Raw genomic sequence first — 121,646 nt, 5'->3', positions numbered from 1 at the left:
GGAGGAAATGGTAATTTTCCCCTGTTTCATCCATATCAGTAATCAAAAAGATAAAGAAAGGAAGGCCTCTTAGGTGAGAACACCAACAGCAATATTCCCTATAAGGAGCAACAACTGATGTGGTCACTAGCATCTACAGATGACTTCTGAAGAAGTGCCTTCATTACAAATTGTGCAAGACTGGCCAATACCCTGCCTTTTATGTAGGAAAGTGTTAACAATCTTGTCAGTAATAACATCAAAACATCCCTGTTGCTCTTGCAAGCCAAGAATACAAAGGTCTAGCTCATAGTTTTGGCATTTCCCATTCAGCAAAACTGGCTCAAACATCCAAAGGCAGTGGTATATTTATATCCTTTGGCTTTGTTATCGCTTCTTTTGTATCAGCCAAATCTACTGTCATCCATTTAGGTTTTTGCCTCACTAGTAATACCACTGCTGTCTTTCATAGCACTATATATGAGTAGATAGCAAGGCATGTAGAGAAGGAACTAGCATGAATGTCCCCATCTCCTCGCTGAGGCAGGAGGCACAGTGATGGAAGTGACTCACACAAAGTCATTCACTAGGCCAGTGATTCAGTGAAGACTAGCACTGGGCGTGTCAAATTCAGTATACTCAAATTTCCTTAATGTCATGACAAACGACATGAACAATGACTAGCTGAAGTAACCTGTGACAAAGAATTACAAGGCAGAAGGTGCCCATTTGCCAATTGTTCTATTTCTGTGGGTAAGGGTTGTATTATTTCACTATGTTATCAGCAGGATGCCTTGACAGACAAACAATGCTATACACTTAGAACAATTGGAACTGAGTTGCTCTGTCAGCATCTACAAGGAAGACCATCAGAAAAGCCACACCAGTCTGAAGGAGAGGTAACAGATTCTGCTTTCAAAAAGGGAGCTATAGCCATGGAAATTATTAGCAGAAACAGGACCTTGTGGATTCCAGAATTACTACATTTGCTGTAGGATTACACTCTTAAACCCAGCTTTCATTTTTATTTTCAAAATATAGTTGTTAGGTTACAAACAAATTCTTAGAAATACCAAAGAAATGCTGTATTTCCTGTATATTTTTAATACAATGGTTCATTTTACCAAAGTGCTTCTCTTTCATTTGGTTCCAAAATCTTTCTTTCCTTCACTCCTATTCCAATTAACACATCTCTTCTCTTTTCACTGTCTGCTGACTCTCTTCTGCACACCATTTTTCTCGTATATCACTGTTCTTTCCCAATTTCCCATTTTCTGTTCTTTTACAGTCTTCTTTTGTCAATGTGTAAGTAGGTATAATAGCCACCCTTAAAGCCCTTTGAATACTTATTGTCCTATATCGAATTCTTTCAAAGCTTATGTATGTATGTATACTTATGCTACATATAGAAAACAGATTGCTCTGTATTAGTACGATTTATTTTTTAAAAGTAAGATTTATTAATAGGGTAATCTCTACAAGAGCTGACACAATGCAGTTCTAAGGAATGTCAGACAATTAAGATTTGGTTTCCACATTACAAAGGAAAAATACCCATACAACAATAGGAGAGTTGAAAAGAAACTTGTAGAAAATTGCATGGTTGGGGTTTTTTTAATTGCCAAAAGTAAATGGACACCTACAGCTGTCAGCCAAAAGAGGGATTTTCCCCCTTACCTTTATGCCCCATTGATTGTGAGAGACATTGTCTGTGGACAAAGTGGGACATTGCCTTTAGAATCAAGCCAAGTTGTGACTTTCTAAAAGAAGAAAAAAGGGAGAGGAAAAAATATAATAAGGAGACATTTAGCCAAGAGACTGTGTTTGGTAAGAGCAATAAATACATTCTCAGTTTACGGCTCATGGAGACTCAGTAGACAATAGTGTAACAATCAACTGCAGTTTGAAAGATCCCCGTTATACCAATCAAAGAGCAAAAGGCAAAAGACCGTATTAGCTTGGGCATGCACACAAACAAGCCCATAATGATTCTGTGAATAAAGCTTTCTATCAGTTTAGAGGGAATAATTTACTCAGCATAAAACTCCCCTGCATCCAGAGACCCTGCAGACACAATGTGGTGAGGAACATCCCACAGAGTGGTCCTAGATTTTGGGGCTCTGCTCTGGATTTGGAAGGATGTTGGGGACTAATCATTTAAGGTTGGTAATCAGCAATTCTGTGTTCTGGTGCCAGCTTGGGGAAGAGGAAGAGGATGTCCAATAGGTTAACAGAGGAAACGAGACAATCTAGCAGTCAGGATTCCTAGATACTTGACTGCATTTGTTCTCTAGCTAGAGCAGACAATAGACAACCATTCGAAAAAGGAAAAATTATCATTGGCTTACATGCATTGTCATTTATACAGAGACCATTTCAAAACCTTTCCTGGTGGGAAGTATGTTTTTCTTTATTTAGGACCCTATGAGTGAACATAGCTACTTTACAGCTATACCTTTTATACAAAAAATCTCCATGGACAGATGATATTGTCCCACCATTTCCTACTATCACAAGGAGCATTCATTACTAATGTTTATGTAACAGTATCATGTAAAGGTCACAAAGTTAGTCTCCAATTTGCTAACCCTTGTAGGAATGTGTAGAAAAAAGTCATTGTCTGCACCCAAAGAGGCCTGAAAGAATTTCATTTACGCCCTGGTGTGAAACCTGTCCGTCCTACAGGAACTGTTTATACTTTCTCCAAAGATCCCCCAATTCTTCACTTTTCTGGAGGCACAGGTACGGGTGCACAGGTACAAGCACAGTGGCACGTATACTTATTTCCTCCCTTCTTTTAAAAAAGCAGAAAAATAAATTGATTCTAGAAGCCACAGAGAATCGAAGACTTTGTACTAAGGCAGGCTCATGGAGACTTTGCTGAAATCATTAAATAACTGATTTCTACTCGGTGCTTTACTTGTTTGGCCATCATGGATGGTAGGTATCGCAGGAGCCCAGCACCTGCTAGCCCAGTGTCTTACAGGATTTGTCTTGCATGCTTGCTTAGGCAACCTGTCCTCATGCTTTGCAGCTTTCAGGGAGCACACTGTATTGGGGGAGAGACAGGGGCTATGGTGGCCACACAGTGATTGCAGATAATCATAGAATTGTAGAATGGTTTGGATTGGAAGGGACCTTTAAAGGTCACCTAATCCAGCCCCCAATGCAGGAGTGCAGGTGTCATGCCAGAAAGGCATAATGGGGAAGCTACTGCCCTTTTGGGCCCTTGCTCAGTAAGCCTGTGTTTGGTTTGGAAAGAATTTTTTTAACATCTTTTATAATGCATGTAAGGTATGTTAGGGTTGCATCCAAAAAAAAGCTTCAAAAATGCTCCAATGAAGGTGATGAAAGAGTAGAGGCAGTCAACACCACTTAAGATTTAGACCCTGGTCTCTACAGAAATCTTGTACTGAGATTAATCAGGCACTGGATTCAAGCAAAGAGTTAAATCTGAAAAGTAAAGTATGCACTTTTAAACATCTCATAAATTGCTTATAACTGCACAAAATACCGCAGGGTGCATGTGAGCACCCCCACATGAAGCTGAATTGCAGCCAGATAAAATATCCTGCAGCTTTTGCTGATAATCCTGATGAAAGAGAGGCTTACTGTAATAGAAAGAAAATGTAGGAAAGATTTCTAGATAAGTGACCATTATAATTCAGTGACCTGGGGGAGGACATGACACAAACAACATTATTTGATGAATCATTGAAAACTGTAAGGGGAAGAGTGGCAAACCTTTCTAGATTATTTCCAAAGTCTGGCCATTTCTATATAACTAAGTTAATATATCCCATGCCATTATATTATAGAACTGCATAGCTAGGTTAGTAAAAACCTGATACACAGAGGCAAAGATTAAAATAGCAGTGTAAAAGGGACAAATGTATTGCAAAACAGACACAAGGGTGAGCATAGTGAACTCAGCTGGGCACAGCTTTATAAAACTACTCACTAGACCTCATCTTCACCTGAGAACCTCTTTAATGGGGCAGGTTTTTTTAGATTTAAGACACTAGTAATAGAGTGAACTCTTAAAAAGTAAGCTAATGAAAGGACATATATCTTAGGACTGTCATTACTGTAGCTTTAAATGAAATGCAGTCCCTCCTAGGTAAGAGCACTAGATGGTCCTTGATGATGGCTGGGTGGAAGAGACAGGAAGCTAAACAAACCAATGTCCTCATGTTTAGGTTGGCAGCATTAGTATCATCAATCCTGTGCTTTCAAAACTAATGCCTGAACTCTCCCTCCCCCCACTCCCATTATTAGATTCACTTAAAAAATCAGGATAATTTTAAAAATAGCAATTCTAGGTGTGTTTTCTTTTCTTAGAAGGCCATAGATTCTAGGAGGAGGGGAAAAAAAATCACGTTTGGGAGTTTTTCTTGGCATCTCACATATATGGAAAAAAAAATCCAGAGGTTCTCATCTCATCTCTTATTTAAAAACATCAAGCGTTGGAAGGCATGTGATTAGCTTTTGAAATCTAGCAATGACGTACTGTCAAGTGTATATAAATATGGATCATCAGAGTAATTTTTAAAAACAACATACACAAAATTGAGAGATGATGCTTTTATTCCAAACAGGAGGGCACACATTCATACAGATATATCTCAAAATAGTAAGCAGTATACAATAAAACAAATTAATAATTTAAATATGAATAAAGCCTATGAAGTCCTGTATTATTAATGCAGAGATGGTTATCAAGTCCTTTTATGAGTTATTCTTAGGAAAAAATGAATGTTTAAAAGCTCAATTATAAGATACAGAATATGACCCAAACATATGGCTGCTGTTATAAAGTTTCTTACTGGTTGCTGAAATCTCTTCAATATTTTCTTGGTATGAGAGGAAGAAAAGATGCTATTACATCATAGAATCATTGAATGGTTTGGGTTGGAAGGGACCTTAAAGATCATCTAGTTCCAACCCCCCTGCCATGGGCAGGGACACCTTCCACTAGACCAGGTTGCTCAAAGCCCCATCCAGCCTGGCCTTGAACACTTCCAGGGATGGGGCATCCACAGCTTCTCTGGGCAACCTGTTCCTGTGTCTCACCACCCTCACAGTGAAGAATTTCTTCCTAATGTCTAATCTAAATCTACCCTCTTTCAGTTTAAAACTGTTACACCTCGTCCTATCACTACATGCCCTTGTAAAAAGTCCCTCTTCAGCTCTCTTGTAGGCCCCCTTTAGGTACTGGAAGGCTGCTATAAGGTCTCCCCGGAGCCTTCTCTTCTTCAGGCTGAAAAACCACAACTCCTTCAGCCTTTCTTCATAGGAGAGGTGCTCCAGCCCCCCGATCATCTTCATGGCCCTCCTCTGGACCCGCTTGAGCAGGTCCATGTCATTCTTACACTGGGGGCCCCAGACCTGAACACAGTACTCCAGGTGGGGTCTCACGGGAGCGGAGTAGAGGCACAGAATCATGTCTCTCAACCTGCTAGCCACGCTTCTTTTGATGCAGCCCAGGATACAGTTGGCTTTCTGGGCTGCGAGTGCACATTGCTGGCTCATATTCAGTTTTTCATCCACCAATACCCCAAGTCCTTCTCCGCAGGGCTGCTTTCAATCCATGCATCGCCCATCCTGTATTTGTGCTTGGGATTACCCTGACCCATGTGCAGGACCTTGCACTTGGCCTTGTTGAACTTCATGAGGTTTGCACGGGCCCACCTCTCAATCCTGTCAAGGTCCCTCTGGACGGCATCCCTTCCCTCCAGCGTGTTGACCGCACCACACAGCTTGGTGTCATCGGCAAACTTGCCGGGGGTGCACTCAATCCCACTGTCCACGTTGCCGACAAAGATGTTAAACAGTGCTGGTCCCAATACTGACCCCTGAGGAACGCCACTCATCACTGGTCTCCGCTCAAACATCGAGCCATTGACCACAACTCTTTGAGTGCGACCATCCAGCCAATTCCTTATCCACCAAGTGGTCCACCTGTCAAATCCATGTCTCTCCAATTTAGAGACAAGGATGTCATGCGAGACAGTGTCAAATGCTTTGCACAATCCAGGTAGTTGATGTCAGTTGCTCTTCCCTTACCCACCACACTGTAACCCTGTCGTAGAAGGCCACCGACCTTGTAAGGCATGATTTGCCCTTAGTGAAGCCATGTTGGCTGTCACCAGCCATCTCCTTATTTTCCATGTGCCCTAGCATAGTTTCCAGGAGGATCTGCTCCATGATCTTGCTGGGCACAGAGGTGAGACTGACTGGCCTGTAGTTCTCTGGGTCTTCCTATTTTCCCTTTTTAAAAATGGGGGTTACGTTTCCCCTTTTCCAGTCAGTGGGAACTTCACTGGACTGCCACAACTTTTCAAATATGATGGATAGTGGCTTAGCAACTTCATCTGCCAGTTCCCTCAGGACCCGCAGATGCATCTCATCAGGTCCTATGGACTTGTGCACCTTCGGGTTCCTTAGATGGTCTCGAACCTGATCTTCCCCTACAGTGGGTGGCTCTTCATTCTCCCAGTCCCATATAGGGTTTTCTGCACTTACTGTTCACCTTTCAGGATGTTTCCCTACTAGGAGACTGCACCAGATAGCTAGAGCTCTTATAGCAAGAGATGGATGTGCACTTTGACTCTAGACCTGAGTTTTCTGGGAAATGTAGTTTAGAAATCAGAAAGAAAAAAAAAAAAGGCAGGCTTTGATATGGTTATTTGCAATTATTGAAATTACAGGATTTTTGTATGCTTATTGCAGTGATGATATACTGGTCTGGTGGCAATCCCACGGAGGCATGTGTTTCTTCTGATGACAGAAACAGTTAACAGTTTATCTGAGAGATTATGAGTAATACCTTTGAAAGCAGTAAGATGAACTGCTAAAGAAGATTCACATGATTAAGTTGTATCACCAGTGATATATTGATAAATGAAAAAAGAGGTAAGCTCATCCATGCTGTGGTCAAGCCAATGGGAAGTGAGTAATCTCCACACTGCTCAAACTAGAAATGAGTAAATTCTCTCTCACTGTCTAGCAATGAGGCAGGGGCATGGATGGATGGAGATGAGGCAGGGTAAGTGGAAACCTCACTAGATCTTAGAGCTCCAAATGTTGACATTTGACTCGACTGGAGGAGAGAACCACTGTACTATTTTATTTATCACTAATGTTTCCCCCCCTATATTTCTCCCACTTCTTTTTTTAAAGAGCATTCCTACTGTACACCTTTGATGATTCTTACCAAGGTGCCTCAGCTTCTTACAATGAAAAGTACCTCTGCAGAGGGTTACCTGAAGAAGGAAGCAAAAGGACCTGCAACTCTAGATTCACAATCTAGCTACACATAGTAGGGATGAAGCTAACATCGAATGAGGGGACAGGTGCAGTGGCAGAAAGGCTATAGTAGGGCCTGGTAGAGTTTTCTGTTTGGTAATTAAAGGTTAAGAATGTTTCTCTCATATTTCTGCAAGGAAGCAATCTCCCCTTAGCATAGGCAGAAGTGCGCCGTGCTCCCTATCTACAACCTCATCCCATAATTTGGCACTGTGGCTCCTCTGGCCTTACCTACGCTGGGATGCTGCCCTAGTGGCAAACACTCCCTGTGTCTCACTGTATCTGAACCAAGGGAAAGATGCTGTTTGCCCTAGCAAGATTTCAAGGTTTGTTCCTGTGATGCAAACAGTAATTTCTAAGTCATATTTGAAATCTATGATCATGCAATTTCCCTGGGACAAAACATCAGGCCGAATACACAGAATAGGTACAGCTTTAGTCTTCACAGGCTGATAATCAATGTTTATTGGTTTGCAACTCATAGAAGCCAAAAATAATTTTGCATCAAATGGTGTAAGGTTACAATAGAAGATGATCAGTTAGGAAAAAAGACTCTCCTATAGACAGCTTAACAATGTGTAGCTTCCCTTTTAATATTATAAAAATTCCAGCACACAATAGGCAGGCAAATAATTTTAATATATCACATAAAACTATTCAGTCACCTAGCTTTTGAAAAGATGATCTTAAGGGGTAAGTGTAATCTAAACCCACCATAGTATCTTTTGTACTCATCATTTGAAAACACAGATAACTAAAAAAAGATGTTTGTCCACCTAGACATGTCTGAGAATATGATTAGAAAACAGGAATGAGCATGTAAATCACAACAAAAATTACGCCCGAGTCCTGATTTTCCTTTGTTGCATCATAGGTAGTTGTTGACCTAGAGACTTGCAGTGGCTCCTAGAAAAAGGGAAGGGATTCATCTTTAACTAACACAAAAACAACAGTAGAAGATTGTGCTGATTACAGATTAAATTACTAGACTAAATTTATCTTGATTCTAGTATAAACCTTGCTAAACTCAATATTTAGTTTGCATTCATTTGGGCTATCTTACTAGGGCTGCCTTAGGCAAACAGCAGACGGGTTCAATGAGGTTGTCTCACTGTATTACTTAACCATGAAATTAAAGTTGTTCACAGAGTTTCAAAACCTGAAGTCTCAAACCTTAAGTCTCTGAATTGCTGAACTAATTAGAAATGGGCAAAGACTCCTTTTATTAGACATTTTCTTTGAGAGGACCAGTGAGAGCACTTGTTACTGTAAGATTAGGATGAAATGCGTCACTTCATGAAATACACCCTAGAGACAACTGCTTTGGGTGTTCCTCTGAACGCCTGGATACAAACTACATCTTCTTTGGTTAAGCTAGATGCTTTCTGAAAGACTTTCAGAGTAAGTTGGGAAGGTTTATTTTATATCTCACCAAGCTTTATGAAGGAGAACAGAATTTTCACAGCACGGTGGTTGAAAGGAGAGTCACAGAATCATAAGCATCGTGTCTAAAAGGGACCTTGATGCTTGTAGCCTGTGGTAGGATCCTGTACTACTAAATTTTTAGATGTTTACTTAACCTGATCTTAAATCTTGGGAAGATTTTCCCTAATTCTTAAACTAATTTTCTCTAAATGCTGCCTAAATCCATTTATCCCCTGTGTCTGTGTACAACAGTTCCTTACTTTGCCATCTTTGTGATGTGTTTTTGCACATTTGAAGACTATTATCCTCTCTCTGCTCAGTCCGTGTTTCTGCAAAATAAACAAACACAGCTGATTCAACTTTTCTTCATGGATCATGTCTTCTACACATATTCCTACTGTTCACCTCTGGGTCACCTCCAGTTGATCTATTTCTTGAAGTATGCTGCCCGGAAGACACAGTTCATCCATCAGTCTAGGCTTCCTACTGCTGCAAAGTGTAAAAGGATTAGTTCACATACAACACATATATACAGCATGCCAGTTTATTCAGAGTATTTAACTTTTTTTGCAACTATATGATATCGCTGACTCACGTTCCATTTTAACTGCTAAAGCTTCCTCTGCAGAGAATCTTTCATACTAACATAGTCAGTGGAGTAAGAAGCCAGTTCATGAAAAACAGAAGAAATAATCTAAAATTATATTAAGTCCAGTGCAACAAAGCCAATAAAGATCCATTTAGCAAGGGAGGAGTTAGTGAGAAAGTCTGTTAGTTCCACTTCATGCTAGTACCCCAGACATGTGTAATGTATCTAATTATACATTTCTTTGTCTTGAACAATGCCTCACAGCTTTGATAAACCAAAAAGTAAACAAAAATTTTCAGACCAGGATTAACCTGAAAATGTGAAACACATGAAGCAACTGAGCATGGACACCTGTGTTACTTGTTAATCTAATTTGGTGTTTGCTAAACTAATGAAATGTTAGGAGGCTTAGGAATTACAGGAAGACAGATACCCTGAGAAGTAGAACATATTCCAGGTAATGAGGTGTAAAAGAGAGGAAAGAAAAAGAGGGAGAGAAACAGGGAATGGAAAACAAGGAAAGAACTGAGACGAAAGCCAGTGGTAATCAAAGGTGTGGACAAATGCTGTTTTGCGTAATACCGAGTGAGAGAACAACTAAGAGTAGCAATGGAAAGTTTAGCTGCTATATAAGACCAGATTCAAACCTTGACCTTGATGCAAAGGTTTTATTGCCATTAATTGGTGCTGTGCTGGACACCTTGGCAGATGTATGTCCCAAGAGCATAATCACTCATCAGATGAGTTTCCTGTTCTTCTTCTGAATCAAAGCTCAAAGACCAGATGACTGAGAACTGGGCTCGGCATCAGAAGCTCACTGAAGGACATCCCGAGTCTTAAAAAAAAGCTCTAGAGGCAGACAGTGGGTTTGGTAGTCTCTCAAAAAGAATGGACATCTTAGAGCCAGGAAGAAGTTGGGTAAATGAGTGAGAGTAATTTAAGAGAAGACTTCATGTGCAAAGGCCTGGTAACATACATACAAAATATTAAAGACCAGTAGTAAGTGCATATATTTAACATATACATTTGTTAAGAACAGGTGTAAATTGTGTGTAACGTCCTGGTCAGCTATAAGATACCTCTGTTCGTATGCTTCTTATTTTCATTTTTCTTCTTTTAGTTCTTTTCCTCTCTTTCTTTTTCAACCACATACTAGTCTCTATATTTTCCCTGAGGAACATTTTTGCGCTTTTATTTTCTTAGTGTTAGATGGGGGGGGGGTGAGTTGGGGGGGACGGGGGGGGGGTGGGTGCTTCATCTACAATTGCGTGGAGCAACAGTGCCAGACAGTGGCTGGCTGGGATAAATGCAGCTGGATTTTCCCTGTAGTTAAGCCTTTGGGACCTGTAACAAGCATAATAGTTACCTGTGATTGATCTGAGCAGTACAGAAAGAAAAGGCATGTAAAGCAGCCTGTTGCAGAGGAATTATCCCTGTTGTCTGCATTCCCCATAAATTTCATGGGATTTGTTCTGATTTTGAACACTATGCTTGGAAATAAGCTCTAGGGAAGATGATGTGAGCTGTGACCAACAGTTTAAAAGTCCTTTCCCCTTCAGCACTGCTCATACTTCCACATACAGCCCGCTGTAAAGCTCTCCACATACTGTGAGGATTGCTCGTCCTGCTGGGACACAGTCCCCTGTCTGTTAGCCCAGGTCAAACTAACAGCACCGTGTCCCTTGTGACAGAGTGTGGGTGATGTGCAGTCTGGAATAAAATGAGACCCATGCCTCAGCCAGTGAATCTCGCTCCCATCATCTCCTTTTTTTAAGAGACTGACACCCAAGTTACCCTTGAGTCGTGACCTCCCGTTGACTAAGCTGTCAGACAAATTCACAGCCTGACTGCTGACTTCTGAAGGTCACTTGGGTTCTCTTCCCTAGGTGCAGGAAAAGCCTCTCCAGTTGGAGTGGAGGTAAATCCATTTGTGACGGATTGTGAAAGCTGAAGTCCAACAGGCCTTTGAAATATTTTACCACGGGTGCCATTTTTATCAAAAGGCTGTGGGGAGGAATGGGGACCAGGCAGCAGTGTGGTATAGATGACCTTTCCTTCTGTGGGTTTAGAGGAGTAAGCTTTGTCAGCAGAAGGTCAATGCGTGGAAGAATGAATTACTGTATTTTCAATCGACTATATCACCTGCCATACCATTTATTTTGGATGAGTCATAAATAATGATTGTGCACTGGAAGAGCATTCAGCAAATGGTTTCAACCCACATCTACCAATGCTTTTGTATTTATGAATATTACCTTATTTTCCGGAAGTCTCTTAGCATTACTAAGGTGGTATTTGTTTAAAGTTGTTCAACGAGCTTTACGTATTTTCCCTATAAAGTAACTACGTGAATTACTGAATGCTAATGTGAGAATTACCTATTTTAATATTCTACAGGGGTTTTTTTCTTAAATCACAGAATTATTAAGCTTCACGAAATCTTCTTATCCTAAGCCTAAGCTTTCAGCAATAGTTACACTGATATTTGAGGGAAAGAAGAAAATCTACCATTTTTCGCCTGTCCAGCATCTTCAAATCAATTAGCCGAAGGTAACAGTGGAGTAGGAGTCAAAAATACGAAAAGATTCTGCCCTCTAAACGATGCTATGTCCAAGCTAGTTTAGACACAATCCAGTTTAGTTTCCGTTGCTGAAACTCCTCGGGTTTGCACGGAAACACGGAAAAGGCTTACTAATTCAAAGAAGCAAGCAGGACGCGCTAGCCTGATGGTTAGCACAGTCACACTGAGGAGACGAAGGTCACTTGAACCGCAGTCCTACTTCCGTGGGTTTTGTGAGAAAACAAGCGAACCGACCCGTACGTGCAATCTTTAGAGAAGCGACGCGGCAACTAACAGTTGCGCTGCTGAGCCCCTCGCTCTTTCTTAACCTCCGCGGCCCAGCAAAAGTCCAATTCCTGTAGACAAACCGGCACAGCTCCACGGAGAGAGGAAGCGTGCCCCTCCACGCTGGTTTCAGACCCACGCCGGGGGGTGGGGGTGTGTGTGGGGGGGTTGTGGATGTGCAGAGGAAGGGGAGGCAGCGCCCAGATTTTGCGCTCCCTAAAAGCCAGCGGCCGCGGCGGGGTCCGGCCTGCTGGGCCCGGGGTGGAGGCCGGAGGCCTTGGCCTGGGCAACTGCGGCTGATGGATGAGCCCCACCACAGCCCGGCGGGAACGGGGAGCCCTCCCCGCGCCCTCCGCCCCCGCTCCGAGCCCTCCGAGCCCCGGCCCGCCGCCGCCTGCCGCCCCTGGGTGGCGGTGTTACCCCGCGGGACGCGGCCGGGGACCTCCGCGGCGGGGCCGCGCCGGCCTTCGCGGGGCCTGGGGCAGAGGCCGCCCGCCGCCGCCCGCTGCCGCCGCCTGGGCCCTGCCGCTCGCCCGCGGGGCACGGCTCGGCCGCCGCGCCTCCTCGCTCCCGCCCGGGCCGGAGGGAAGCGCCTGTGCGTCCCCCCCCCGCGCCTCCCACCGCCGCCCACGGCCGCGGGCAGCGTCCGCTCCGCGCCCCGCTGACCCCCGGGGGGCTCGGCCCGTCCGTGCGGGGCTCCCCTTCAAAGGGCTTCCAAAAGCGGGGAAAAAAAAAAACAAAACAAAAAACGGAGGGGAGGGGAGTATGGAGGGGGGAGGCTGCCTCTTGAATGCCCTCTGGGTGTAGGGTGGCGGCTCGGGGTAAAGTTAGGAGGGTCTTGGTTTTGCAAAGGGGAAACACGGCCCCGTCTTACCTAAGGATTCTTAAAAAAATAGTGGGGATGCAAAAAAAAAAAGTGGTATTGGGTCGGGGAAGAAAAGAATAAAGGACATTTAAATACGAGGGAAAGAGTGTGAAGGGAAGGCTCAGCGTTTGAAAAGGACAAATTGTTCATAGTTAAGTATTAGGAAAAATGTAGCAGAAGCGGTCTGGAGGAGGGCCGGTTGCCCGCCAGAGCCGGAGCGTTGATTATTAAAGAAGAAAACGCGAGGAATGCGGGGGGAAAGGCAGAGCGAACCCGATCCGCAGGGAGGGAGAGCGGAGGGCGGCGGTGGGGTGGGCAGCTCGGCCGCCTCCCTCCGTCCCGGGGGACCCGGCATGAGGCACCCCACAGCAGGGCCCTGCTCTGTCCCGCTTCCCTGCTGCTTCCCCTTCCCGGGGACCGGCTGGGGACCCTCTTTTCCAGAGCTGGGTGGGTGATGGCAAGGTGCGGGCAGCGTCGGCTGCGGCGGTCATCTAAAAATGACCCGCGATTTCACACTGCATCTCTTCAACCGCGGCAGCCTGGCTGGGCTTTAAAAAATCCTTTGTTTTCTCCGTCAGGATTAGATATTTTACGATGAAGTTCTGTGTTCAGCCTCTTTTGCTTGCTTGTCACTGCCTGCTTTCCTTTCAGCCTTTACTGGTGTGTGTTTAGCCGATTCTCTTTGAGAGATGCCTAGAGCTATCCACACTTACTGCTACTACATGTATATAAATGTATAAGCGGGCATAGGTGCACGGGTTTATCCATATCTATATAACTTACCACAGCCCACAAACTTGAATTTGAGTGCTATTTAAGCGTGCATATGCATGCAGATATATGCTTCCAGACAGACTCACATTGTGTAGTAGACTGGAATAGATAATTCCACAGAATGCAGGAATAAACTGAGCAGCTCAGAAATCAGTGAGAAAGAAAGAAAACACAGAGAAAGAAAAGACAGAGAGAAAGAAAGAAAAGACAGAAAGACAGATAGAAAGAAAGAAAGAGAGAAAGAAAAGACAGAAAGAAAGGAAGAAAAGACAGAGACAAAGAAAGACAGAAAGAAAAGGCAGAAAGAAAAGGAAGCCTTGCTTGACTCTTAGTGCCTGAACACAAAGTGAGTTTTTGTCTCAGCGATTAATCTCCCTAGGAGCAGCAAACCGAATATCCTAAACTCGTGTTAAAAGCCAAGTATGTCTGTTTCTTAAAGGAGGAAGAATGTTTTCTTATGGTGGAAAATGAGATCAAATTTAGTGACAGGCGTTTGTAAGTGTGCAACAGGGTCGGATGGCCGAAGAGAAATAATCTGGACACACACATCGCCTTTTAGGATACGGAGCTGTAAGCAAACGGGGGTTAACGCCTGTCTCTTTTTGATTAGAAAGAAGGGGGGGTGGGGGGGTGGGAGTTTTAACAATCTCTTTTGCGAAGTCCATACATTGCAAATCCAGCTGCGTTACCATACTAGAGGAAATGAAAAAATGCTTCGGTTTGAGAGGACGAGCCCTTTATTTCCCTTATTGGATGCGTTTCATGTGTTTTCCCCAGCACTCCGGCTTAAGGACATGCCTTCTGAAACACAAACACACGCATGAGTCGCACACGCACATGCACACAGACAGATAAGATATGTATTAGATCCTGACACATACGGGGTGGGGGGAAGAGCAGGGGAGAGAGAGAGAGAGAGAGAGAGAGATCCTCCTACCTGGAGCCATAGATTGCAAGATACGTAGTGTTACCTGGGGAAGTCAGAACAAGTAAAAACACATTGAACTTCAGGGCTCTATGAGGCAGTTGATCAAGATCAGTGCTTGCTCATTTTCTCCCTCAGACTGTCTGTCTTGGGTTTTTGTTTTACTGTTTTTGATCAGCTCTTTCTATTTTTTCCTCCCTCTTTAGCTTTAGTATCGGAGCCGGTTTCGGTCACCATGGCTCTGGGAAGAGCTGCTTATCTGCACCGTGTTGATTTTTTACAGTTCGGCCGGCTTTGCTCCTGGGTAGCTTCAGCAATGCTCTTGACTGGGATTTAATCGACAAGATCAGTTCGACTTTTTGTGCAATTTTTATGGCTCAGTCCATTCTCTAGATCATGCACAGAAACTTTCGGAAGTGGATTTTCTACGTGTTTCTATGCTTTGGAGTCATCTATGTCAAATTAGGGTAAGTCCTTGTGCACAACAAATCTCCTTGGCTTTTGGGTCACGCTATTAGACAGTTGCGAACAAAATGTTGCAAAGGAAAAAAAAAAAGAAAGAAAGAAAGAAGAAGAAGGTGATTATTTCTCTCTCCCCGCTCCCCCGGGTGTCCAAGCGGTGGCAGCCCCCAGCAGACGCCCGTGTCTCCCCCCGGTCCCGGGGCAGCGCGGCGGGGCGATGCCCGGCTGCGGGGCCGCTCAGCGACGGGGCGCTCCGGCAGCGCCGAGCCTGGAGGGAGCCGGTCGCGGGTGATGACGGATCCTTTTATTTTGTACTGCTTAAGCGAACTTAAATATTATCTCTGGCGTACAGTACCCTCAGAAAAAAAAAAAAAAAAAAAAAAGAAAAAAGGCAGGCTGACAGAGTTAACTCAGCCGCTGCTGCTGGGACAATAGAGCAGAGCTTAAGTATTAAAAAGGCGAAAGGGGCGGGAGGAGGGGAATCCCTTCTCTGAACCTGCACTCAGGGATTTGTTTTATGCAGGCCTAGACACAATTTGCGTTTCTATCCATCACACGGACGTGTTGAAATTAACTTGACAACTGGTCCGGCTACCTCCGCGCTGGAGCGCCCGGGAAGCCGAGCGGGCTCCGCCGACGGGACCGGCTCGGGGGCCCGCAGGCCGGTTGGCGGCGGGGGCTCCCGGGAAGCCCGCTGTTTGCTCCTCGGTATTTGATCGCCGCGTTCGAGATCACTCTGTTATTTTAGTTGCCAAGTTTCTCCCTCTGCCTCTCCCCCCAGTACGTGTATGCCCTTATTAATATTGCTCGTCGCAGTAGGCTGACTTGAGTTGAATTTCCACATTCCTGAGCCCCAGCCGAGTCCTTACCTGTCGAGCTACAAACTCTTTAAAGATCCTGTCTTTGCATAGCTGCGGGATTTTTTTTTTTTAAATGATCAAGAATGCATAAGGTGAGCTGCAATCCAAAAAAACGCTTGCTTCCCACCTTGAAATTAATACGGGGAAGGAGGGGGGGGAGCCAAAGGGCAGCCCCCAAAGGCAGAAGAGCGGGGACATTTCCCCGGAGGGACGGGCAGGCCGGCCGACAGCCGAGGCTTAAGGTTACACCCGTCGGGGGTGGGGGGAGCGGAATTAAATCAAGCTCCTCCGGGCCGAGAAGGGAAGCGGCGCTGGCCAAGCAGGGCCGGTGCCCCCCACCGGGAGCTCCCCCAGCTGCGGGCAGCAAGGGCAGGGCTGCCCGGTTCGCAGGGCGCCGGCGAAAGCCGGGGGCTGCCCTCCGGAGGGTCCCCGGCAGGTTGCTCGGCGGGCACCGGCCGGATTGCACCGGCCGGATTGCATCCCTCTGTGCGTGTTGGTTTGTTTCTTTCTTTTTTTTTTTTTTTTTTTTTTTTTTTTTGGCAAGGCTCTCGGCCCGCCCCTACAGCCGCAGGTGCCGCCGCGGGGGCCGGCGGAGCAGAGCGCTGCCCCCCAGGAGACCCGCGGAGGTTGCGCGGGGGCGGAGGGGGCGCGGGAGCCGCTCTCCGCGCTGCCCCCCTGCCCTGCCCCGGTGAGGAGCCCCCGTCCAGCCCTGCCCGGGCCAGTAGCCCCAAATCCTGCCTGCTGGAGACAGGAGGGTGTTTTCTGTTCTCTGACCTCTGCGGGGCTAAATACCTGCGCCGCCCTTTGTCGTAGCCGTGGTCGGCAGCGACGGGCTCCGTCGTCCTCCAGGCTCAGGTTGACAGGGGTTTAGGTGAGAAGTGAATTTGGTGAGGCTGTGTATCCGTAAACGAAGCGATGACAGGGGCACCCCATCTGTTTCAGTAGCTGGAGGACTTCGTACAACACATGCCTCGCAGAGAGGCAGGCGAGCTCAAAGAAAACGCTTTGCAAAATAAGGGTAATGGTACTACTATTAGCTTTCACTGCGGTTTTATTTTTAAAGGGAACAGAAGATTGGGCGCATGTTACAGTCTGGAAGGCAGAGCTCTTTTCGAAATTGATTGTGGCTGTTTTAGAAGGGGATTCGGAGCAAAAATCGGAAGAATGCTGTCGAACTGAGCCTGGAAGTAAAACTGAGTGGACAGCAGGAACAGTAAAAGCCCTTACAGAAACCCTATCAGATCCATCACCATGCCTGTAAGGCGATGAGGATACTTCACTTTCTCTGAACAATAGGAGAGAAATTTGCTCTGAGATCCAGGGCTACTTCTAGGCTAGGCATGTGGGGTGCAATTATTTCCTCTCTCATCAGCCACTGGAACTACCATTTTGCTGAAACCATATACTTTGAGTGTAACGATACCTTTTCGAGCGAGCTCTTTGCATAGAAAAGGGGGGAAGATGAAGTGAGGTAAAACGTAGTTTGTCTTCCAGTGCATTAGGTTTATTTTGCAGCGTGAAGGAGAGCGCCATTGTGTCAGCGATAGCAAAGAGATTAGGCTTGGCAGGCTTCCCCCCACCCCCCCCCCCGCTTTACTGCGGAGCACGTGTTCGTGTCTTAATAAAACGTGCTAAAAGCTCCACTTTAGGTGGCAAACATGAGACCGAGGGGAGAGAAAGTAACGCAATACTTAAGTATTCACCTAGCTGTTGGACGGGGCGGGGGGGGGGGATGTTCCCATGGGGTGACATGGCAGGGTACCATAAAGAAACCGCTATGTCCTGTTAGGAGGAGAGAGCAAGATCCCGCTCAGGTAGTCCTCCCTCTCAGGGAATTCCCGTTGTTCCCACTTCTATTCCCTAGCGCCGAATTTGCTGGAGAGAGAGGCGTGAGGTGAAGCATCCCTTGATATTTCTGTCGATGACGTTTCCATCCAGGCACCGACGCGTAAAGCGTCTGCAACCCTGCTGACTCCGTGTATCCCCTCGCGAAAACAGATCCCATCAAATATCGACCCCGGTTAGCAGCAGGATTGAAACAGAAGTTATTTCCTGCGAAGATCGCAGGGCACTCGGCTCCAGTTTAATTAGTAAATACGTCGGAAGCTAAAAATCACAGCTGTGCCACAGACGCAAATCACAGCGGATGCTCCGGGGAGGCGTGATGTGACCCTCGGAAAGGCGGAGCGGCGGGCAGTGCCCGGACCAGGGCTCTGGGGGCAACCCCCCACCCTTCTCCTCTTTATCTTTTCTGGAAGGAAAGAAGGGGGAGCAGCCGGAGCAGCGCCAAGGGGAGCGGAGAGGACACCCCCCCCCCCCCCCGTCGCCCCTAAGGCGAAGCTCGCCTTGGCTTTTGCGGCGTTTGCAGCAAAAGCCAACGAAATCCCCCTCCCCTCGCCCATCCCCGGGGCTGCCCGGCAGCGGGGACCCCCGGCCCCCGGCCCGGCCCGGCCGGGGACCCCCTCCCCCCCCCGGGCCGGCGGCAGGCAGCGGCTGGGGCGAAGCCTCGACGGCGGGCAGCACGTGGCAGCACCGGGAGCCCCGGCGAGGCCGCCGGGCCCCCCCGGGAGGAGACCGGGCACCGTCGGGACGACACGGTCCCCGGCCCCTCCACGGGCACCCTTCGTTGTGCTGCTGCCGCCGCTCCTCGCCCTCCCGGCCAACCGGACACCCGCTCATTTTAAGAGACTCTTCATCGTCGTGTCGTGTCCCCCCCCCCCGCCTCCCCCCGGCTTCTTTCCCCTGGCACTAGACTGGCAGCTCGGTGAGATACAAGAAATACCCGGTTCCGACCAGAAAGGAGTCCGGTGTGTTGCCTACCGGGCGTACCTTCAAAGCTCTTACCGGCTTCCGACGTGCTCTTGTGCCCGACACTCTCCAGGTTTGGGGAAAGAAAGAAACCGCAGCTGGGAATAGGCAGATGAAAGAAAAAAAAAAAAAAAAAAAAGGAAATACTTCATTCGTGCCTGCTCTGCTTCATGTGCCTGACTATGGTGTCGGCAACCATTTCAGTGCCGTTCTGCCCCTAGTTTGTCCAAAATACACGTGTTTGTGGAAGAAGGAACGACGGATGCTGAAATGCCCATATTAGGTGTCACCCACAAAACCCTCTCCTCCAGCGCCACATCATTTTATTGAAGGGAATATATTCGGCTTCAGTCAACAAAACAAGTGCACTTCTCGCTACCCCCGGCTGACATATGTATAGAAACCATTTGGATGGAATTTAGCGGGTTATTCTTATCATCATCAGCAGCATCATTAGTGTTGCGACGTAATAACCGGCCCGTGGTATTAGACTAAAATTTAACTTCCCGAAAAGAAACGGCGCGATTTGGTTTATTTTATACAACTTTCCTCCCACAACACAGCTAAGCTGTGGATAAAACCTGCTTCAATCCGAAAATTGTGGCGATTGGTAAACCGTCTTCGTTTCAGCTGGACCGGGTCAAACTCTGCCAGCACCAGTTTGAAGTTTTCCAGCGCCAGCGCCAGCATTTACTTTGCATTTTTACAATTCGCTTTTTTTTTTTTCCTTCTTTCCCCCAGGCACATCTTTAAAAGCAGATGCACATTTAAAAAAATATCCGAAGCCGAGTAAATGCTAGAAATAAAACATCAAAAGTGGCTACCCGTTCTCCTAGTTCACGTTCAGCACAGCTGCCCCAACCACAGCCTGCATGTCTGAGAGGGAGAACGGGCATTACAGGAGATACGCATCTATATGTCTGTGTATATATATATATATACATACGCACAGACACATTTACAGGAGTATAAATACGACGATTTTACAATCTTAAAGAATTATAAATAAGACGATTCTGGGATGTAAGTAATCGTTGAAAGGCTTAAGCTTCTGTCTCTTGGTAATCGTGATTAGCGTTTCTCAAAAGGACGTTGACTATCCCAGCGTCTGCACTGAACTTGTAGATAAACGTGGTTAAATGAAACCAAACCCCGAGAAGATTTTTATTGCATGTTGGGCGGCAGACAACGTTTTTACACCAATCCTGCAATCCCCATTCCATCCGAAGGAATATTTCGTTGTGTCACGGAGGCAGCTGCACCCGTGTGCTGGGACTGGTTCACTGGAGGAGGTGTTCCCAGCGTGTTTGGAAGAGCTCTTGGCCAAGAAAACTCCTTCGGTCATTAGGCAATTAACCTGAGAGGAACATTTACAAACCCTACGGACCGAGGAGACTTCGCAGCCTGGCTCTTGCTCATTTCGGCTGCGTTTGTGTTAAATTATCTGCGGTGCACGTTCCTCTTTCGGGCTTCGTTTTCAAACCCTAACCCCGGCATCCGCAACGCACGTCTTTCCACCATCTCTCCCACCACTAAAACTTTTTCTTTTTTTCCTTTTCCTCCGGAAAAAAAAAAAAAAAAGGACAAACGCCCAACGAGGCAAAGAGGAAGAGCGACAGTCTCCTGCACGCTTGGGGCAACACGGGGCGAAGCCGGAGCGGGGAAGGGTCGAGCATCCCCTCGCCCCGGGGAGCGGCGGTGCCGAGGGGGCAGGAGCCGCCCGGCTCGGGGGAAAGGCAGGGGAGAGGCAACTAACCTGCCGGGAAACGTCTCTTCGGACCGGCATCTTCTCAGGAAGGAGAGAGGGAGAGGGAAGAGAGGAGACGACAGCTCTTCCTGCGGGAGCGGCGAGAGGTGCGGGGAGCCGGGAGCCGGCGGCAGACGCCCCCCGCTCGCCCCCCTACCCCGGCTGCTTCACCCCCTCCCCTTCTCTCACGCGAAATCCAACCTCGCCAGGAAGCTACGAGCCTGCATGTCTCTATTTCTCACTCAGGCGGGCTACGACAACATATACGTCTTTTTTTTTTTTTTTTTTTTGAAAGATCCCCTCAAACCGGAGCTTAATTTTCAACACCGGGGGACTAGAAGAGCCGAACCCCCTGCCGAGGCTGGAGGGACGGCGGAGCCCTTCGGGAGAAGTGGGCCAAGCCGCCCATCATAAAGCAATTAACCGAGAGCAGAGCTGGGAGCTGCCAGCACCTTCAGCATCTCTCCCAGGGCGAGCTGAAGGGGTGCCACGGCAGACGGAGCCAGCCGCCCGCCGCGGGAGAGCTTTAAAAATGCCCCCTGAAGCGGGTGAGGAGCGGTGGCGGAGCGAGGCGTACGGAGAGGGCTCGGCCAGGGAGCGTGGATTCATTGCAGCCCGGGCTAGATCAGTGTCTCTCCATTGTCATCCTCCCCTTTAAAAAAAAAAAAAGAGAGAGAGAGAGAGAGAGGGAGAGAAAAAAGTAGGCGGATTGCAGTGACTGACTGCCCAATGGCAGCCCCGAGTCTCAGGAGAGTTACAGAGAGAGGGAGAGAGAGAGAGAGAGAGAGGCACTTTCTGCCATCCAAATCCCTTAAACCATCCTCATTCCAACACGAGAACCCACTGTAACAACTTCCAACCACTGAGACATGACAGGCAGGAGCCCAGAGGCAGCAGCAGCAGCGAGAGCAGCAGCAGCAGCACATACTCTGCACAGGGAGCAGCATTAGCACCAGGGGAATACTAGACACAACAATACAAACAAACAAACAAACAAACAGACAAAGCCCCCCCAAGCCCAAGGGACTGGATTCCAACTCAGATTCAAGCCACAGCTGACACCAAAAAGGGTGGGGAATTACGACCGGGGGGGGCCAGAAAGGAATAACCAAGGAAGCGAACTCCAAGAGTGTAAACGGGATTCAGCCATGATCCTTTTTTCATCTCGCAGTGTGTTACTCTCAGTGTATTACCCTCAGATTTTCCTCATCCTTACCAGTGGGAGTTACCTGTAAGTGATCCAGATTTTTTTTTTTTTTTCTCTCTCTCTCTCAAAATACTGTTTGAAATGACCCCGCTAGCAGCTACCTAGGGGCAATGCGCAAAGCAAGCAGAGGGAGCCGGGAGAAGCCAGCACGGGCGGCAGCTCCGTGCGAGTGCGTGGTGGTGAGGATGATGATGATGATGATGATGATGATGATGATGATGATGGTGGTGGCGGTGGCGGCGGTGGTGGTGGCGGTGGCGGCGGAGGTGCTGTACTGGTGGCGGTGCCGGAGCTGCTGCTCGGACCCTGCCCGGGGAAGGTACCCACCGCCAGGTAACTCCCGGGGGCTGCCCCGCCGGCGGGGCCGGGGCCCGGCGTGCCCGCAGCGGGGGCGGCGCACCTTTGAAGGGCGGCGGGGCGACGGGGGACGGAGTGACCGGCGTCTCCCCTGGGGACTCCGACCCCGACTCCTCCTCCTGCCAAACCGGAGATGGGCATCGCTTCGCGCTCGTCGGGGCGGGGGGGGGGGGGGGGGGGGAAAGCGTGTTTCTGCGCGGAGATCCCGAGGAGAGCGGGGCTGCCGCAGCCGGCGGCGGGCGCCCGGTCCCGCAGCCCGGGGAGAGCCCCCGGCCGCCGAGGCGCTGGCTTAGCCGGCTGCTTTTGCTCCGGAGGGATCTCCAGTCCCCGCGGTTAGAGCCGGCTCCAGGACCTTTTCCTTGTGAGGAAGGGGGTGGAGGTAGGGGTGGGGGAAATGGGAGTCGGTGGGTGGGACTGCAAGGAGTTTCGGTCTCTTTTTTTTTTAATATCTATATCTGTATCTAACGTTGCGGTGGAGAAGCAGCGGCCGGGCTGGTCCGGGCGGGCTGCGGAGAGAGTTGTCCCCCGTCGTGCTCCGGCAGGTTCCCCCGGCGGCTCTCTGTCCCCGCCGGCCAGCCGAGGGGAGCCGGGCCCGGCCGGGGCGGCACGCCGGAGCCCGGAGGGGCTGCCGGGGAGCTGTCAAGGGCTTCTGCTCTCCGGCGCTCCGGGGGAGAGCCGAGCAGGCTTTGGGGCAGCCGTGGGGAGCACGGCTTCTCCTTGCCTGGAGCATCCCCCCGCTCCCAGCCCCGGGGCACGGCGTGCCCCTGGGTGCCGAGGCTCGGGGATGGGGCCGGGGGGAGCTCCGGGGGGCGCGGCGGGCGGTTCGGGTCCGGCCCGGGCGGGCCGCGGCAGAGGGGCTCACCTCGGCTCCGGCTGTGATGGGGAAAAGCCGCCTCGGTATCCCGGGCCTCGCATTCCCCCTCGGCTGCGGGGTCCGGGCGGGTTTCCCTTCTCGCCCACCGCCGTGCCGAGCTCGGACCTTTTTGCACCCCGGCGGGTGCAAGATTGGAGCTCCTACCCCTGAACTATATCTGGATTTATAGATCTGTACATTTTATTTTTTTTCTTTCTCTGTATGCATGCACGGGAGCACATGCACATAAACAAGCACGTGTGCGTGTGTTCCTCTGTGTGTGTGTGTGTATTTTCTGTGGGCTATGGAAAAATATAACCCACCGCTGTGGACGAAAAGTAGGAATAAACACACCCATAAAAAGAAACTAAACGCCTATTTCTACATCCTTAATTCTTAATGAAACACACATGCCTTGGCTACCGATTTTTAAAGGCGCTTGATTTATGGAAGCGCGTTAGGTTTAATTCGGTTGGATGCTATTGATTAAACCAAATAGCCAGAGCTGCTTGTTTCTATTCACAGGCGGGATATGTCTGCTGGTAGGTGACCAATAGCTTGTAAAAAAAATTGCAGTGCTATCCTTTTTTTTTTTTTTTTTAAACAGGAGGAAGGAGTCGTAATAAATAAATAAATACAGCCTTTTAATATAAGCGTAGCCATATTTTTCTCAAAACCGTAGGAAATTACTATCCTACAAAGTTTTCCTTCTATAAATAGTTCAAATCTTGAAACAAAAGTTTTAAACCGCACACCAGATGCTGGGATGCTAGCGGTTTCCCTTGCTGTGTGACATAATTATAAGGTCCGAAAGCAAAAGCTATAGAAGTATAATAATAATACTAAGGCGACTGCTGAGGGGAAATACAAGGGAAGCAATGCCTGCTTTATTTAGAGCGAACTGTTTGGGGATCTTTTGAGCGCTGCCCCGCGACAATGAGAAGTTGTTGCGGAGAAATAATGCTCCCTCGCCTTTCCCTGTGCCATCCCCAGTTCATCCCCTCAGCGGCAGGTCACTCGGAGCTGGACCCGCGGAGCCGGAGCCGAGGTGGCTATTGCAGTCCAGCAGAGCAGAAGGGAAAGGGATCAGGAGGTGAAAGCCAACAAAGCGGAGCCCCAAACCAAAGCGCATCCATCCATCCATCCATCCATCACGCCGGAGGGACGGAGCCGGCTGCCTCCCCGGGGAGAGAGAGCAGCGCGCCCGGGGCCGGCGGGGAGAGCCTGCCCGCGGGTGGGTGTCCTGTCCCCCCCCGCTCCCCTCTATCCCTCCGTGCCACCCCCGGCCCCAGCCGGGCTTGCTGCATCTCGGCTGTGTCCCCCCATTTCGCCCCCAGTAAGCGGGGAGCAGCGGCGGGGAGAGCCGGGCACGCTGCGATGCTTCGCCTCGCTCCCGTTTGGAAGTTAAAAGAACGAGGAGTTATTTCAGTGCTTAATGGATAGTAGCCTAGCGAACTTGTGGTGTTTATCTTGTGGGTAAATATACTTCTCTGGCTTACTAATGGTAGCTTTTGAAGATTAAAGCATAGTAGAGCCTGTTCGAGCATTATCTTCTGGTGTCTGTTTCTGCTACCCTCGCTCTCCGGAGGGGAGGATGCTTCCCAAGCTGCTATTTAGCGAGCTCTCATGGACTGTCAATGGTTATGTTAATTTTGCCCGAGATCTCTATCATCTTTTGGCTATGGGAACAACTCCTTGGCTTCGGAGCTGCCGGTCCTTCAGGGATAAAGGCGAAACTACCAGGGGCAACATGTAGCGGACGAGCAAACCGGGCGCGGGGGGTCCGGGCTCCGTCCCTCTCGGTGCGTGTGAGTCGGGGCAGGGCGGGGGGGGACACGACACCGTGCAGCTCCGCTCCTCTGCTAGAGAAGCTGTAAAGCAAAAATCCCACCGTGAGGAAACGGGATTTTCAGAATGAAAAAAGGCAACGAGGAAATGACATTTCATTTTCAGAACGAAAAAGGCACCGGGCCCTCAGTGTTTTGTGTGTAAAAGTTATGGTAGACTACATCCAAAATTAGTTTAAAGAAGCAACTCCTTTACAAGGTTGATTTCTATATTGTAAGTACGCTATCTGATAAAGTGTTCTTCTTCGGCATGCTTGCCTACTAACCTTTGGCCCGCTGAGACGCTGTAAACATTTTTACAACCAGAAGCAATTAGTGTCTGACTTTCTGAAAAAGAAAACTGACTGCAGCTAGAGTAGCTGGTAGTAGGATGATTGATGCATTTTAATGCTCTGGACATATTTTGGTAATCCAATTACATATTTAAAGTATAAAACTGACATTTAATAATATCAATGTAATTAGTATAAATGTCTAAAAACCAGGATTATATATAATACTGTCTGGCACCGTTTCTTGCAGTGCATGTTCGAGTGCGCATGTGTCTGTACACATATGTATATTTACTTTCTTCTAAAGAAGATGGTGCTAGTCTAACTTTCCATTTGTGTACTCCTTTCACTGCTCATCTTCTTTAGGGTTGGATGCGTTCACCAGCAACATGAGAATCGGCTCTTAAGAAGCTTATTTTGGGGATTATCTGCTGGTACATAGACAGAGTTAATTCAGTTATTTGCTATAAAGCGATTGGGGATAACTTGTAAGAGAGAGTGTGTGTATGTAGTAATAGCAGCAGAAATCTTCAAAGCGGCTACATATTCTAACACCATAATATGGCAAATAATTTATATTAGTGAGTAGATATTACTGGCTGGTTAGGAAATGTAGAGGAAGAAAAATCCTCTGCGCGTTTTGCATCTGTTCTGCTGATGCTCCCATGTCCTTTCAACTCCACGTCCTTTACAACAGGGCTTCTCCACGCTCGTGGGAAGCGGGTTAGAAGGAACACATATTTTTCTTATGCCTACAGGAAAATACTCATGCCTAATCCCTAAAGATTAGGACTGCTGGAGACAGTCCCTGAAGCTTGTCTCTTAATCTGTGCGGTGCGGGAGGGAGCTGCACAAGCAGAGAACAGCCAGCCTGCTCTGCGGTGCAGACCCTTCAAGGGGACGGTGGGCACTGCTTCACCATTAATATCAACCAGCATGACTGATGCTCCCACATTAGCTGATACAGTCGAGGCTATACAGTCTGGCCTGCTCCTCCCATCCCGCTTAGATCAGGGCTGTGTCGACCTCTGTGATAAAACAGGCTGTTATGGGAACAGGGTTGCCTCTGGCTCAGTCCCTGGGCTGCAGTGTACATCTGCCATTTCCCTGCTTTTGCACCTTGTTCATCTCATAGCTGAGACTGTGTACTCTTCAGGGCAAGCTTGCTCTCTTGACCTCCATTTGTGCAGCGTCCTGTGCCCGAGGAGAGCTCTACTGAGATCCTTAGATACTCCTTTTACACAGTACTGTAATGATAGTCATCTATAAAAGGATTTGGCATAAGACTTCAAATTTACTGTCCCCCCAGATATGTGTTAGCTTAGAGACAGAACAGGTGAACCTCCAAAGGGTATCGACTGTTTTCAGAATCACCTAAAGCTAATGCCTTTGCCCAGCAGAAACAAGACAGATAAGGAACATTTCACGCTGGGCTGCCATAATCACCGCGAACTTGGCTTACCTGCCTGATACAGGCTATTTCCATGTATTGAAACAGCCACACGAAGATGGGAAGGTGATTGTGATATGCCTTCTCGGTAGCTCTAGAAGATAAAGTCCACCATTTCTCTGAAAGACCCAGACTAAAATTCCCTGCCTAAAACAGCAGAGATTTGGTAAATCTGTGACTGGCCACGCCTCTCCCTGCCATGGTCTAGGCCAAGCACTCAAGTTCTGAATATCCTTGAATCCAAATGCATTTGGATGTAGGCAACTCTCTCAAGCCTTTGTGGCAAGCAGGTTCTTGGAATTAGATGTCTGCATGCCTTAAAATTGAAAAAAAGTAATGACTTAAGTAATTATAAGGAAAGGTGGCAGCATCCAGAATTTGTAGGATGACAGCGTAGAATTCTTACATATGTTGCATTACTAACGTAATATAACAAGTGGCTATAAAGCAACATGAAATATCCAGATGAGTAGGTAAGATTAAATGCAGATATGCTTGCATATTAAACAAAGAACAAGGCTAATCCCTCAGAAGACAATCTTTCAAAGGAGGTGTTAAAGAGCTAAACAAAGCGAGCTGCAATTATACAGTTAGACTGACAAACACATTTTATGCAATGGAAAAAATGCACCATGTGTACCTGGCAATATGGCATGCTAAAGGTAGAATGGTGCCAAGTGTTTTCTCAGCGCATGGGACTGCGTAATTTGGACTGAAATGCTGTCAGAGATTCCTAACCCCCAAAATACATTTCAACCCTCTAGTCCTCCCAAGTCACCACAAGCAACAGAAAGCTGGGACCAGCTATAGATCAAAGGAGTTCTGCAGACGTGCTGACACCACTTGTTACAGAACTGGTTAATGTTGCAAGCCCGATTTCTTCAGCCCATAACCCTTGCACGTTGTTTTACCCTCAGTGGACTCTCACCGGCGTTTTTCATGCATGCTGGCAAACCACCTTTACCTGCTAACTACCTGACAGATGGCTTTTTGCAACTCCAGGTCCACCTGCTCGGTTCTTCCCATTATTTTTGCTGTTTCCTTCTTTGTGTCTTCACTGCCCTCCTGTACAGCATTACCCCAACCTGCCCCAGGTATATAACTTATATAGCATACAGCAGTGCGCTACGTGGAAGAGTCGTATGGGAACCAGCCAGGCCTCTAGTCATGAGAACCATGATCAAAATATCTACGCACGAAAGCAAATTCCCCATGACTTTTGGGTCATGGGATTGTGCCGCGCACATGTGAATACCCTGGCAATGAGCTGAACAAACTTGTCACCAAAAGCTGCAGGTTTATAAGCCCAGAATTACTTGGGAGGCTAAGAAAGACCAGGAGCTCAGGCACAGGAGTGCTCTGGAAGAAAAACCAAGGAAGGCAGGTTCCTGGAGAAAGTCTTTCAGTCCTTTAAGGGTTATTAGCACCCTCTCCTTCTCTTTTACTCTCCCTTCAATCCTTCTCCAAAGGTAAAAGGATCCGTTTTCCCTCCACTGTGGACAGCTGCGTAGGACTTGCTGGCTACTTCTTGTCAAGACAACTCCTATGTATTTGCTTTTGCTACAACACATGCCTAAGGAGCATTGCAAATACTTCAACGAGAGCAAATGTGAAGAAATTCTAGATACAGAGACTTACAGTATTTTCTCAGTAGGTTTTTCTGTCCGTATGCAATATATTTCCACGACTTTTCCCTTCTGTTACTGCCTAAATGTTATTAGGACAAACCTTTAGATAAAGCACTGAGTTGTCTTTTCCACACTTTCCTCTTGGGCTTTTTTTCTAAATGGCAGTTTTCTTGATAATGCGATGGAGCTGAAAGTTAGCTGCCTCATTCAGTTCTAATGGAGTATAGGCAGCTTTTCTAAAGTTAAGATAGTTGAGGCCAAATAGTTGTTCTCATCATAAAAAAATCTTCCATTAGGATCTGACAGCAAGATGATTATCACCTATTAATTATTTTACAGCAAATTGTACCTTCTTTAGAAAATCCGAAGACAGACTAAATCAGAGTTATTGTGTCTTTTTCTGGAAATAATTTTAGTAGTGCATACGGTTTGTACCCACGTTGTAGTTAGTTTTGAACATTTATTTTCTTTTCAGCCTATGCTTGTGGATCAGATTTCCCTCGTGGCAGGAACCCACAAAGGATAAAATTCACGTTTATGCAAAAATCCCACTTAATCATCACGGTGACATAGTCTTTGTTCTGGCTCTTTGTCCAAGGTCAAATTTCACCCCGAGTTCCTAAGTAATACGAAAAAAAGGACATCCAGTGGTATAGCAAGTGTGCAAATGAGGGCAAAAGCTAGCCTCAGATGTTTAACATGTGGCAGAAGAATCTTCCCCTGTGAAGTGGCACCAAGTCCACTGGTCACTGTACTGCGTGTCCCAAATTTTTGATTTGAAGTAGAGCCACCCCATTGCTAATCAGTAGCACCACTTTCAAAACTGCTTGAACTCCAGGGACTTTACTGGCAGATTTGTGGTGCAAAGGCAATGCCGATGAGTTGCATCTTCCACCAGCATGCACGTGGAATCCACAGCAAAGGCATTCAGAAACATTTTCTTCTGGATGGCCATCGCTATAGAGCTGTGCAGCATTTTGGGAAGCTCTTATATCTTGTCTTTTCAGCCCTGAGGGCCTAAGGCTTCTCTCCCCTGGGGTTACGTCCATAGCCTAGCAAGTTGATAAAGCAGGAGTGACTCTGCTACGGTCAACGGAGTGACTCTGGTGCGAGTGAGAGGAGAACCGAACAGAAAGCCAGCACAAGCCTTGTTTTTCCAGTACCCATTCGAGTACAGCCTTGGCACAGGCTGCCATATTACACAATTTAAAGGGAATGTGGCCATATTTCCCAAGAACATACGGTGAAAGCAATATTAATAGGAGGCCACGTCAGACAAACCCCCAAATCAGTTCTATGGGCTATTGAAAGAATCATTATGGCCTCTGGTGCCAGTAAGAGCTGACATAAAAACAAAATGTTATTTATTTTTTGAGGGGAGAAGCACTTCAAAAGCACTGCGGCATTTGCTTGTTACGTGCAAGGCATTGTGGGGCAGCCCAGCTTTCAAAGCTGGAAGTGAGCATAAGCCATAAAGACATAAACCACTGTCTGCCTGCAAGTAGGGCCTGGAAAACAATTTGAGGTGTATTTAATTTAAAAGTGCTGCAGTACTGGGACTAGATATCATATCCACCCTCCTAATCTGGCTGAAGTGAGACGTAATTATGAAATGTGACTACAATTTAATAATAGTTTCTTTCATTCAAGGATCGTAAGTGAATTAATCTTCCCAGATTTCAAGTGACTTGGGCAAGGATCATTTCACTCGCCGTTGGGGTAGAATGCAGCAGCTGCTATGTAGCACCCAGCAGAGCTGTATGGACATGCAGGACCAGCACCAGTCCTAACATCCCCGGCAGCAAGGCAAGGAAGCATCTGAAAAAGCCCAAGTGCGTCTCTAATTGATCTGGACCCTGGCCAGACAGCGGGATAGCCCCTCTAAAGATTACGCTTTTCCAAGGTGGGATTTGCTCTGCAGTGAAGACAGGCGGGGTCCGAGACTGGACCGATGCCCGAGATGCTGAATAGCAGTATGCTGACTTCTGCCTGCCTCAGTTTCCCACAGCTTTAATAGGGCAATAAGAACGCTGGCACGGCTTGGAGGTAGGGGAGGGGCAGGAGAGCAAAAGCTGCCACAGCAGTTTGAAACGGAAAACGCGGCGTAAGTGCCACGTCATTACTTTCAGCGACTCTTTTCCGACCACAAGCAGCAGAGATGGCATGATTGCGTCTCATCTGAAACATGGCATCGCTCTTGCCCACTTCACCACCGTGTCCAGTGCAGCCTTGGGGAGAGGGCAGGGGGAAAGCACCTCTTACCAAAGTCAAGAGCATCGTTTCTGACAGTGCCTCCTCCTGCCACGGGAGCCAGACAGCCGCCACGGGCACAGCGGAGCGAGGCTTGGCCGAGGAGAGCTGCTGGCCTCGGGGTGCGAGGTGGCCGGTGGCAGGCTGGGTAGCAGGCAGGACATGGTTAAGGGAGTGCTGAGGGGAATGGCAGCATCTCTCATGACTCCTTTGGCTGCTCGCCAGGGAGCCATGTGACTCCTTGGTTAAAAGAGTCCTCTCAACCATGAGACACTTTTTTTTCCCCCTCTGGTTGTACCTTTTCTTTTCTGAAGTTAAAAGAAAACAAAACGTACCCACAAAACTTTCCGCATTAAAGTTATATTGTAGTCCGATGACTCAGGGTGAGAAATTCAAGGGGAATGAAGAGGAAGGGGAACATTTCTGAATCAGACTTGTTGTGCTGAGCCTTAAAGGAGAGGAGGATTTTGCTGGATGGAGAACAGCACAGCTGTACAGCACAGTGAGCAAGGAGCAAAGGACGGGGCTTAAATCTGTTCCCTACCGCTGTGGACTACCGCTAAATCTGTCAGAGTAGCTTCAAATCCAGTGGACTTTGATGCTATCAAAAGGGCTAAGGGTGGGAGTGCAAATAAATATGGCTTCGTCTGATTCACAGTAAATTCCTTTTTCTCCACTCCCATGGCCTAAAGGGTACACCATCTAGCTTTACAGTTTTGGGTTGTTTTCTTGTATTGGCACCTCTCATCACAGTATCTGAGCACTGCCCATAATAATTAAATTGGCACATACCTAGTAGACTTCCTGGAGTCTTTTGTTCTTCTCCATTCTCTGTCTCTGGGGAGCTCTGCTCAGGGTAGGTGCTTCTGAGGGGAGGGATGGGGTCAGGTTATTGTTGTTAATGTCACTCTGGTTATGTTGTAAAAGATGTATCAAAGAGGAAGTTCTTGCACTATGACCTAAAGGTCATCAGACTCTGGATTAGTCTAATCTCTGAAAGTTTGTTCCCCAGACAGATCCTTTCGACCGAGAGTAACTTACCTCTGGGCTCAGAGCTTTGTCTTGTGTTTTATGATCTTGGTTGCTCCAGAGGAGCTCAACGGCCCTGGCAGAGGCAGTGGTTTGGTCTGTCTTCTCTTGCTGGGCCATGATCCACTAATTGCTGTGTGGAGGCTGGGCTTCACACCTTGAACTGGGGATGAAAGAGAATAGGAGAGATGAGAAGGACTTGCATGCAGAGGCAATGTGCACAGCGTAACCTCACCTGGACACATGCTATCTACTTTGAAGTCGGCATGCTGTTTTCATGGTCAGAGCACTTTGGAAGTCATAAAGCCTATGTCTCACTTTGGCTTTGTTCTCTTTTGGGAGAAAAAGGGCAAAGCATTTTGAAAATTGCTGGCCAAGCAATTTTCCAGGCTCATCCGTTTGGGTCCCTTGTAGGCTGCACTGAGGGGTTGCAAAAGCTGTGGCTGGCGAGTGGCAAGTTCTGGGATGTTCATTAAGCAGTAACACACAACGCAAGCTGTGCTGAGGATGCGGGGGTACCGGACAGGATTTAGAAACGACAGCTTGCTCCTTCGTAACCCCCAAGCGCAGACGTGCTTCTGAGCAGAACCAAGGCATCATCTCAGAGTAAATACTCACTTTTAAGGAATGCACTTGAGACAAGCATGTGTGCCTGCCCCTGTGTGCTCCTCTCCTCTCCCCACCCCAACTACGCAGCGTGCCAAAGCCAGCTCCTCAGCAACAAGACTTGGCAGGTGGCACCTGATGAGATAATCATGCCCCTGGGACATTAGGAGGCATGAGGTGCAGCCAGGTGCTCCTAATCTGTCCATGGGTGTGATTTTCTGTGGTAACCACACCCTCAAGTGTTGTCTTACTGCAATTAGGAAATTTGTTCAGTTTAGGTCAAGTACTTCTATTAGGGTGCTCTTCACATCTAACATGTGTTGGCATGGCGGAAGCATGTGGACGTCCAGGGTCAGGCAATGCACTGTGTTGAGTGGTGCTCCTGCAGCTAACAGGGAAGAGATCCTACTTCTCACCACTTTGCTTATTTCTGAACCTGGACCTTCCCTTCACAAAGACCCGCTAACCTGAGCATTAATTCAGATGCCAAATAAACCAAATGGAAACGGTTCCCTGGGACAAGACACTCTGTTTCATATGTGTCACAGACAAGGAATCTTTTAAGAGTTGGCCACTTGCACTTCTTTGGACTTCTATTTTGCAAGAAGTGTTTTAAAAACTAAGACATATGAGGGCCGTACTGTAGCAAAGATCAAATGACAGTTCCTTCTTGTAGGTAGAAAATGCCTTGCAGTCTGGCTTGCATTTCAGTCTTACTATAGGTACAGAAGCTAGGTGTTAAATCAGTCTGGTAGTGAAAAATACCAGTCAGATACTCACACAGATTCCTGCCTTCTTATTTAAGACTTGGTGTAATAAGGTCCAACAGACAATGAGGCGTTCTGGCTGTCACAGAGGTGAATAGGAAAGGGAGGCCTCCAGCTGCTTGCAGAATTCGTTCCCCATGTCTTTACTCAGGCAGAGCTGTCACTGCTTGCCATGTCTGCTGCAATACTGTAAGAGGTATAAAATGAAACAGCACAGAAGTGGCTTCAAGTGCTGCCAAGGTCTTGGTGTGACTTTGGGGAAGCCTTTCGTGCCTGGGTGCTGCGGTTCCTCCTCCAGCGTTGCCCGCTTGGGCTGCAAGCGGAGGAAGAGCTCTCTGTGCCTTCACACAGGGAAGCACGTGCAAAACTTGTGCTATTTGCCCTTCACTCAGCCAGCCTAGGTGCTGCCTAGTTTAAGTTTAAATTTTGGCTCCATCCAAACATTGCCTGAATAACTGCAGGATTTAGCTCACAGTATTTTGTTAGGACAGTGCTGTTTATTGGAAAGAAATGGTAAAATCCGTCAACTCACTGAGGAAGATCTCTTACGCTGGGTAAAGATAAATCAGAGGGACTGGTGTATTTTACCTCTCCCAAAACGAAAAACACTTGCAGTGCTAACAAAAGTCCTGCTTTTCTTCATATTGCACAGATAAGTTTTTTGAGGTGTATCAGATCTTTGCTTACATGATAGTTGCCATTGTATACCTAATTAGAGATCAGCTTTAGCTTTCTGACAATAGCTGGCATAGATTATGTTCACTCTAAGACATCTTGTGAGATAATTAAAGCGATGACTGACAACATAGCACAGCAAAAGGAATGTTTCTCGAAGTAGAGCCGCTTTGCAGGTTGCTTGTACACATTCTGTTAAATGGAGCCCTGGTATGACTACCCTGACTTTGATGAGTTCCCCAGAAATGAATCTGGCACCTTATGTTTTGAGAGCAAATCCTGAAATTCTCTCTGTTTCTGACTTCTTTTAAAATTCATGTTTAAATGCATGTACATGAATATACTGCTTATGAAGGGTGCCTGAATCACAGCCCTGGAAAATGAATTCCTCTCCTTACCCACAAAACCAGCAGAGCACAAGCAGAGGGTGTGTGAGCTTCCCCACTCCACCCCATCCTTGTGTCTCATCCATGACCTAGAGGGGCAACCTCTAGCTAGGCATAAGCGGGTGGCTCAGTCTCTGTACTTATTTAATCCTTGGCCAACCTGCTAAGGCTGCCAATAAGGGTGCCAATTGTGGTGGTGGTTTCTGTGATGTGGATAGTTGTCCACTGGGAACTGGATTAAGACCATCAACTCATTTCAAATACTCTAGGCCACAAAGCATCTGCCAAACGGTAACCATTTTTTTGGTCACTACTGACTTGGGTCATGTTTGGATCAGCGATGAAAGGCTCCATATCCCAATACCAATCCCCTGAGCCATACAGTTTCCCGGAATAATTTTTTTAAAAAAGGAAAACATTATTTCTTGTTCTAGATTCTACTTTGATCTGCTGATTTTTAGTGCGTATATTTGCCCTTTAAGGTGCATAATTTTCATTACTTGATTGTAGAGGGTTCAGATGCTGGGAAAGATTTTGGAAGATGGCAGGTGGCAGATCCATGCGGTATGATCCAAAATGATCTCTCAGAGGTAGTGGTTACACACTCTGGCACCTCAGTCAGCATTATATATGGACCTAAAACTGAACTTACACCTTGAAACTTATCACACAGTCTCTCAACAGGGAAACTGCCATTAAATTGAAGATCACATCGCTTCCTTTGCTCTTGTTCTTTCGGAGATACTTAGATATTTGTGTCAGATCTGTGGCATTAACCAGCTTTGCTGGTAGCTCTCCCAGCAGCTAATTATATTGTCAGTGGTCCCCGCTGAACCCACCTCAAAATTTTGTCTATGCCCACTAGCACCCCACGTTGTCAGGAGATGACTTATTTCACAGATGCTGCAGAACTGCAGGAGGCAGACACTAAATCATTTGGCTCGAATCACACAGCCCAGCAGGGCAGGGAACTGGAGTGGAGTTTCCCTGATCTCAGCCTAGTCCCCAAACCATTAGTAGTCCTTCTCTTCAGCACACCTGAAAGCAGAGCTAGGGCCAGCTGAAATTCTTAGTTTAGTTGGCGATGAATAATATTGCTTCCTGTGGCCGTGTCTCTTGCCCAGAAAAGACCCAGCCTCAGAGAATGCATGGGATGAGAAGCACATTGTTAGCACGCTGAAGGAATGTCTTTCTGGACTTTCTCGGATAATACAAAGCTGCACAATATTGCCACCAGGTCTCCCTTGAGCTGAAGCAAATCCTGAGAGGTGACTGGGTTTTTTCTTTCCTGGGGGTAATTTACATTTACGCTAGCATGAAGGCACTACTTTGCTTGCATTAGTTCCTCAGAACAGTGAGTCACCTACCTTCTTCTTCTCTATTATAAGAGGAAGTGAAGCATGCTGTGATATCAAAGGAGTGACTTAGTTAAGATGATAGAAAATTCTGAGCAGATCCATTACAGCTATGGCTGTTCAGAAGCAACAGACAGAGGAAGAAATGATGGTATTGAGTTGATGGTATTGTGAGGCTGTGGTAGAATCTGCTTTCTATCATACAAGAAAAGTGTCAGGAGCATCTTACCAGTAGATATCTCACACTGGTTTATTGGTATTAGACTGTGAAACATGTATTTTGGATTTCCTTTTATTTTGCTTAAAATAATAAACAAAAAATTATTTTATTCAATGTATCCCTCCACTGTGAAAAATTGTTTCCATTAAGAGAAATAGAAGAAGATGGAAAAAGTAGGGAAAAAAAATGTGTTTGAAAGATTATATGCAGTCATATAGATATGTACAGAAATCATAATTCTTTAACTCTTAAAAAAATAAATGCGTCACTACAAAGCTCTCTTTTTTTAAGTTTCTCTGCTTATTTGGAGCTCTTTTATGTATAGTTTCTCTTTCCAGAATAGAAGCTTCCCTTTCAATAGCAGCCGAGGCATAAACTCGAGAAAACGCATGGAGAAATGTAAGCATACTGGCTTAAGAGAGCTTGTAGTTACATGCATATATTTAAGCAGACCACATCCCAAATGTAGAAAACACAGGACAGATACAGTGCCTAGCACCCTTGTATCCCCGAGTACAAAGAGATTCCAACACATGCTTAACTTTCCTAAACCAAGTTCTAAATTCAGGTGATAACTCTCAATTTTACTTTTTCACTAGCAAACCCATGAAGAGCGAGCTGAAAACGTACAGTGTCAGCGTGTCAGTGAACTCTCAGATTGGTATATATGAGTTTATAAGTAAGTCAGATTTTTCCTTTCAGCCTGTTGGCTGTGCACGAGGACCAAACTTTTTGTCTCAGGAGTTTTGAGACGAAAGGTGATGGGGAGTGATGGGTAGCAAGGGAGGGACAGCCAGGGCAGGGCCTGCGTGTTCCCCGGGGAGAAGGGAACGGAGAGAGGCATGGGGTGGAAAACCCAATGGGAAGGAGAGTGAGAGAACCAGGAAGAGAAAAAGGGAAGGAGCCCAGCAGCTGGAAGGAAGAAAGCGAAGTCAGGGAAGCATGGAAAAGAGAGAAGGTGGAGCTGGAGAACCAAAGAGGCTTTAGGATGGTTGCCAGAGAGGGAGGCAGTTTTGGGGAGGTTCAGCGTTTAGCCAAATCATCGTTCAGCCTGTCTTGTTGGTCCAAGTCATGGCCCCATCAGTTGGTCAGAAATTTAATCACCTGAGAGCAGCTTTTTTGCAACTCAGCCTGAAGACCAGAGTCTGGAGAGGAGCGTAGCCTGGAACCAGGAGGCAGGCGCGGCGTTAGGAAATACGATCAGAAAGCGCGAGCAGAGTAACTCAGGAAACCCACCTCAGCCCAGAGCCGCCCGCTGTGCTGCTGAGTCTTATTTGTCCCCAGAAAGGATGCGACTGACCATCGCTGGTCGGGAAGAGAGACAACAAAGAACAGAGCACAACTCATAGCTGGCTAATTTCAGCTAGCAGAGGATGATCCCCCTTTTGAGGAGGGGGCAGGCGGAGACGCGCAGGAGAGGGAATGTGAAAGAGGTAAGAGACAAAGCGCAGTTTACATCAATAAGAGAATTTGGCTTTGGAAGAAGATTTTCTGCATGGCTGCTCCACATAAATTGTGCTTAGCTTTACAGTTGCGGGATTTTGGGGTCTCTGATGAGGCTCTTGAACTCCTACAATTTTACTCTTTAGCATCCCAATATGCTACCGTCCACGAAACTTAAAGCCTTATGCAGGTACACTTTTAAGGTTAGAGATTCAGAAATGCTGTAATACTAATGATTAAAAAGGACATGGATTAAAGGCTCTCTTTACAGGATTTCATTTGTGAGTATTGGGGTAAATGTACTCTTTGGCTTGAGAGTCCACAACTGGAGTGCGTAACGGCAATACATAATATTACAATTCTTCAGTCACAGTAAATGCTGTGTAATACGGGTGTGCAAGGCTGAACTGGGACAATCACTACTGAGGGGATGCCTAGCTTTTCCTTCCTCTAGAGCACGAATTCATTTCAAAAGCCAAGATTTCAGGGGGTATAGCATTGTTTGTGTGCAGCCAAACCATGAAGGATTTTCTTCTCAAATTAAATTCAGCTCTTTTCTTCCCATCTTTAGAGCTAACTCTTTTCAATACTTCAGCTGACTGGGATCCAGTTTTTAAAATATATATAGGAGCTATTGCTTGGCACAGAATAGAGACCTTGGCTTTTATAGCATCCATGCACTACTAGGGTCTAGTTTATTACTTTGTAAAGTATTTTTGGGTTATATCTTTGTTTATATAAAACTAAGTCCAGTACCATGCATATTTCACATTTCTCTCTTCTTTTCTGTTGTTTTCTTCATGGACACAAAAATATATAAAGGGTTTATAAGATACAGAAAGACTCCGGAGAAGCCCTTTATGACTGACTATGAGTGGTTTGGGGATCCTCTTTTTAGCTTTGTTTAGAGTTCTCTTTCCAAAGTTGCACACAGTTTTAGTTGAAATTGGTGCCTCATACACACATATATGATTTCAATCTAAGTCTCACAAGCCTGATTCTCAAAGTTTCACTCAGCAGTTTTCACTACGGACATACATGCGTAGTCCTAAGACCAGGCAAATGTTAATGTAAGCTGGCTATTTTATCTCATCCTTCTGAGGAACTCAGATTAAACTCATTGAGAAGAACAGATCAAGATTGTCATCTGAAGTAAACTATCTTATCAAAACTAATCTCAGTGTAGCTATGCTGGTTTCGGTCTTGTCATACAATCAGAGAGCTGTATTTTTCTTTTTCTCCCTCTCCTCTATTCCCTCCATTATTGTTTCTAAAATAAAATGTTTAAGGAAGGAGATAACTGATAGAGAAACACAGGAAACTGAAAGGCTCAGAAACCACCTATGATCCCCATCGGTGGTTTCTGCTCTTTGGCATAAACCTCAAGTCACCCACTTTCCCTGAGATGTGAACCCCAAAATATGCTTCCTAGGGACAAGAAAGCACCTGGCAAATACCTGGAGAGAGACTCGCTCATCTGTTCAGCAACACATGCTGGCACACACGTGCAGTCACCCAGGCAGAAGAGTAAATGCTAGCTCCAGTGCTTCCAAGTTGAGAACACATATCTGGGCAAACATAGGTTATTATAACTCTGGACAGCAGACCACAAAGGCATTCAAAGAATCACCACCACAACATTTTACAGAATATTATTACAACTGTCACCAGCAGTTCTGTCAGAAATCTGAAAATTGCAAAGGACAAAATTTAACTACTGAGGAGCAGGGAATTCTCAAAAATTGTCTGGCAGTATGCTGGCATGTTTCAGTCCAGATGATAGAAAAATGCTGGACTTTGCTGCTAACCATCCTGCAGAGTGCAGGGGGAAAACTAATATCAGAACGATACTCATCTACACCTCTTCCTTTAAGATCCTGTGTGCATTCTCATTAGTATTTTTATGTCTGCTTGCTCTCCTCCTCTGTGTTGCACCACCTTTGGAGCTACACTAGCTTCAAGGACTAACTCGGACACTGTTCTTTATCAAAACCTCCAACCTCACTAGAGCTGTGGCTTTGGAAACAAGTTTGAATTTTATGGGAGAGAAAATAAACGGAGCTGTGCTCATCTGGCCTGTACCTGCACCAGCAAAATGTGTCCCAGTAACATTGCAGTTAAATTATACCTCTGAAGTCTCATAGACATCTGGTTGGGCATGTCCTCTTGTGCTGTTAAAAGACTTATTTTGTGTATTTATATATTCTGATATAAAATACACGGTATTTTGTGTTGCTCCAGATTTTAATTATGCAATATTAATCCTTTTCCCATGCCTCCTTAATGCAAGAGCTTGTCAGAGGAGAAGTAGAGATTTGGACACAAGGATCTAGGAGTTGGCGCTTTTGGAGTTTGGGAAGTTTCCACACGAAGGGTTTTTGGTGGCTTGAACCCTTGGGGTATCTTCTAGACAGGAGGTGGAGCAGGGCTGTTATGCAAAGGTGCAGAGCTTAAATTCCTTCCTTAAGTCCGACAACCAACAATGGCTCTGAGGAACCTTCTCCATTGCTGCATCGCTTTCAGCTGCTACTTCAACCAAAAGCGATCCACGAGCACAATGCCTAAAAGCTATTGGTTACATTGTTAGGAGTGAAATGGTTAAGCACACCAATTGCCATTATCGCCAGATTTCAGGAAAAGCAGATTTGTAGCATGAACTGTGCAGCTTACGTTTCTCTTAGAGCTATTGTTTCAGACTCCTTGCAGACTGAGGGGAACAGCAAGGTTACAGTAGTTTGTATGTTGAAGGGCTAATGAACTGGTTAAGAAAATACTCAGGATCAGAATGGTGCTGCAGCTTCAAAATAGTGAGCGAGGACATGTTAATGTAGTTGGCCCCAATTACTGTCTGTGTAAGAGCCTGCCAGTATATGTGCAAAGTGTTGGGGGGTGTGTGTAAGCTTCTGCCAGCAAAGCCTTGTTGCCTCTGTCATCATGGATTCCAGGGATGGCTTTCCTGGAGCCCCACACATGGCACAAGCAGACCCTGTGGGCGCTCCTGTATGCTGGGATGTGATTGCAGCCAGACAGTGCCCAGAGTGATACCCAGCAGTGCCTGCCTTCTGTGTTCTTGTGTGATGTCCTGTACAGAAAAAAGATTTATCCTAGAAATACCCAAGAGAGTTATAAAACATATTATTTTTGCTACTGGTCAAGCCCGTCTCCCTCTGAAGCCAGGTGTTTTTATACTATGAGTTCAGGGACTTGCCTGTAATATGGCACCGGCGTTGCAGAGTTGTGAAAGTGTCCAGCTGCGAAAGTGTCCAGTTGTGCAAAATCCCTTCAGCTGACACTGCCCTAATGACTTGGCGGTGTAGATCTGGAAACTGAAGTTCAGCATCATGTCCTCTCACTTTGGTCCCAATGCTGGATGGCATATTTTGTTATCTAGTGTAGTTATTTGCAACCAGGAGAAAATCCAGTTGTATTTTTGTAAGTGTGAAAAGCCTCCTGCTTTACAGGCCACAGGGTGAATGAGAAACATGTCATAACAGGAGAGCTTTTTAGGCAACTTGAGGTCACTATCTATATAAAAGTGCGGATTGCCCCAGAGTCAGTAACTGTGATCGTATAAGGCCTAGAAATGGACAGAAGATAATTCCTAGCTCCTCAGTGGTACAGCATGCTCCTTTCCAGTGGTAATGACTTACAAGATATTATACATGAAGCTTGTCAATCATCCAAGGCTGACTGTTGCATCTCTGACGTAGGAAATACCAATTCTGGGGTGAAATATGTTTGCTTATTCGCTAGTGGTTTTATAACTGCTGCTTAGGTTTGGAGCTTCAGAAGTGGTTCCAGCAAGCCAGGGTTAATGGACTGAGAGTACGAGAGGTGCAGAATAAGTAACGTAGGAGGCATTTCCGCAGCTTACCAGCTGATATCACCACAATGTAAGTGATATCGATGTATGTGCTGAACAAAGCAATCTGTTGTATTGGGTTCCCGCCTAGCTCAGTTCAGCAAGAGGCTGACGTTTTGTGGCCTAATTTCACCAAAGTACTTAAGCCTGGGAGTATCCCACTGGCTCTGGTTCGAACTCAGTGGGAACATATGCGTGTTTAAAACTTTCCACACGCTCTTAAGAGCAAGTCTAAAGCCCAAGCCCGGTGTGCTCCATGGGATGAACACCGAAGGGCTGAGTATCATCAGCAGCCACTGGTGACGTGTGTGCTTTGGTCACAGCACGCTCCCTCGGGTGGACGATTGCTTCACCAGACTGTTTTCAGTTACATTTTTTTCCTGACCAGGGTTGTTTAGTTTGTCCCTTTGCTCTCAGACCTTTGCTTGGACAGTTTGCATCGTTTTTTAAGAGCTGCCTTTAACGCAGGAGCTCAAACCTCTCTGGGAAATCTGCCTGCAATCATCAAAATCGAAAGGGACAAATCTGCATATGGAACATGCTGAATGTGTAACGTCACGTAGATGCCTAGAGGAGATATGAGCTCTTTAGGAAATCAGACTGCTCCTGTGCTGGAAATCTGGCTTTCAACTCTTTGGAAAATCTGGGTGCTGGACAGATTTCCTTTTAATTCTCTAACACTGCTGTCATCCCTAGCACTGTTAAAAGCTGACTGAAGGTAATCACCTTCCCTGAAAGCCTGGAGAACATTCATTCACTCACACGTCTGTGCTATTGTCCATACGTCCAACTGAAGATGGACGCATTCCCCGGCTATGCATATAGCACTGGCTCCCTTCCCAGTGCCTCTTCTCACAGAGCTGCACCCCCAGCTGCCCCACCACCCCAGGCGCAGAGACGTGGCAGGACCCCAGCTCCAGGGACGGTCACTTCTCCCCCAGCATTGTCCTTTCCCACTCATTGCCATTCTAACATTTGCTATTTATTTATCTTTAAGCTGGACCTTTGCTCTACAGCTACCCATACAAAGTGGCTTCTAGCAGGGTCAATCACCAGCACCGGTGGCATTCATCATCTACCACCCATCCCCTGGTCTAGCAGGGAAGGAAAGGGAAAAACGTGTGCACAGGCAAGGTCCTGCGCAGGACAGGAACACTAAAGTAACAATAATGAGCGCTGATACTGACCCTGGTTTCCTATATACATATTGCCAGTGAGGACGATAATTTCTTCGGAGTTCCCAGAGACTCTGGTAGACTTAAAACGGACTTTGGCCCAGGCCACCTTTGTTTGATACAATCATTTGCTTTAATGGGGTGAGTCAAATTACTCCAGTTCCCTCCCAGTTTGAGACGCAGCTGATTGAAGGGGAGGGTGTGGATGTTGCAGTGGGAGGGAGAAAGAGGGAATAGTCTCCTTTGAAAACAAATAAATGCTACCACTTCTGCTAATTCCATAAAAGTCAAAAGCTAAGCCATAAATGGTAGTGCAAGTCTGAGATTACTCGACAGCCCTGTTATTCAAATGCAGAATGCTGTATGAAGCAGATATGGAAGAGCTTAGTGTTAGAAAAAGCTCTTATCTTCACTTGTTAAACCACTCATGTGTTATGACAAGTCTGTCCCAGCCTAACAAATGAAGATTAGTGCACCACCAGCAGCGTTAAAAAGTATAGATACCAGAAACTGTAACAGTGGACCCAAATGGCCCCTGATCTTTGGAGAACTGACACCTCAATCCAGTCGCAGCTCAGACCGCTTTCTCATGAAACGTTGAAACCCACCTGTCTGTCATGTACCGATGAACATGCAAAGTAGTCTTTTTGATACGAGAACTGACTTCCCAGTCCAATTAATCTAGTGAAAAGACTGCTGCTGTTTTCAATAGGCTTTGAATCAAGCCCAGGAGTGGCTGATAATGCACACCGAGCATTAACATGTGGCCCAGAAGGATGGCAGATATCACAGCTGCTGCTCATAGCTGGTAGCTCCTATGAAAGCCAAGGCATACCAGAGTGGCTCCTCAGAGGTGACTGGCTGTGGAGTGGCAGAAAATTGGCCTTGGTGTTAATATCCAGAGTTGTTTTCAAAGTCAACTGGAATACATATTTGTGTGTAGGATTTTTCCTTTGAAAAATTCAATATGCGGAAACCACAATTGCTCCATGATAAGAGGTAGACAAGGAGAAGAACAAAAGGAGCTGTGAAAGGCAGCGGCGTGTTGCAATCCATTTGAATGTTTATCTGCAGCAACATGCAGAGGTGGATTCATACAACCAAATTTAGGCAACGATGAGAGGCTCTTAGGTTAGGAGCCTGGTCTCCCTGGGTGTCTCCTATAGTTAATGGAGAAACAGGCAGGTCCATGGGGTAATTCAATCCACCTCCGTTCTGAATCATCCTGGGAGGTGGCTGGCTCTTTCCTTGATGGTAGAGGGAACCCGGGGCATCTGGTTGCCTAACTCAGGCACTTTTGGCAGCACTGTGAACGGCACAGAAAATGGGGCCCAGTGAAGAAGGCTACCAAACACCTTTGTTTAATTCCCATTAAAATGAATTAAACCTAGCCTGGCTGCCTGAGTGCTGAGATGCAAGAGAGTCAGAAGGGAGCAAATGGGATGGGTGCTAAAGAGGACCAAATTCTGCTCTGTCCCCGTGATCCTGTGATACGCGTGGGTCACAAGTAGTGTAAGGAAAAATGCAGCACTGGCAGTCTTTGTGCTGCATGGATTTTTGGACTGATGAATGGGAGCTGTAAAAGCCCCTCAAAAATTAAAATAGTCCTGAAGTGCTGCAACAGTGGCATCCTTCTTTAGGCTGTTGGACCGAGTAGGGTGATTGCACTAACAGAGAGCAACATTTCTTTGAAGGTGGGATAGTGAAGACCCACTTACACCAACACACCTCTGTTCCTGAAGAAAAACAACTTCTCAGCCTTTGTTATAGGTTATCAGTGCCATGTACAGTTGAGGTCAATGTGCAGTTGAGGAGGAGGCAGAGCAAACCTGTTTTCTAATTCAGGTAAGGGGTTCAGCAACAGTTCGGGGAGAGGTAACACAATCTCTAGAGCTGCCAAAGTGTGCTTGGGACTTCCAGGCAGCAAAAGTGAGTCACAGGGAGGGACAGAGAGAGAAAGAAAGAGAAGTGAGCTCAAATCTGGGAAGGTAGAGAGTGTGGGTGGAAGGCAAATACCATGAAAGAGCAGAGGGCTGCTGTGCGAGTCAATTGAATCCTATAGGTACTAATATTTATCATAAATACCAAAAAGGTTTTAGCAACCACAAACTCTCAGAAAGTAGTAAATGAAAACTGCTTCCTGTGGTTAGAAGGACCAGAGAAGAAGACACGAGTGGAGGAAAAAGAGAGAACAGGACTGTGAATGCAAGGGAAGGGGTATTGCAGAGTATGACATAATGGAATACGGATTAGCAGCAATTATATGGCATGGACAACAAGATCAGATGATTAGCCTTTCCAGAAAGATGCTGTGTTGTTTTTCCCAGTAATCTCTTATTAAAAGGGTGCTAGAATGCATAAACAATACAAGAAAAACCCTTCTTAGTCTAGTGGCTTTCTTTCCATAGCTCCGTAAGTTTTGAACAAAAAGCATTGCAAGATACTTTTTTCTTTTTAAAGTGCTGCTTCATTTCAGTTTTATGTGTCTTGCATGCTTTGGTTTTCAGATGGCACTGAAACGCAAGGCTTACTATCTATGCAGAAATATTTTTAACTCTAAAAGTTGCTTTTGGGGAGCTCTGTCAATGCAAGAGATCACTGTTTACTACTACTACTTCACAACATTATCTCTCACAAGGGCCTGCCCTGTGGGGTGCAATAGCCTGTCAGTGATTCATTTTTCTTCTTTCTTCATAAAATGCATTGGAAGGTGAAGGAAATGATAAGCATTACAACAATCTTCTTACATAGCTTTTTGATTTTAATAACAAAAAAGACATTGTGAAAAAAAAAGATAGAAATGTATCTTTGAAGGTAAGGCAGCAGTACAACACCTAGGAAAATAGAGTTTTCTTTGACTCTTTTAGAGTGTTATAAAATCAAACCTAAACTTTGGGCATTCCCAACATGCAGAAGTGATTTAATTTTTTTCCTTTTCTGGAGGACAGACTGCAGTGAATTTCACATCTAATTGTCAATGCTGGACTCCAAACCTTCTCAGGTGGTTCCATCTACAGGTTAAGTAGAGCACTATTCAGAGTGGATATAAGGGTGAGAAACTGGGCCACAGCTGATATAAGTTAGGACTATACAAACAAGCCAAGACAGGGAGGGAGAATTTTTATCTGAACTTGTAGGAGGGATTGTTATGCATTTGATTTGCTGTCGAGACATTTCCTGTTCTGTGACTGCCTTAGTCATTTCAGGCAAGACATTTCAGAAGACTCTTAGAAAGAGGCTACAAAAAAGATACTGCCCTGACCTCATGACTTTTTCTCTCATAATCTCTAGAGTGCTCTTGAACAAGTATTTGTAATCGGTATCGGAGTTGTGTCCAAATTTGGCATTTGAAATCTCCAAGTTTGGGTTAAAATTTCAGTGTAGTAGTTATTTCTTTTTTCCTGAGAACTGCCAATGGATCCTGAGTGCGGCTCCTGCCTAAGTGTGCGTTAGTATGTGGTCTTTAATTCACGGTCACATTTTTCTACAGGATCTCTGCCGCAGGAGCTCACGCTTTGGGCCGTTTACTTAGAGTGACTTTGGGTTAGTAGGCTTTCCTCCCTCCCCTGGCCCAACTGCCTGTGTATTGCTAGCTGAGTCATTTAAACTTTTTTTTTTTTTAAAGTTATTAGTAGCTGTTCCCTGTATTTGATTGCTTGATTCAGGTTCCCAGGATGTGACTTGGTGAAGTGGGGAGCAATCCCAGCTGCAGCAGGAGTCAGAAGGATCAGTGTTTCAGACAAAAGAATTATTTTGAAGGCTGGTGTCCTAAGAGTTGTCGAACTGAGCTCCTTGGATTGGTGAACACTTCATAGCCAAATCTTGCTAAATTTCTAAGGTGGGAGGAATCATGTCTCCTCTCCTCAAAGGGGTATTATGAAATGATTTTTCTCACACCTTGTATTGATCAGCACTATACAAAAGCCAAGGTCAAGCTCAGAATTCATCAATAAAATGGAGTTTGAAGCGCTTATAAAGCCCGGGGTGTGCACAGTGAACAAGGAGAAAGCAAGACAGAGCAATTCCTCATCAAGGGAGTGTATCCACCCAGTGCACTAAGTGAGAAGAGGGTCCTGTGGAAAAAATTGGTTGTGTTGCTGTTGAACTGTAGGCTGTATCACTGTGTGCACACAGAATACAGATGAATTAAAGTTTCACTGTCAGTCCCTGTTCTGACGTTTCCTAATTTACAAGTGCTTGACCTCATGACCTTAAAATGTTAGTGTAGAGTTGCTTTCTATCAGTTAATATTATGTATGCTTACAGTGGTTTAAATGGAAAGACTGATAGAATGAACTAGGACATCAAACCCTGATGTATATTGTCTTTTTTTTTTTTTTTGCATTTTAGGGAGCTGTTCTTTCCACATTTGTTTTCCTGAGGCTTCCTCTATGACATATCATAACATATTGGCTCACTCACTTTTAAATTAACAGGTTAATTGAAGCCTGTTAAATCCTAGAATTTAACAGTTTGGGATTTTAGGGGCATTGCCCAAATTCATCCCTCATGTTACTCTGATGACTTTGGTATTTGGCTTATTGCACCCCTTTCATTTTGGAAGGTTAATCCTGCTAGCCTTATTCACGATGAAGAGGTATATCGACTTGGCCTGTTACACTGGACTCCTTTGTGTCAACAACTCGGTAAATGAAGAGACATATTTGGATGCCTTTGCAGGGCAAAAAAAAGAACTACTTTGTGTCTTACCAAAGAAACAGAACCATTCACAGGGCAAATTAAAACTTTGCCACATAGCTGATGGAAAACCGCTAAGTGATAATTTCACACGGCAGTTTGCTGAAGACTGTACCCTGCTTATAAGCTCTTGGTTAAATCCATCCTAACTCTTAAACTCTAGTCTTATTAAAACAAGGTGTGTTTTTAGATAAAGACGTTAGAGCACACTGTAATTTCTACGGCTGATTACACTTTGCAAGAGAAGGAAAGCAAGGTGAATGGCTGGGTGTGTGTGAGCACAGGTATGTGTCTATGTGTGCATGTGTGTGCAGGTATCTGTAACAAAGGTGGAGTTAACTATTATTTGAAAGAAAAAAATCAACCCTGACAATTTCTGGTTTTGCTTTGTTTTTTTTTTTTTAAAGAAAAAAAAACTTGTAAAAGGTGTAGCCTGAAAATCAGCTTGGCTGTGTTAGGCCAGGGTAAATGAAGAAGGGTGGTAGTAGAAGCAGGATATCGTGGAATACATCTGAACAGAAGAGTGGTGCCCTGAGGTTGACCAATGCTCATGGAACAGAGATCTCCCAGCTTCACAATGATCAGCCCAAATTCTGTCTAGAGCAACTTTGGTTGGAACATATCATCACGCTGTGGCTGTTGGGTCGTTGGGGAGAAAATGGATGTTGTGGCTTGAAAGCAGCTCCCCCATGGGTCCCACCACGCCAATTCTGCAACTAGCAGTAATTAACACCCCTATTTCCAGCGTTAGCCCCAAGGCCAAGAGGCAGGCCTGGAAAGGTGAGAGTTCTCCCTCTGAGCCCTAGGTTGTGGCTAAACTTGTAGAGTGAGCACTGTAGTACCCTCTGGCCTTTGAACACCCAAAGAGAGTGGGCAGCTGAGAAGAACCTAAAACACAGGAAGCAATGGGTTAAATTTAGTATCTCAGCATTTACCTACTCCAAGGAAAAGCAGTGAGATTAGTTAGTGAGGAAAGAGAAAGCAGCCATATTTTAGGATGCTACTGTCAGCGTCATAGGGCAGAACTAAATTTCGTGCTACAGAGGTTTCAGTTTTCTTTTTGGCTGTTGTTTGCTCTTCTGTGACAAAAGTTAGTGTCTGAATCAATGACTGGAAGCTGAAAATGGAATAATTCATGTTTTTATGACAGCAAGTGTTACAGCAGGAGTCACTAGAGCAAACCACTAAGAGGAGTGATGGGCTGTTCACCTTGGGAAGTGCTCATGTAAAGTCTCGATCATTTCCAGCATGCGCTTTATTTCTGGGTTTCTCAGATGAGTAATTTGTGAAATCTTCAAGGGCTCAGATGAGGACCTGGGTGATGTTACAAAGTTTTAGATGGCAGCATGCAGCCACTTTGTTCCTTCAAGGTGGAGGAGTGAGAGGCCGTGCAGGTATGGCCGTCCCATGGTTGCACTAGCCAAGCCACAGAGCAGTAGCTTCAGTTTGTTGGTAGGAGCTCAGCTCCTCTAGACCAAGGGGGATGTGCAGCAAGCAAGGAAGGGAAGGACAATGAAGCAGAGAAGAGGTGTGTTATTGCCAAGGGGGGAGTCAACATAGTCAGCATTTATAAATTCACAAAATTTCTGCTGTATTTATACTTGGGCTGCATCTATGATAACAATTTGAGATATTCAGTACGACCTCCTTGTCTTTAGTAGGAGATAATTGATACACAAACTTACATTAACATCTTAGGTACGTAACTAACGTTAGTTAATGTTAGTCTGTTTAACATAGCTGAATTTGAAAATGGTCCTTAAGATGGTATTGCTGAGCCACCTGAAGGAGACATTTAAGATTTGCTGTACCTACACTCATGTACGTTCTCTGCAGCTGGAAAACACTGACATACGTTTGGCAAAAGGGAAGAGGATGGTTTGTTTTAGAATTACTACTTTGGCAACAACATCAGCTCAGCTAGGAAAAAAACCTAGCTAGAAAGACAAAACAAAATCCCATCCCAAATCTTTCTTCCTTGGAAATGAATAACAGCAACTACAGAAAAAATGATCAGGATCACTTAAAAGAGTTTGAAAATGATAAATTGGATGGCAGAGGGAACCACTAAAAATGGTGGTACTCTTTAATTTTGTAGTGCCTCCTTTCTTTGCTGTCAGCTTGTTTGTTACTGGTGGTACCTATGTGGGAGTCAGTTGGTATGTGCCTTCTAATTAATTTTTCAACTAAATTAACGCCTAGCACTGAGTCCGTACTGCGGAAGAGATTACAAGAACGGGCAAGTCACCATCCTGGCCCACATACCATCTAGGAAGGTAAAACAGATGAATGCAAGGAAGCAGAAAAGAAGCACAAGGCAATGAAGTGGATTGCCCAAAGATACAAAGGATATCAGAGCCAAGACTAGGACCAGATCTTGTTATTTCGATTTAGTATCCGAGCCACCCACTGGAGAAGTGGCTCTCCACCTCTTGTCTGTGGACCTCCTGGAAGAATAGGTAAGCAGGGAGAACAAGTGTAGGCTGCTCTTCAGGACCAGGAAACTCTCAATATCCCGCACCTAGCTGATGCACCCCTCACAACAGGCTGTGAACATGGGAAGTGAGCTGATACCCTAGATGTGAACAGAGCAGCACGAGACCTGAGTCATGTTGCCTGATTTTCTATGAGTCTGTGACTCCAGAGGACAATCTCTCAGATTTCCATTTCAAATCCTAAACTTATGGGAGGGTCTGGCCTATCATCTCCCTGATTTGATGTTATAGCGCTAAGGTCTCTCTTTCAGAAAGACAACAGGAAGGTAAATGTGGTAAAATACTGCACTAAGTATATGCGAGGGAGGCTTCCCATGCCATTTAGAAGCTGTAAGCCTCTAAAATGTGGAGGATATTGAGGCAGACAACTAAAACCAGCAAAATTTAATCTAGTGTCCAGCAGCTGCTGGGTTTTGATCCTATCTAAAGATATACATCTATTGGAAACTAGAGCTAATAGTTTTCTATGAAATCTTGTGTGGGGTTTTGATCCCTTCCTTTTACATTGTGCTATAATGATTGTAATCACTCCACCCCAAAAGGGAACAGGTAATTCTGCAAGTTTCAATAAGCACTGAGGAGTTGAGTAAGAGTTTGCTTGGCAAAGATACTGCATGTGAAAAATTTCACTAAGTTAAGATGTTAGGGAGCCATTTAAGTTATTCTTCTCCAGCTTTTCCATTAAAAGCTTTGTGAAGCAGAAGACATTTTGGATTAATTGCCACATTCAAATTCAAAACAAACAGTTTTTTGCATAGTTCTGTGCCTCAGTATTCACATTTCTAACAGTACCACTTCCCATCTATTGCTATTACTAGGAATTTTCAATCCTTGATTTTTTAAGATGCTAGGCTTTTCTTTATTTCACACAGGACAGGTTTGAAACTGGTTTGGTTTGCCTGTACAGTGTCTCACCATGCTCAGAGGAAGGTTCGGAATGTGTTGGATCCCACTGACAGCTGATGCCAATTAAAAAAAATAATGGAAACTAATGCATTGTGGCAAGGATAAGTGTAGAGTTGCTGCAGCAACACTTAATTTCTTGATAAAGTTGCTGTACAGAAATCACGGAAGTCCGGCTTCGATTCCTGGCTGCCGTAACTCACAAGATCTTCACAGGGACCTACTTCTTTATGTTTTCTTTTTAGTCATCTATACCCTTGTCAGGTTACAATTTGGCTGCTTTTTACACAAGTTTCCTTATGACTTAACACAGGCCAGGACAGCTGTAAGCTTGCAAGTCAACAACTTGCAATCAAACCCAAGGATCTCAGCCACTAGGAAGACAGTCTGGCAATAAAACAAAAATAAAAGCGACCCAACAGCTCACCATGCTTCAGGGTAAAGGATGTTTAATTCCATCCTCTCTAGCTTGAAGTAACAACAGTTTGAAAATATTAGCTTACTTCTGTGTGAGTTCACAGAATGAAGTGAAGTGTGGATGATATTGGTGGAATCTGCAGTATTTGGTGCAGAATTTTAAGCCCATGAACACATAAGGGCATTGCAAAGAATCAGTGACCAACGAGACAAGTTGCTGTAGGCAAATATAATACAGCTTTTTATTTTCACACCATTGATTCAGATAGCGATGAAACTAGTAGTTTTTGTATGACATGAGTTTGACCACCCTTGGGATAATTTCCAGCAGCCCAGAACATCACAGCTGCCATTATCTGCCATTGCCTCATTGACAGTTTCTACACAGAATTCAAGGACTGAATGATTACAGAAAAGGAACTACCTTTTCACCCTCAGAGAAGGTTTTTCCAGTTCAGCACTGCAGTCATGGGGTGTGGAGAGGGAAATAGAGGGAGAACATCAGTTTCTAGAAACTTACTAAAATAAATGTGCCAAAATTTTTTTTGTCCTCTCATTCTCAAATTAAAAAATACACAAACTATATCTTGGAAGAGCTGGAGGAGAATTTCTTTTATAACTGGAAAAAAGCCATCAGGCAAACATCCACTATTGAATTATCACTTTTTTTATCTTGGCTATGTAGAGTTTTATTTTCCTTTGCAATCCCTGTATTTGTCATGCTGAGTCATCTAAGGTCGAGCAGCTCAATCATTTCTGCCACAGTGCACATCTTTTCTGGGGTCACTGTTGCCATATTTGCATATTGCAGCTGTTGGTATCACCAGACCCTGCTTAGCTTGAGTACCGCTAGCAGCGCAGTGTGGTGCTTGTCGTGGACCAGCAGCCCTACCAAGCACAGCTTCTTCAGACCGGACTGTGTTCCCTTCTGCCTTCTTTACATTGCTTGGTCTCTTGTATAGATCTTCCCACGCTGCTGTCACAGCTGTGACCACGTTATGGACATAGGTGACACTAACAATGGAGGGCAGCAGGTTTGGTCTATGAAGTCTCTGTCTCCCAAGATTTCCAGTTTTTTCTGGTCTTTCCCATCTCATTCCTGGAAGTTATTAGCATTTCAGCCAGGTCTTGCTATAGACTTCAGTCAGTAAAAGTGCCTTTACTGGGCCTTATACCTTATACCACAAACTATTTTATTTCTCTTTTCGGTTTACATTTTCCTTCTGAGTAACTGATTTTTTGTCATGGGAAACATTTCTTACTCTTGATGAACTTTTGTCTGTGTTAATGTTTTATGCAGTGTTATTGTGTAGAGATGGAGGATACACTGTGCTGAACACTTGGTAGAACGGAGAATAATCCCTTCACCAAGAAACTAACTGTCAATGTTTATGTCTTTCGCTGAAAAAGCACAAGGGTGGTTTTGAGCTAAATAACCAAACTGGCTAGAGAACTGATCATGACATTTATGGTTCAAAAGGGGTCTATGGTATAAAAATGATTATGATGTCAAGCTTCCTCTTTGAAGTCTCCAGTTCTGTGAATCACATTTTCCTTTACTAGCAAGACAAGAAAGGTGATCATCCTCTTCTGTGCAGTGTGGATTCATTCACTGCCATTTCTAGTCCTCAAAGTACACGATTTAAGTTCAAAAGTAGTAAGCCTATTTCAGAAGTCTGGCCATACTGTAAGCCAGCTGTTTTGCCACCCACAATTCCTCTGTAGTAGGTTACGGCCAAAATCCGTCCTGGCATCACTTCACTTCTCCAGTCAGAAAGCATCCTAACAAACACACAAAATCATACACCTTTTCTTTCTGAGTTAGACACATGTACCTACACTTTGTATGTGTTGTGTATGTATGTCATGAATGTACGATATTTCTGTCCCTTCTGAAGGAGTCCCCAAACAGTTGCATGGCCTCTGACACGTGTGCTCAATTCCACATTCACAGGGTTGTCCCACTGGGCCATAGAGTTAAATACCAAACCATGTCTAAATTCCGAGGTAGAATCATTCAATTCAGAACTGGAAAACATCAGCCATTCAGTAGGAAACAGTATCACATTTATTCAAGTAATGAGCAGGTTTCTTGCCCCCAGCTTTACCAGAAAAAAGCTAGGATGGTCGTTGTGCAGAACAAACGCAGAAAAACTGTTTGAACAGAAAGAGGACAATACAACATATAGTTAATACTTACAGGAATTTTACACAGACAAGTATAATTATCTGATTTTCCATCAGTTTTCTGATTCCAGAAAATGCCAGAGAATTTTTCACACCACAAGAGATCAAGCCCACTGTTTCATCTCTGGGAGGCAACATCAAACTGTAGGACATGCATCATCATCTATCACCATGTATTTTCATTGTGAATTAGGCATTTGGTATCTCCAGAGGAACTGGATTTTGGGTTAGCATGAGATCGCATTGTTTTGTTCTACAACAAAGACATTGATTCTTGTTAGCTTTTGGGAGTTGGTTCGTGATGTTTGGATTGTATTATCAGGATCATACACCATATGGGTTAGTTATCAGATCCTTCATGAAGCTATAGTTTTCCAAACACTAAACAAAAAACCCCAAAGGGACGATTTTTTTACTCTTGTACTTCTGTAAGACAGAAAGAATGCTGTGGATTTTTTTTTTTTTTTGTCTTTCTGGTGACAGGAAGTTTTGAAGCATAACAAACAGGATGCTTTAGAGAGGTCTAAAGTATACTTCAAGACATGTCATTAAGGTATTATTTTATAATACCTTTTTTGTGAAAGCATTCAAAACATTCTTTGTTATTAACGTTACTGAACAAATACGTATGGTGTTCACTTACTGCCACTAGATTTTCCTTTAAAATAAAGATTTTTACAGCATTCTGTAAGTATTTTTTAGAACACATCAGAAGTCAGGATAAAAGCACTCAGCTTGGAAAACACTAGCTACCACAGGAAGAGCTTTGGGAGGATGGATTTTGAACAGCATGAACTGTGATTTTTTTTCTGGGCATCTGTGGGGTGGGCTTCCCCACACAGAAAGGCAGTTTGTGTCTCATGGTCAAATTTTCAAAATAAGCAAGATTTCTGTTGACCCTCCAAATGGGTGGCCAACTCATCACAAAGAATTGTCTGTCAACTGAGTAGATTTGTGACAGGGGTGAGTGGTCCTACTTACGGACTGAACCCATGACCTCCTAATCCTATCTCATGTGTAGTGCCTGCTAGATTGTTCAATGGTCATTAGACCTGGGTGAACAATTTGGACAAAAAAATCGAGCCATTCTGGGGATTAAAGATCCAAAGAAACCAAAACCCAGCTCTCAAAGTTACTTTGGGCTTTCAGCTTCCACACAATTTTGTATTACAGTGATGTCTTTCCCATGCTACATGTTCGTTTTGCCATGACAGTAAACTTTCATCCTGGATCCTATAGGCTAAGCTAGGAAAGCTTGAGGATATGGCACAAATGTTTTGTGTGTGAGCTAGAGAAACTGGAGTTTAAGGATTCACTTTGATGGAATAATGTAATGGTAATCCAATAAAATCAGGCACTTTGATTTTTACTAGGGATGAAATGCTCAGAAGTTGAATAAAAAAAAGTAAACACTGGCTTAATTCTAGAGCTGTTTATTTAAAGTGGTATTGGATAGAAAGTTTGATACCATATTCTATAGGAAATCCATGAATTATAGCAAATTCAGAAGCATCTAGCCACTTGGACTCAATCTTAACTCCTAGGGCCCCTTGAGTCTACAGACTGGCCTAGAAATTAAACAAAGAGAGACTGCATTTCAGGCTGCAACTGAAAGACACTTTTTCACTAACACATCATTCCTTACAACAAAAACTTCTTTGGCTTTGTTTTGAGACATGAGAGAATGACCCAGTTGGGCTGGAAGCGATGCCACCTCATTTCTCTGAGCCCGTTCACAGATCTCCGATTAGAGCAATTCTCCTACGCAGTTGTTCCGATTCTCGGAAGCGCAGTGAAACCAAAACAGGTCAAGCCTATTTTGGCTATGTTTTACTGGGAAACTCATTTCCTCTGCCGTAATTCCACACAATACTGCACCAAAACTTGGTTTAGATTTATTCAGACTGTGTATCAGTGGGAGCCAACATATGCAATATTTTTAAGACTCTTAAAATAGATGTTTTTAAAACATGACCTTTTTGTATTTTAAGTATTTAGTGAGGATACTTTTACTTGCCAGAATTTACCGTCTCAGACACTAAAACCTTTAATGTAAATATCAAGCATAATCTATGCAAATTGTGTTTCTACACTTTTTACCATACTTCCCCTCCATCTGCCCCATGTTTTCAAAGAAGTCAGATGCTGCAACTCCCCTTATTTGCAAATCAAAGGAGTGCTGATAACTGGACGCTAATTGCACAACTGCTACTGTTCCACTAATGAGGAGGTGAGACACAAGTTCAAGGAGTCAAAATATTTTTGCAGGGCCCGTTTGACACAGGTGCAAGATAACCTTAACACTGGGTCCATGCAGGAACTGAAGAAGTCAGAAGCAATGGAAACTCACTGTAAAATGAGGACTACATAGTCACTTCAGGTCTCAACCCTGTTTCTCTCCTCCCTCCACATGTACCTATTTTCAGATTTGGCAGTGTTTTGCTTCATTTTCCTCCTATACCGCTATGAAGGATACAGAGGAAGACCTCAGTGTTGAGCCAGTATTGGTTTTGATACCCCCTAATATATTAAGTTTCACTCTCAATGTGATACCAACAATTTCTCAAATCAGCTCATTCCCCCTCACCTACAGCTATCCCAGGGTGTGGTGGGTAATCTAGCATGGGTAGTCAGGGACCCTCAGTACTGCAGATGGCCTCAGATCTCTGGTCCTTAATTAAGTCGGTGGAGTCGGTCATCCCCCTCATACAGGACAGTTCTCCGCTGGACCAAACCCGAGAGGAGCAGCACTCCTGCCTTTTCTGCTACGTGCCTTTTCAGACTGTGGGATGAAGGAAGGAGGGACACTTTGGGGTTTGGTTTGGGACATAATGTTGGCGAGCAAGGAAGGGTAAGAGCGTGATATAGAAGATAGATACCCACTGATCACAGCTGTATTGAGGTATTACCCAAACTAGAGCTAAGGGCAGCCCAGGAGCAGTAGGTAGCAGGCAACATCCAGAATGGCCCTAAATGTGTGGGGCAGCAAACCCACTTATCTTATTATTGTATCCTGGTGAGGAGGAGAGGGGAGTGTATTATTTCCTTCAGTGCCAGTCATGATATTCAGTTTACCTTCTTGTGCAGAAAAACGTGGACCGGTGGGAGGGAACATTGAATAGAGCAATAGAAATGATCAGAGGTCTCATGCCTGAGAGGAAAAGTTGAATGAGGACTGTTTTGCTCTGCGGAAGATTTATAAAAAACGTAAAAGGTGGTGCAAGACCTCTGGGGAAAAAATATTCTGTTTCCACTGGGCATCAGAGAAAAAACCCTGAGCTTTAATTGTAGAAATTTAGGGAAAATTAAGTTAGGGTGTTTTTATAAATAGTACTAAGTATCTGTCAGGAATGAGAAAGGTGTAGCTGATCCTGCCTCAGGGAAGGTGGATGGACTGCTGTCTCCTCAAGGTCACTTTCTGTGCTCTTTACTCCCTTCTGTTGTTAATACTGTGCCTTTCCATCACCATTCAGACAGAAGTGATTACCACATTGCTTTCTCACAAAACTCTCTCCGGGGAATGCAGCTCATTCAATCTCCAGCATTTGTGGTCTTGTAATATCCTAACGGGAGCCTTTCAATGTAAGCACGCAGCGGCCAGCTCTGCACACTGCTGCGCATACAGATGCCAGTCCAATGAGTGCTTTGGCATGTACTCACAGATTCTTCGATGCATGCATTCTGCTGCTACACTTAAAGATAGGCATGCGCTTTGTTTTGCCAGGGTTGGCTTAACACCATATACAAAGGCATGTCATATCATCTGGGTAACCACTGGGAGAAACTAAGGATTCAGGTTGCAGATGTCACACCTTAGAGCATGTCCATGACTATCCTTGGCTATAATCACAACCCTTTTTAACTGACCTCACCTTCTGAGTAGTGGGTAAGTACCATAGGGCTTAATGATATTTAAGTGGTAGGTTTTTAGGAAAATTTGAGAGTTTCATGACTTAATTATAGTCTGTGATGCTGCTGTTAGCTTAAGTTTTTCTTCTCTAGAATGGTTAAATGTAATTCAGAGAGAAATGTTATGCTTCCCTATCAATTTCTATTGCACTTAAGGGTAAAAAGGTTAAAAAAATCAGTGGCAAAAGAATGACAGCATTGGGAAAAAAACAGAGGAAGTATTTGTTAGCAGTGAAGGAAGATTTATCTAAGAGTGTGAGGCTGGCAGAAGATGAAGACTAGTGTGGCTCCGCTGTAGCTGTTAAGCCGTGCTTAACCTGCCCTGGGTGCTCACTGACTGACACGGAGTGTGCCACACCATCTGCTTATATACCCTGTAGATTTCATATGCCTCATTTTTATGTAGCTGTTTTAGTATCACCTCTGCTGGCTCAGCTGTGAATCCCAAACATTTATTATCACTTACCTCTTTAAATACGTTCACTCGTTGGATCACAAGGCCATAAAGGGCCTTCTACAAATTATTAGATTTAGAAAGAGAACTGGAGGAAAAAGGCATGCAAGATGCCTATAGCCAACAGCACCTTCAGTTTGAAGACAAGAAGCAGCTAAATTGGGGTCCATATACAACATAACAAAAACGCAGGTAAATGCTTGCATGTGTATGATTGTCAGTGTGTGTGTGATCTTTTGAGAGAAGATTTTAGAAGAAGTATTTCATCCAGCTGCTTTCACAAGCTTATAGCGATTTGCAAAAAGCCAGGGACACACCCAACATGGGCCACTGGGATAATAACACAGATGCACTATTTTTATGGCTGCCTACCAAATTTAGAAACTCCCTCTGGAAAAACAACTCAAAATGGGTTTTGCTAATCCTTCTGAACACCTGGAATAAGCTCAACAAGCCAGGGAACTAGAAAAGTTACTGTGTGGTTTACCATGGCTCTTACATCACTCAAAATTAAAATTTTGAAATAAGCAGCTGAAAGAAACCTTAGAAATTCATGGATAGCCCTGTTGGGTGTTACATTGTTTTGTGCCAGTGTTGACAGTTCAGATTATAAAACACAGTGTTTTTGTTTGCAGAAAGCCCACATGCTGAATACAATAACGTTTTGAATGTTTGGAAATCTGCATAGGAAATATATTTTTTATATTCTACAGTTTCTGGGGGGTCCCCCCCTTTTTTTTTACCCTCAAGGCTTTCTCAGACTGCAGCCATTTTATAGTAATGTCCAGCTTCTGGGAACAGATCTGAAGGTCTGATGAGTCTCGTAGTGTACTAACAACCAAACCCTGTTTCCTTCTCTTACTAACGTGAATAACCTCACGTAGACAAACCGTCTCCCAACTTCAATGGGATAATTCATGTAAGGAAGTTAAGCATAATTTATCTACCTGATGGATCAGAATTTCTCTTTGCATGATTATCAAGAGCCAGTGGGAGTTTCACTGGGTGCAAGGAATGCAGGCCTGCTCCATAAAAGCGACAAGCAGTTTTGCTTACAGTTGGTTATGATGGTGCAGAAAGGCTGCACATAATTTTCTCACTGGGAAATAAAGGTCACCAAACACACTCTGAAGGGAAAATGCTAGATTAGTTAACACACTAATAGGCTATTAAAAAAATTTTTTTACAAGCGCAGTTCAGTTTGGTATTTGCTCAAAAATATGCTGCATTTTTTTTTCTTTTGCTTTTAGACAAGTATTTATTAGAATTATACAAAACCTACCAAATGCAGCATTTCTGCACTCCGTATTTCTTAGGTACCTGCCTTAGTGCAAAGCTTCTACTTCTTCGATTCATTTTGGGATTTGGTGTTTACTATGAAGTCTTCGTGCAGGGACATATTCTGACACATTTACTCAGGCTGACTTGCAGCTTAATAGCAAATTTCCCACTGAAGCAAACTGAGCTACATGACCAGGAAAGCACAAAGGGTGTCAACTATGCATCTAGCACGTTGAAATCTGTGATAGGTCTCTTATATTTAATATGCTGGTCCTCAACACATTTTCCTTCTTTAAATCAAGGCTTTGCAAGATCTCATCTGAGCTGTGCAGGCTGAAGGGGACTTTCAGGGCACCTCTGTTTGAGGAGCACGCTCACGTTGCAGCCAGCCTAGAGAGCTCATTTAAAGCTACCTGCCTAGCCGTAGCACAACCTCCTCGCTGCCAAACCTGTCCGAGGAGCAGGACAAGTACCCAGGCGATCAGCCTGTGCCGATCTCGGGTCTGTGGCGGTCACACTGCAACTTCTGACAGGTCACCTCAAGCTAGTCTGGGTCTGTCTGCATAAGGCTGAGCTCACAGGTGGGTGATGGTGCAGAAGTACCCCGGCCTGAGACACGGGCTGGCTGTGCGACTACTCTGCGTCTCCAACACCAAGGACGAGGGAGGCTGTGTCTGCTATCTCACCTAAAATTGAACAGATGCCACTCTGCTGCTTCCATTAGCTTGTGCCTGTGTAATTTTCTGTGGACTCTCTGGTTGTGCCAACCCGCCACTGAGTAATGCGACATGGCATTTTGCTTACTGGTGGCAACATGACAGTACTAACCACAGGATGGGTGCGGGGTCTCTAAATCAATAGAAAAATATTAGAAGAGACAGAATTTCTTGATTCCAAAAGCAGATCACCTGGGAGAAACTGTGATGTAATTAGTTATTCTGAAAAAGGGCAAAGAATACCTGCGTTCGTGCCAAACCTGGAGAGGTCAATGGTTTCTGCTTCTGGGACTTTGTGTTTCTTTCCCAGTTTTTCCCACATCTTGGAAACAATGCCAAGTGTGTTCACTATAAATGAGTGTACACCAGCTAGTGTAATTTGAGGGAAAGGTGGAAGTGGGCCACTGAGGAGGAAGAAGTCTCTGCAACCAAATTGGGAGTACATCAAGGGGCCAACCAGGATCTGTCTGGTACACTTGGGCGCTGCCAAGGATGCGCCCCGTCCTCACACTTGCTTCCTTACCTCCTGCACACTTGCGCGGGAGAGGCTGCCCTTCCCCTGGCGGTGTATCATCCCAAAGCTCCATCAATTGTAGAGAAAAATCAAGAGAAGACCTTACCAACAGCCCCTGTGTTGGCAGACAACGGTCTTAAGTGGGACAATTAGAGCAGATGGGAAAAACAAACGCTGCCGCTGTTTTGAGCAATGCACCCATTCCAGCTCTAGAAACAAGCCAATAAGTAAACCTGACAGCATCAAGCCTATGGGGTTTTGGTTTTAATTTTGTTTATGGATGTTATTTAATTTCATATCCCAATATCTTGTGGCCTTAGCAAAGATTTACCACCATGACAATGGTGGTAAGGAAAGGAAAAGAAGAAACAGATCATGACTCGGAGTATACTTGTGTATTCCGTGTATAAAAATTCAATGTCACTGACAAAGTGAATTTAATTTTTTCTCTTCCGCTGCTAATTCAAGACCAGTCAGACAGCTTGATTTATGGTCATATATCTGTGCATGAATAGCAACCTCCAGTGGTCATTTAGTCCAAATTGCACGCTGTGTGTGTGGTCAATACGGTGTCTCCACCTCCCTCACTTAAAAGGACCTCTGAGACTACTTTGTGTGGCTTTTCAGGTGTAGCTTAAAGCCACATACATGCTTTCTTAACAGCCATTGCAAGTGTAGTCTTAAAATTAACACAAAAGACTAAATTTTCCAACATAATGGTTCATTAGTAGATTCTCAGAATTTATTCTCATTGACTGCTCTGTTCTTGGCTAACAAAAATGAGTTCCTACATGAACCGCCACAGCAGTAAGGCCAGATGATTTCCTTTGGGGAAGCAGGTATCTTCCTTTCCTGTAGACCCACTATTACATGCTTTCCTCTTTCAATTTTTGTATCACATCCATGGAAGCCCTGTGCATGCAAAGCCAAAAAATTAAGATATATCATATACTTAAATGTTAAATAGAAAATACAACAAAACATGTATTTTAAAATAGATTCCACTAATGGCCCATCTTTAAGATTTAAAACCCACAAATGCATACCTGCTATTAACTGAATGACATTTTAGAGCAAACTAACCAAGGAACATGTGCTTCTGTGCATAAGAACCGTTCTACCATGGTTTCAGAGCCACGCCATGACTGTGACACACATTCATCAGATCTCACAAATTAAGCGGGGTATGGTCTTGCCAAGTCTTGGGCTTTGCATGGACTTCTTCATCTTTCCCTTTTAACATTTTCACAGGGGAGAACAGTCTGCTAAACTTTGGACAAAGCCAAAACATACACTCCAGTTATGGTTAATTAAGGCTTGGAACGAATAGTTTGGAAAATGCCCATATCTATGCATATGTCATGTGCGATGGAGAGAGTTTATTCATTCTTACTCGCTATACGAAAAACATAACAAAAGCATGGATTTTACAACTTGAAGTGTGAAATTTTTATTTCTCCATAATATTGAATTGTTTTGGTGTAGACACTGAAAATCTGCGGCTTATCTCTTCCAGCCGTTTTGCTGTTTCAAAGTTGTATTCCCCCCCAGGGGAACTGCAATATCCCACCACAGTTATTCTGCAAGGTAATTTTGCTTTCCACTGTGGTGGATCACTATTCAGCAAACAGCTCTGTAACTTTCTGTTAGATATCAGCATGACTCTTTTTAGTGCTAAAGGAAAACAGAAATGGGATGGAAGGCAAATAGTAGTGCTAGACATCAATACCAACTGCAAGTGCTCAGCAGGCGTCTTGGCATTCAGGAATGGACATTTTTGTGACTGATGGTGGAAGTTGCTTGGTACTTTGCAGGGCATAACACAGGTGTGTGGATGCTTGCAAAACTGAAATGGTAGGTCTTGTTAACTGTGTTTATATAGCTGTAAGAAAAACATGGTATGAAACAGAAGTGTTTCAGTTTGATTTCTAAATCTGACAAGGTCCTGGGTTTTTAAAAGGAATCAAATCATTTTATATCTACACCATTTTTCATTAAACTTACTCAGATAAGTTCAATTATGCCGTGTGTGTCACCACTCTCATCACTGACAAGACCAAAGCAGGAATATTCCAGCCTTTCACAAATTGCCACATGCATGCCAGGAGAGCTGTTGCCTTCTTGCAACTTCCAACACAGGCATATCAGTTTACTCTGGTTTAGCAAACCAAACGCTTCTTGAAACCCAAATTGCTTTGGAATCAGTGTTTCCCACACTTCAGATATTTTAACATCCTATTTTACTTTTATTGATTTTTATATATACAAGATGTCAATGTTTTCCACCATATAACAAGATGCCCCTAGAATAATGTGATTGGCGACGCAAAAGAAAAAGCTTGTTATATAGTAGTTTGCCATGCAAATTCAAAATGCCTGCTGTAAGACAGCAAAAGTCCAATGTAAATGTAAATGTCCAATTTGCCGGTGCGAGCTATACAATAGGGCATTATGAGGCATGTGAGGCATTTTTGTTTTCTGTGACTCTTCCCTTGGTGTAAAAAAATTGAATACAGGTAAACTAGATATGTAACAGGTCTTCAAGATATCCTGTTACGTATCAAGTGTTGCCTCACTGGCTGATGAATAAAAATTATTACACTGGATCAGCCATGCACCAAATAAGCTATGGGTCAACTTACAGTCAGATTGGATTGTCATTTTGAGGATAATTCTCAGGAGACATCGTGCCAGAAATGCTCCTGACTCTTAGATACTTTTGCTGTCTCTTGCTCTGGCATGACCAGTAAGAATCATCGAAAGGCCAGTACCAAGCACCGGTGGGATCTGTGACATCTGGTGAGTTAAGAGTCAAATTTTGTCTCTAACCACTACCAGCCCTCCTGCTCTGCCATAATGCTATTTAGATTAGGCTCCTGGGCCTTCACTTGGAGTGTCTCGCATTAGGAAGCCAAAGCAAGTGCCACTCCCCAGCTCTCCTCCATTTTGGGCTCAGGACCGCCGGCGATCCTATGGTTTTGCACAGCAACTAAAGACACAGTGCAAGCTACAAACCCTTCTTGTAGAGGAAGGCGCTCTGTTGAGTAATGGGGCTTTTACCGCCTCCATTTTGTCTCATAACGTTCACACCTGCCCTGCTGCTTCTGGTACTCGGTGGAGGCTTTTCTCTGCTATACACTAGACAACTGGTCGGGTAAACGCCGCATCAGCAGCGATTGCATAAAAGCGTCATTTCTGAGGAGCTGAAAACGTGCGGGCCCCGAGGACGGAGCCGGCGCTCGCTGCCGCGGTGCGGCCTGTGAGCGCGGGCCCTGGGGACAGCAGGCAGCCCACCGCTGCACCAGCGCCGTGACCCGGGGACGTGTCTCCGCTCCCCTCCTTCCTCCTGAAGCCTCTTCGTTCGCTGCCAGCTTCACAGCAGCCGTCCTGTGCCTCCCAGCTGGCACGAATCCGAGGTGCTGCCGATGTCCCCCCCCCCATCACTATTGCATACAGGGTCGGGGTCCTTGTTCCCACTCCTCTCCAAAGCACGCATTTAGCCTGAGGCACGCTCTGCCCTTGGGCGAGCCGTCCCTCAATTTACCTATCCCACCACTTTTTCATTCTTGACCACGCCAGCAACCGCGCTACCTAATCTAGTAGGCTCCTTTTTTGGGTGACCTCCGCAGAGAAATCTCTGCCTTGCCTTTGCTGGGAGCGAACACGTTGCTGTCCACGGCCCCCGGGTCCGAAGGCTCGGCTTGGAGCTCCAGCAGAGACCAGCGCACCGCAGGACGGTACCGTGCAGCCCTATTGGATTTCCATTTCAATAAGACATGCGCCGAACAACCGTTTCCCAAAGCCGGCAGTGGAAAACAAAATTGAAAGCCTAAACATATGCAGATGTCATTCAGAGCCCGGGACGCTCCTGCCAATTTCTGCGACTGATGCACGCTCAAAATATTTACTTAGGAATTCTTAATTAAGTAAACCATTCGGTAGTGGTGTACTGTTTCAGATGTGTTGCAGTGTCATCACAAAATACGTCGGTGGCTCCTTTTAACAGAGAATCCATTATGGGGATTTTTTTATCAGAGGCGGTGGGGTAAGTTTTCGGTACAGTGCGCCGAGGTTGAAGTCGTTCAGCTCCTGTGCTGTTAATGGGATTCGTGCGGCTAAATCCCTTCATTCCTTGCTGAAAATGAACCCCCTGCCCAACAGCAGCTTCAGGTGAATATCGAGTAGCAGGGTTAGGGGTGAGATCACGGTGACCTTACGGGCGCCTATTCAAAGGGCTTGCAGTAAGGCTGGCTCAGCGGCGCAGGGGGAAATGTACACTGTGCTGCTGTGCAGCCAGGAATACAAAGGAGTGAGGGTGTTGGAGAAGAAGGTGTAGCTCCTGAAGCCACTCCTGGCTTGCAATAAAATATTATTTGCCCAGGGAGCAAGGACTGGTAAGAAGAATTTTTAGGACAGGGTTTTGGTTTTTTTTTAATCAAAAGTTTAAAATCAACTTGGTTAAGTGCTTCATCTGTATGGAAGGTGTTGTTGGTTTAATCTCTCTGTTTTACATCTTCTCTTGGTATATATTTGTTGGAACTGAATGTTAAGCTCTTTGGAGAAATCTCAGTACACATCTGTGTCTGCACAGCAGCTTGGGGACAACTCTGAAGGCTGGTTAGTTACTGCTGTTTATATGTGGATAGTTCTATTTCATCATTTTGTCAAAATTCAGATTCTTCTAACAACAGTAAAAATTAGAATTTTCCTCATGTAGTGCATGTGGTTGTACAACTGTCCATTTTAAGGATTTACTTTATATTTATGTATTTTCTACCTGTGCAAAGACTCTGAGACCCTCTACAAAATAGTTTGAGTGACGACCTTCCTATATGTGAAATTCATCTGAAGTTGCAAGAACATGATAACATTTGAAATCAATGAAATTACTAGTTAAGCAAATGCCTACATTTGCAAATATAAAATAGACACTCGAGAAAGCAAATTATGAATGAGGATTACATTTGTCTCTGACAAGCAATACTGCATTAAATTTTATGTTCTTAAAACTGACATGATTTTAAGCCTCAGTGTTTAATTTCTGAAGTGTTTTCAAAGACCTTTCACTTCTATGAATTGCTTGGAATATACAGTAATTAATTTTCATGGTTGTGATCTTTCAGTTTTGTGAAAAGGAAAGTTGTAGCTGTTTAGGTCCCGAAGAGAAGACATAACCATAATAGGAAATATATTTTCAGGGACAATTTTCATTTTTTTTGCAGCAGTAGTCATCTATGTTTGCATAATTAAACAAGCATTATTTCAGAAAATAGGCTGAAACTTGTCTCCCACTGCCATGAACTTTTGCTTGCTATGACTGCAGTTACAGTTATTTTTTTCAAAGAATGAAAAACTTGACATTTCAGGATTCTGATGCAGAAACCAAGCCTTTGAAAACATCGGTCCTCAGGTTTAGTTTGTCAGAAGTTTGAACTGCAAGGTCCTACCCAAGCCCAGATTTAGATCAGTGGTTTTTTCCTTTGGATGTAACTCCGTTTATAACTATTGCTCCACTTCAGTGCTGGTGTTTCCCTTGGATTAATGACTAAGTGATGAAGAAAGGTGAAGACTCTCCACATGCCAGCCACTACCGTTAATTGCTTAGGAAACGTGACATTATTCCACTAACGCTGTTTAGTTGGATAACCCATGTGGATGATATTTAATTGGATAACCCATGTGGATGATATTTAATTGGATAACCCATGTGGATGACCCAACATAGAACTCGGAATCGCACGTGTGGGGTGGGGGCTATCACGGTGTGAGATGGTGACAATTACCATAAAGTGCACCAGAAATCTTAACATAATGCTGCACTCAGGATTTCCTTGTGATAAGACCCAAGGGAGTTTGCACCACAGGGAAAGATTAGATGGGAGAAGATGCCAAAATGTGGCATGGAGGGATGGATCTGCCTTTTGACAGTTATAAAGTGAAACATTCTCCATCTATTAAAAAAAAAAAAAGTAGCTTTCAACCTGCCAAGGGGCAGGAGCATGGCACAACCCTCCTGAATGTGTGATGGACACACAAACTGAGGGATGCCACAAGAAATAGCGGACAGGAGGCTTGAAATGCTGTTGGGTGCATTTCTTTAATATAAATAAAGTTTTCCAAAACCTCAGTTTCATGATTCAGCATTTCTTTTGGCACTGAAATTATAGTAACAATTTAAAAGTAGGTTAAACAAGTCTGAGGGAATATGCTGGTAAGTTCAGGCCAGAGAGGGGGAAGTCCCTGGAAGTAATAATAAGAAAACTAAGACCCCCCTCCACCCCCAATAATTGCAGTTTAATTACTTTTATGAGGAATGTCCTAAAGCACTTTACAAACACATAATAATTACGATATCCTCACAATACCTTCCGAGGCAGATACAATCATGCTTATTTTGTGGATGAATAAACTGACCCACTGTATTAAAATACTTTGACCAAGGCCTGCTCCAAAAACAAGGGGACACCAGAGAATATTCTCTTTAACCTGATTGTGAGACAGTAGCAATGTGTATGGAGGAAGAAACTAAACTGAAAATTATATGTGGGGTAGATACTGTTGCTAACTCTTTCTTGCTTTTTTTTTGTTTTGAAAGTCTTAAGTTTTTGCTGCCCAACTTGAGATAACAGTTAGTGGAAACTCTGGGGGCTCAGCACTTTTAAAAAAATTATGTCAGAAAGTTATCTCATAGCTTTTATCAGTATTTTTATTTTTTATTTTTAAAAAGATATTTATATAATATACAAATAATTTTTATATATAATTTTTATCAGTAATTTGGTCACGTGGCCTCAGTAAGTCAATGACCATCGGGCATCCAGGGGACCAGAACTGCCGGTCTTGTGCACGTGTGTCAAGCATCAACTTAAATTTTGAATGTTTGTGCATGTCTGTTTCTTACAACGCAACCCCGGATTCCTTCAGGATTAGGTTTTCCTAGAAGGATCAGTGTCTGAAGCAGCCCCTCCTGCAAGGAAAACAGGTTAACAGATGGGGAGGTCTTGCAAGATGCTTGGGCACCTGCTTTGTCCTAGAGAACCAGGCAAAGCCAGGTGGAGGAACAGTGTAAGGATGAAGCACAGCCGGAGAGGCACCCGGAGAACCGCTGCATATGCCAAGGCAGGGAGGTGTTGCGGCCAGGGAGCCCTGGCTGTTGCTCTGCTCTGAAGAATGGCTGTAGAAATTCACCCTTTCCTCAGCTGACCCACTGCCTGTGCATCCCGGCAGAGAGCAAGTGGCTGACCGGGGTTCCCTTCAGCCTCCCTCAGGGAGAAGAACCACGGACTAAGATGTAATGGCAGAGTCCCCTGTCCCCCCGGCATCTTCAGGTTACTTACTCTGTACGAGACATCTTTCCCTTGCCATAACTTTAAAACCATGGAAGGGCCAGACCTGGATCCTAACAGGATTTGGGAAAGGGTCCTGGCAATTTAAAGTCATCAAAGAGTGTATGTTTCTGAATACAATACATCAGCTATAAAGGAAAAATACTTTTCTTTGCGTTTTACTGCAATTGTCGTGGTTTAACCCCAGCCAGCAACCAAGCACCATGCAGCCGCTCGCTCACCCCCCTCACAGTGGGATGGGGAGAGAATCAGAAGGGTAAAAGCGAGAAAACTCATGGGTTGAGATAAAGACAGTTTAATAGGTAAAGCAAAAGCCACGCACGCAAGCAAAGCAGAACAAGGAATTCATTCATCACTTCCCATGGGCAGGCAGGTGTTCAGCCATCTCCAGGACAGCAGGGCTCCAGCATGCGTAATGGTGACTTGGGAAGACAAATGCCGTCACTCCGAACGTCCCCCCCTTCCTTTTTCCTCCCCCAGGTTCACATTCTGAGCATGATGTCCTGTGGTCTGGAATATCCCTTGGGTCAGCTGGGGTCAGCTGTCCCAGCTGTGTCCCCTCCCAACTCCTTGTGCCCCCCCAGCCTCCTCGCTGGTGGGGTGAGAAGCAGAAAAGCCCTTGACTCTGTGTAAGCCCTGCTCAGCAGGAACGAAAACATCCCTGTGTTATCAACACTGTTTTCAGCACAAATCCAAAACATAACCCCCTACCAGCTACTGTGAAGAAAATTAACTCTATCCCAGCCAAAATCAGCACAGCAACATTTTCAAAATGTACATCTTACTTGATGTGGAAAGTCACTGAATTCAGAGAGATATAAGCTCCATGAGCTGTGAAAGAAAACAACACTTTACCTCTCAGTATTGAGAAGTGCCTGATTTTTAAAAAAATAAATATTGATACTTTCCCCTGTGATTTTCATTAACTTTTGAAGCCGTAAGTTTACACATAAAGTGCCATTGTAAAGGTCAGAGAATCTTATTATCTCCACATCAAACATGTTTTTTCGAAGATTATCGTATCTCTTGGAAAGTCCTGATTTAAAGACATCCTAATTTAAATATTTTATTCAGTTGTTTAAGTAGAGGTGGGCCAGAAACAAAACCATAGCTCAAAACCTGCATGAATCTTGGGGACTTGCTGGTTCCAGCTGATACTCCAGCTGTGTTGCTCAGTACCCACAGGAACATGAATTAAAGCTACAGATCTGAGCACTCCTGCTGCAAACACTGCAAGTGGTTGGAGCTGCAACTACATTTTGTTCTTGTTTTTGTTTAATAGGTAGCAGCGCATGGCATGCATGCTCTATGTTTGCAATACTTTGTCTCTACATCTATAACCCCCCCCCAAGCCATAAATAAAAAAACACAATTGGCAAATTTCTAATGGATTGTTAACTTTGGAAAAGATGCACAAATACCTATTAAAGGCAGAGTGAATCATCATGGAGTTTCCATTCCACAGTAAAAGCGGTATTTCATTTTGGCCGGGGAAGAGTTCTCCATTTCACCCTTTTTGCTCTGGCTTTACTGTAGTTTATTGAAACGGCAAAATTAAACACTCTGATTTTGAGTGCAACATTTATGTAATTTTGCAGTTACCTTTGTGATGAAGTTGATAAATTCCTATAAAATTCTTCAATTTTGTTTAGTCAGCATTTTCCAAAAGGAGTATTTCCAGTTGGAAATTTTTAACTCTAAGAAGAAGGGCTTAAGTCAGTGTTCAAGATGGAGAGGAAAGTAACGGGGAAGTTAGTCTGTATCTTGTTACTAACCTATTTATATACGGTGACTTCTGTTACTGTGAGACTCCACTTAAACCCAAGATGTTGCAGCTTGATCTGGGCAAGCATCTTTACATTACAGAGGCAGTCAACAACAGCATTTGACATGAAAATGAAATTACCCATATGATCCAATACCATCTCTGACAAGCTGAAGAGAGGAGAGGGTTTGTGGAGATAGATACTTCCTTGCAGGTGCTGAGAAGCATCGATGCTCTCAGCACCCAGGTTTGCCAGCCGAGGAGCAGGACAGCCAGCTGAGCACCGTGGCAGTGGCTTTTCCAGGCTTTGGTTGCATAGCTGTCTCAGGGTCCATCACACTATACTGAGCAAGGCCTGTTTTGCTAGTACAACTATACTGCTCTCTTTGCTCCTGCTGACTTGTCCAGAGCCAGTTGAAGCATCCTGGCACGGGCCTGGCTGGTACTTGGTAGATGCGACCTGAGGCATCACTGAACGTGTACCCATGTTGTCTTATCTTTTAAAAATATTACCACTTAAAATGTAGCCTGTAAAAATGTTGAAAAGTGAGCTGAAAAATGGAAAATAAATGCTCTAAAGTGAAAACATATGGCAGGTGCAAGTTTATGCAAACTTTATAATGAATTCTGAAAATATACTTGAAGAATGAGAACTACAAAAGTTTCTAGTCTGGATGGCACATATTAAGGATCACTCCTATGTGCTCCATGATATCTGCCAGACCTAAAAGCACAGTTATGCTGCTAAAATTTCATTAATGACCCAATACCCCGAGTGTAATAGTGGGCAAAAAGGTTGGTAGCATCAAGTCATTCTCTAAATTGTGCTTAACAGTCTCAAATGAGGATGGATGAACTGCCTGCAGTAACTAAGATGCTGAGCCTGAATCTACATAGGCCATTCAAAGCAGACAGGAGTTTCAGAGATTCGTGGACAATCATCACTGTTTTTTGCTTTTAAATATGTCTTGCTTTCTACATCTCATCAGCTGATGGCTGTGTGTAGGACTGGAAGCAAAAGTGCCAAAATTCCATTTCTTTGTTGTTTCTGGCACAAATCAGATCAGGAATTACTGCAAGATTTCCAACCTCTTTTGCCAGACCAGAGAGGTTGGGATAAGTTGGCATAATTATAGGAACCCAACTTCCAACCCTTCCCCTTTTGCCCAGTGTCTTGCCTGCCACATGGCAGCGCGTGGCAAAAGCAATTAATGGCCTCACTTTCGTTATAACGTGTCTTTCTGCTTTTTTTCTTCAGAGCTTTGTCATCCGTGGTGGCTTTAGGAGCTAATATCATCTGCAACAAAATCCCAGGCCTGGCCCCGCGGCAGCGAGCGATCTGCCAGAGCCGCCCTGATGCCATCATTGTGATCGGGGAAGGGGCACAAATGGGAATCAATGAGTGCCAGTACCAGTTTCGGTATGGGAGGTGGAACTGCTCTGCGCTGGGAGAGAAAACAGTCTTTGGACAAGAGCTTCGAGTAGGTAAGGGTGTCTCTAATACAGTGCTGAAGTGAATACACTGGGGCTGGTTTTCTTTCAGCTTTCTCACTGCAGTCCTGCAAAGGTCTATAACCCTCCGGTATTTGCCTACTGGAGTTCAACAGGGATGCTCCACGAACAACTGTGGTCTGTATGCTTTCACTCATTGAAAAGTAACTGGCAAGTGGCATGAAATCTCTAGTGATCTCTAGATGAAGTCATTCATATCTGTGCCACTTCATACCCAGCAATGACGCAGGTGCTTGCACAGGCATCCAAGGACACAGTCGTCACACCCTGTGAAAAAATACTTCCAGTTGTCATCCTGTTAGAGGATGCCGTGATAACTGTGGTGCATATTATGGCCAATCAAAAGGGAACTAAAATTAGCTCCAAAAAATCCCTCTGCAGACTTCCCAAAAGCTTAAGTAATGGGAGAGTCCCAATCAACTGATGGAAGTATAGTGCATACGACACTGGCCTTCCAATATACGCCAGTGGTACATATCCATTTTAGTGTTGCTATCATATTGTAAAGAAAATACTGCAAGTGATTTAAGGCAGGAAACCTATTCAAAGAAAACAACACAGAACCTTGGCCTGACAAGATGTTAGCTGGCAGAAGTTAAATTGATCACTTTCCATTTACCCTATGTCTGATTCTATTTCATAGGGGAGATTATGCAAATTTTTTCCAGCACTGAGATCATTATTTTCCTCATGACCCAGCTGAGTATCCTTAGCCTGTTCCTAACCTTTCCTCTCTCCCTCAAGGGCTGCCCACTTACCATTCCCCATACTGTCTGCTGCTCAGTGTTGGGATAATATTTTGTAGTGTGTGGCTCTCACAAGGGTGCTCAGAGTGATACCATCCAGCTTCTCAGTGGGGTTGTAGCCTGTTCTTGTGTCTGATTCTTCTTTGGGTGACATCTCTTTCTTGAATTCAATGGTTCGGGTGAGTCTTGTGCCTCCAACACAACTGAATGTGGTCAGACACAAGATCTCGTTAAAACTGTGAAAAAAAGGCATAACATTTCATCCCATCAGTGCAAAGAGGAAAAGACTTACATGGTGCTTTGGTTGTTACTGGAGATCAAGGCTTTGTTTTTTTTCCAACACCCTTGTGAAATGAACGCCAAAAGCTGAGGTACGCTTAAGTCATCAATGGAACTGAATATTTTTTCAAAGAGCTTGCAAGTCTGAGGTCTGGGCTTTTTAAGGGCACAGTGGCCTAGCTGTAAAGTGTTGTAATTGAATAAAGCCATTGGCATCAGGGGAACTGACTGACTTACACCCGCAGAGAATCTGTCATATTCTGTGAGCATTACTCCACACCAAATCACAGAAGTGAAGAGGGCTAAAATTAATAATAAAAAGACCCAGTAAACCAAATCAATGGCAAAAGAAAAGTCTGAACTTTTTGAACTTCGGAAAAAAGTTTGGTAGAATTTGGTTTTGACGCTGAAAAGCTAGCGGTGAGGAATTTGCTCATCAGTGTCTCTTCCCATATTTGTCCTAAGATATTTCTAATTCTGTTTAGCTAATACTTCTTGCCTAACTTGTTTCTTAAAAAGAGTATAAGTGGAAAGCATTAAATATTCTCAGAACACCATATACAGGAAATATAACCTAACATTTGACTTTTACCTTCAACATTAAATGAACCAGAAAAACATCTAATCACTTGCCTTGACTATTAGAAGCACAGGTCTGGTCCTCCTTGGTTGGTCTTATGCTTGTTTGTCTTAAGTTGATGTCCAAAATGATGTTGCTGTCAGAAAATATACAGCTGCCAAGTATGCCACCGTTGTACTTCTTCATGCTATGTTGCCTTGATCCGCCAAAGCTTGCAGGCAGGCTCTGACCCTTAGACAAGTAAGTCCTCTTAACTTCTGTGAGATCACTTATGTCCTTGAAGAGGCACACTCCGGAGGGTTGTACCAGAGTCGGTGTCATCACTAAGCTTCCTGGTGAAAAGGCTTTCACCACTTCTGCTCTCCTCTTCAAGCTAAGCGTCTTGCGTCACCTCATCAGCTCCATCCTTGTACTCATGAGTAATGACCCTCTTCACCAGAGAGACTCCTTTCATCCTCAGAAACCTTGCAAGTGAGCGCAGTCCAAATACCTAGAGAGGACTACAAGTTGTGCCTGTGCTTTCATTCTGAACATTTCTATACAAAATAAGAGCTACAGGGAACAAAAATTGTTTGGCTTCAGGATGGACCAGCTATCAGGTTGGTCAGACTAAACAAAATTTGAAAAAAACCAGGGTTTTCTTGAGCCACTGTTCAGGCCATATTTGCCAAAATGTTCACCAGATTCTTGACCTCTTCACCGAACCTGGGTGGTTTCTTGCAACTCTGAAATGACTGATGTGGAATTTGGCGGGTTCTTTTATGGCTTAACCCAAACACAGACGAAACTTGGCAGTTACAGCTGAGTTCTGCTTTGACATTTGTTGGGTGTGAAACCACACAAACTCTAACGGATGGAGAAAGTTTACATGACCCCTGCCAGCTGAGCCAGATGAGTTCCATGCAGGTCTATAAAGGATCCCATAATCCATATGTCTTTATTTGTTTTATTAGTAGAGTAGCACCCAGAGATGATGTGGTCAGTATCTAGGAAAAGGACAGGGTTTCGGAAGTGGTGTTATTACGCCAGTGAGGGGGGAAAAAGTAAAAAAAAAAGGACAAAGCTTAAAAAAAACCCCAAACCACTTAAAAACACTTAAAGGTACAAAATACTTGTAAGCATAAATATTCACATGTGTAACAAAACACATCCATGTCTGACACATACAGAAACTCTAAACCAGACATTTTGTTCTGCCTGAACAGACTGAAGGAAGGATTATGACTAAAAAAGGCAGGCACGTGTTTCACTTGACCCCAAGGAAAACTTATCTAGCTTCTTACCAGAACTGCTTAGGGAGATGAACAATCAAGGCAAGTTATTCAAGTCACAGGATGGAGAGGGCGAGTAAGCTATGATAGTGTGATATTAATTGCTCTCTGTATGGGAAAGAGAGGACCTACTCTTTAGCCACTGGGCCAAGGCTCTACCACTAGCACTGACAAGCACAGATTTACGGTTATTCTAACTCGTATCCTGATGTAACACTCCCACCTCAAACTTCAAAGCAAACCGCCAGACTCACCCAACATGAGGTTTCTCCCACAACTGTGCATCTGTTGCCAGCACCACGTCTTGGGGGCCATTATGCTCCAACCATGCATGTCTTCCAGCCACAACAAAGCAGCAGCCAGAAGGCATGACACAGGAGCAAATGTCCACCCCTGTGACTTGTGGGGATCCTACTGTCCCAGGGGAATTCCCAGTAAGTTACCTAAGCTGGATCGGTGCTGAGCTATTTTTTCAAAGAGGTGCTTCAGTGAATGAGGGCTGTACCACCTATATAATACATGGGAGTCTGTATTAAAAACAATTGGAATAGTTCAGAGGACAGAATAACAACTGTAGAAATTATGTTAGGCATGGGGCATTTGTGTTGCTGTGAAAGATTTATAGCAGCCAGAGATAAAAAGTGATGGAGAGATCCAAATTAGTAGCATGAACAAAGGATGTAGCATGGGATGAATTAGCCAAGCATTCTGTGTAGTTTTTTTGGTATATTTTTAGCTGGGAACTTTTCCATAATCATGCCAACCCCAAAGAAAAGTCAATACTACACTCACTTTACCCATCCTGTCCCTGTACATACTTGTGTTTGTCACCTTCCTGCACTCATCCCTAGTTTTCATGCCAGCTCCTCACATAAAGTCATCTTTTGTACTCTCCACTCATTCCTCTTGCTGTAAGCCTCTTTCACAAATTACCTCTTTAACAAATGGATTCACAAATTAATTGGTTAACGATATATCGTTATTACTGATAACCATCGAGGAAAGATAATTGTCCTTCTAATTTTCTGAAGGCAAGGACCCTGATCTGGAAGAGCAGAGCCTCTGGTCCTATCAGGTTATTGATGCAAAAGAGCTCCAGCACTAAGGACTGGTCTCTAGTCCCTCAAAGGAGGGTTGGAGCAATCTATCATGTAGGTAACTCTAAAAGTTAGAGATCATTAGTAACAGTTGGAAGCAAGTAACTCCAGGCAAGAAGCAAGCAGTACAGCCCCTTGAAGTATGGAGTCAGAATCAATAATGGAAGTGAAACCTACTGTTGTTCTTTGAAAGTGGATTATTCTGGCTGATTATTTGTGCATTCACCATTTCCTCTGGAATTCTCCAGACTGAAGTGCTTATCAACAGACTGCTTTTAGCAGTACTAAATCCAGGCAAAAATGAGGTGTTTTGAAAAATATAGCTGTCAAGATATCATAAGTAATCTGTAGATGTGTCCTTTGGCAGGCTCATGATGTGGAAAATGATCATGATTTAGCAGTATTCATTTGGCAAATCATTGAACTGCATGTCTGACAGGGAAGAATAAACAGGCAAAAATAAATAGGCAAAACCCAAGGAAGTTCTGAAGTTTTTTTAAAAAAACCTCTGACCTTTTGTATTGATCTGTAGATTTCTGGCATATTGAAAGGATGAATCTGAAGTGAGGTTAAAGCCCTGTTTACCGTGGGAGGTTTAGGAAAACAACTTCTTAAGAAGCTTCCTGTTGCCACCTATTCATTCGACTTTTGGTCCACTCTCCAGGCAGAGAAGGGGAAGGATGGGAGAGAAACTACAGTTTTAAAGACTAACAAAATCTGTGCATGGATTTTATTAATTCACAGGTGAAGAAGACTTTACAAGTTACTTTGAGAAACACAGTCAGAAAATAAAGTTGAATGTCATGGTTATATACAAGCATGCACTCATACACACGCACACATAAACTGCTTAAGAAGACAGCATAATTTCAAAAAGAAGATTAAGAAAGGGAGGGAAACATCTTCTGAAGGAAAGATACTCATGAAAAAAAATGATTCTTTCTGTATTTGCACTGGAAACAGGTAACTAAGTCCTCATTGGATCCCAGCGTTTCAGCTGCAGGCCTGAAAGAACATGGGAATCGGGCATGAAAGATACATAAGTGATGGTGTCATGGAGAAATGGTTGGCGTCTTATCATACATGCTGAGGGGGTGTCAGTCAGTAAATTATTCTTGGTTCAGGCCATATATAGGCTTAATTAAATTTGGATTCGGACTCACATATGAATCCAGTCATTTTTATTCTGGGCTATGATGGTGGTTTAACCGAGATGCCAAATGTTCATAAAAACCTCCTACCAAAAATGGGAGGAGTAGAGAGGCTCATTATTCTCCAAAAATGGAAATTCACGTCCAAGCAGACACATTAATCTAGCACAGTAGTGTCTAGCATGGGACGAGTTGGCCAACTTGGAAAGCTTGACTTGCAGTATGAGCAGAAAACTTGCAATACATGAAGACAGGCGGCATTCTTAGGAATGCTTTACAACCATACTTGTGCTTTAATGCTATCAGCAAATCAATGAAGGGAACCATAAATGAATCCAGATAGTTTGCCTAAAGTAAGTACATTTCTATCTCACTTTTTTGCCTTTCTTTCCTCCTGCCATTTCTTTCTCTGTTGCTTTCTGTTCTCATTTTCCAATTTTTTTTAATTGATTTATGTTGTTAGTTATATATTTATTAATGCTTAGTAATATTCATATATCAGGTTGACTGTATGTTTATTATTCTAACATCTGTGTATTTATTATGGGAAAATCTATCTTTACGGACTTGCGTTATATCCAATAAAAACAATATGGGGGAAAGAAAGAAATCATACAGCTGGAAACAATTTGGAGGGGGAAAATGAGTTGGAATTAGATTATTTTAAATGTGATACAGAGCAGGGTACACACTTCACGGACGGAAAGGCAGTAATCATTTTTGTCGTAGCAGTAGGTGCTATGATTGGTTTAGGCATTTGTCAGTTATTGTGAACCTCAATTGCACAGTGGCTTTTGGACCTAATGTGGAAAAATTTCTGGTTTTTTGTTGTTGTCATATAGCATGGTCCCAGACAACAATGTCCTTGGAGTGTTTGAGCAACTGTTCAGAAAGAAGCTTGTTTTCAGTAATTTGAACTGTGTGTCTGCGTTGGTGCTAGGATATGGTAAAAAACATTCTGGTGTGAGAGCTGGCTTCTCAGGAGATGGCATCAGCTTTCAATTCCTAGTGGAGCAGGCTGCCTGGGGTGCCAGGAGAGAGGTGCACAGGATGCATTCAATCAGCTGTACCAGGACTGTGTGCAACTTCCAGAAGACCACGTAGGACCAATACAAACCGGGTCTTTATTACTCACATGGCCACCTTGAAGTGACCGCCGATGTCCATTTCACAAAATGTCATCTGGAGCCGTTGCATTTGCAAGTGTGATTTAGTTAAACTAGTAGGTGCTATAAATACCATGGCAAATTTAATGAGCTGTGGCTTATGCAAGGATAGTTTTTAATAGAAGTACGGTGGTGTATAACAAGATGTATAATTCTTGGTTATTTAGAGAGAGAGTTTTCTCATTATTAGGCTGAATTAAAAAAAATAATAACAAAACATGCATAGTGAACCACCATCCATACCAGCTGGGTAACTGACAGGCAGGCAGAGGCAACTGGTAAAGAGGAAAAAAAAAAAACCCCAAATCTGAGGACATCCTCAGTGTGCTCATTTCGCAGGAAAGATTTATCACACTGCAAACATTCATTGCAAAGCCTTCTCTTAAAATGTCTCAAACAGCGCATTTCTTTTCACAACTGACACGTTGTTGCTGGAAGGAGAAACAAAAATATCCTTAAACTTAAGGATATCCAGTATATTTGTTCTAGCTTGTTAGATATATATTATTGCAGAAGGATTTCAGTTATGTCAGTGACTATCCCACAAGTTGCCTTACAAAGGTAGGAAGGCCACGCTGGAGCAAAGCTGGGCTATTCCACCTAAAGACCCACGCGCTTGTATTAGTTACCCTACAGGCTGTAAGGTAAGTACTATAAGGCATGCAAGCTGCCTTACGAGGACAGTTTTTCAGTGCAATTCATCTTGATGGAAAGCGAAACAGTGCAAAAAAAGCTGTGATAATCTAGTAGTTACAAGGTAAAGTAAGTGAGCGGGCTATTTTAGTTTGCCTTATCATCTTTGGAGGAAATTAAGGAGTTGATTCAAACAGTTCATACTTTCTGAGTGTAGAAGGGTGGGTAAGATTTCTACTGTCACAAATAGCAAAGCAAGACAGTAACCCAAACCAGAATAAGAAAATAAACCTCCCAGCTGGTGGTAGCTGAGGTTGGGAAGGACTGGTAAAAAAGTTATGAAACAACTACTGTGCTAAGAATTTATATTATTTTAACTGAGGAGTCAGGCTATTGTGAGACTGGTAGGTTCAGACTCTTCTTCATTTTAGTAGGTTTCTGTCACTTGGAGGTGTTTAGAAAAATAAAAATATCTTTCTTTTCTAAGGAAGTACTGTTGTGTTAAAGAAACATCCTATTTTGAGAGGATGGAGGTTTCCCAGCTTAGTGAATCAGTTTTGTGGGCGATAATTTCTCTGTGCTTTAAAAATTTCTTAGATGCCAGAGCCTCATAATTATCCAGTAAGGCTTTAGTAATATTTTCAAAACACACTGTAAATCATAGATGAAAAGATAAACGTGAATGGACAGTACCATTTGTAAATTATGAGTTGAAAGTAATAAATTTTGTTTGACTTTACTAGAAAAAATGTAATTTTGCTACATTAATTTTATCATCTCTACCTCTTTTTCTTTGTCTCCCTATAAAAGAAATGGCTAGCATATATAATAATTTCCAACCATGAATAGACAATTTTTTGCATTTCCCAATTTATATTCTCTACTCCCTAGTCTTTTTGTAAGGTACTACTGTCTAGTTCAAGTGCAGCTCAGTTGTGTTTTCTTCTCCCTCAAGGGTCATGAGTTTGAAGAAAAGTATAAGTTCTCCTAAATTAAAAAGTTATTGTTGCCATTTAAATATTTACCTCTTTGGCAGAAGGCTTGCTTTGAAAGGCAGACATCCTTATTCTAAACATAGCACTAATATGTTAATACAATTACATCATGAACTCTGCATGGCTTGCAGCTGGGTGAGAAATGGTAGATTTTGACCTGAATGAAATCTGGAATTTCCATCCTGAGGGAAGTGCTAACTTTTAAAAATTCTGTTTCATTCCACTTTTACGTATAAAAATGAAGACTTTCTTGGAAAGGATGTTTTTCTGTAGACATTTTCAAACTACAATACACTGATATACCTGACTCCAAACAACTCTGTTTTGGTTTGTTAGTGCACTTAATTTAAAATTAGTTAAGTGCATTGATGTAGATTGATGCAGGGAACTGTAGCTGGGGAGACTCAAGTCTCTGTATCTCATGAGCTCTGCTCTCACATGCTTCTGTATGTATTGTAAGCTATACGGTTCCATAACGCACCACATAGCCTGATAAGAGACATCACATAGCATGACACAATATCTTCCTGTGACCTTAAACCTCAGGTCTCTCAGAAAACAACTGACTGACGTGGGGATGCTGTTTAATACTTTGTTTCAATGGTTCAAAACTAAATGGACCTGGTTTTTATTAAATGGAATAGCTCCATTAAGTGTCAGTATGGAAAATAAACATTTTTTTGGAGAGGGGTGGGTACTTATGGTTCTTGGCACTCTGCAATCATCCTAATAAATATGTAATTAGCTGTAGTGGAAAAGGGTACTGTTATATATAATGTGGCATTACAGGCAGAGTCTGTAATGACCTGTAACGCTGATCATCTCCTGCTCAGCATTGGCCAGAACAAAAATCCTCATTTTCTGTTGCTTTTAACTTTGTCTTTAGCTGCTCAGGATAAAATTTTCCATGTTGCTTTACTGGTCTGCCTTGGGATGAGTGAGTCAGAGGTCCTGTGGAAAAGATAGTATGCAAATTCTAGGCTATTATTTAATTGAATACTGTACCATAATTTGGACACAACAGGGCTAACTGCGTAGCAACATTAAGTTCGGCATTTCCTTACTTCCAAGTGCCTCAGTTGGAAAGTTAATGTTCCTTTAATGTCATTTTTTTCATGTCACTTTTTGTAATAAAATTGCTGGCTACAAATGATCCATAGCATGCTGGCTGAATTAGTTGCTTCCAGTGTCCCAGTCTATTGGTCAATGACTTACAAAGTAATGCACGCTTAAAACAGGAAGGCAAATAACATTTAAAGTTAAATAAAGTGGTGCTGGGCTTAATCCAAAATGACAGGGGCCAAATTCTGGTCCTATTGCAGTCAGTAGAAATTTTGCCACTGCTTTCACCAAAGCCAGGATTTTACGGCCACTAAAAAGTCTCCTTGCTTTTGGGTACAAGCAGAAGTTCAAATTGGAGCTGAATTTCATAGCAGGGACTCAGATAAAACCTAATTAGTTAAATGGAAATCAACTACATGACATCTGATTTTTTAAGTACAGAGCAACCTTACAAACAGGCAGGTGCTGCCAAATCTTGCCATGGCAAGGAAAGGTCTTTATGTAAGATGACAGGTAGTGCGGGACAGCAGCTAACCTGCTGGTATGCGATCCTGTAATAACTTGGGGTTCTAATGACTTTGGAGATTCCTTGAGCTTTGCTACTGTGGTTAACTATGTTGTCAAAATCTCTTCCCTAGAATTACAGATGATAGGTTTGGTCATCTAGTTCAACCTCTACATCAAGCAGGACAGACTAAACATAACATTAGACTTCAGAGTTACATGTGTAGCAGCATCCCTCCCTTTCCTCCTCTGTTCTTTGGGATACGTTCTCTTTGGTAAACCATCTGTTTCTAAATTGAAAAGCTTGAAATGCACAGAGAGGCATTTACAAACATTACGAAAAACACAGCAGTTGTTGATCTCTACATTTTGGTTTGCAAACAAATGTTTTAACATTCAGGCTTAGATTGCCGATCCATGCAGTTTGCTGTCTTGCCTCCAGTCATGAGCAATTTCTTTTCCTAATAAAGTGGCTGGCATATTCCAAAATATTACGTCTGACAAATATCTTATTTACTAATTGACAAAATTTCCTTCCTATCATGCGTGACTTTTTAGCATTGGATTAAATTACCCGTGACTGTAGTTTATTTCTTACTGACGTATTGTATGTCCATAACTGTGAAGTATAATATTATTGTTATTGATACAAGAGTCAAACTAAAATGAAAGAACTAAAGCAAACAAGAAAGAGGACTATATCATCTATTATCTGGAGGCTTGAAAAAATGAACCTAGCATGGTAGTGCTAAGGTAGCTGTTCTCTCAGCGTTCAAACTGGCCAACAGCTTTAGTCGTGCTCTGTTTACCCAGTATGTGCCTAACTTTGAACCCTCCATTTTAAGTCCTATTAAAGTAAAAGAGGGTTTGAAAGTGTTTCACTTTAAATGCATGCCCAAGTGGTTTGCAGAATACAGAAGTCATAGTGAAGGCCAGCAAGCAAGACCGAGCTGACGATGGGTCCTTCAGCTAGTAAAAATTGTTGCACCTATCCAGTTTTGATCAGATTTGGCCTTAGAATTGAAGTGGATCTAGGAGACAACTTTTAGCCACAAGTGTAACCTGTTGCTATCTATAATGCTGTCTCCACTGCAGAGGTTCAACCTACAATTTCTGGGACTGTGAAAGGAAGATGATTCCTAAGACTTAACCAGTGTCAGTGGAAAAAGGTGGGCTCAGATGGCTGAGGAGTCTTTAAGTAGACTGCACTCACCCCAGAAATCTCACTGGTGCACTGGGAGAAGACACTTCTATCTCTAGATAGAAGCTCAACAGACGTGGACTGAATTGCTGTAGACTGGAAAGCTCTATTCAAGTTGTTAAAACGAACAAAGTTTACTCATGGATCATGGTTTATTTATACCTGTTCACTCATTTCTTCATGACAACATGGAAACTCGTTTTCTGTCTGACTCAGTCTCCACCCATGCTATTCAGAAGAGGTCTCCATGCGATGTCCCATCTGACACGGTCAATGCAACCTTGCAGTTTCTGTGGGGAACGGCACAAGAGATAATAGTTTCTGTCTCTGTTGCTGAACTAAAGGGCTTCAGACAACAGAGGCAGAAAAACGGGGAGCCCCTTCCTCACTTCTTTCCTTTGGCCCCGTTTCATACCACATAGCTCCAGGCATTTGGATGAGATATCTAAGATAGGAACCTAGTCAGCCTGTATTCCTTGTATGGTCAAAGAAGAGAGAGAAGCACTTCCAGAGGGCAATTTGGATCTTAATTTGACTGCATGACTGTCTGGAGGTCCCAGCTGACTATCCTGGGAGCTTAAACTCCCTAATTAGGTATCAAACCAGTTAATATCTAATTTTGGTTTGTCCGTGAAATTTTTCCTCCTCTCCATGTACATTTTTCAGGAGAGCATGGGATCCTCTAATATACCTAATATATGGCAGGCATGGAAACGTGACCTTCCTTTAAAGTTCTGGCTATTCTTGGTATTCATCCACTAGTAGTACCTGCAAAAGTTGTCCCAGCTGATGACTTTCAGACAGATACTGGCAAAAAAAAAAAAAAAAAAAAATGCTGCAACCACAGGCATAACTCCACCACTGCTATTTGGAAATTTAAGAACAAGTGGGAGTCCAAAATTACCACCAGATGGTGCACCTATTTAGCAACTGACAGAGACATGTTCCACAAGAAAGGGTAGCCACAGCCTCCAGCAACCCATCAAGTTGCTTCCCCTGCTGTTTATTCTCAGCTGTGATATAAATTGAATGTGTTTGAAACATGGACCTGCCAGTCATACTATTCTGTTACATTTAATATGGAGTATGTTTTCAATCTCTGTGATGGAAGCCTTTCAACTGCCTGGCTAGGGACATGAGGAAGTGGGAAAGAGCACAGCAGATCTATGAATGCATGTAAAGGGAGAAGGAAAGAAAAAGAGATGGGCTGGGAACAGGATAAATTGGTAATGGCAAATGGCAATGGGCAGGCTCCAAAATCAAACATGGTCATCACAGAGCATCTGTGCATTGGTGTTTCATTAAATTGGGCTAGTTCTGGCTATTAATGGTGGGCAGCTGGGAGAAGGTTGAGGTCAGGGCATTTCTGAAGGGTAGTCTTGATGTATAAGTCAATGTTTTGGAAAACTGCCAATGCCAGTATCCCAGATGAAAACACGTGGGATATTTAAGTGTATAGCGAAGGTGGTGAACCTTCCTAAACAGTGAAGTGGTTTTTATTCTCTGACTGCTTCTCATTCCTAAGCACTTGTGGTACTCCATACTCAGAGAAAGATTAGCACAAGTCAATAAGCGTGTATTTTTCTGCCATATTTCTCACTATGTCACAAGACTGTGTGATTCTTTCAACTAGATTTGCTGTAAATCAATACATTATCTTGTGTAGGACACAAGTAGGTGTCTCCTCCCATTCTACTCTACTTGCTTTAAAGAAAATTCTAAAGTAATATCTAGGTTCCTGGCAATCCTCTTTCATTAACATTACAAAATTGATGCAGAAGAAAATATTGTGAGTCTCTCATTCCTTTGCATAGGTGTGTCCTTTACTGCTTTCTATTGTTTTGATATGTTTTAAAGGATGCCCTAAATAGAACTTAATATATTGCTAGAGAATGATTAATTAAAAAGGTTGTTCTTTTAATTACAACTTGACCAGTAAAGAAACGTCTGAGCTGAAAATTTCCTAGTGAGCAAAAAGTGAAAACATTTGAATATTCTTTAACCCGAGAAGTACTCATTCAGAATGGATAAAATCATTTTGCATTCTCTTTGTCCAAGCTGAGAGGAAGACGTCACCTCCAGAAGCTCAATACAATTCCCTTCCTTTCATTTTTCACATACCCTGTGGCTCCTAGTTCAATGTGAGAACTATCATTTTATGGTTAAGGCATGGACCAGGAGATAATGGACTTGGACTCTGTTCCCAGCCGTGCCATATACTTTTCTTGTGACCTTGGGCAAGTCACTTCATACCTCGCTGTCTGGAGACTAAAGATGACTAATTTCAGTGGGGAATTGAAAGGCTTAATTAATGTGGACTAACATCCACTTAAACATTTGTGAAGTACTCTGGGATCCTCAAAGAAAAATGATTGCTGTTAAAGTCTTCTTATCCAAACAGGAAGCAAAGGACAGAAATGTTGTGAAGGGATTTGGTCTTCTAGAAAGTGAGTCCAGGTCTGAAAAAAGACCATATTGAAAAATCCCGGTAGAATAGGCCTGGTGAGATTATTAGCTTAGTTTGCATAAGAAGGAAGTTTGGAAACTTTAGGCAGTTGTCCACAATGAGCCTAAACTCAAATTTCACAAAGAGAAAATACTTACATGTTCAGTACTTACATGTAACATAAAAGAGAGAGAATAAAGCTCACAGGGAGAGTAACTGCTGGTTACTTGCTGTATGCTCGCTGTATGTGTGCTGTGATTCTTCAAGTAAATCTTCCTGCCTGAGACCCTCTTTTTCTAGCTACTGGTGCACAGTGACATCCTGACACCAGTGATGGGGCTTGAACACTTTTTCCCTCCTTCCCTTTCTTTTTCTCCTTGCTGTCTCCCATTTTCTTTCACTTTGGCAGTTCAGTAATGCTGAAGCCAAGTTCCCTTCCCTTTTGTTTGCTTTTCCCTTGTCCATTGATCAACCATTTTGCTTTATTACAGACACTGTAGTATTAACTACAGTATAAACAGAAGCTCTTAGCAGGAGAGTTAGCTGGGATTTCCCTGTCCTCTTACACAACTGAAGTTTCTGCAGCACCACTTTCTTGTTTGTTTTCAGGGATTAGTGGCGATATTCCACATACTGCTGACATAATGAGGCATAAGCTTCGCTCAAAGAAGGCAAGACACTGATTTTTAAAAGACCCTGGACTACTGTGCTACTAGGGATGGGCATGGAAAGTTTGAAAGGTGGCAGACTACCCTCAAATCTGAGTGGCAGTAAGATTGCTGATGGGTCTTTGCACAGCGTGAAGTATTTCCGTGAATACTGTGTCCTGCTCAAATTCAAAGTGTCTGCATGGAATATCTCGTACACCAGCATGTGCGTGCTGTCAGTTTGTGTTAGCCAGAGAAACATGACATCATGTGATAGACAAAAACACTGCTTGGTACCATATAGCCTAATCCAAGACTTTTCACGTGAAACATTTGTTTTGGTTTGGTTTTAAGACATTTGCCTTTCTAACTGGTCTGTTTTAATTAGAGCTCAACCTGAACCACAAACGATAGATTTGAACTTTCCCAGAGTTCAGTGGTGTTCAGATCTGGCTTTTGGTTTGGCCCATCACAAAGACAGGGGTCAGCTTCAAAGTTCAGATCTGGAAACAGGCTTCTATAAAGAGGGGGCTGAAAAGGTTATTTAATGAGACCCATATCTCATTTTAATGGTGGATTTGTAGTAGAGATGCTAGCGTTTTTTAAAAGTACTTTTACGTAAGCAGCATCTCGAAGACTGGTGTTAATACCAATCTGTCTATTTAAATACTCTTGTATTTATACTGCAGAAAGGGACTTGTCCCTCCTTTCCTGGTCACAAAGCCTGGATCTTGGTCTGAAGCTGGAGTACCTCAAAAACCTACAGATTTTTCTTCTGATCTTTGCTTAAAACTCATCCTTTAGTTCTAGGGTATTGCACTTAAAAACAATGGAAGCTCTTTGTGGGCTAGAAATTTGATCATCTTATCCTCATAACATTTAGGGGTTTTGGCTGAAAGCCGGCTAAGTCACAGGGCTAGCATCTGCCCATTTTTGTCAAACTCTTGCAGGTGTGGATCACCATTTTAGGGTGAGCTTGCCCAGTACCTGGCAAAACACAAGCCTAACACAACACAAATAATAAATAACAACCACTAGTCTACTAGATAAGATAACCTGACTGATAGGATTAGCTGGACAGGTTCAGATTAAACACTGATTCAGTATCTTTCATGAGTCCTGAGAAGATTCATGTACTTCTTCCTTGTTTATGTGAATCTTGTCACTTCCCAACTCCTGTCAGGACCAGAAACTCCAGAACTGAAAAAAAAGACTTAGCTCTTGTGATGCTTCCAGACTCATTTTGCAAACCAGAGAGGTTTGGACCAGAATCTAAACTTTGTGTATTTATCCAAAACCCTCTGAGCTCTTTACTCTTTTAAATCTCTTTCATATGTGTGATTTGTGCCGTGTCTTGTTCACTGGGGTTACAAACTTGACTACCAGGCAAAGACCCTTTAAACACCAAGGAGCGTAGACATCGTTACTTGAACCTTGCTCTCCTCCCAGGAAGTTTGTCAGGCAAGTCAAATGTATCAGAAATGTGAATGCCACCACACAAGCAGTGTAAGAACATTTGGAAAATAATTAAGCAAATTCAAAAGCAACTTTCAATCCAGCCCTTTCACCAGAACTTTCTCATTTGCTTTCCACAAATTCTGAGCTCTGACAGGGGATGCCAGTGACTTACGGGGTTACTGCCCAGCTGTTCGCCCTGCATCTGGAAGATGTGATCTCTGCAGTGCAATTAGCAGAGCAGAATGCAGGCTCGTACTGGTAATCTGCAAACCCAGCTTCTCTGCTACAACCACCAAGGAAGGGCTGGTTTGGGCTGGACTGTAAGCTAAAGCCAATGACGCACGGTCCTTCTGCTACCATGGGAGATAGCAAGGGAGCGGTAACATCCTAAACGGCCACACCAAGACTCACCGCATCTCACCTGTCAAACCCTACCTTGCCAAGAATGCACCAGAGACACACATTAAAGCCCCCACACCTAAAGAATGAGTGGTGAGTCACCAGTGATAGTGCTCACGTTATAGATTTGCTTGGGAAATTTGATATATTGAGTTGGTCCTCTAAGGTGTCCTGCCAGGCATCAGAAACCGTGCCAGGAATTTATGTGAGCAACATATTTGTAGGGGAACCTTAATGAACAATATGCAGAATTATCCTCCAGGAGACAATCCAACAGCAATTCCCAGCAAATGCAATGAGAACCTCTCAGCTATGTTCCTATGCAGAATTTTACAAAAAAAAAGGCAACGTTCTGGTACACTATTTGGTACAAATTATTTTTCCTTTTTTGTCAAGCATAGGAAATAGTCTTTTGTCTATGTCTATACAGTTCTGCAGAATATCTTAAGGCCACCTTGAAGAGCAGAGTCACTAGACAAGATGAAAGCATAACAATTTCTGTGCCTGGAAAGTGCTATCCCAGACACACAGGAGCTGTTTCTCCATGACCAGTAGCCTGAAATGCTTTTCAGAGCCCCCAGCCTGGCTGTCACCGTTTCTGAGGTTGGGCAGTACTTCCTCCATATTCATTGCTATTACCACAGAAGGGTGTGCAGATCAAGGTATTTCTAGATGTCATTATTTCATAGTTATTTGACATAATACTCCTCTTGTATTGCTGTTGCAGTCAAAGCTACAATGTGATGGATGGTTATGCCATTTTATGATATTTCTCTGGATTTAGTTTGGAAATCTGACAAATAATTTAAATAAATATTTATTTATTAGATCCCGTCTAGACCAAGTAGATGCCTAGTGTATGTGATTCAGTTTAATAAAAGATACTGCTGCTCTTCATAAACCTTATTTTACAAATGTCACGACTAAGTAGAATTAGTACTTCATTTTATATGAAATCATCCTCATTCTTTACATGATAGAATCAAGTACGATGATACTCTGAAAAAAACAAGAAAAATACGCAAGAATAAGTTATGTTATGTTCAGTAGAATATCTTTATCCTAATCAGTGAAACCAACAAAGTCATCTTCTGGCTTTTAATGTAATGAAATCTTTTTTCCTCAGTAAGAATATAAAACAGGATAATGGACTGATAGCGGAATATTTTAAGGGTGGGATCTCCTTTTCTAAAACCACCATATACCCTCAGCAATTAGACTTAGATGACTGCTGCCAGCATAGTTGGAAAGGCTCACTGTGCAGGGAAATCTGGCTTAACTCTCTGATGGGATAAGTTTAGACTCTCTCCCTTTCTTTGCATTTTCTGCTCCCAGTTTTGGGGCTTCCCCACGCATCTTGGTAGCTTCTGAAAGTCTTGCTTTTTTGGTGCCTAACTCTCTCAATGCTTGGTAAGGCTGGATTCCTATTTCAGCCACATGGAAAACACTGGGTGGAGGAACATCTAAAAGATAGGCTTTAGAGCCAACATCCCTTTGGAGATTTAGCTCTAGGTGCCTAGCTCTTGCCCTATAGATGTAATTAATTTCTTATACTGTAAACATTGGCATCTCATCTGAAAACAGTACCCCATACCTGCAAAATGTCTTGGGCTGGGCTTGCTTGCTACTGCTCTTGCTTTGTATGTGTTTCCAAAAGGGGGTTTCTAGATTAATACATATATATATATATCAAACAATTGTGTTGGCTAACATAAGAAGTGAGTACTAGAAAAAAGTCTATGCTGACAAATAGAAGAAGGCAGCTTTTAAGATCCTGCTTAAAGTTGCACATGTCTTACTAGCAGTCAGGAAATGTCATCAACTCCAAATGGGGACATGAAAACATTTAGCATCTCTCTGAAACAGAAGCAAATGCAACCTCAGCAAAACTTCTGGCAAGACACTTAAATTAGTTATTTTATTTGAATTAAAAGTAAAGGAAGGATGTGGATCTAATGCTATGCAGGTACGGCATGTGAAGAGGTGTGAGTGCAGAATGTTAGGAGTGGATTCTAAGTGCTGTGTAGTTCTCTGGCAGGCATGGTGATGCTGAGCATTGCTGTGTCCAAATTCCTTTATGGCTCTGGCAGTAGATGACCACTTCAATACTATGCTAGAACAGTATGTGGAAGAGCAGAGCAGAGAAGTCCCAGTCCCAGGAGCTGCTGCTTCTTTCTTGGAGCTCTCCTGTCCCACCATGCAGCTGCATGGACATGCTCCCTGAAAACAGGGTTGAATTTGTGTGTCAGTTGTTGGTTGAGAGGTCTACAGCTAAATTGCTCTGTGGCCTCCCCACAAAGAGAATCCAACAAGTGGACAGCTTGTTCTCTTACAGGTCCTTCTGCCATGTGCATAAATGTCTTAATGTCCTTGTGCCCCTGTGAAAGAGAGGTAATAGTATCTCTCTTCTGTTGCCCTCTCCAGCTGAAAGATGCAGCTTCTTAAGGCAAGGACTACCTCTTGCATAAACAGATTTGTGTCTAACACCAGTTTAAGCTGGGTATCACTTAATATATCTGTAATTCAATAATTATGGCAAAGTGGTACTGGCCCACTAATAGGCTCTGCACAATATATTGAGGTAACATTCATGATTTAACTAAACTGCCTCAAGAAATTCTGAAGCAAGAGCTGAAATTTCATCTGCAATGTACACAGATATTCGCACCCACAGACACCCACCCACAGACACTCTGGCATGCCCAGGTATAGCAGCTTAGTGCTTACAACTATTCATAATTCAGTGAACCCTTTAAAAGGTGTTATTATTTAACATGTTTCTACAGCAAAGCGCAGGTGTGCACGGTGATTTACAAAAGCATACAGACATGACCACTGCCCTCAGGGATTTGTTATCTAGGTTAGAAGTGACATAAGATAATACAGGAAGAGATGACTTCATGCAAATGGCAGTGCAGATTATTTTTAAAGAGCTGTTCTTCAACACAGTATATTTATGACAGGCCACTGAAATGATTGAAATGAGTTAATTAAAATACTGACCCAGCAGAGAGTCCACTGAGAAGGTCTGATTCTGCAAGGCAATGACTTCTTAATATTCATGAGCATGGTAGTAGGGATGACAGAGTATTTGTGAAATTGGGTCCATAGCAAGGTCAAATATAATCACAGAATTACAGAAGAATTTAGGTTGGAAGGATGCTCTATTGACAGCCAAGGAGAACATCCATTCTGAACTGATTCATTCACTAAAGGCTCAAGCTTATAAAACCCACTCACATGAAAATCTCAGTGACTAAAATGGTTTGGTAGCAACCTACCTTGCTGTTTTATGCTACTAAATTGAGCATGAAGCTGACTTGAAAACAAATTTACTTTAAAAATGTGGTAGTACTGTCCTCCATTTCCCTGACAGGTTTAGAGTGGAGGTTTCTTTTCTGCTGGGTTTTGGTGTGTCTTTTTTTTTTTTTTTTGATGATGTGGCAAGCATATTTTCTATTTCTTAAATCAGACAACATTTTCCTTGCTGAACACCACACAAATATCCCAGAAACCTTTAACAGGCCATCTTGTAGTGCAAGAACGCAATCAAGAACAAACCTAAAAAAACCCCCAAATATGTTCCCACATAGCTATAGATTCCCCTGCCTTTTTCTTAAATATTGTTTTTTGTTTCTCCTTGTGAAATACCCTTAAAAAAAAAGACCATAATGCATTGGCAAATCCTGTACATAAGAACTGTTACTGTGAATAGATTGAGGCAGTTGAACTATTAGAATTGAATAGAACAGAATAGAACAGAACAGAATAGAATAGAATATATAATAACATCTGGTTCCTCATAGCGCCATTTAATTTAAGGACTTTAGCATACTTTAGGACCAGTTTCTCTGAGATGCCTTCAGGAGTCCATGTTTTCCAACATGGGGTGCAAAGAACCTTTTAAAACCCCAGTATGCTGCAATATGTCTCCAGCCGAGCTTTCACATATTACGATTTATCAAACCACTAGTCATCACTGAAAAGAAAAAGCACCAAACATTCAGCAGGGAATCATTAAGTCTCACAATGGGATGTCAGTAGGTCAAGAAGAGAACCCAGGCAGGAGACGATCTCTCTGCTCCAGCTATTGCTTCCCACGTACTACTTTGACAGTATTTGCAGTAGCATTGTGAAAACACAGCCGGCTGTGACACTGCACAGGCTTTTCTCAATGTACAGTGTATCTGGGAACTACCACCTCATGCTTTGTGCACTGTGTATTTCTCAAGCCATGCTCTTGTGCATTCTTTAAATGAGTGCTTAGCACCATGTTCTGATTAAACCTTGACAAAACCAAGCAGTGGCGCTTTGGGATCAAAACGTAGTTTCCCCATTTTCTGTAAGAATGAGATACAGATTGTTTGTTAAGGCTGAGTTAGTAAGAAATACTTGCTATGACAAATATAGTTTTACAGGGAAAGACCAAAAATTTCATATTTCTCTGGGCATTTCTAAACGTCCTCCCAAAGATCACAGCTAACTTGCTAACCTCACAGGAGCTGTCCCAGAAAACTCCACCAAGGCACATGCTGCCAAAACACAGTCAAAAACACAGCAGAATTATGCTCACTTTGGAACAGAAATGCTGACTATTGTTTACGGTTGCCAGGAGTTAACTGAGTATGTTTAGGGGATAAACTAAGTAAAAAAACCTTGTAAATTGTTGGAAGCCTCATTACAGAAACTACTGTGGAAAGTACCACCAAATCTTTAGAAAATAACCATGAAATTGGAAAAAATGCTTGAAAAAATGTGGAAAGCAGAGTCATAGTAAATAGCTCTTTTTAATAGACATGCTTCCAAAAGTATATAAATAGTGACAGCAAGGAGCTGCAATAAGGCAAGTGTGAAATAAATCTGGCTCACGTACAACCCATTCTAAAAGAAAATTTGAGAAACCCACATGAGCAACAGAAAACAATCCAGTTGACAGAGTGATTCTAGACTGATGGCCAAAATTCTGCCACCTCCAACCATAAAAACTTAGTGGGAGTCTAGAGATGAAAAATGCTGAATAAGAGAAGAATCTGTAAATAAACCGTTATGTCATAGCACTACACATTCTCGGCTTTGAAATCTGCAATGTTCTCTGTCCCAACCACGTGTTGCTGGAAATAGACATCATGAGCAGTCTAGGAAGGAGCTGCTGAAATCATGTGCAACTCCTGCTCTAGCTCTATCTGGATGAAGTAAAATTAAACAAAACTATTTTGATTAGACAGTAGTAGGGAAAAAAAAAAGATTTTAGGGAGGAAATGGGAAAAAAATAAATATTGTAAAGAGAACATTACCCAATGTGACCATTGGAAGGCTCCATTGGATTTGACCAGAAAGTCCTGCCAGAGTAACAGATATTTGATCTGCACGAGGTTCATCATTCAGGAGCACTTCTGAGCACATGTGCTACAAGAGGACCCTCATGACCACGGGTGACGATATCTGTTTTTTTGACAACAGGCTACACAGTAATCATTCAGTCGGTGCTTTCTTAGTGAGTGGAAGATGAAGAAAAAAAGCTGGTCCACTACTCAGTGGAGCGGACCCCTGAGGAGTGTGTAAACCAAGGATAATGTCAAGAAGGCCAAGCACTTCTTGCATCAGCCTTCACCAAAAAGGTCAATGGTGATAGAACTAATATTATCGAGAGGAATACCATCACAGCATTAGACAGAGGGAAGTATTTGTCCAGGTTGAATGCTTTCCAGTTAGCTGTCCCTCATCTCAGAACATTTAATGAAGCCATTTTAGAGCCATTAGTCCTGACAGCCATTAGCGCTGAAAAGTTGTGGAGAACTCTAATTAAGAAGAATTGAAAAGACAAATGTATTGTCTTTGTCTAAAAGAAAAAAAGAAAGGAATTATAGGACCAATCAGCTTAACTTCAGTAAATGAAAAAATATGGGAACAAAAACCCATTTGTAAGCTCATAACTGAGAACAAGGAGATGAGTAACAGTCAGCAAGGATCTGTCAAGAACAAATCATGTTAAACCAATCTAATTTCCTTCTTTTGCCACCCAGAGCCTCAGAGGCAGAGAAGCAGCGGTTTATATCATATATATTGGACTTAAATGAAGCTTTTGACACTCCTTTCTATGACATTCTCATAAGAAAATCAAGGAAAAGCTAACTAAATGGGTACATACTATCTGGAAATTATACTTGGAGGGTAGTTATCAAAATGGAAGGGTGTACTAACTGGGTTTCCTTTGTGATCTGTGCTGGATCTGGCACCAGTCAGTATTACACTTTTGACTTGACCAAGGGAATAAACTGTGCACATTGAATTTACAAATGATGTCAGGCTGGGAGGGACTGTAAGGAAGTTGAAGGAAGTTTGGGTCAAAATTGAAAATGATCATGGAGAAATAGTCTGGAAAAAAAAAAAAGAAAAAAGAAAAAAAAGAAAGAGGAGGCAAATCAGAAAGACAAATACACGGGGATCTGTACGTGGGAATAATCAGCTGCACAAATGCAAGATGGGAAACATCTGGTGTGATAACAGCTGCACAGAAGACAACTGCAAGCTGAGTAAGAGTCAAAAACGTCCTGCTGCTGTGAAAACACCATGCTGGCATGAGTAAACAGGCGTGTAGCATGCGAGACATATGAAATGCTCCTTCTGCTCCAGCCCTGAGCAGGCAGGGCCTCAGCTGGAGCTCTCTGTCGCATCTCCGGCACCGCACTGCAAGGCACAGGCCAGCCCATTGGGAGAGCAGGGGGAATGACCAGAGCTTCTGAAACTGCCCTGCGAGGACTGACGACGGAACACATCTAGAAAGGGGTGGAAGTCTTTAAATATTAAAAAATTAAAGGCTGCTGCTAGAAGGGAGCAATTGGTTCTTAGCATCTGTAGAGAAAGAAGCAGTGGGTTTGTGTTCAGAAAGACAGTTTCAGGTTAATATTGGTAAAATGTGTACCAACTGGGGTCCTGAGGCACTGGAATAGACTGTGGAATCCCCACCACTGAAGATCTTTAAGAACAGGATAAATAAAAAGCTGTCGTGAAGGACACCTGTGTTATTAGCCTACATTAGGGTTGAGGGATGGACTAAAGACCCTCCTGAGGTTCCTGCCAGCCCTGCTTTTCTATGGTGGTTTTTCTGCTCGTGCAAAGTAATGTCAGTGGTCTATAGTTCTGACACGCAGCACGGGGTATAGTAAATTAGAGGGATAGAGAAATTAAACCAATCCCTACTTTTAGACTATAAACCCGAGAAGCCCAAAATTGATTACAATGGAAATGCAAATAGAGAAAGGATCTGCTCCAGGCAGTGAGAAAAATCCCACTGAATTGTATTGCCCCTGAATGGAACCCAAAGAGAAGAGCCTGTACTATTTTCCTTGAGAATTGCTAATGAGCGTGTTGAACAAAATACGAAATTACAAAGGAACTAAACTTGTCTGTAAAAGTCTTCATCCAGCCCTACTTGGGGTGCTGTTGTCTGAGTCTTAGTTTACTCATCTAGATGTATCTATTGTCTTTTGCCCATAAAAAATGACTCAACGTGTCCTCAGCTCTCACTCACAAAAGATGACTTGTTGAAAAGGATAGGTTTGGCAAAAAAATCAAACTTCTGCCGTGGTTCGTTTCTTCTTACCACTGACCTATATTGTATTGTGTCATATAATCAATCTGGTGTCTACAGATGGTGTAAGTACATGGGGAATTTGTTTTGTTTAACAGCAGCACATAGTATTTTTCTCCATCATTGTTGATTCAAGATTTAGCAAATTACTGGCTAAACAGTGTATATTTTACAGTTTAATACTTAAAGTTAAATTACAGTTCTAATGGCTGACATTCAGTGGCACTCTTATTCATCTAGCTGCTGACATAAGACATTTCAGAATGATGTTTGGGATAGTAATATTCTCGGCTAGTTACTCAGAAAAGTGGATGACTTTGCTAATAACTACAGAACAGTTAAATCTTTAACCCCGCACTCACAGCTGAATGATCAAAATATATATTTAGCATATAACATTCTCAGCTGATTATGGTTACATGCTGAAAATATGCTGCTGAATATGTGCATGCTAGAATGTAGTAAACTACAGCAATTATAGAACTTGTAATAATTTCCACATCAGACCATACTAAGTTTAGCGCTCATTTAGCAGTCTGAAACTTAGTCAGAGATGACATCTAAATTAGGGGTAAAGTATAGGCTGCTCCACAACTCCAACAGCAGATAAATAGGCTCCTCTCACCTTATCTGCCAGAAATCACTCCTTTTAGGAAGCAATGATCCAATATCTGTCTCTCTGAGCAGCAACTGCCTGCATTGCTGGGTATTAGAGCACTTTTAAAATACAGCCCTCTGTTAGAATGCAAATGAACTCAAGCAAACGGCAGTAACTCAGCCCAGCAGACCACAGGCAAGACTTCTTTCATGGTCTGGTAGATTGCAAGAAGTGACCTTCAGCACCTTCACCAAAGACAAACGGCTTCATTTCAATTAGCACTGGTGGTGATCTCCCACTGGAGTTACTAGATCAGACAGTTATCAGATCAGACAGAGTAACATTCACGTTACTCATAAAAACATTCATTCTATGTTTTGGGAATTAAATCAGAACGGTCTTTGACACCAAAGCAAGCATTTCTAAGAGGGAACCAGTGGAATCCAAGGGCCGCACAAAAAAGTGTCTTTTCCACCAAAATAAAATCTTGACAGAATTATTCTGGTCTACGTGACAGAAAACATTAAGAAGTCAAACAAGAATTTTTCTTCTGAGACACAGATAGTGAGCATATATAGTGCCAAATAACTAGGTGACCAGGATATTCACTGGAGAAAGAAAAATCTAGCTTCAAAGTTAGGTCAAATCCCAAATCTTCTGCTATTTATAACCTTTCCCCACTTCATGAACAATTCTGGAAAGACTTGTCTCTGTTTTGTTGCAGAACAAGAATATTTCTGAAATCTCAGAAAATTCTATAAAATGAGATTATTGTTCTCCATTCAGGTATCACCACAATCATTACTCAAATATTTTTAGCTGCCTAACAAAGGCTTCCTTAGAACTGACTCCAAGTGATGACATGCTAATGGAAAGCTTTGTGTACAGCAGACACATTATTTGAGCACAGAACAGAGGTTCCCCTCCCTCCCCCATCAGCATTTCCTGATAGACTCTACTGATCCTAGGACTTTAGAGAACTGCTGAGGTAATGCTTACACTGAAGTTCAAGGGAAGTTTTGGAACATCCTCTAGTTAAAAAAGACCAGAACCAAAAAAACTTAATTCTTAGCAGGACAGCTTAACTTGCAAAAGGAATCTGATTTTCAAGCCAGATCTTATTTCTGAGCCCTTCTTATTTTAGAGCTGCATCGAAACAGAAGAGTAATTTCTTCAGAGAGTCAATATGTTTTCCATTTGGTATTATCCCATTACTTGAGATAATTCCATCACTGCTATAGCTCTCAAGTGGGTGAAAGAAAGATGTTTTCCTCTATTCCTGAAGGTAATCAGGGGTGTAATGGGAACAAGGGGGAGCAAAAGGAAGATAAAGACAGGATATTCTTTAGTTTTACAAAACCGATCAAGGGAAGCACCATGTGAAAACTCACGGACAGGTCACAGACACAGTGGCCATGATAAAATGGCTTACCTTCTACTCTGGATACATGTGGAATATATTGAGCTTAAACATAAAACATAAGCAACCTCTCTGTGGTTAATCTCTGAGTAAATCTACTGAACTGTAGCTCACAGCTGCTGTGTTCCCTGACAGGAATATGTTTCTGCTTGTTTATAAGCATTTCTACATGTGTTTCAAAGGTGTCTGAACCAAAAATTTTCCTGGGTCTGATTTTGCATTCTCATTTACCCTCATCCTGAAGAAAAGGAAACCATATGTATATATATAGTTTCTATTACATCTCATATTTCCAATCTTTCAATTTATAGATTAAGAATAGATTTTTTTTAAAAGAAGATGAAGAAAGAAATCCTGCAAGTCAACAGGATACATTTTAGAACATGGGTCCCAGATTTGACTTCAGCTGGTGGGTGAAGAAGGGAGGACTGAATATTGATACACGTTTTTAGAGAACACACTAGGAACTAGAACAGTGGTTCCCAAACTTTTTTGGATTGCTATCAACCCTCAGAATTTCTTGTGGACCACCAGGCATCGTTATCATCAAACTTTTAATTGAAAACACTATTAAAAACAGTGTTTAATATGGCTCTGTGGATTAGCTGCAAACCCTTTACCATGGCCTCCTGGACCACCAGAGTTCTGCGGACCACGGTTTGGGAACCACTGAACCAGACTACACACATCGTACACCCCAACAAAACACTTCTGTGTCTGAAAGCAAAGTCAGTCCTTCTATTGCATGATGTACTCAAAAAATACACAAGTCGGTTTAACCTTCTTGGTACCTGAAGAACACAGCACCCTTTTGTTTTTCTCTTACCTTAAGTTTCTTTTTTATTGCTCTGGAGAAACAAGTAAATGGTGCCAAAAACCAGTTTATGATTGTTTCTTGTAGGATCTTTCCCATATCCGGCAGTGGTGTAACCTTTCAGGAAGCTATCTATGAAAATAAGAAATATAAAACATAAAATATCCCACACTGTGCACTGGTCATTCAAGAACAGTTATGATATCTATGAATCCTAAAATAAAAAATTAAAAATAGCTTCTAAGTTTTTGGGTTTTTTTTTCTCCTCTGGAAAATTTGTTCTTTTTTTTTCCTTCCCAATCCATTAACGATGTTAAAGCTCTGTGTGTGGTCATTATAGCATTTCAGCAACTTTCTGCAAATACTTTACAGTTATTCTTTGGCTGCAGTATTACAAGATTGTCTGTTTATCACCAGATAAACACACAGAGGAAAATGATGATAGCGCTAAGAAGGGAACTTGTGAGGAAACGTTATAAATAAGAACAGCAAAACACCAAGGACCGTGATCCAGCCCTACATTAACTCAGTGACAGAGTGTGGTCTCACGTGAGAGCAGGAATGGGCTGTAGCATCCCTTTTGATCGTTCTGCCTCTGTATCTCCTTGCTTATGTGCATCCCACAGCCAACCACTGTCTAGTAAAGAAAGGGGGCTTATTTACCTCTCTTCATAGACTCGATATCAACAGCTATAACATGGACTTGGGAATGAGGAACCGTGGCAAGTAGTGGCATCGTAGAAAAAAAAAACCTTTTTTCTAAAAAGACTTTTTTCTGAACAAGACTGTGCTTCCATGACAGTATATCTGTCTCACTTGTTTTGGAGAGGAAATAATGCTGCCACAGCACTTCCATACCCCTTGTATGCTCAATAGCCAAGGTAATGCAGAGGTTTGAGTCAGAGTGGGAGTGGAAAAGGGTCACCACAGCAAAACTAATATGCAAGAGAAGTCAGCAAGCAAAAGGGGCAGCCTCTACTTTACCTTGAAAGAAAACAAAACCTACCCAGCCCTTGCCTTTATAGGCCTCTCTTGCAATACTTTACACTCAGCATCGCTAATGGATGCTACTGGAGCATTTGTAAAGGTGGATTAATAATCTTCCCCATTTGTGTCCTAGCCCTCTCACACATCTGAAAGGGTCTGGTAGTTTTTTTCGTCATCTGAATGTTTTTCTTTTTCCATGCAGTGCCAACGGTTAGAGGTAACTACGGTTTTCCGGTGAGCATTGCCGCCAGTGACTCGCTTATTATTAATCTGAAATAGATAAAGGTCAGCTTGCAAACCTGACTAGACAGTGCAAAACCAAATCGTGTTGCCTCACTTCACCACTGTCCAGACTCATTGCCAAATTCCCCTCTGGTGAAGGGGGTCAGGTGGGACTATCATATGGCTGGTGCTTACACTGGGGTAACACGCCCCAGTTGAGCTGAGCATTTTAAATCCATACGTAATTCTGTAAGAATGCGAAATACACACTTAGCAGTAATGCCCGCCTCACGTTGCTGCCTGACACCATTGCTGTAGATAATGTGTGTACTTTAGTAAGTAAGTGCTGCCTTTCTGCCAACCCATCAGCTTTTGGCTTCTCTCCACAGGAAGCAGGGAAGCTGCGTTCACCTATGCCATTACTGCTGCCGGGGTTGCGCACGCTGTCACGGCCGCCTGCAGCCAGGGCAACCTCAGCAATTGTGGCTGTGACCGAGAGAAACAGGGCTACTACAACCAGGAGGAGGGCTGGAAGTGGGGAGGCTGCTCTGCGGATATCAGATACGGCATTGAGTTCTCCCGGAGGTTTGTTGATGCCCGAGAAATCAAAAAGAATGCACGGAGGCTGATGAACTTGCACAACAATGAGGCTGGAAGAAAGGTATTCCAGAAAGGACGAGGGATGGGGAAACGTGTGCGCTGGAGGACGGGGGGAGGCTGGCTTGGTGGCAGGAGGCATTCCCCCAGAACTTACTTACCCCTCTCTCTGCTCTTATCCCACACCCACGTCAACTTACCTGATGGCATCTAATGTTTACATTTTGTTGCTGTTTCTTTTTATTCAGAGCTGGCCATGTATTATAGGTCCTCCCCTAAACGTTTCTGCTTCCTAAACCTTCTTTCCACTCCCACTGATAAGAGAGAGGAATTTGCTGGAGCTGTTTGGCGTAACGATAAATCTTTGCTTTTCATCTCCTTTGCAAAAATCTAGCAAGAGATGTTGGGGCTTGTGATGGGACAGGACTGAGTGTCTGCATTGCTGAACTCTCACAGCACTTGCAGCTATTTATTCCAGCCAAAAGCGAAACAATTCTTTGACCACAGCTCCAATGAAGTCCACGCTTCATAGCAAATTCACAACTGTCCGTTTCTCACTGGCGGGCTACAAACGGCTGCATAAGTGTCACTTTGGAAGAAGAAAGTTTCATGTCTACAACCATGACTGAGTAGCTTGCAATGGCAACAATAAACATCGTGGAGCTACACCAATTTATGTCCATTGATTAACAATCCTCATAGCTCTCAAAGCTTGCCCTTTGAAAAGTATAACAAGTCTTTCTACGTAATATATACCTACCTCAGGAGAGATTTTACTATACCCTTCAAAGTGTTTTCCCCCAGGTAAAAAAATGCTGCTTCTACCCTCCAGTGCTGTAGGAGATGCCCCGAAAGTTAGACTGAAATTTTCTCCTCTAAAACAGTGTGTGCTTTCAGTCCTACACCGAGCACTAGCTGCTGAGGTGGGCAGAGGTGGTTGAACTGATGGTGATAGAAGCAGTACAATTATCCTACTGCCTGTATTTTGCTTATTAACACTCAGTCCATGCAGCAAAACCTCCTGGGGATTGCAGTTGGCTGTGCACTGAAACTGAAGGTGGTGTATGGGCAGTTATCCATTGGGAAGAAAGTCTATATAAATTCAATGTGGTGAAAGAGACCAGTTATGGGGCATAATCTCAAGTGTAGAGACAGGATCAATACTCGAATGATCGTTGATGCTGAGGTCTCCAGATGTGAAGGAGACAGCTGATCGAAGAGCCAGACAGAAAAGCATCCTTAAGAGGGGCACAATCCTTTTTCCCAAAACTTGCAGCCACGGGTGTAAGAGCACCTCATAGTGCTGTATGAGGTGCTCTTGGAAGACCAGCAGCTTGGAAGACCGGCTCCAGGTCTGATCACTTCTCTTAGCCTGGGCGTTGCACCTTGGTGTCATGCATTGTGTTTGGATGCAAAAGAACATGGTAGCCACAGGTTAAACTTGCAAGGGAGCATTTATTACTGCTGGCTGCATTATCATCCCTGCTTAAACTGGCAACCCTGTGGTGGGCACTGTGCCACCCCCCTCCGAAATGCTGATGCATGTCCTCTTTTGAACATGTTACAGTCTAGATGCGAAAGAGGGATAAAAGAGCAAAAGCGGGTGCATAGATGAAGAACAGTGAAGTCCCTTGCCCAAGGACAGAAGGCGGCTCAGTATCTGAGCCAGACACTGATTCCAGGTCCCCCAATTCTAAATATAGCCCAGTAACCACTAGACCACATTGCTGATTCTTATTAAGCAAATTATATTTTTACTCTTCATCAGAATTTCATAAGCAAGGAGACATAAGCAAACCAAAGAAGTGTGTGTTTTTACAGATATTTCTGGTAGCAGCATTCATGCAAATGCATTTCTTCTAACATTTCTAAAAACTTAATTTTTTGCAAATGTTCTTGCACAAACAAACGATAACACTCACTTTAATGTTTTTGAGACGGGAATAAAAAGGCTTGTAAATACTGACAATATAGGGTTTTTTTCCCAAATACCCCCTTTTTTAAATAGTATTTTGGAATTTACCCACATTTTTGTTGTTGGCATTTTTCAGTAGTTATTTATACCATATATATTCATTGTAATGATTAATGCATTGTATTGCTTTCAAAAGCTAAGCATGACTGAAAGGATTTGGTGTAGCTTTTTGTTTTTGTTTTTAAGTAGAATCCGTCAAATCCTGAGGAATGTGCTCATATAAAAGATGGTTTGGGGGTGATGTTTAGAAATAATGTTGGTGTTATGACATACATTCCCATGAAATGAATATGCAAAGTTGTACAGTATATAATACTTAGTGATTTTGGTTCATCTGAGATCATCTGCTATTTGTATAAATTAGACATTCTGAATTCGAGACTGACTGAAACTTAAGGTTAGAACAAAACTCTGGAAACTAGGATATGTTTTCTTTGTTTCTGGCTTGGACTTTTACAAAAGCAGCCACAGAGTTTTGGACAATTTCAACGTGAAATCACAAGTCCCTTCTGAGAATCAAGGTAAACTTGACGTCTGGCCTACATTCACCTGAAATTTGGCAGTTTTGGGGGTCCTGGGTAAACCTGGATTGGATTGTGAGCCTGACACAAAATCTGAAACCAGGAGATTTTACTTACATGTGGACGTCATTCTGACATACTCCACATGGTCCTCATTCACACTCAAGTCAGAAATAACTACATTTATGTCTGGACGCTTGCTGAAGCACAACACTCAACCTCCATCTTCCTTCTTTTCCCTTCCAAAAATCTCACAACACAACTGGGAAAAGCTCGTATCTCTCTGAGTAAGACTCTGTCAGTACCATCCTGCTGATCTGCCTGCGACGTCTTAAAATTTGGAAACAGTTTGGAGCCAAGCTTCTGGTTCATGATTGCTATTATTAAGGACCAAAGTAAGGATATTTTTCCCTTGTTATGAATAGGAATAAAAGGTAAGAAGGAGACCACAGGCAACTCAGATTATTTTTTTACTTCTTTGTTGCTTCAGAAGTTCTCAAATAATCTTTTCAACCTTAGGGTGGGAATGCTAAGACGGTAAAGGAAATATATGCTTTTGTAGCTTCCTACAGAGATTTCACAGGACTTTCACCATCTAAAACCCCCCACATTTACATCTGTAATGGTAAGGCTCACAGTTCTTATTCAGTTGTACCGAACCGGCTTTTTGAATTAGGTAAGAACAACAATATTTAGCCAATAAATCGGCTACCTTCATTTTAGTCTTCTCTTTAAATCCCAGAGCCTCCTAAGAGAGAAACATGAGGAAAAAAGGATGCAAAGAGCTCCCAACCCCACCTACAGTTATTTTCAACTTGCTCTGAAGTCAGTGGAAGGCCCCTGATGACCTCACTAGACCTCTACCAGGTGGCCAGAAGCTCATTGCTACGATCATTATCCAGGACTCTGACCGCCAGTTTTGCCCCCAGAGCAATTATTTGGATGCTGTCTTATACTATCGCATGGCCTTTTTCATGTGCCGGGGCGGGAGTCTGGCCCGTCCTCAACCTCTCCCAGCACTTGTCCCAGACACGCCTGGGAGTCAGAGGCATTTGTAACTACAGTGTTAGACTATAATGTTTTGCTCTCATAGGGGTGTTCACAAAGGCTGGCCCGCTGGTATTTCACTGTCCTTAAAAATAGAGTCCCGAGGAATTTCTCTTTGAGGAAAAAACAGCACGCTGTAGAAATAATTGCACAAACTTTGCAAACAAAGTTTTGAGGGGGGGAAATAGTTCTGGGGGCTCTTTAACTTGAGTCTGGGGCTGAGATGTTCGGCCCAACACTCTGATAAAGTACCTCCTTGGAAAAAAAGATGATATTTAGGCTTTTCAGGGAATTTCTGATAACTGTGGAAAGAATGAATCTCCTAATTGCCTCGTGTTGCATCCCCTAATGGCTCTGCATTGCATTTCTAAGATTTGTTTCAGCTAACGGCAAGTTTGTGAAGTTTCTAATAAATTTGTAATGAATAGCACCAGTGACAAAATAATAAACTTGCCATCGGTGCCATTTGGAAGAAATAAATGCTTAGTGATTCCTGGTGACATGAGACGCTACTGATGGAAGATTTATGCTTTGTGGCAGAACAGCGCCGTGCTGTGTAAAAGAGCGAAGTAGCTAACTTCACCATCAGTTTTTAAATGGCCACTATGATCCAGGATGGAAAGTACAAGTGTGGTAAATGAAAACAAGCTCCCAAAGGAAGACTAGTGTAAGTCTAAAGCAAATGTTACTGAAAGAATGGCTTGTTGCAAATCTGAATGATTACAGAGAGATCTGTGGGCAAAACTTTTAGAGTAATGAAAAATTAAATACTAACAAAACCAAGTAAGCTTTGATGCTATTTTATGAGACAGCTTTCTACCATGTATTTTTAGAAACAAGTGTCTTTATTCTCGGATAAATGAACTTAGAAAGAGTAACATCTGGGAACGCACGCCATTAATCTTAACTTTTTGTTGAAAGCTTCAAAACAATGACCGTCTCTCATGGGGAATCTCAATTATAAAAATGGGGGGTTTTGTTTGTTTGTTTTTAAGGGGGGGAGCTAAAAGAACAAGCTGACAAATTGGTAGCAGATCACAGCTTTTAGCAAAAAGAAGAAAAGAAATGTTTCTAACAGTTTATCAATCAATTAGGCTCTTACGATAGACAATGACTGTGGTTATGCGGAGAAAAAGCTGGCCTATTTCTTTCTCTTCCAGAAACACACCCATCACACTGACTGCCAGCAACTCAGCCTGGTACCATCCCAATATTTATTCTTTTGTAATGTCGATGGGTTTTTCTTGTTGTTTTTTTGGAATGCCTGGAAGATGACAACATCTTATTTTACATTTGAAACAATAAGAGTGTGGGGACAAAAAAAAAAAAACCAACCAAAAATTCAGACTCTCTTCGGAAGAGATTATTCAATTACTTGGGACAACATTTCCATCTAAGCCATGGCTCGTTCTCACAGTTCCTGGCGCCACAGGACTGTGGTACTGGGAAGGGGGTTTTTGCTGACATGCTTTGGCTGTAGAACAGCTAATGAGGTGATTTGTGGGTCTCCATTCATTATATATATACATACACACATACATGCATATATATATGTAGAGTGTGTGTGTGTGTGTACATAATTATGGAAGTTTATACATATTTATATGTGTTGTCTGTGCGTAAAATATGTACAGAAGTGTTAGCTCCCTTCACCTCACATGAAACATTTAAATTAATAAGCTCACTTCTGCAAGATGCACAGCATGCCCTCTTACATTGCAGACTACTCTCACTGTCACCTAACAGACAAAGATTAGAAGCAATGCCCAGGAAAAGACTCTGGATGAAATGCTCTGAAGTCACAGTGGAGGCTGAATCCCAGTTTCAAAAGTGAAAGCCAACTAATTTTATGCTGTTATAAGCCTAAAATATTCTTTAAAATGTGACTTTGCTTCCTAAGTCATTTCAGTGATTTAAAGAATATGACTTTCCAGGTTTTACAGCCTTCCGTCCTTCATTTGCTGAAAGTTTCTTTCTCTAAGAGACACAAACTATTTCACTGCACATCCCTTGTGAGAACACTGATGAAAGAAAAGCTTTCGATAGTTGTGCTTCATGGCATACTTTCCACTTTCCCACTTAAATTGATTTGCAGACAGATACAAATCCAATTTCAAAAAGTTTGGTGTTACAGCTTGGGTGGGTTAGACGGATAACTAATGCTTATCCATATGTCCTGAATATGCAAGCTTTGGCTCAAAATCTCATGAGGATAGTTCTCCTGCTTCCAGTTGGGCTGGATTTACTAGCCTATTTTTTTCTTCCAGAAACACACCCTTAACATTGACTGCCAGAAGCTACATCTGGTACTATCCGACTTTTTGAACATTTTGCTTTAAAATTAGAGGGGGGAATAGCCAAATATTTTAGGACTTGCTAAATGGTTTTATTCTAGAAATGCACATGCCCATGCATACCATGTAATGTATGCAAGAAAGATATCATTCATCTAGTAAAATATTACAGCACCCCCTCAAACTTGACATCTCTATACTGCCTGGCAGAATAAAAACAGCAATGAAATATTTTTAACCCTTTAAGATGATATTTAAAATTTTACCTTCAAGCTTTACAGCAAATTCCATAGAAAAGAGAGTGAAGTACTGCAGTCACACTTGGTTTGGGGATGATTTGAAGTGTGCTTCTCAAGATTTTTGCTTTTTGCAACATTTCACTGTAAAAATAAAATTCAGAAAGTTGTAACCAATTGCAGCAGTTTATTGCTCAAACTTAGCAGTTTTCTCTTCTAGAAGGTAGGGAAGAGGCACGGATGGGTTAGGCTCTATAGCTCATCCTCATAATAGTAGGGACTTTCATCTGATGGGCAGCAGGTCCCCAAATCCCAGGCTTATTTTCCTGCTAGCCAAGAGGAGAACTAGGGTGAAGAGAGCAGTGGGCCTTCTTAAGGTTTTTTTAATGCATTCTGTGGGGATACTATGGGAGAGGGTGCTTTACCTAGGGAGGCAGGTGAAGGGCAGGAGGAGGTGAACTGGTGCCTCTTGGCACCTCAGAGGGTCCCTCGCCCTGCTAAGCCCTGGCCAGTGCCAGGGAAAATCCACCTCGCGCTGCGGCTGGATATTGACCCGCTGCAAAGCAGAGGCTCCCTGCTCCCATCGAAATAAACATAAGAAAAATAGGGATGTGACAAGAGAAGGAGTAAGCACGGTAATTCAGTTCCTCATCTCCCGTCCCACTGAGTGTAAATACTGTTTTCATGCTCGATGGAAGAGCCTCACAGAGGAGCAGAAAGAAAAGTACGCAGCTGAAGCATCTGTATTCCTCTCCTGCTGGCTCCATGTCTTCTCTTCACAGGGCTGGGCACAACCTGAGGAGACATGGCACGAACTGCTCAATTTTGGGCTCTGTGATCTGCTAATAATGAAGAATATTTTCAGGACATTTGTATTAGAGGAGAAGCATTACACCCTACTAATGCTAGTTACACTCCTGGCTATCCGAGTTAATAAACCAAACCTAACTTTGTTTCCCAGTCCATGAGATCAGCATTTTGTCAGCAGTTGGTGGACCCCAGGCTGCACTGAGACTAGGGTTAGCCAGTGCCCACACACCGTCGGCAAGCCATCGGCTCTTGCGGCTGCAGCCGCACGAGTATCAAAGGGGTGGTGACATCTTGCGACCGGGATCCATCTCTTTTGGTACCGTTATTACCCCAAACAAAAGTTGATCACTTGCATATTCGATGGGGGAAAACTCCTAAAGTCTTCTATTTCTTTTTGATACTGCAGTCAAAAAGTAATATGGATTTTGTTACATTCAACATCTGGTCCAAAAATGTGCATTTCCACTAAGGAAAACACAAACCAGAAAAGGCAAGCCAAAACAAACACACAAAATGTTACTATTGTTTTTACATATTTTATCCAGATAGGATTTTTAATATGTACAGAAACTGTATCTGATGTTATGCAGTTGGGTCTAGATACGGAACTTGAAAAAATGAATTTCTTTTCATGCGTATCATTTTGTTTTATTTCAGTCTTTGCAAATCTTTTTCTACTTAACTGGCAGCGGACAACCCTCAAATTGCATTTTCAGTGTATGATTTATATAGGTATAAAAATATGTGGGATAAGAAAGCTTTAACATTTTATTTCACAATTCATTTAACAAAGTAGCAGTAGTTAGAAAATTTTACTTGGCAAGATCATATTGGGGTGGGAGTGGGCCTGTATGTGGAAAAGGGACCTAAGGAATGTTCCTACGATTAGTCTGAGGCAGCACAGTCCAACGATGGGAATTTGCTCTGGGAGGTAGATCTTGCTGTAAACCATTCAAGATTAGATACGAGGCACTGACATGACAAATGAAACTGCTGAGAGAGTGGGTTGTACAAGCTAATGATTTTCAATCTTTAATCAGGCACCTAGCTTGGCATAGTGTATTAGATTTGAGTAAATAAGTACCTTTAAGGCTCAGGGTCAAAGCTTTGATGGGAATTTTGCTGAGGAAAATTGAGCTGGAGGGACAATTAGGAAGAAAAACGTTAGTCGCTCTTCATGCACAGCATTGAGCAAACAGGGTCAAATCCTGCCCCCTTTGCCAGGTCCAGTGGCACCTTGCTGGCAAGTGGGAAGCTGCTCGAGATACCAAGCAGACAGACGTACCTCTGGGAAAGCTGGAGCGTGCTGGCTCGTCAGCAAAGAGGAACGCTCTGCAGCATCTGGGTGGAAAGAGGGAAAAAAATGTTGCTTAGAATCTGCTTAGTTTGGACCTTGTATTCCCTGACCTCCAAGTTTTTGGGCACAATTTTATACCCACAGCTGACTGTGGGCACACAAATTATAGCATTCAGGAATTTAACTACCTGATGATTGGGCCTGTGCTCAGTGTTGTAACCCCAAGCATTCCACATTCATGAGAGAAGCCTCCAAAAAAATAAAAAAACCTGCGAGATTGGCTTCAGGATCATGAATTAATACTTTCTGAAACTTCTGCTTTTTTGAGCCTGCATGGCTTGCATTTGCAAGTTCTTCCACCATCATATACAGTGGGAACCTTTGAAAAAATACAGCAGTGAAATCAGATTTCTGTACAGCAAAATGTCTCACGAAACTGGACCTTCAGAAAGACAACAACAAAAGAAATCAAGACTGAGGATAAAGTTGCTGGAGATCGTACTGCAGAGGGTGCCAGGCAGCGCTGTAGAGAAATGGCAGCACCTCAACCAAATACACACACGCAGGCAAACATATATATACACACACATCCATATATAAATATACAAAGATATCACCTAGGAGACCAGAATGGGTGATATCTTTGTCTTTCAGGAACAATGACACTTTCTGTTGGAACAGGGAAGCACATCAATGACAGAGACGGAGGCTCCTTGGAGCAGCGTCCAAAGTGTTGAGCCCACACAAGAGTAAGGGGCCTCTCAAGCTTCACCTCCTCCCACTCTTTGAGCAAGTTACTGACTTGGCCTTTTTGACCAAAACCCAGACGACAGGAACACGCGCAGAACATGACAAAACATGTACTCTTCACCAAGATTTACTACTTAGGGAGAAGAGGAGCATGAATCAGGTGTGGCAGATCCATCCCATTGGCAATGCCTTCCTGGAAGTCCTTAGATCTTAGTGCTCTTTGGTGAAGGTGTAGAGAAGGTTGTCTCCATCCACCTTTCATCATGGATTTTGCTGCAGTTCTTGTGGTTGCAGCTGTGTGTTGACCAGCAGTTGAGAAAGTTGTAGAAACAGGCTACTTTCAAAAAACCATATTTCAGCAATATCAAGTAAAACTTATAAGCGCTTTTATACGTATCTACATGCACATCTAAATACCAATAGATTATTTTAACCCAGATTTGTGGAACAGGATTGGAATCTTGTTTGGGGGTCTTTGAAAAATCATGTCCTTCTGCACAGGCACAAAGTAGAGACAGAGGAGACCCTTGAGACCCCAGAAAGACTCTGGAGTATTTCATAAGGCATTCCTCTACTCCCTGCCACTGAAATGCTGCTGCTGCAGCAGGAGGTGGCAAGTTTTCTCTTTTTTCCATAGGGAAGACAGGAAGGTGATACAGTTTGGCAGTGACCTTTCCAGTGTCCCCAAAAAGCAGCTCATCACAGCCTAGCTGATTTTCTTTTTCAGAGTAGTTGCAGCTATAGGAACTTCTTCCATAACCCAGCAAACCTTCCGGGAAATCACCTCTAATAAGATAATTTGACCTTGACCTGGGAAAAGCCTGTGGTTCCAGAAGGTCTAAGGTATTTTTAATAGGATGCTCAGCTATCTTGTACTTGCTGCTGTATGTTGGCAAGGGAGAATCAAAACCAAATATTCTCTTTAATATTGAAACCCCAGAAATTTGGGAAAAAAACAAAACATACAATTTAAGTGAAACTCGAACAACTCAGGAGGGTGCCCTCTATTTGCCGGGATAACCAGATCTGTACAGCTTTTATTTTAAGGCCAGTTTCTTAAGCAGTAAGCATTTTTTTCTTCCCTTCTACTTCATTATGCCATTGTACTCAGATTTCGGCCCTTTTATCCTCTGCCCATTTCAGTCATGTTCTGGGATCTGCAACGAAACCACTACAGGAGATGGTCTGCAGCATCAGTAATGCTTTAAGACAAGCTCGGTAGCTCATATTTCTTTGTTAGCATCCCGTTGCGAAGGGGAAAGATCAGTTTGCTTTGTTCTTAGGCCTTGATTTTCATAAGCTAATGATGACTGTGGGTGTAATTGTGGTCAGGCTTAAGTGGTAGCGCGAGGGCAGAAAAACAGAGGCGCGCTTCCGTGAGGCTGGTTTCCTCTCTGCCGCGCACACGGAGCGGGAGGGCATCTGCTTGCCTTCCCCCGGGCGCACATCCATGCCCGGGGAAGGAGGGATGTGCCAGCCGTGGCACGGCTCGGCTGCAGCGGAGGCTGGAGGTCAGGAGCGGAGCTTAAGCCCCCGAGCCCACCAGTTTGAGCCCCTTCTAGGGACCATCTGATGCTGGATTAACCTCCTCTAGCAATAGCAATAATAAGGGCTCCCATTCCTCTCTGGCTCCCAGCTGAGCAGGACCCTTCAGTGGATTTTATTTCCTCTAACACGGCACAATTATTGCCCTAGTGCAAAAAACGTATTTGTGGCTGATCATTTTCTTGATAGCTGGGCTAGATGCTGCAAGGAGTGCTGCTTTTAAAGGAGATGGTATGCTCTGCGCGTTGAATAGTTAATAGGTATGCTGGTGTTACCGCTGCTGGTATAGGCAAAACTTTTAATTATGCAGTGAACATGAATGCTATTCAGCTACACAGTATATATTGTTCTGTGATATTAAAGCTGGTCAAAATTTTTTAAACATTCTTTGAACATTACTTAAAGCAGTTAAGATTAACTATTCTGAATCTTACAACACTTGAAAAAGACATTATTTTTCTTCTGTTTTCAAAATGAAAATGCTTTGAAAAAAATTTTAAGTCACTGGAGTCCCATGAATTACTTTGGCTCTAAAGACATGTCTTGTGAAATTTAAGTAAATATCCTCCCATATTTGGAGACAGAATGCAAACGTTTTCTAATAAAATGACAAAACGCTGCATTTCTGACCAGGCACCACGTAAAACAAAATGTCTTATGAGCATTCTGCTGGGAGGTGAGAAGACTTATAAGCATGCATTTGAAAAATTTCAGTCAGCAGTAATGAATATTCATATGAACTAAACAGACTGAGATTTAGGCAAGCTTGCAATACCGTTTTCCTGCAGTAACGATATGCAAATGTCTGTACACATAGGTTCTCGAAGAGAGAATGAAATTGGAGTGCAAGTGTCACGGAGTTTCAGGTTCCTGTACGACTAAGACCTGCTGGACCACGCTTCCTAAATTCAGAGAGATTGGATATATTTTGAAAGAGAAATACAATGCTGCAGTGCAAGTGGAGGTGGTACGAGCCAGTAGACTAAGACAGCCGACCTTCCTGAAGATCAAGCAGATTAAGAGTTACCAGAAACCCATGGAAACGGATTTAGTGTACATTGAAAAGTCACCCAACTACTGTGAGGAAGATGCTTCCACAGGGAGCGTCGGTACCCAGGGACGACTCTGCAACCGTACCTCTCCCAATGCGGATGGGTGTGACATGATGTGCTGTGGAAGAGGGTACAACACGCACCAGTACACCAAGGTGTGGCAGTGTAATTGCAAATTCCACTGGTGCTGCTTTGTGAAGTGCAACACGTGTAGCGAGCGGACAGAGGTGTTCACCTGCAAATAATGGCATCACGCGCAAATGAACAGAACAAATCACCACGAGTGAAGAAAGTGGAGTACAACAAACGACGACAGCATCATTTTGCACATCTAAACTTCTTTGGGAAAAAAAAAAAACAACCAACCAACACCACAACAACCACTCCCTCCCCACTACTTACACTTCTAAGGATGGTGCATTTTGGCTGGCTGGCTGTTGTAACTGCTTTGGAAACAAGGGCAACAGGATTAAGGTGATGTTGACAACCACATGAAACTTTCTCTCTCTCTCTCTCTCTTTTTTTTTTAAACTACAGCCTGGGTGTTGTAGAGTTCTCCTAGTAAGTGTTTTAAGTTATACATATCAGAGAAGCTGACTGCCTTGCAGCTCCCATGGAATTTAAAAGAAAAAGACACTTTCTTCTATTTTACAACAACAAAACCACCGAGCCCTGTGCAAATAAAGACTTTTTTTAAGGAAATGAAATCTTCACTGACTAGAACACAGCAGTCTTGCTGCAAAAACCTAAATTTCTAAGAAAGCAGGTAGCGAGAAAACAACTGGTAGGGAGACAAAAATCTATGGCGGAAATACTCCACTATCAGTTTGCAAAAAAATAACGTTCACAAAATTACATCAGCTGCCAGTGACACTGGAACTCTTTGAATGAACATTAAAAATAATTATTTATGTTTTTAATAGTATCAAAAAATTCTAAGCACTAACGGGTAGCTATGTCTTAATTCTGTACTAAATGTAAACTTATTGGAACTCTGACTTTATGATTTTTGTATTTGGTTCTCCCTAAGTTCTTCAATGCTACTGATCTGTTGTCACTCCACTATTAGAGAGTTCAATTACTGTAGGCCTTAAGCAATTACCAGAACTGAGCAAAAAGATCATGCAAAACTGTGGTTACAAATGCTTGATAAAGAATTTTCTTGCTTGCCTCCTGAATAAGAATGACTCTTTTTAGACTCAGGCTCGAGGCGTGGAGCACCTGCTCTCCAGCTCCTCGTAGGGAGACATGCTTCGACAAATATCAAAGGTTTTGCTTGGCCGTCAAAGGCACTGGCTGGATCTTCCAAGTATTGCATTTTGCCTTTAACTATTGAAAGTTAATATTACCGATAGTTTTAAATAACTTATGCCCAGTATGAACTGAGAAGTTAATAAAAATATGGTAGCTGAGCTCTAGGTTGCTGCAACCTGTGAGCTGTGGTGGCTTCACGAGCATAAGAAAGCTATAATTTGGGTTAGTCTGTGTCGTCATTATTCTAAGGTTGGCAATAGCATACTCCCTCGTAAATACATGAATGTTAAGAAAGAAGCTGACTTTTTACACCAGCACTCAATTCTAATTCACACACCTTTTCCCTGCGAGAGATTACTACTGTAAAATCTAGTGTTTTTAACACTAAGAGCCAGATATGCCCACTTATAACACAGCACATTTAATCCCATAAATGTTTGCTTGTAGCAAGGGTCCCTACCTGATTTTCCGAAAACTTGGATTAAAAATTTCCTAACGTCTGAGTATCTGCATTTCCAGCTTTTGTTTCATTTTATTACTTTTGTTGAGGGGCTGCCCAGCCATGAGCCCTCCCCATCTGACATGGGAGCACTTGCCACACCACACGGTGCTCTTGGGGCAAGGGGCTGGGGGAGCTACCGCTCCCCCAGCTCCCGTGCTGGATATGTGAATGAGCCAGGATTACCTCCATAATTTATGGGCCTGTATTATCGAAAGTAACTAATCACTTGGGGACCTTCATTCAAACATTCACGAGGACCTGTCTTTCTGACCCCAAGCACTTACGCTCTGAAAATCAGACCCCTTTGATGAGTCTCCCACGGAGCAATCCAAAACTGAAGAGCTCATTTTTTTCATTGTTGCTGTTGGTTTCTAAATACCAGCCTTGGTGCGAACGGGTGCAACTCCACAGAAGTCAACAGGGGCCCTCCAAAATGCTAGAGTCACCCCACATAACTTAAAGTCCCTTTGATTCATGGGTATTGTTGTTGAATAATAGTGATATACTGTACTTTCACTACATTCTTGACAGGAAGCAAATAAAGCTCCCAAACACAGTAATGCACAGTCTTATGGTACTAGATACTGTAAATATATTAGAATAGTATTTGTTAAGTACAATTGAGGAATCCAATTAAGTTATATTATTGTATATCGTTTAAATGTCTATAGAGTATTTTAAATTATTGTGATCTACACTGCGTTAAAAAAGAAAAAAAAGGTTATATATTATAACACCAACCACTCTGAAAAGTGGACCAAAGTGACACTTTCTCTCTTTTTTTTACATACCCCTATTTCAAATAGCTCTGTCAGCTATTGTAACACCACGGTAACAGTCCTATAATTGGATTCGCTGTCTAGAATATAATGTTTCAGAGCATCCTATAAAAGTTTTGCTCGTGTGGGGGTGCAGCATTCAGAAAGGTACTGTGTGGCACAAAGCGGGAGCTGACCACGGGAATGCACGGACTTTGAACTATGTCCCAAGGAAAAGCAGTTTTGGTCAGAAACCACCGTTACCACTAATATACTGAAACACCCCCCCAAAATGGTGACCTTCTAATGAAGGTGTCTGTGAACAGAAGTGGGTTACACATAACTTTTATTTTAAAAAAAATGTAGTTTGATGTCAAAGAACTGTGACAATAGAGGTTTGAATGCAACCAGCAACACAACGTGGTTTAACCATACCTTAGCCGTGACAAAACTAAAAATACTGTATGTTATTAAAGAATTTAAGAGCAAAGATCAATTTGTTTACTACGTTAATGTTTTACGGCAAGCAGAAAACAAAAGATGAAATGTGTTTCCATTAAAACTTAATTTTTTCCCCTTCTAGTTCCCTTTCTTTTTGTTTGTTATTCATTTAGAAAAAAGAAAGAAGGCAACAACACCTTATGCAAAGGCCATTTGTGTACAGGCTTCTCTGGATGAGAAACGATAGGCAGATGCCAAGTCCAAAGCAGTTTTTGTGTTTTGTGAGAAACAGTAACGAACACACCTGTGTTTGGTATCACAGTCCAAAGTCATCTACCTACACCAGTGGTACAGAGAACTGGCACAAGCACCAACCTTGTTACTGCCAGAGACTTCGGTTGGCTCAAATGAGAAGGAGATAAATGTTTTGTGATAGAAATGTGGCATCCAACTCCAAAATGGTTCTTGACCATGAACCTCACCTAACAGATTGGCAAACAGAGAGGAGTAAGAGGCATAGAGGAGAGGCTTGAAGGCCCTGACTTCAGCACTTGCACATGTTCCAGCTTATTCAAGCAAGTTATGGACACATCTGAAAACCCTACCTGAATCTGGACCTAAAAGATTTTACAGAATTTACCTCGGTCAGAATAGTAGCAACCTCCTTGATACTGAGAATAGTGTCTTCCTATACAAAATCTAAAGAAAATGCACAGCCTTTGTTGTATTTGCCCCTTGGGGAAGATATCCAGCATTAGATAAAGGTATTGCCAAATTCCACATGAACTAAGTCCAAAATAACTTCATTAAAATGAACTGAGTTGCCCTGGGTTTATAGCAGCATAAGTATGCACAGCATTTTAGCCACGGATGCCAAAGAAAACACTGCACCTTCTTTCTAATTACATCATGGGAAACTTGTTAATAGAGCTGCAGGAAGTTTTTATAGCAAATGGTAATATTACATTCATTTCTACGATGACATCTGGAAAGTAGATGAAACTCATCAAAAGGTTTGCAAGTCTTTTAACAAATCTAAAGCATGTTGCGAGTAGGTCACTTAAAGTTTCAAAGATATTTCCGTGGATTTCTTTCTTAGTTTAAGGTTAAAACCCCAAAGTGATACTGAAGGTAACAAATCAAGGCCTTCTCTTATACCAGCTTTCCCATACGAATAACTCGATAAGCCTTTCACTATTGAAGGCACAACTGGTGTTTAACAGAAAATGCTTTCTATAAAGCTAGAGATAATTTGCATTCATAGCAATTTTCAAAACTGGACAGAATGACTGCATGTTTCCTTTCCAATCCTTCAGACCTTTTGTTGCAATGACAGTTCCCACAGCGAAGGCGGTACAGTAAGTGGTAGAGTAAAGACCCAACATTCTTCTCTCCGAGTGACGGCCACAACGAGATGTGGGATACACACAACTAAAACTATGTCTAAGGGAAAAAAACATCAAAGTTGGAAAGGCAGGGGAAGTTGTAAGCAATTTCAGTTTGTGACACTGATATTGTAAGAAACCTCCTGCACGCAAAACAAACCGCATTGTAGGCTGAACTTCACCCACAAACTTTTTTCCCCTCGAATCCAAAGTCCCCGTCTGCATCTCTGCACATCCAGACTATTTAACTGGAGAACAAGCATGCCCAAAAGCTGGCAAGTATTTTGCTTCTGGTGTTTTAGCTGCTATTAGGAAATCGTAGGGGATCATTTTCTGACAGGGGACACGCAGTTTGAAATTTAAAATTTGCATCTCATTTTTTAAATGAAGATCTAGGTTTTTTTCCCCTGCACATTCCTGCAGTACAGATACATGTGCTTTAAGAGATTTGTTTGGTGAAGAATAAAGTTGGCAGTTTTCACATAATACATGGTTGTTCTTTGTAATGTGTTCCACAGAGCGCAGAGGCAGAGGGAATAATACTGCTGTAAATTCAAAATCTTTAGTTGGGCTGTTTTTACTGAAAGCAATACACCTGTTTTTACTGCTTTTACTGAAAGCAATATTACCTGTTTGGAGACCCTAGCGAGATTCTATTTTATAGGCTGGTCCTTTTTGTAAGTTGGTACTATGAAAGACCAGAAAAAACGGGAATAATAAAGTTTACTTTGATTCCAGGTCCTCTTACTCTCACTGTAAACAGACCTTAAGATGAATAAGGAACCAGCTTAATGACATTTAAACTTGTGCGTAGGTATTAAAAATGATTAAGATATTTTTTCATAGGCAATCCCAAACAAATGGCACTGCACCAGACATTGGAAATGTTTGCATTGAAAGCCAGCTGTATGATTAGCCTCTGCCTTCATTTGCCCAGCAATTTAGGGGAAAACCAGCATTTTAGATCCCATACAGCTAAAAGGAATTCCCAAAGAGATTACAAGATTTTGATCTTATTGTTTAATTCCTGTGGCTGAGAATGAAAAGGAGCATTCCCTCAATCTTTGGGTAAAGGGAAACCCAAAGGCATTTCGAAGACTATTCACACCACTCAACTTAAAAGACTAAAAGCCCGGCTAAGCGAGCTGACAGCCTCTCTGGACTCCCGCTACAATAGGGAGAGCAAGCTTGCTCTGGGGGAGGCGTTAGTTCAGCTCTGATGGACCCTCTCCTCCTCAACCAGAGAAGAACCCCAGGGAGACACGCCGGATAATTTATCCACTGAAATTAAGCACCAAAAATTCTGTCGTGTGAATGAACTCCCATTTCCCCTCTACCATTTGCCTCAGCTGCTCTTGGGCACAAATTATATATCTTCCTTAGTTTTTTTTTAACTGCAAGCTTTATTATTTTACGTGTTGTGGAATAGATACTCTGTTATGTCAGTGAAATTGGCTTTGCTTTTCCTTTTTACTGCCACCCTGTTCTTGTCTCTTCCAACCAATCTCCGACTCCCGATTTTATGCATGAACTATTTCCCCGCAGAACTGATTTCAAAGAGAATTGTAAAAGCCGGACTATTATCCAGTGATTTGATGAGGCAGTTTCCTACAAAGCAGCATATTTATGATTTTGACTTCCTCTTAAGATATGCGCTGTGCAAAGAACTTTAATCCAAGGGGTGACCGTTTAATAGTACTATGATATTGGTTGTGAAGGATCCTAACGGGTGTGCATTGCAATGTTCTCCTGGTTATTTCATCACAGCGCATCCACGCTGCTATCCCTGAGCACATCAGGCTACACCAAAAGGCTCTCGCAGCAGCTGCATCCCAATTACCTGCACGGATCACACGCTGCCATCGAAGCCGAGTTCAGCCTACAGGTTAAGCTTGTTAAAAAGGCAGTGAAATTTAACAGTCACGTATTCTCAGTAATGCTGGCCATCACACTTGTCTCAACACCTTTCTGAGGTAAGTATTATGTCTATTAAAGACAAAGAAATATATACATAACTACTTAAAAAACATTAACCTGCCCAGAGAGAGGAAAAAAGGCATTCCTCAAATTGCACCGTATATCCCAAATAAAAAGCCTAATATGCACATGCATCATACATGTACTTCCATACACACACATGTAAATATATTAAAAATACATAAATATATGTGTGTGTGTATTTGAAAAATACACAGTGCAGACATTCAGAGCAATTTCTCTAAGATCCTTCTTCAATTTTTCCCTTTTCAAGGGGAGTGGATTTTGTGGCTTCTTGTTGAAATACAGGTATGCAAATTTTCCACATTTCCTTCCAGAAGTACTGTGTCATCAGCACCATAATAACACTTCTTTCTTTCATTTGTAGGCCTTTTTGTTTATAGGTCTCAAAGAAAAGCAAAAAAGCTCTCATTTTGCAGTTGGAGAAAGTGGAGATGTGTGAAACCTCCCTCCCCTTCATCTACTCAGGAAGAGGAGGCAGCCCAATTTAGCTCTAAATCACTTGCCAAAGCCCCCAGCAAAAGTCAAGAGTTACGGCTACAGCTCAGGTGTCCTGGTTTTTGGTCCGGGGCTCCGACTACCAGCCCTACCCGCCATGGTTACTGCAATGCGCGGGAGCGTCAGTTGTGATGAATATATGTTTATTGGCAAGAACCTCACAACCCTTCTTCCTTATCTCTCTCTTTAAAAGATAAGCTACTTCATATTTGCCCCTGGCTGGTATCAACAAATGTGTCATGATACGCACTTACTTTGCACCCGTGTTAACCTTTTGAGCAGATGCAGGCACTTTCAGTCAGAAAATCATCACCGGTGTGCTCTGTTAGTACATTTACAGTAATGAGTCAGATAAATGCTTTCTGTTTTTAAAAGGCTAGAAGCAATGCAGCAGGACAGGTTTGTCCACCCACTGCATTTTGTTCCAGCAATTCTGGCACAGAGCTGCATCTGGGATCAAATAGTCTTAGGAAGCCAACATGCCAAGCTTGAACAGTAGGCTAATGTAAATATATAATGGCGTGGGAAAAAGTCTTTTGTTTGTTAATATTGGGTGATACAGAATATCTGTTGTTCAGGACAAGAAACCAGAGAGTTGTTGGATTACGTTCAGCAATGCCCAGTTGTTGGTTTTTTTCAGTGCATAGGTTACTTTCCTCTCTGGTTATTTGTGTGTCTGTGTGTGCACCCATGCAGGGGGACTTGGGAAGCTTTTAACTAAGTCGATGCGTTAATAAACTTTTCATTTCATGGACAGAAGGGGAAAAAAACCACAACCATTTAGTGGGAATCTAAGCAAGAAATACCTGCAGATGGGTCACAGCAGCATGGTAAGAAAATATGTGCTTTGGAAGTTTCAGCTGACTACCTAATCCAAACCACTCCTGGAGGAAGGAGAAGGAATGAGGAAGTCAGTTTGCGGTCACCAGCTTCTCTGCCTGTGATATCCAGTACATAATTATTACAGGGCTACAGTTCAGCCAGCTTTTGACAAATGAACTACCATGAGTTTTCTCTGCGTGTTTTCTATTCAAGTGTGTTTAGTCATAAATACTTGGTTCTAATGGCATTTTCTTAGTCAAACAGAGCCACTCCTAAGCATCAATAATACATTTTATTCTTGGTATAAGCCTCTGAACAAGATTCTTTTATTCTGGTTGAAGGTCTTTTTGCAGAAGTTGTATATCCCGGATTTTTTTCACCTACACTGATTTTGACTAATTATACCCCTAGCACTCTTCCTCTCCAAACCCGTTGCAACAGTCCATATATTCTGTGCTGAAGAGTCGCCATGAAATAGAAATAATCCCTGTAATATCCAATAAAATTATCAAATTATTTTTGCAAAAGGAAAAATAATAGCAAAGGGACACAGGCGTCAGGTCAGAACACCAGATTTCCTTGTGCCTAAGGACTTTACTCATGCTCAGCTTCTCTAGTCTTCAGGTTCATAAAACAGAAACTCCTGAGTGCATGTAATGCTCCCATGAGCTCATCTAGAGGTATTCCCGTTTTAGAGGTATCTGTAAATACTAATTTTCAGTCCCAAAGATCTGAAGTAGGAAGCAATGAGCCATAAATACTCCCTGGTAGTGCTACTGTATGACTTGACTGTATTTGCAAACTTAATATTAAAATGATAATGTATGCATGGAAAATGTTTATTTTTAATCTGCATATTTTTCAAATCGTATTACTTTTTAAAATGAAGGGCAGTACTCATTTTCATTCAACACATTTTTACGAGCAGATAATAAGAGGTCATACACCCCTTCGGTGATGGTTTCCTGAAGTGGAAATTAAGATTTAATAAGTCAAATGCCCTCTATTAGTATATGAACCATTTTTGTAGTTTTTGACTCTGTAGAAGCAACTCATGTATATGTAAAACACATTTAGTGAAAGTACCAGCACTGACAATTTTTTTCAGCTATTCCTGAAATTTTCTCCCCACCCCTACCTACCCACTAGCAAGGAGAACAAACAGAAATCAAATTTTTAAAAAACCAGCCAAATGGATGCTTTTCCAAGGACCTGCATTTGCCTTCCTTTGAAAACAGTACCCTCAGTTTTCTGTTTAAAACCTTTGGCATTCAAGACATGCCTCTTTTCCCTAGATGGGTTCACTTGCGCTTCTTTCTCCACTTCAGCTTTGTAGTTAGCTACACTCCCTCACAATCTGATGCTTGTTCAAATGTCTCTACTCAAGCTGAGACAGATCCAAAAAGTACTTGTAGAGGGTGTTGGCCACGGTCCCGAAAGCCTTTCTGCTGGCACTTCAGAGCAGTGAAGTGTTTGCCTGCTCCCATCGTCTCCAGCTGAAAGAGGAGGGAGCTGAGCTTTCCCTTCAACCGCGGATGACTGCAAGGTAAGATGCATCAATTTAAGGAGCAATAAATCAAATCAGGCCCTGCTCAAGCTCCTGACCCGAAACTTGTCGAAGGTGAGTGACTGTTTCCAACAAATTCAGCTCCGACTCCACCTCCAGCAAAGCCGGACTAGAGGATGCTGTGACCTAAATGAGAGGGTTTTCCAAGTCCGGCTTCAAAAGTGTTTAAATCCCTCTGACTTTTGAACACCTCATCCTAAATATCCCATTTCAGTTTTGAAAATTTTGAAACACTTTTTGTTTAAAAGCTTTGTGTTCAGCATAATTCCCATGTTTTACTACCCTTCAGTAATTCAGCTATTGAAAAAAGACCTCTCAACAAGGGATTTTCAGGATTAGTCTCAAAATGACAACGTAGCTCACACACTCAACAGAAGCACCAGAAGGAAAAAAAAAAAAAAAACCATAAAAGCAGTCACATGAAGATTAAAAAAATTGAAACTGCTGAAAAGATGGAGTTTGGGCACAACAGTAATGTTAGCACAGATCCTACTCGGTATATAATTGCAACAGTTACGAGGCTGGCATGGTTGCACACATTCATCTGTCCTGTAACATGTTCACACACTTACCTTGGTTGGAAAAAAACCCCAAACCTGTGAGAGAACTTTGCAAAAAAGTTTCTTTTGTGAAAAAAAGAGAGGTTAATCAAGACCAAAGTAAGGTAGAGTTGGGATGCATCTCTCAAATTGACCATAATAATGGGAGACTAGCAAATGAGAAAACTTTTTAGAGTAGGCTTCCTCAATGTCTTAATTTTTGTTTCATTTATTTATGTATTTTAGTATATTTAAGCTAAAAGCTTGAAAAAGAGAAGGAACAAGATACAGAAAGATTTCACAATTATCAGACTGAAATAAGTTGGATGGCCCAAACCAGACCCTATCTTAGAACCAAGGAACTTTTGTGCTCCCTTGGAAAGAAAATACTTTTCAGGATTCTTTTTGTGTGTGTGCGCGCGATGGGAAAATCATTTAACTCCTAGCTTAAGGAGTATGTTATCTGTTTGAACATCTCTGTTCAAATAGAGCCCATAATCTTTCTTACCCTCCTACTTTGGTAAAAAGACCGACCATGTCACAGTGGTGCAGTTTCTTACTTCAGCTCCAAAGGAAGACAGGTCCTTCTTTTTCTTCTGTTTAAGCCTTCTCAGATATATACTATATATTATTAGATGTCATTCTTCCAAGTTCAGAGACCTAAAACAAACAAAACTGGAATATACCATCATCTTCATCTTAGATAAATATATAAAGCCAAAAGGTGTTAAGAGTATTTTTTTAAAGGTGGTGGGAATATAAAGAAAAAAAAAAACAAACCACAGAAAACAACATTTTAATAGTGGAAGCCTAATATTAAAACAAAGCCAGGCTGTCATATCCTCTCACGCTCTTAAAATAAACACAAGTGATTAAACAAGAGCTTACTGGCCAGACTTGAGGTCTCATTTGTGAAATATTGCCCAACGACTAGGTAGTTTCCCCTTTTCCTTCATTCAGAAAACCCTGGTAGAACTGGATCCTGAGGTCAGGTGTAGCAGAGGACACTTCAGGGAGGGCAAATCAAACCTGGGGAGCCAGGGAGCACATGCAAGTTGTGGCAATGCACAGACTAGCCATGGCTTTTGTAACGTCACCACGGCCATTTGTGAAACAGGGAAATACTCATACCAACAGCCATACCATAGGCAATTCATGGTTAGAGTTATTTTCAGCTGTGAAAAGTGCTCGACTTCTCCGCACCGTCGGGTGGTGACTGCTTCTGCATCCTCTGGGGGAGAAGAGGGCAGAAGGCAAGTCTCCAAGGCTTGATTTTGGGACCTACAGGCAAACTGCTGGAAAACCAGTGCTCTGGCATCGGTACAGTCATTTCTGCTTATCGCGGTGTCAGCTCAGGAGAACACTTGGTGGCCAGCGATGGAGAAATTATTTGAGAGAGAAGAGCGAGATGCAGTCGGTGCCCAAGCACAGCGCTCCTCTCAAGTGACACCGCAGCCCTGTCATAATGCTAACAGCTCCCTACCGAATCCCACAATATTTAGCCTCTATTATTTGGAAAGCCTTGGGTCTTTTTTTTTTTTTTTTTTCTCGGTGCTTTCCCAAAAGCTGGCGGCAAGCGTCTTTCTTTTCAAGACCAGCAACAAATCGGTGCAAAATAAACATGCTGTCATGAGAGCACGTTACACATCTTCAGCACAGGTTGCAGAGACACTCCGAGTGTGGATGAGGCAAACAAACACCACCACCCCCCAGTCGATAAAGCAAATATTCCATTCCAAAAAATGTCGTTTTGGCAGTGGCATGTGTCAGGAAATCAAAGGCACGGGGGACCCCACCGGCTCAGGGGACCGGAGCGGGATTGCTGCCCTCGGGAGGCTGCCCTGCCGCCAGCAAACCACCATGGTGCGGAGCGAGGAGCCGGAGAGGCGCAAGCCCAGCCTTCCGCACACCTCGCGCTGAGGAGATCGTGTTTGCGTACTCGGGGCATGAATAAAGGCAAAATTTTCCAAACTATTTTAATGTAAATACAGGGGCGTCCACAGCTAACCAGCATGGCAGTTTGACTGGGATGACTGCCAAGGAACAAATTTAATGCAATGTATTTCATTTACTCCCAAACAATGGGTAAATGGCACTCTCTTGCTGTTTAAATGGCATACCCACCGCTGTCTACGTGTCTGCCCACAGGTGTTATGCAGCACGAACACTTACCGTCTGTTAACATAAATTTGTTCGCTTGTGTTTGCTTCCCTCTTCCAGCCTGGCTGCTAAGCCTATCAAAGGTCCCAAGCTAAACAAGTACAAACACTGCTCGCAAAGTGTGTAGGCAGCAATTAAAGCACGCCGAGGTAGGGTGCAGCGTTT

At 43.1% G+C, this 121,646-nt stretch overlaps 1 protein-coding gene and 1 long non-coding RNA gene across 3 annotated transcripts; one reads left to right on the top strand and one right to left on the bottom strand.

Annotated features, from left to right (window-relative positions):
- The first annotated feature begins 14,729 nt into the window (after positions 1–14,729).
- WNT7B (Wnt family member 7B) lies at positions 14,730–111,167 on the top strand. Of its 2 annotated transcripts, none has more exons than XM_052790514.1 (4): positions 14,730–15,177; positions 69,913–70,139; positions 97,823–98,094; positions 109,323–111,167. In XM_052790514.1, exons 1-4 carry the CDS (start codon positions 15,107–15,109, stop codon positions 109,800–109,802), a joined length of 1,050 nt encoding a protein of 349 aa, XP_052646474.1. In that variant the 5' UTR covers positions 14,730–15,106; the 3' UTR covers positions 109,803–111,167. The 2 variants fall into 2 exon arrangements, with proteins under 2 accessions (XP_052646474.1, XP_052646473.1); XM_052790513.1 differs by lacking the exon at positions 14,730–15,177 and adding an exon at positions 21,296–21,818.
- Positions 89,474–104,515, bottom strand: LOC128143364 (uncharacterized). The gene is made up of 3 exons (XR_008235736.1): positions 104,134–104,515; positions 96,237–96,356; positions 89,474–90,141 (listed from the first exon to the last, which is right to left on the bottom strand). It is a non-coding gene; the product is annotated as an uncharacterized LOC128143364 (long non-coding RNA).
- Positions 111,168–121,646: the final 10,479 nt, after the last annotated feature.

Source organism: Harpia harpyja, chromosome 6, assembly GCF_026419915.1.
Source record: "Harpia harpyja isolate bHarHar1 chromosome 6, bHarHar1 primary haplotype, whole genome shotgun sequence".
Lineage (NCBI taxonomy): Eukaryota > Metazoa > Chordata > Aves > Accipitriformes > Accipitridae > Harpia > Harpia harpyja.
Note: the sequence above shows the minus strand (reverse complement) of the source record. Positions and strands in the feature narration are given on the sequence as shown.

Coding starts and splice junctions, on each gene's coding strand:
- WNT7B (XM_052790513.1), top strand. CDS start 21,736: ATGATCCTTTTTTCATCTCGCAGTGTGTTACTCTCAGTGTATTACCCT. Junction 21,819..69,912: donor CTTACCAGTGGGAGTTACCT/GTAAGTGATCCA, acceptor TTTTTTCTTCAG/AGCTTTGTCATCCGTGGTGG. Junction 98,095..109,322: donor ACAATGAGGCTGGAAGAAAG/GTATTCCAGAAA, acceptor CTGTACACATAG/GTTCTCGAAGAGAGAATGAA.